The sequence below is a fragment of the Diadema antillarum genome, unplaced genomic scaffold (assembly GCF_040938485.1).
Source record: "Diadema antillarum isolate AM-2024a unplaced genomic scaffold, OU_Dant_1.0 scf00000029, whole genome shotgun sequence".
In the NCBI taxonomy this organism is placed as follows: Eukaryota; Metazoa; Echinodermata; class Echinoidea; order Diadematoida; family Diadematidae; genus Diadema; species Diadema antillarum.
This window is the reverse complement of record NW_027270918.1, coordinates 6307200-6416063: the sequence shown is the minus strand read 5'-3', so window position 1 is coordinate 6416063 and position 108864 is coordinate 6307200. Positions and strand designations below refer to the sequence as shown.

Sequence of the window (108864 nt, the reverse complement as noted above, 5' to 3'; positions counted from 1 at the left end):
ATGATTGGAAGTGTATGTAAAACCATGCTATACCTATGTTACAACAAAAATTGCCATGGACATCATTTGTAACATAGGTATGAGGTTGCTTTAAGATGCTCTGGTGTTCTTATTTTGTTACAAATGTTTATGTGCCTTATAGTCTTTGTAGAAGTCACCTTGCCTCTCTTAATTATTATAGGCATAATGCTGAAAGGTTGTATATTCCTGTTTTACATTGCCATGAAAATGGCATATATTTATGTCACAACATAAACCACAAAAAACCATGGGACATCATTAGTGAAACAGTCGTAGACAAAATACATTTGTACACAGGCTTGTTTTTTTTTCATCAAATAATTCTGCACACATTTCTCTCCAAGAATAACTGCAAACCACGGACAATTATTTGATACATTTTTCAGAATATGACTTTTATTCCCTACACAACATGAAAATCTAGAGAAGACCCAACCCCATGGAATGACCCATATGATAAAAAGACATTGTGAGGGTAGTGCCAATACTCATTGAATTTGTACTGAAAAAGACCCAAGGTATTTCTTTGTCTTTAGTTTGAAATGATCAACATTCTTTTCTTACCGACATGTGACAGCACAAAATATCTTTGATATATGTGGATTAGAGTTTTGGAAAGTAGTTTGTTGGAAAGTAGTGTGAGATTGAGAAAATAATTTATGTGAAACAAGTTTCACGCAGACATCAGCACAGTATGTGTGACATGATTTATGCTTTAATCGTCACAAGACACCATACGAGATATTCTATCTACACTGAAATCTTCAACCATCTTGAAAATCTGTCCAATGTCACTGGAGTTGTTGGTGATGTGTTGGTTCTGTTTTACTTGTATCATTCAAAGCTCACTTTCTCTGTGGTTAACATTCTCCTTGTGTTACGGCATTCCTATCGAGAGATGAAGTTTATTGCCATCTCGTCTTCTAGTTAGAGCAAAAATGTTTGCTTGAGAGTTTATACACCTGTTCACTCATGCTGCAGTGTTCTATTCTGACAAATGGGACGTCATACTTTGCCTTTGCTCAGATTGATAGGAAGAGAACATGGCATATTCCAAAGTTGTACAGTGCTAATTTGCATAGATACAGTTAAGAGATGCCAGCCTGAGGAAAAACGTCAGCAAGATGCCAGCAAGAGGAGCAAGTATTGTGAATACATATTTGGATGTTGTCATGTGTGGAGGGGAGGGGATATTTTCTGAATTTTAAACTGATGCTGTCTACTGAGGACTTCTCTACAAGTCACGCGACAGGCAAACCAATCATCCTACCAGTTGGAAATGCTACTTATTAATCTGAGGAGACTCCACTTGTAGATGAGGTGGCGTGTTGCTTGTTCCTTACTTGCTTTATGTCAACATTCATACGTGCCCGTCGTGAAAGAAGCCTGTCTTTCCCTGCTGCTATCAAAGACGGCATTATTATCAAAGATTGATAAGCGCTGTTGATTTGGACAAAACATATAGATTTGATATGTCCTAAAAAGCCCAATGACTTTATCGGGGGGGGGGGGGCATTTTGATGGCAGATTAACAAATTTGAACAAATATTTAAAAGTAAAATATCAAATGTTAAAGGGTGTGTACAGTTCTGGTCGAGGTGAGGATTTAGCTTTTAACATTTTGCGAAATATTCAAAGAGCATGCAATTCTAAGGGGTATCAAATGTTTATTTGATGAAAATCGTTTTTGAAATGGCTGAGATATCAAAAAACAAGGTGAAACAAAGAGATCCTAATAAAGTTGTGGCATGTAGTCTTTTATTATTATCACTTTTTTGGATTTCTCAGCCATTTGAAAACCAATTTTCATCAAATAAACGTTGAATCCTTCTTAAAATTACATGCTCTTTCATATTTTATAAGAGGTTTCTCATTATCTCACTTAGGAATGTAAAAAACATGAATCCCCACCTCAACCAGTACTGTACAGCCCCTTTAAGAATGTTGAAGTTTTATGTAGTATAGCAGATGTTTCTTTTTCTTTTTCCTATTGTTTCCTGATCAAAAGTGCCTTCTGGGTTGTTTTCTGAGCAGCCTGTTGTGAAAAAGCAACATAAAAATGCATTCTGTTTAATACAGATATATAGAGGTACGTTGTAGTGCATTAAGGTCGCGACAAAAAAGCAGACACTTGTTACTGCATTACTTCTTCGTATCTGTTGCGATGTTTGTAAGACATGGATGCATGCGTTGTTCATTTCTGTCCTTGTCCTTGATATTCATGCAAAACCTTTCATACTTGTAAGGAAAAATGAGTTCAAATGCATGTCTCCCAGAAGTAAACACCAAATCCCCATGTCCTATTCTATACTGGTCCCTGCTGTCAAAAATGCCGATGTCTCTCTCTCAAAGTTGTGAAAGTGTCTCTTCACAAGCACAATACTGAGATGTAGGCCCACATGATACCTTACCCTTATAATTATTGTGTGTGTGTGTGTGTGCTTGTTTGTTTTATTCAGGAATTTTGTATGTTCAGATGCATACTGTGTTCATATAGTTATTGAAAAGCATATGTAGGTGTGGGGACAAATTTGTGTTGCATCATAGGCAATTGATACAGTTGAAGCACTGAATGAATCTGCAATATACATTCAGGCATGCAGACTGCGGGATACTGTAATAAGATGTCACCATGCTTGTAGAATATCTTTAGTACCAAAACGGGTATTTAATGCTTATTTTCCATATGTTATATGTAGCGAGTAGCTCAGACAGGAACCCATGTTGAAAGTCATTTTGTAAATTGCTTGTACATGTATTTGTATCAGATCGTCTGCACAATCACTCTGTGCAAGCAAGCCACGTATGTGTATGTGTATGTATCCCATGCATGTTCTATACTGTGGTCTAGATGACAAAATATCCTTTGTTCTTTGTATAAGTTTTGCAATTTGTGACTACGCATAGCATTCTTCAAAATAGGCTGAAAATGGAGAAAGGTTATCCCTGGGAGATTTGTGTTGTTGCCTCATTCAAAAGGGTGACATACATACTGCCAGCTGGCAGACAAATATACAACTTGCGTAGATGTTAAACGTATGAGACAGCTGTGTGGTGGAGATCGTGATACAGAGCTTTCGTGCACTCTATGTTTGAAGAACGCCGCCTTGTACCTATGTGTGTCAAGCATGGTGTATTGGTGTTGTTGGCTTTGATAATTATAAAGTCGCCTTCAAACCTCTCAAGAGCTGGAATGGAACAGGTTTTTCTTGTCCCGAGAGAGCTATGTACACTGAATTTGACACTGAAGTTGACACCGAAGTTGTGACACCGAAGTTGAAAACCAGCTCAAAGGCGGGCTTTGTGTTACATGCTCACTGTTTTCAGCAAGTGTCAAGATATGGAAATGATGGTCTCTGGGAAGGGGACATCATTCCATGTTAAATATGCAAATACTTCATTTAAAGAAGGTAAAGGGGGAAACCCTATAAGGGAACATTAACACATGTGTTGTATTTTATAATGTTGTTTGTTCCTATAAAGTTATGGTATGATATGGTGAATGGACATGGTAGTAAAGAGTTTTATAGTGATTCCTTACAAAAGGGCATTGAATGATCTGGATTCCAAAGCTCATGGTTAATCAAAGACTATGCAGGCCAAGAAGAGGACAAGATTCTGTCACTTTTTCTGTGAAATTGTCCAAGATAAGCTTGCAGCTTTGTAATGTGCAGAGATTCTGTCATTTCCAAATGTTGTTGGCATATTTTGACAGACATTAAAACTGTACAAAAAAAGAAGCATAAGAAGTACAGCCACCTCTGTCAAAACACCAACTGACCTTGATTTCAAAAATTCAACCTGAACCAAGTGTGGACTGATGAATATTGACTGTGGCAATCAGTGTAGGGTTGGTATTGGGATACTATCAGTAAGTAAGCCACTTGTATATGTGATGATTTTGTTGGCATTATTTGGTTGTAAAGGGCCCTGTTGCATAAAACCCTTACCACTAGACTAACCGCTCCTTTCTAGCGGTAAGTCTTCAAATTAGCGGTAAATTTTATAATCCTTGATGCTGATTGGCTGTGACGCCTAATTTTGACGGTACTTACCATTGAAATTCAACGGTAAGTTTTATGCAACGGGCCCCTCATTGGTTAGTGTTTCTTTGTGCTACTGTGCATTAGTGGGCCGTCATTGAAAAAGCAAAATTGCAATGGGCCAGCTTACTACATGTAATGTATTCAAATTTGTAAATCTTTTTTGTTAGCGATCCGCATACCTAGTTACTGTATCCACCTCCACTTACATGATGCATTGCAATACACTGTACTTTTATTCCAGTCTGCATGCATCAATTGTTGCTATGTCAGGCGAGCGAGCTTTGAGCAAGCTCTCTGGTTATGATGAATAGACCTTGTCGGAAAGGTATACATCAAATGTGATTATGTTGGTGGGCTGAATTATTGCTAGGATGACTGCGGTATCTTGTTGGAAAGATGTATGTGCTGGTATGTATGTGAAGTTAGCCAGGAAGATAATGCCATCATTCAACACCCTTGCTTCATTATATCCACTAAACTTGGATAGAGCTGCCTGTTCTAGTGAAGTTTCCACTCCAGTGAGTATTATATATAAGATCCGAGTGTCAAACCCAACGGTGGCTTTTGCATTCATGAACAAAAACACTCCTCTCGACCCTGGTGTGTAAATGGGTACCTGGTACAGGGGAACTGCGTTCTGAAGAGGTAGGATATATATAAAAACTCTCATATAAAAGGTGATTTGTAGGGTTCGACTCTTTATATTTTGTGTTTTTGTACCCATATATAACAAGCTAATTGTCACGTTTTTTTAGGTCCTCTGACGATCGTGATAAGGTCCCCTGTACTGGGTTATATGTCACTGTGGCTGGATGTTGCATTTGTGCCACCAGAAAAAAAAAAAGAAGCAGATTGGCTTGAATGTTCCCCAGGGATAGAGTGAGTGCACTGACAGATTCCAGTGTCAGGGGTAATATCTTGAAAAGCACTAGAGCACCAATTTAAGTGGAAAGTTGCTTGACAATAGAATGACTATTGTTGACGACTTTGTTGATTTCAAGTCTGTTTACCAGATTTTATTTGTTAGTTCAAACAAAAAATCTGGTCAGTCTATCCAGTGTTTGACAACTGTGTGATTACATAAATGTAAATTGTTTGTGTAGCGTCGTGTGAAAAGACAAAAAGAGAATTCTAAGAAAAATGTCTCACAAATGTTCTGTAAATCATTCACTCCTTCAAGAGGGGGGAGTGTGATGTGAAATTTAATTATTCAGCACATTTTTTATATGATATTTCGACAGTATACGCATCAAATGATTATCAGATCTTCATCTTTTTATGAGACCAGAGATTTTGTTACAATTCAATTGTGATTTATATGCAATAAACTCAAATTTTAATATGAAGATTCAAGTAAATTGCTGTGTAGTTATATGTGGATGATCTTATGACATGTTGGTTGTGATCATTAGATCAAGCCAGTCATTGCTATTTCCTTCAAAGGTTGCATAATTATGTTCCAATTTTACTGCACACAAATTTCTGAATGGATATGTGTGGTGTATGTTTCTGTAGTGCAGTTCAAAAGATCTAGCAGAACTTGAAAAAGATAAACTTTGCTTCTATCTTACATGTACATACATGCACATTCAAATACTGTACACACACACACACACACACACACACACACACACACACACACACACACACACACACACACACACACACACATAAACACTTGCACTTACACATGCACACTTGCACACACACACTAACATGGGTACATATTGCATATGTACATACATACATTGGTACACACATACTAGGCATACATACACAGGTGAAGGGTATACAGGTAGATATAGAAAAATACTAACATTGTGCAAACACATGTATACAACCATCAAATGTTTCTACAGCAATATCTGCAGGCACACTCAATGATTTGTATGAATTTGAATTCAATTTGCTTAACATTTAGAAAGTTGCGAATCCATTTTTTTTTCTTAATAGATTTGTGCTGCTGTGCCTTTTCTCAATTACATTTCATCGACCTTGCCTCAGTAATAATCCAAAGGGACCACAGAAAATCCTTGGACTTTACACAAAAGAATTAACATGTTTATAATATATCCATCCAGGGTAGTATTTTTCTTTGACTTAGCTAATTTTCAACTTATATGTGAGATCATCTTAGGCAAGGTTGGCTGTATCTATGACACTTTCATAAACACATCTACCCAGAGAAAGTCAAAGCTTTCCTGCAATTTCTAAAATGATCTGTTAAGTTGCTTTGTTTTTTCACATTTTTTTTTTTTTTTTGTGGTCCACAGGAACTAGGGAATGCTTCTGCATAGGACATCATACTTTCATGACCATGTCAGCCACTTTGAACACTCCTAGACTGCTGCATTATTAAAATGGTACATACGATAGTACTTTCTCACTCTTTACTCACATAAGACTCTGGTAGTCTGAACCACTTACAATATATGTTGACATGCAAATAAAATCATTTTCTTTTTCTCCACTCTCTCTCTCCTTGAGGTAAATCTTGCAGGTTTTAAGAGTCGGGAGTTAGGGTGATTTCTCACATAGACTCTTGTCCACTAGAATATCAGTAAATAGCAAATATGAAATATCCATCACAAAGTAGAACAAGTGACAGGTGACTTTCATGGAAGTACTGTATCATATCCCTTTAAACTAGTAACCTCAGTGACCTACACAAAAGTATAGTAGCTGGGAAAAAAACTCATCTGTTCTTGGTGCGCAAATATGAACTCCGATGAAAAACTCTTTTTATACTCTTAAGCTGGAATACAAAGTAAGCTCAAGAGCCACACACATATTACATCCAAAACATAAATTGTTATCACAGGTAGTTGAGTCATTTAAGACTTTATGCTGCAAATAATGTTTCCCCTTTCAGCTTGAATGCTGCAGCACAGACAATGAGTACTGAAAGGAAGACTGCTAAAGTAAACGTATTTAACATTTCAGTTTCAGTTTCACATTGTTTTAATTCTGCACTTGAACCCATGAATCACACAACAATGTTCTCATCAAAAACATGAATAGGAGCACTTAAAGAGTACTTAAAGGAATAAACATAATGACATGATGTATACAAGGACATACATTGTATATACGTACAGTCTGCACTGCATTTAAGGTACAGGTCAGTGGCAGATCCAGAGGGGGTGCAACCGGCACACGACCCCCCCCCCCTTCATTTTTTTGTTAAAAACAAAAGAAATAAAGGAGAAATGAAACCAAGACGTGGCACCTGAAATATCAGTTGCGCCGCCTTTACAGAATTCCTGGATCCGCCCCTGCAGGTGGAGGAGATTGTCATCAGTAAGCAGTTTGCTTGAGTAGGATTACCATGTTAGGGGCCTTGTAATTCTCTTTGTTCTAACTGCAGAAACAAAACACACTTTACAAATAAATTACTTGAACCTCACATATATACAACAGCATGCATGCATACATGCAAAAATACCATACTTGTGACAATATGATACTTGCAACTTATACTGATGTCACCTGTAAACAAAACAAGCATAACCATTCTTTCCATTATCAAAGTGAACAACATTCCATTTCAGATGACATGATGGCAGCTACCAATATTAGTGTGAATCCTTCATGTAAAACATAAAAACTCCTGTCCTACCCTCAACTTCATCATTGGCACAGAGTCTCCATGGAAACCGTTTCATTGCAGACACATCCAAACTTGCACTGCATCCATACAGGAACCAAACTCAAGTTCTCAACTCCTAAAAGGCTGCTACACTAAGTAACACACACAACTTCTTTAGGAAGACTGGTGTTCGTTCAGTTCTTTCATCAAACCAACACACATCACACATTTTGTGCTTCCTGTCAAACAAGGGTCATGATCTCAGGAGTCCACACACATGCTCAAACTGCTTCCTCGCCCGTGCGATGTACGGCTCTTGGTGTAGGTGAGTGCATACCAGGACTCCATAGGGCAGGTTCCCCACTAGCAAGCCAACATGGCTCCCAACTGAAGCTGCATAAAGACTTCAGAGTTAGGATAAACAAACATTACAACTTTGATTAATTCAAATGGTTTAACATTGTCTAACCCACAACAAAGAACACTCTTTGCATACCGGTACATCCACTATACAGTCATTCTGAGACCTCACTTCTTTGTACAGTTGTATTGTAGAGGCTCTCTTTTTTCAAATACCTCCATATTCAAACATATTTTTTTATCAGGAGTCCGTCATTTAACCCGTTGAGGACGGTTTGATTTTGCTACAACATGCATTTCCCATAGACACCTGCCAGAGTATACGCGGGACTCATCCTCAACGGGTTAATATTGATCTAGTTAAAGAAATATAAAAAGTAAAATATTATAAAACACTAGCAGACAGTCAAATAAATGTTAACACCACTGAATCAATGCAAATGTTAACTCTCAGTTACCCTCGTCTGCAAAAATCATTAAATGAAAGTCATATAAAATTCAAAACTTCTGAAGTAACAGTGATTGTATATTTCTCAAACCCCTGCATTTCATGAGCTAAATATGTGAAGTGAACCATGCAAAGTATTCCCATTGTATTGGTTAAATCACCAAACTTACAATGATGGGAAGAAGGAATAAGTTTGCAGAAAATGATGTATGCATAATCAACACAAAGGAGTACTGGTAAGTAGGATACCAACTCCATTACTATCACACTACATTGTATCATGCTTAACGGGATAGTACAGTATTGGTGGAGATGAGAATTGGGCTTTAACTTTATGCGAGATACCAAGAAAACACTTTCGAAATAGTACAGAGCATACCATTTTAAGAGGAATTCAAAGTTCATTTGATGAAAATCGGGTTTGGAATGACTGAAACATCCAAAAACAAAGTAAAACAAAGCGCTCATAATAAAGTGTGGGTTCCACACTTTACTAGAATCGCTCTGTTTTGGATATCTCAGCCATTTCAAAACCAATTTTCATCAAATAAACGTTGAATTACTCATGGAATTACATGCTCTTTCATTTCTTATCAGAGGTTTCTCATTATCTCACCAAAAATGTTAGAAACCTGAAATTAGGTCTCAACCATAACTATACAATCCCTTTAAGGAATAAAAAGACTTATCATGAAGAAAAGGTGGTATATAACATGCCATACAAATCACGATACAGGCAACTCCTGTTGTTACAAACTCCTCAGGAGTGGCATTTTCTTTTGCTATAGCCGAACACTAAAGTTCATTTACATACTTACCGGTACATGATAATTTTGGAACCTAAATTTTTACTTTGTTTCATCAAGACTCTTGCTAAAAACTGTGAAGGCCTACCTGCAATTAGTTTGCTTGTGAACTTGGAAGTTGAGTGTCCCTTGTCCAGTGACATAAACATTGAGCTTGGGTCTCATAAGTGATGTCTGGGAAGGGTTGAAGATTCTCAGAAATTGTTTGGCATCAGAGATCTGCTTCAATGCAAGATAGAATATAATTATAAACAGATAAGTTGGTGATGTAGAAACAGGTGAAGAGAATACTATAATTTTGTCATCAATGCTTCACTGTACTTCACATTGCTCAGTGAATGTAATAATTACAGAACTATCCTCCAATTCATATTCCATTTGCACACAAGCATTTAAAGCTCATATGCAAACTTTTTGTTCATGGTAAACTCAATTTGAAGAACATAATTTAAACTAAGGACTACAATTCAAACATTACCAAAACATCTCAATCTATTGTCATCTTGCTGCATACAGATGCTATATAGCAATAATGCAAAACATTCTGTTCTGATTTTTCATATACATGTAACTCTAAAAGAAATTGGACATTGATTTTAGTAAAACATTTTTGCACCAATTTAGCTCCTATATATATTCAGAATTACAAAGTGACTTCTTGGATTATCTATACATGGAAAATATTGTGACATGTGGGGAAGTATTGGCCTACATCATTGAGCTTGGTGAGGTGGTATGAATATGAAGAAGCAATATACTGCATGTCATCCTCAGCTACCTGACGTACAATTGGCTGTTAGTGTTACTGTACATTTTACCTTGTGAAAATCTGTGAGTGCTCCCATAGAGTACAGACATGCCCCTTGTTGAGATAAGAGGCTAACCCCAGTCACTGTGCCATTGGATAACAGATGATCTGTAGTATGAAACAATATAAACACATCAAAAAGGAGAATACTAGCAAAACATCCAAAATACGACAAGATCCAATGTCATCATTTATGGTAATCAGAAGGCACAATTCAAGCACCCGGGTTTGTACATTCTTCGAATCTTAGTAATCTTACATGTTCAAGGGAAATTGCACCCAGAAAGAGTGCAAGAGTTGTATATGGTTGGACCTGCTACTCGTCGACCACTTTTTGGCATCTTAGAAAATATTCTTCAGTTTCACCTTAATTTCATTTCACTATGGTACAAAATACTGCAGATTCATATGCAAGCCCAGGCTCAGACCGTTGACTCGTACCGTACACACGGAATTTTCGGCAACAAATGCAAGGGACATGTTTTACTGTGTGCTGGTGCAAGCACATTTAATATTTAAACTGACTGCCTGTTTTCCATTGAACATAATTCTAATAAATGGCATGTGGTATCACACTAGCTAATGATGCTTTTCTTCAATCCTTTTTCCTCCCGTTTCTTCAGGTTAAACCTGTTCCCTTATTTCTCTTGTATTTTATATATTATCAGGTTTCAAATATTCTAGTGTATTGCACCCCGTCGCAAGTTTATTTTTGATCTTATATGCAAGAAAACCATTGCACGAAGATGGTTGATTTAAAAATAAGTGGTTAATGAGGGGCAAATTACATAGACTTGATACTGTGATCAGCGCCCCAACGCAAATATAACTGTGTACAACGGAGAGCCTCAGGTTAATACAGACTTACTTTACCTATCTAGCACAGAGTTAAAAAACAAATAAACAACCAAAACAGATTAACACGTTATTCCTTTGACAACCTGGACAGTACGGTAAATAAAGAACTTTGTATTGAACTTTTAGGGATTTATTAACCCCGTCGCGGGGCGCTGTAACACTGTTACTGTGTTACAGCGCCCCGCGACGGGGTTAACTATTACTATACTACACTGTAATACCATGAGTTGATTTGATAAATAAAAGAGTATTAAAGACGGGGACAACTTCTCTATTTGTAAGATTTGTAAGATTTTATTGACTCTATCGATCCCGGGCCCCTCTCGGGGTATGAGAGTACAAACATATTTACAATATATATGAATACAAAAAATATCAGTGATAATGTACATCAGTTCGGGAAACCCACTCACAAGGGGGGCCCCTCCTTATAAGTAACCCGTCCCCCTTATAAGTAACCCCGTCCCCCTTATAAGTAACCCCCGGGGCACCCCTTATAAGGAGTCTCCACGCTTTTTTGCAATGCAACGCGAAAATGAAAGGACTGCGGCAATTCGCTTGATTATGTCCATAAAGCTTCACAAGTTTCCTAGTTACTCACGAAATTTGAGCAAAATCGGTTTGAGGCATCATATCTAAAATCATGGATTTAAATGCGATGTCAAACGACCCATGCGAATGCTGAAATGCGAGCGATTACTGGCGCGAGTGTCGCCAGGCGCGGCGGCGCGGCAATGCTTGAGTGCAGACGTGGCGAGTGAGTAGTTGCTACATGTCCTCAGTCGCCACGTCTGCACTCAAGCATTTGCCGCGCCGCCGCGCCTGGCGACACTCACGCCAGTAATCGCTCGCATTTCAGCATTCGCATGGGTCGTTTGACATCGCATTTAAATCCATGATTTTAGATATGATGCCTCAAACCGATTTTGCTCAAATTTCGTGAGTAACTAGGAAACTTGTGAAGCTTTATGGACATAATCAAGCGAATTGCCGCAGTCCTTTCATTTTCGCGTTGCATTGCAAAAAAGCGTGGAGACTCCTTATAAGGGGTGCCCCGGGGGTTACTTATAAGGGGGACGGGGTTACTTATAAGGGGGACGGGTTACTTATAAGGAGGGGCCCCCCTTGTGAGTGGGTTTCCCGAACTGACATAGAGTCTATAATACATGTGAAAACAAGGCATAAAGATAAAGGACGTTAAACTACTCTACCACTAGCGGTCTAATTGTTAGACCTAACTGTTACGACTCTAACGTGTTACGTGTACAAACATTCACATCTACTTTACTTTCTACATGATCAAGAAGAGCCTACTACTAGAGTAGTACGGTGACGTACAGGTACAGTCATACAGACAAAGAAATGCTGTCACTCACCATTTACGAAACTCTCCCAGTTCCCTGAACCGTCCATGTTCTCTTCTTTTCTATGGCCAGTAGGCAGCTGTCTGTTGGTCCTGGCTGGCCCGCTTTTAACATGTACACTATGTAGATCTTTCTATGTCCAGTCGCTACTGTATAGCTCGGCACTGGCCTGATCTTAGGGACTTCCCGAAGTTGGAGACCCCTTCATTTTTAAGATGTTCCCCAATGTGCCAAACGAGCATGAATACCAATATATCACATGCAGACCGCTCTCACTTTAACGGTTCTGATAAAGTCAGATACTTGCTTGAACAGCGCCATCTAGAGCAATCGGCGAGCAACATTTGAATTGTCAAATGAATGACAGAAGAACCGGCTGAAAGCCTGAAAGGAGGAACACAAATCGAACACTGCACTGCAAACATGATGGACGCGGACGTACTTGGAACCAGTCATGACTACAAATACAACGGACGAAGAATGCTAGGTAAGGAGTACTGATTTAGCTAATCTATCGCTAATCTACGAATGAGGCAAATTGCAACGCTTGTTTTTAACGTTTGTTGTAGATAGCTAGCTCCTAGCTCCTCAAACGAACCTACTCGTGATTCAAGTCCCACGTGTGATAAAATATGTCGGGGATTAGACCACCTATGTTTTCATAATATTGTATGCAGGTATTAATCAATCCTGGGCCCTGGGTGGAGTTTAAGGGCAGAAGGCAGGGTATCACCCCAAAACGATAAATTTACTCTTTGATCATTCAAATGACATAACGGTATTCGTAGAGATGTTTCAGCTACTGCTGTCATTATGGTTCAAATTGACTTGAGCATACGTTAACGTATCGACGAAAAGCTGCAACAGCCAACAGGGATTGTCTACTCTTTCAAGGTTCATTCAAGTTCGAATGAATTTAATGACAGGGCTGTGTATAGTTAGCGGTATGCTTGAACGCCGATGATGTTAATCGATTTGATTGACGAGTGAGTCTCGGTTACACAGCATTTACGAGTTCATCCAGCAATATTTTGCGCACATGTTATCTTCTTCCTAATATCTGAAGGTCGTGCCTCTGACTCCCTCTCTGAGCTGAAAGCAACCCTCAACAGCAGCCCAAGGAGACCCACCTCCAGAGGGAGCCAACAGAGTCTGCCGTCCAGCCCCAGGCGAAGCTCTTCTCACTACACCAAACACTCCAGGAGGAGTAGAGCCGATCTCGACATGGACAGCTCCCACCTGCACAGCTCCAGGTTCAGTAACCTTCCATCAGCTCTTACTCAGTCAGAATTGTGTGACATCCTTCTTGAGATGTACCAATGCTCAGAATCAATCTTTTGCTTTCGTTTTCTGATTGCCTGATTTGTAACTTTTGTAAACATTTTGTTGTCCCAAACCAAAGTTATTAGCTGAAAAACAAAGGCAGTAATCCAATGCAATCCACAAAATACAATTTGGATTCTTTCTTGCTGTTGTCATAGAAATTTGATGAGTTTTTTTTTCTTCTCCGATGAAGCCTACAAATATGTATATTCGTTGTATCAACATGCCCATTGAAAAACACACAGTCACACAAACATCAAGAGCTTTCGAAGATGGCCCATAGATACTGCATGCTGCGCTAGCAATATGACATGTTTTGTTTCTCCCACGATACATTTGCAGGCTTCATGCAAGTGACCACAGGGCTCTGGAAAACTACAACAACGCAGTGGACAGGCTGAGAACATTGCTCCTAAGTCACACCCACAAACCGAGTCGATCCTCCATGGATCGGTCAACAAGAGGTCATAGGTCATCAGACACTATCTACTCTCAGAGTACTCGGCAGGAGGTGATTATATATCAATACTACAAATACATTATATATAGATTATAAGATACAATCAAGACCTTAAATCAACTCAACTTATCAATGTCATGTAAATGAACCTATCTTACATACATACAAGTACTTGATAACTGTTATATTCAGCTATCCTACCTATATTAATATTATATATTCCTTATATTCAACCTAGCTTACATATAGTGTACATGCAAGTAACTGTTGTATTCAGCTACTGTGCATCATAGTTTATCATAATTATGTAACAATCATAGAATCATTTGTTGCATAGGGTTTAAACCCTTAAAGGTAGGGAATCCCATTTGCATGCCTTAAATGAAGAGTTGTATAAATACAGTGGTATGTTGAAGAGAGTATCATTTTAGAAACTCCCATAAAGTATTGAAAGTGGAAGGTAACATTTAGTACACTTTTAATGACCGTTAGATTTTGAATTGAATTTTTTTTCGGGGCTCACCATAAATTCCAGTACATTACTAGGCTACCTTTGCAGACCCATGCACTGCATGTGTCCATCATGTATATTATGTGAAGAAAGTTCATCAAAACTCACAAACATTTCTATATACATTCATGCCACACACTATATATGTTATTACATCAGCTCTTATACCATTAGATTTGTGTTTATAGATAAAAAATACAGAAGACTGCAACAAAAAGGCTTAAAGGACAAGTTCACCTTCATAAACATAAGGATTGAGAGAATGTAGCAATATTAGTAGAACACATCATTGAAAGTTTGAGGAAAATCGGACAATCCGTTCAAAAGTTATGAATTTTTGAAGTTTTTGTGCAGTGACCGCTGGATGAGAAGACTACTGCAGTGTATGAATAACTTAGATGTCACATGCGTACAACAATACAAGGAAAATATAAAGAGAATTTCACAAAATTTCGTCTTTTGAAAAAAAGTACACATTCCCTTCATTCGTTACCGACAAATGTTATGGGTAATATTATTCCCCCTGCCTTTAGAAAGAGGCAAGTCAAGTGGTCTTTTATTATGCGAAAAAAGTGAAAATATGTTGAATTTTCTTTACATTTTCTTTATACTGTTGTACGCATATGACTCACAAGCTGTAGTAGTCTCCTCATCCAGCGGTTCCAACACAAAAATTTTAAAAATTCATAACTTTTGCATCAATTGTCCAATTTTCCTCAAACTTTCACTGATGTGTTCTACTTATATTGCTGCATTTTCTCAATCCTTATGTTTATGAAGGTGAACCTGTCCTTTAAGTGTGGCTGACACACAGAACTACTGAGTAGTTGAGTTTTGTGCATTATTCAAATTGTAGACAACTGTTGACTTCTGAATTTCTCAGCAGTGGCCTAAACAAGTCCCCTGAGGTTCATATTTAATGTTTTGCTGCATTTTGGGAGGTCTGTAAAAGGGAACCCCTACCTTTAACTAGCTGTTAGGACATACGATTTTGATGTGTGAATGTTCCCTTGGAGTTGTATGGCAACATGAAGACGATGATAAAATCAGATATTTTCATTTGCAGCAAAACTGGCATCTTCACAGAATTGAAACAATGAATGGCATCAAGACTTATAGTCCCGAATTCATGAAGGTTTTACAATTGAAACCATAGCTTAAACTGTGGTTTATGCAAATTTCTTGAGCGCAAATACGATTGACAGATTGCGTGCACCAATAGACGTCCAGTAGCAAACGCGTATTGATATGCGCATGTCAAAGGCACACCTATTTCACGCTTATTTTAGATCATTGTCTAAATTTGTACCATGGTCTAAGTTTAAACCACCTTCGTGAATTCAGGCCATGGAGTTGCATTATCTGCTGAGGAAATGGTATGAAGATATGGCTGATCATGTCATCTTCTTTTATACCCAATATTAGAAGCATGCATTCATTCATGTCTAAGAATGTATATTTTCAAGAGACAAATTGTCATGATCAGTTCCCTTTCTCTCGTGGTCAGGTTCCACTGGCTATGGAGGATGCCTACACGTACCGCCACTCCCCCAGACTGCCCCTCTGGTCCAAGGTTCACACTGAGCCTCAGCCGCAGGAACTCCTGCAGATCATCAACAGTCAGAGTGCCTACATTCAGCAGCTGGAAGGGGAGAATAAATATTGCAAGGTACAGTGCACTCTCGTTGTAACAAAGTCCTTGGGACTGGCAGTTTTAATTCATCATAAAGAAATTTCGTTAAAACCGAACAGTAAAGAATATAAAGATGTATACCGGTAGGTGATAATTTTTGGACCTGAATTTTTACTTAGTTGTAAGAAGAATTTCATTATGACCTTGTCATTCCAATAGGAGTGCAATGTATGCAGCACCCAAATCAGCATAGGTATAAAGAATTTTTCCTTCTCTCTTGAGGTATATGTATTGTGACACAGATTATTTTGTGTCACATTGAGAAACTTGTAAGTAATCATAACTTGAAGAGTGGATTTTTCTTTGACATTGTAGGAGAAACTTGCTGTCTAAACTTGTCATGAATGAGTCCATCTTGTCATCTCATTTGAGCCAGCTGTAAATATTCATGGCATAAATCACTAATGCGATCAGTTTCTATAGCACCTTGTGAGAGTTATGACCTTAGGCAGGTCATTTGAATTTTGCCTTGGGCCAGGACAAGGTAAGAAGGCACTCTTTACAATGTACATTGTATGTGTTTCTCTCCAAGGCTACAGATTATACTATTAAACCCAGTCCATTGACAGAGTGCACCCACAGATACCTGCATGCTGAACTACATATTGGATGCCCTTGTTGTGCAAACAAAATATATTAGCAGTGAATCCAGTAGTGTGAAGGACTGTAAACTGTAAGCCAACAGAGATGGTAGCACACATTGCGAAGGAAGAACTCTCTGGGTTGTCATCCATATTCCTTATGACATAATCATAAAAATAGCGCTGTAACAGATGCTTATATGTTGGGTTCAGAGTCATTTCAAATATTATTTGATTTCAACCAGCAAAATGACACTATTAGATTTTTTGTCTTACCTGGATGAGAAGTTTGATTCATATGCATTGAATAAGCTTTCTGTGGAAAGATATGCTGAGTATAAAATTGCCAATGTCACTTGAACTTTGACCCTATTGTTTGATATACTGTTCTGTCACTACAACATCCTTTAGGAAGAGTTGCATTCCCTCAAGGGCAGGACGGAAGCCATCGTGGCGGAGAATATCAAGCTGAATGAGGAGATGAAAGATGTGATCATCAAGACGGCCCTGGAAGAGAGTCCATTCAGACAGGTATGGGTTAAAAATGGCAGGGCAAACATGGGTTCAGGGGTCATTTGATACCAGTGGGGGAATTCTTCATCGATTACACTATTTCAGTACCGGTACTATTTTGTAGTAAAATAAGACACCTTTCAGCTATTTCTTTTGCTATTTTGTGCTCTTTTGTTTAGTATGTTTAATCAACATTTTGATTTTGAACATCAATATGTGTAGCCACTTACCCTCTTTTAAAGCAAACTGTACAGTCCATAATAAAACTTTGACATTGCAAATGATGTTACATTTTATTATTGCTATATCACCAAATGATTGTTTTTTGTTACTGTGGATGTTAAAATGATTGTTGAAGTATACTTCCATGTAATCTGTAATTGGCCAACATACTGTATAAGCTGTTTTTTTCATGAAGGTTTAATTTATGTTTGCGTTATGCAGAAGGGAACTTAGTCCAGGTTTTCTGTCAAGGAGAGTATTTTTCTGTAATTTGGTATAAAAATTGCATCTAGGAGGAGCAGCAGCCTGCACCGTCCACTGGTAGACCAGGAGATGAAGGCAGACCAGGTGCCAAGGATCAACAAGACAGGAACATGTTTGTCAAGTGGAGTCAGGAGCTGGTGAGCCTCGGGGAGAGAACTCGGTTGCCATGGCAGTTATGGTGATGTTCCCATGCTCTGCTCATCAGCATGTTATGGGATGTAAAATATTTTGATACAAATCTTGAATATTGCTTTTATTGTCCATCTGTAGTTATTTTTACCCGAGAAAGCAGCAATCAATTACATTGAAGGGAAATTCAGAAATACATCTTATCATATTTGTATAGCTTAAAAATAAGAATCTAAGTTATGTGCTTATCACTGAAGTCTAAAATACTAGCAGTATTTTTTGGTTTTTCCTGTCATTCCTTTGACCAGAATGCACTCTGGAATAATGTAGCATGGATTTAAAGACTGTCATGTAGAAAACCCATTTATTGCAGAGCGGCATTATCCAGCAATTAGTCATTAATGGTCAACAAAGTATAATAACTACAATGCTCCTGCTTCATACCAGTTATTGCCACTGAGTGTCAAACTATTTTGTGCCATTTGTAGTCTGCATAACCTTAATTGTATTAGTTCTATCACTGAAGTACTGTAACTTCTCTTGTGTGTCTGTGTTTTAGGAGAGGCTAAAGAAACTGCATGATGTGCGAGTGAGGCGGCTTGAGGAGCAGCTGACTTCTACAAAGTGAGTTCTGGGCTGATCTGGGGGGCATTTCATGAAGCATTCTGTCCGACAAAGTTGTCGGACAAATTTGCTCTCAACCAATCAGATGCAAGGATTTCAGTAGCTTGTAACTGTTTGTCAGAAAAATATCCGACCAAAACGCTTCATGAAATGCCCCCCTGGAATACTCTACGAGCTGAAATTTTTGCGTACAGATATCTTCACGAATTGCTACTGGTCTAACATCTTTGCGTGTTGTTAGGTTGGATGTTGGGAGGGTTTACTGATCATTACTTCACATCTGATAAAATGAATAAGAATGAATAACGGGCGACAACAGTAGCAGAGAATGTTTTACTCTGTGATTCCCTGTTGTGTGTTCTGCATTCGAAATGATTTACCCTTTAAATACTAGCTATGTCTTCAATACAGTATGTAAAAAAAAAAAAAAATTACAGTCAAATTTTCGCATTGATAACACCCAATATGATTAAACTATCTAAATGCTACTTCAGGGTCTTCAAATATAACATCTTAGCTCTATTTTGCAGAAAACCCAATTCAGTTTGGTTAAGCGGTCACAGAGAAATGTGAAAAGTTGTAAAGCATGTCATGAGTCTGATTCTTCCAAGTTTAGCACTTCGATGCTTTTGTGTGTGAATACAAAAGACAGAACTTGGAGGGAAGAGATTCTTGACATCCTCTACAAAATTCTCATTTCTCTTTGACCACTGAAGCAAATCGAATGGGGTTTTCTGTAAGATGTGGCCAATGAGTTATAGTTTCATACCCTGAATTTGTATTTGGATTGCTGCACTATTTTTAAAGATATCATTGCGGAGGGTCCCGTTGTAATTTTTTTTGGGACATACGGTATATCTGACAATTGCATTTTCCATTCACACCAGATCTGAACTGGAGACATATGAGAAGCAGTGCAGTGAGTTGAGGTCCAAGCTCCGAGTGGCCGAGTCGGTCAGTCTGCTGACCAGACAGGACGACGTGGTCAGTGGAGGGCTGTGCGTCCGCTGTGCCCAAGAGGAGGCCGTGATAGCCAACCATGAGACACATCCGCCGGACACAGGCACCTTGCACAGGATCACACAGTCAGTATTAAAATGAGATGATTCCTATTAAATCAACATTTTTCTCCTTTTTTTCTTAATGAAGTGAATGTGAATTAACAATTAAATGCAAGGTCGCTGTATTTATTCAATGGAACCTACAACAAACTAAAATTTTTCCCATTGTGTTTAAGCTGTGAAACTCTGTTTGAACAGTTTGCCCATGTAGTCTCTATCAAGCCCCATACAAACTGCACGAGCAATAACACTATTCCATGCAGGACATGTGCTGTGTATGGTCTCACAGCCAGTATATTAGAGCAATGACTGGTCTCACATACATGAGACCAACATTCTCATGGCTTGGCCGTGACCAGATAAACTAAAACGTGAGGATGTAAATGCAACCTGATGATACCAAACATTGCTAGATACTGATATTTCTCATTTTCAGTTGAGGTAAGATAGCTGTATATTCTCTAGGAAATAGAGTCCTGGTATTGTGACATAATTTTATCATCAAAACGGCAAACAGATGATGTAAGCTCTACAAAATAGAGTTGATCAGTGCACATCCCGAGGTCATCCTTAGAAGTGTGTGGTGGACCTTGTACATGTGGAAAGAAAACAACTATTTTTGCCTTGTTGAACTATTTGTAATACAGAGTTATGTCAGAGGTGATTCTTTGCTCAGAGATCAAGCATTTGACTGTTCAAACTGTTTCAAAGATTGTGCAGCAAGTCAAGAATCTTAATGTATCAAAATACCTGTCTTGCATCAAAACTGTAAAGACACCATAATTTATTTTGTGACATGACTTTGTGTGTTGTGTGGCCTGACGCCAGAGAGCGAGATGACTTGGTGAGTCGGCTGACCGCGAGCCAGGCGGCCAAAGAGGAAGCCAATCTGAGGGAGGCAGAGGCGTACGAACAGGTGCAGCAGAGCATCCAGCTGGTGGAACAGGCTCAGCTAGAGAGGACAGAGGTACTGGGGATAGAAATATATGGAGTAGAAGTCTTTTGCTGAACTCTGCATTGAGATAAAGCTTCTTATATCTATCGTACTTTAAAGCCATATATTTTTGCGGCATAAAATTTTAATGAAATGGAGCCAACAGCATTTTTTTGCGGCATGCAATATTTGCGAAATGCCATCAGTGTTCAGTGCGTAGAGTGTACACAAGAGCTTTCGCATGCATTTTACTGTCACGAAATTCGTGAAATTAAAATGCGCACTAACATTTCTGGTTTTATAGAATGTAAGGCAAGTGCAAATGTGACCGTGCATCACAAAACGAACACAAAGTCGCAGCCCTTGATTTTGCGTGAGGACCTCAAAAAGGCGAAACAGGTCAACCAAGTCAATCTTGACTTTTTCATACTTACTGAAAGAGCTATTCTTTGTCTACATAATTCTTAAGTTTTGGGTCATAAAACGAATTGGAAAGTGTGTTTTCAGCAGTTTTTCTACAACCCTTTTATCGTACAGTATTGCGATTAGGTACGTCTTTAGAGGTCCCTTTTCATTTCTTTAAAATCCTTTGCACACCCTTCACTTTCAACTCTAATAACTTTTGAATAGATAAAGCTACCACCTTGAAAGTTGGCATTTATTACAGACAGAATGTGTTAATTAAGCTTGCTCAAATTCAGTTTAATCTGATAATCCCTTCATTGTTGTTGCTATGGTGGCTTACATTCTGTTTTTGGACCCATTCATCGCTCAGCCAGCACGGTTTCTAAAGATTAAGCGCTTGAATAGACCGTTTACTTCAGAGCCTCTTTTCTCGGTTTACACCTTTCCAGAGTGTGTGCTTTCTTTTCAATTTTTAGATAGGTTAGGAGAGTCCATTTGAATTGACTTATACATCATTTTAAAGCTTAGAATCTGCTCTTTCAAAATCTGCCCTTAACTAAAAATCCATGTCTGGCGACTTTTTGTTTGTTTTGTGATGCAGGGTCACAAATGTGTGTTAGAAATCAAAACATCCTATCTCACAGCTGTTGTTGAATCTGAGAAAAGAGTGCACATGGTTTGTGCACATTGTTTAGGAGGAACTGTCACTCAAGATATTATCTATTCCTAACCTTTGTAAAATTCAATTTGTGGAAAGAGAGTGTGATTTTTAAACTTGGCCAAGTTGAAACACCTTTATAGCCTAGCAATTGTGAATGATATGTGACTTATTGTGGAAGCTAGGCACCTTTGAATCTTCTATGGATAAATGGTGGGACATAAATGCTGTTCATCATCTTCATCATCAATTAATGTGAGCTATGCTTGCAGATATGTGCATTCACTAGTCTAGTGGAACAGTGACCTAATATATTCAGAGTAATGAAATAATCAGGTGTGTGCAGCATGGATATGACAATAAAAAAGCGTTGAATTTTCTGTACTTGAGCGTTTCATCATCCTATTTACCTTTCTTTATGTTCCAATGGGCCTCTCTTGGATCTCTGTGAATATACAGTGATAATGAACAAATAGTTTCATACATGTTTATTTATGTGTTTGATTGATTTTTTTGTCTCGCCCACCAGAGGTGAAGGCGAGACTAAGGGATCCAAATGGCGTCCGTCCGTCGTCCGTCCGTCGTCCGTTGTCCGTCGTCCGTCACAAATGTTAAAGTTTACCTGCAAGACTCTCTTATGATGCATAACTTGGCAACTAGTACAGCAATGGCAGCCACACTTGGGTGATAGAAGCACTAGGGGTATCTTCATGTTATGGTGTTGTCGGAGGTCATGTGATGATGTCAAAGGTCATTTGAGGTCATATATTAAAGGGACACAGTCCTCACGAAATTTAAAAAAATATGTTGTTGTTGGTACCTCCAATGAACTACTTTCACCAAAAACAAACTTTAAAATCACCAAATAAGCTCGTACATTTTGGTTGAAAAAGTGTGACTCTGCATGGTGAATATGCTAATGAGCAAGTCTTGGCGGAGAGTCATACGTCGTCGATGCACAACTCTTCCCAGCCGTGTTCTGCTCGTTATCCGTACGCTCCCTAGTTTACCCGGATGCATGAAGACGTCGGTGGCTACTCCGACTCGTATTTGACATTGTTTCTACGTTGTGTGTGTGTGTGTGTGTGTGTGTTTGTGTGTGTGTGTATGTATTGTGTATTATATTCGCACGTGTGGACGGTACAACTAGATGATAGATCTACGGTAGATACGCGTACGCACCCCGTACGCGGTTTGCCCTTCGCACTTTTCCAGTCTCAAGCGCAGCTGCAGCCCTACCTGTCGCCGCTCATGCATGTTCTATATAGTACGTACAGAGTGTACATATTTGTAGGTAGAAACGATTCTACACAGGCCTGCTAGTACACTACAGGGGCGACCGCATTCAGCGTCGTCTGGTCAGGCTATCTTACATCAGTAGTTTTGCTCGAATCGTGCAGAAAATTTCCCAGGAAAATCCTTTTTTTCGTCCCAGACCAACAAAAGTATCGTGAAAGGTGAGCTGTATGGCTGGGAAATATCGGTACAACGATGCCGAACATAAGAAACTTAGGGCCTACAAAATCTCGAAATCGTGTTGTGACCTACCTCACATACCTGTACGTGGACAATTTGTGAAGCGATGTTTTTACGTGGACCGGCAGGCTGTGGCCCTCGGTTATAAACCGAGAAAACTCCTGAAACCAGATGCAATCCTGACCATTTGCTCACATGAGTTATAAAACAGAAACACCTCGAGCATCGACTTCGAAGAGAACCGAGGGAAAAAACCTTGAGAGGTAAGGAAAGTGGCTAGCTATGTTTAATTTACCGTGGGCCTGCAGCCGGGGTTGGACTGCAGTACAGTGCCACTGAGCTAGCTGCTGCCAGTGCCGACTGGACATGCACGGCAAAGTGGAGCGAAATCATATCCCTACGACCCCCTGTGTTTATCCTTCCCGGCTCACGTCATATTTTTTTTTTTCGAGGAAAGGCGATTATCTGACTACTTGCAGAAATATTGAGATACAAACAATATTTTCTTAAGAATTCGACTCTCTCATGCACAGGTTATCTTCGGTTTGAATGCCAAAATTGACTGGACGGAGTCGAGTGTACTGTGTATGTATATATACATTGGTATGGTAAGGATTTGCGCGCGAGAGTGGTTTCTACGCTAAGAAGTATGCAACACGGACGGAAGCTAGAAAACGACCGTGCCTATTTGATGTCAAGTTCATGGTATATTTGGTTTAAAAATACATATAAATTATGTTTACAATATTAATTTTTCGTAAATTATATATATCTAAGCTTGCAATATTTTGTTTGAAATTATAAAACCACAAACTTTCACATTATATGATAAAATTGCAACTAATCATTTGAACACTTAAATTGGTTTTTAGAGGCACGGCTGTCAACTTGGTGAGTAGGGCATGCACTACGTAGCATCTTTTTGCCGGCTCTTTCACGATCGCTTGCAGGAATTATTTTTCAAAAATCGCGTACGGAGACAATTTTTGATGTCCAAGCGTATAAATTGGTGAAAGTTTATATTTTTTACTCTTCTTAATTATCAGTACAGTGAAAATCTCAGGACTGCTTCCCTTTAAAGAGTATGTGCAAGACTCTCTTTTCTATGTTAAAGTTTACCTGCAAGACTCTCTTTTGACAAATAACTTCACATGAGTTGCTTGGATTACAACCTAACTTGGGTCATAGATGCACTGGGGGTACCTTCATGTTATGGTGCCGTTGGAGGTCACAGGATAAGGTCAAAGGTCATTTGAGGTCATATGTTAAAGTTTACTTGCAAGACTCTCTTATCACACGTAACTCGACACATGTTGCTACAATGGCAATCAAACTTGGGTGATGGATGCACTGGGGGTACCTTCATGTTATGGTGCCGTAAGAGGTCACATGATAAGGTCATTTGAGGTCATACGTTAAAGTTTACTTGCAAGACTCTCTTTTCACACGTAACTCAGCACATGTTGCTACAATGGCAATCAAACTTGGGTGATGGTAGATGTCTCTTGGGAAGTTGAAGGTAACCACAAGGTCAAAGGTTACAGACGGGGATCAACGAACTTTTAGGGCCCAATATTAAGTTTTTAGGGCGCATTTCGTTTATGGCTCATAACTTTTGATCCCTTTGTCCGTTTGTGACCAAACTTGGATGGAAGATGTCGCTTGGGGAGGTGAAGGTCGTCACAAGGTCAAAGGTCACAGACAGGGGTCAGCAAACTTTTAGGGTTCAATGTTATGTTTTTAGGGCGCGTTTTGATTGTGGCTCATAACTTTTGATCCCTATGTCCGTTTGTGACCAAACTTGGACGGTAGATGTCCCTTAGGGAGTCAAAGGTCATCACAAGGTCAAATGTCACAGAAAGGGGTCAACAAATTTTTAGGGCCCAATGTTAAGTTTTTATGGCGCGTTTCGATTATGGCTCATTACTTTTGATTACCTTTTTCCGTTTGTGACCAAACTTGGATGGTAAATGTCCTTTAGGGTGTAGGAAGGTCACCACAAGGTCAAAGGTCATAAGCAGGTCAATTAACTTCTGGGAGTTATAAAAAATATTAATTCCTTGTACGCGAATGGGCGAGACACAATTTGGCGATTGCCTTTTTTTGGGGGGGGGTAGTTGTATCGGGGAAAAATATGGTATTTGAAAAGAAATTGATTTGATTTGATTTGAACGAGGAGCCTATACTTGTACTCGTAGGCTTCAATAAAATCAACCACTGTATTTTGTGTTTCATATTGAATCACAGGTATACATAGCTTTAGAGATATTTTACTTCACTGTGTAGTTATCATGTTTGCACTCAGGCCCTGGTGCAGAGAGAGCAAGCCAAGGAGGACATCGTTCGGATGCAAGGGAGGATGGCAGAACTGGTTGCCGAGCAACAAGAGAAGCTGAAGATGGAGCGAGAAGCGACGAGGAGAGAAAATGAAGAGGAGATCACACAACTCAATCAGAGAGTGAGCACAAACCATTTCTAAGATGAGAACTGGAAGGGCGCTATCAGGTTCTAAGATTTTAGTGTAAATAAAAACAAAACAAAAATCCATTTTCATGAAAGAATACATATATTTAATCAAAAGGGGTAGATTGATAACCATTGTTCCAAATAAAGGGTAAAAATAGTGCCCTTGTGGTTTTGATTTTTAATATTTTACTGAAAATTTACTGAAAATGATTTAAAATGGACACCATAATGTAGAGGAGATCAAGCTTTACAACATGATATCAATAACTCAATATTGCCCAAAATTGCGATAAGGCCCTTCTGGTTCTCACCAGAGAATACTAGCTTTGAGTTGTTCAGCCATTCTTTCAACTCTTCTGATTTTATTTTATGATACAAAACTGGAAGAACTATTTCATCACAGTGGTGATTGATTTGAATGTCAGATTTAGAATATATGCCAAGTAAAGAAAGAAAAAGAGAAATGTTGGAAAATGAGTTTTACGTTCACTTATTGCAGTGAAAGCCTTTCAATTTATATGCTGTTATGGTCTGTTAGCCTTATTTTTTGTTTGTGTAAGAAAGCCAGTCTAACTGAACTGCGGGTCTCTTACTCTGGGGGGCATTTCATGAAGCATTTTGGTCAGATATCTTTCTGACAAACTGTTATAAGCTACTGAAATCCTTGAATCTGATTGGCTGAGGGCAAATTTGTCAGACAAATTTGTCAGACAAAACGCTTCATGAAGTGCCCTCGGTGTCAGTACAACAAAATGTGGTTAAGTATTTGAGATGTAAGAAGTGATTAATTCTATTAAAACCATGAAAATGAATGTCTGATGCATCATGTTTCCCATAGTGAGTGTTTCATCGTATTACATAGACCATGTGAAGTTAGATTTAAATGTACTTTTCATTGTGCATGTGCTGTCTCATGCGAAGTTGGAAAAACTGACGGAGGAGCTGGCAGCAGTCTCGCACCAGCTGGACAAAGTGACCAGAGAGAAAGTGGACATCCAGTCAGAGCTCGACAAGGCCAGGATGGAGATAATGCAGCACGAGGTCACCATCACCAAGGTAACGACATTGTGTAAGCAATGAAAGGGAGAGAGGTCAATCGTCCATGCAGATGCCATAATCATTCAAACTCTATCTCCATCTACTCTTGAATTTTTCATTCAGTCATGAAATGAAAATGAGTACAGGACCAATTAATGAGAACATGTGTAATATTACAATAACGTATGTGCATCTTGAACTGTTTTCATTTTCAGTGTTCTATTTGTACCTAGCTTTGATGTACTTGATCGTAACTGTTCTTGACCATCTTTCTTCCTTTGTTCAAAGTATCATTTTATTTTTCTGCACTATATGCTGAAGTTTATTCTGTTCTATGTAGTTCATTCTTCAATTTAATTGTGAGATTGATGTATATTTCATTTTACAATTTACATTACACTATGGCAATCGTAAAATATCCTGAATGCGTTTTTCTGTCTTTCAGTACAAATCTGCTATCACCCCCACCCTGGTCAAAAAAAAAGAAAAAAAAAGAAAAAGAAAATAGAAAGTACCTGGTCAGCTAGTGCATAATTTGTGAAGCCAGCTGTATGCCTTTAAACCAGATAAAATTAAGTGATTTGGCCAAAATCTTTCCGAGCAAATAAAAGCTACATTGTACTATCCAGAAATCATTACCTGTTACTTCCGGCCTTATTGGTTGCCAGGTATCTGAAGATAATCGGATGTCAACGACCACCGCCAAGGTTCAGCGAGACGAGGCGATGAGGCAGCTTGAGAGACTCAGGGCGAACATGGAGATGGAACTCCGAAACACAAAACAAGTAGAAAACTCTATTTTCCTCCTCATTAGGTCACACAAATTTGGCATCACACCAATATGTATACATTTTCTTTAAAGATTAGATGTAATGTAGAAATGGAAATCCAATACAGATCCCGTTATTTCAAGGTTGTGATTGTAAGATTTTTAAATCTGTGTTACAAGTCATATTTTGCAGTGAATTACAAGGATCATATATTAGTTCATAGTACTGTTGTATGTTTGTAGTTGAATGTTGGTATCTCTACTTTATCCAAAGTCATTTGTGCTATACATTGCTTCATATTGCTTCCTACGAGCTGGACACTGACTTGAATTGTTTTCTGAATTATCTCAGTGAATCTTAAAGGTGGGCATATTTTTTTGAGCTAATGTAGATGAACATGCAGGCAACGTAAGGGATGGGATACTTTTTTATGCAGCATGATGAGACTAAGGGTATGCAAGTACCAAAATCTACCAAGATCTGTGATGACATTTCAAAGCATACTAAGGAATTGCCATGAAATGCATCACCAAGAAGAAAATCTCAATGCCGCCTTGTCATAGGACAACTCTCGGCTCAAGAACGAGCTGCTCGATGTGAAGAGACGACTGGAGCAGGCGGAGAAGGATGCCACCACATCCAGAGAGGAAAGCATCAGACTGGTGGAAAAACTCAACACTGTGGAGAGGGAGGTGAGTAGTCTGGTCGCTTTATAGTGAAATTTCCATGAAAAATGAGAAAATTTACAACAGATCTGAACCTCCTTTTTGTTACTAAACTTCCTCAGATACATAAATACAGTGTTACTTTCACAACACGAAGCTATCGCGAATGGGAGCCGACGGCTTTTTTTTCGCGGCATGAAACTTCCGTGAGCTGCCAGTGGCATTCAATGATTGTGTAGAATCGCACGCATTTTGGTAGAATTTCATGTGTGCGAAAATTCCTAGAAAATGAAATTCAGCATTTATACCATAAGAATAAAAAATTCCAGAGGGCTCCTACTCTAATATCAATGAGTAGGTCCTGAGGGATCATCTCTCCAAATTTGGTGCTTTTATCCGCCCTGTAACGGTAATCTCAAAATTTAACGTTAAACGACCTGACTAGAGGGACCAGGGAGCTGGTAGCACTCAAGTATTCTTGTATATTCAAGCATTCCTTGACTTATTTGTTCAATCAGTCTTGTATAGCATCACAATAAATATATGTTGTGATACAAAAAAGTTACCAGAATCACCAAATCAGAATGAAATGCTGGTATGTATGACAATACAAACCAGAATATCTAATTACACCACAATGGCTGTGTTACCTCATGTAGGCATATTTGTAGTATTTCAGAATCAATGAAAGCACTGAATGACAAGCTAAATCTCAGAGTCTTGATTTCCAACCTTTAATTTTCAAAATATTTGGAGAAATATAAGCTCCACTTATCAATTTTTGTATTTATGGATGATAGGCAGTACCTCAATAATCAGAAGGTTATTTCAACATCAGTACATATCACTACTACACTGTGTCTTAGGCCAGCATCCTTCGCATCTCCCACGAAAGCGTTGACAAGGGCAACCGTGATGCCATCCGGATGTTGCGCCACCGGGCAGAGCAGAAGGAGCAGGAACTGAAGCAAACCATACACAACATGGAGAATAAGCATGGTAAACTTTTCTCTATTTTCGCATGTCCCAGCAATGTAGCAGTCAAGAGTCAGGACAAGATATGTGTTTACTTTCTCAAGAACTATATGTCGGTACAGTAGCCTGGGGAAAGCTATTTGGTCATAGCTTATTGTAGAAAATGAGGGGAATCAGCATAATTATCATGATAAATTTTAAGGTGAGTTGTATGCTGTTTACAACATGACATTGATTAGATTGATGACTGATGATCGAGATCCCCAGTTCCCTAAGAAGCAAGTGGCTTTATGCACTGTACTTGCTTACAATGGAAGGCCTGTGTGGATGTGGGACAGTCATTTACACACTAATGTATATTAAAGGTATGTATCGCCACCCTGCTCCAATTAGAGAAACAGCAAATTGTGAATATCAAAGCACTTTTGTGTCCCATTTCTTGATGTACAGCAACAACAACAACAACAACAAGATTGAATGACTGACTAAGAATATTCACAGAATTTTTCTAATCATGACATTGTGGCTGTTGAACTGATAACTGGAATCTCAAAAGTAGTAATTACCTTATACAGCCGAGGCGCCCATGTCTTATTAGATGATGTTAGCTCCTAAATTTCTTCCACACCCCATTCCAACTTTTTTTTACCTCTCCTTATGCTTCCGTACCCTTCCCATCCCTATCCTTCCCTACCGCAAACTTCTCTACACTGCCCTACTGTCTCCTACCTCACCGCTCCCTACCTCACCTGTGATTCCACCCCATACCCCCTTCTCCCCTATCCCCCCCCCCCCCCCCCCCATTCCCTGCCCTTTCTTGCATACAGCCCTTACGGTCAATGAGCTTGAGAATATGCTGTCTGACCAGCAGTCTCTCATCAACAAGCTGAGGGAAGAGGTGCGGGTGCTCACTGACCAGCTGGAGAGCGGGACCACCAGATACAGGTCAGAGGCTGTCCCTAAAGTTGTCACTTCAAGTCGAGCCAGGACTTTCCCTTTTGATTTCTGGCAGCCTGAAATCCTACCTTGTTATGCAAGATTACATGTACAGTGATGATAGCTCTTCGTATTGACTGTAACGCATGTTTCAATGAATGACTCTTATTCAATCGAAGACCGGTCATTTCTTTTGTGTCAAGTACCAGTGGCGGATCCAGAGGGGGGGCGCAACTGGCGCACGCCCCCCCCCTTTAATTTTCGTTAAAAACAAAGAAAATAAAAAGAAAAAAACTGAAATGAAACCCGGAAGTGGCACCAGAAATATTAGTCACGCCCCCCCTTTACAGAATTCCTGGATCCGCCCCTGAGTACTGGTATGTTTGTATGCTTCTTATCAAAGGATTTGTCAGGGGTGTACTGTATAGGAATACTGTTTCTTTTTGTTTTTATTCATTTTTTATATTTAGTAGGAGAGTAATTCACTTTTGATAAATGTGGCTTTCTAAACATTTCAAGTGTTTAAGCTGTGCTTCAGGAGTACTTGTCCATACCCAAAGATGTGATCATTGACAGTAACAGAATGACACAATGCCTTTTTGCCTCACAAATCATGGAAATTAAGAGCCATGATATTACATACAGGGGGGTGTTTCATAAAGCTGTTCGTAAAGTTACGAATGACATACGAGCGACTGGTGATCAGTTCTTTTGCTGAATTGTGGAAATTCTGATGAGTATAGCACATCAGAACTGATCATCAGTCGCTCGTATGTTGTTCGTAACTTTACGAACAGCTTTATGAAACACCCCCCTGGTCACTTATGGTGTGTGATGTCACAATTTCAGGTCTGAGCTGCGCCAGCTGAAGCAGACCAATGCTGAGCTCTTGGCCCGGTCGGAGCGCCTCTCCCACCAGCATGCCGACATGGAGAACCAGTGTGTGGAGCACGGCCGGCTGCATCACAGGATGAAGGCACGCCTACATCAGATGGAGGAGCAGAACAACAAGAACGCCAAACAGGTGCAGAAATTTGTTCTCCGCACAACCATTTGCCTTTCATGAAATTATAAAATGGTTGCCATTTCCGTACTGTATTTAAGAATTGGTGTAGACCGCCTGCATTGATGTCGGAAGTGTTCTATAACACAAATAGTGTTTGGTCTTTACTCGTGCGCTGGGACAAGATTTCAAACTCTGGAAAGATGAGGCATGCTATTCAACTCAGCTTTGCATCATTGAAGTTTTTACTACTGCACTCGTGGCCATTCACTATATGTATGATACTGAATGTTAAGGTTGAATTTTTCACAGCAGTATTCATATTTGTGACGACAAATTACGATACACTTTTTATGGCATCACTTCACGCATTGTAATGTGGATCAATTTTGTCTGACTGACAGATTTACGAGCTTCTACAGAAGCAGACGAGTCTGATGCAGGAGAGGCAGGTATTGAGCAAGGAGGTGGAATTCCTGCGGGGCCAGTCGAGATCCAAGTCCCCCTTGGACCTGGACCACGGGGACAAGGCCTGGATGAATGGAGACCTAGACGGACTGACCGCAAGGGGGTCCATGTCTCGTGGAAGTGACCTGATTCCAAACAAAGACCTGGAAAGATAGAAGAGCAAGAGAAGAGAGTACTTTTCTAGATGTTTGTAAGATCTTCTACGGAACTCTAAATTTCCGTAACCCGTTAAGGACGAGTCCCAAGTATACTTTGGCAAGTGTGTGTGGGAAATGAGTGTTGAAACAAAATCAGCCCATCCTCAATGGGTTAAAGCCCCACTTGCCTTCGGAAACATGGATGGTCCAATAGAATTTGCTGCCCGCCGGGGGCATTCAAACACCATGAATAGCGCCCATCAGCCATGTGTCAGCGATTACATACATCAAAAATGCACACGCTCATCGCTAACGGTTGACTCCAGTCAAAATTCTTTGGCTGTGTGGTGTACTTACACAGATACTAGTGATAAAGCTGTATGCAATTCTTTATGTGGGATTCTTGAATATATCCAAATCGAGCCCGCCTTCCCACTACATTAATATCCAGGCTATGGGGTCTTTTACAGTCATTACCTCAGAGCTATGCAGTTTTAATTGGCTTATGTGATGTGATACAAAATATCTCACCTTTATCTTTTTATGCACTCAAAAAAGCATATGAGCTTCATTAAGATGTTCATAGATTTATGCATTATTTTTTAAAGACAGGAGTGTACTTTTTCGAACAAAAAGATACCAATTGAGTGTGAAATGAATGGATTATATACCCATATTTGAGTTTGATATATATGAGAGCTCTGTTTTTGGTACATTTTAAAAATCATTGTACAATGCATTAGGCTTTCTTAAAAGGCTATTCACATATTTTTATCTGACACTATGTCTATGTCTAAAATATTTGAGTTTGTTTGTTAGCCAATCCAAAGCTGGTTTAAACAAAATAGTCGACTAACCATTTCCGGTGCCTTTAGTGACAATCTTGTCATTAAGTGGCCTTTTTTCGTATTAAATTGTAAGAGAGCTGGATTATAAGCTGGTTATTGAATGCTGCATTTCTCAACCCTTTTCAAGCTGAGGCCCTCTTTGGCTCCTACAAATTTTTGTGAGGGTCTAGTAAGATTATGTACAGTATTTCATATAACAAGAGAATATGACAGTTCATGGATATTTATTTGACATAATTTCTAAAGATCTGCACCAGCAAATTGATGTTTGATTAACTTTAATGGTTTCCAAACATTCACAAACTAAATTTCAGTACTCTGTACTTTTATTGTGACTGTAGAGTTCTGTTATTGTAGGTCTGTTGTGTCGTAAATATTAATAATGACAGGGCCCTTATTTTATACAGTGCTGACACAAAAGAAGACCTTCCAATTAAATAAGACCCTAGTATCATCGGTGTTTGTTTTAAAAAAATTGCAGATGTTGTATTAAACAGTTAACTTCTATTTTAAAGACTTCTGAAAGAATCACCCTCTTTTCTTGATGACACGTACCGTAATTAATGTTGATGTAAGCCAAGAATTTCCCAAGAATATGAAAATTATGTATTCCGTCCATTGTTTTCCTCATTGAGGCTCAGTGCGAAGTTCAGGTGAAACTGGAAGTTTTACAGGTAACATTCCTATTCATGAACATGTCAACAGTAATATATTAATTTATCTACCTTTTGTTCAGAATTTATGTGTATTTTATTTATTATATGTATTTTTGATCTTGATATGACAACATTTTGAAATAAATAGACATTAAGACGTCATTTTGGTGTTACTGTAGTTTTCTGTGCTGAATAATGGGGTTTCATGACATTTGCTCCTACTATTGCTCCTCTGAAATGTCTGCATGCTAAGTAAAACATAAAACCTACCCACAAACATAACCCTAATACTAATTCTCACTTGAAACGAAATAATGTATAAGTCCTTGGAGAAAATAAGACTGGAGCAATAATTGTCACAGGAGCACATTTCGTGTCACCATGTTATCGACAGATCATGGCCAAACACATGCAATAATGTGGCATCAACTGTGTGTGTGTACAGTATATGCTTCATTGTGTACAAACCAGTGCACTGTGTACTGTATGTGTGTGGTATATAAACACCTGTACTTGGTATGTAGACTCACAAACTTTTCAACAACAGAAACAGCAGCAGCCACATCAACAACAAACAACGACGACAACATAAACAACAACAAGTCTTTAAAAAATGAATAAAAATGATTGTCTAAACAACAGAACCAAAGAGAGAGATATTATTCTTGAAGTAATCCTTACTGTAATTTACAAGGTCCTGTTTATGTTTGGGAGCAGTGATTAAAAAAAAGATTGCCAAGATATCACATTTGATGCATATGTGTAGGTCAGTTGTATCACAAAACATCGCACCATATAAATTTTTTTGCAATATAGCTTAAAATATAAGGAGATATCACCATTTTTCTCAATAAACCATAAGTGTAGATGGTTTATTCTGGAAACATTTTTATTAGAAGATTGTGAAACTGATGTTGAGTACAATACCTTAATTATGCAAATTCAGTCAGATGGTGATGATGTCATCGTCTCTTGAGTCTCCCATTGGCCTGTGCACAAGTCTGCACCATGTTTGCCTTTTTGAATGCAAGTCAAAAAGACAAATTATCATTTGATTTGATCGGAGAATTATATGCCGTGATGTTATTGTCTCATTTGCATAATATGATTCTTACTTATTTTGCTGTTTCTTCAAAACATGTGAAATGTCAAATTTTCAAAACTTCTTTTATCTTAATGAACCAATACCATGCTTGTTTGATTTAACTTGGTATAGTTTAGTCAAAGTTGCTGGAGTAGCGTCGTGTATAGGTCCTATGTCCTGGGTAAAGAACATCGGTAGCAACGGTGACGACAAACAAGTGATCCTTTGTGTAATGCTATAATGTTCAATCACCCCCCCCCCCCCCCCAAAAAAAAAGTTTAATACGTAGCATTGCATTTAACTAACAGAAAAGAAGAGGTTTTGTAAAAGTCAACCGAAAAGGGGGCAAGAAATGGACTTTTGATAACATGTTGTACATGTATTTCGCATGTTTTCTCTACATGGATGTTAGTAGCAAGTTCATATGAATATTAGATTGCAAGAGGTGGATCCACCTTTTTGCTGGGGGTGGGGTTCACCCGATGATGATGGGTCATGACAAGCAAAACAAAAAAAAATCTTCACATATTTTAGCCGCCGCGTCTCTTCCTAAATATGTTAACAACCAAAAAACAACCAAAAAACAAACAACAAATAAACAAAAAGCATGGGGAGGGGGGAGGTTAAGCCCTTACACCCCTGTAGATCCACCATTGACACGATGATGATGTCATACTCACGAAATTCACTGTACTAGTATTCTGTGTTTTTATCTCGCCTGCGTAGCGGAAGAATGACATATAGGCGTCACTTTTCCGTTGTCGTCGGGGGAGGGGGTGGCGTCGTCAAAAATTTGGATTTCTCTATTTTTTTCCACAGCGTTGAGCTATGACCACCAAACTCCCCCACCACAGGTACATTATCTAAAAATGCTGGTCAAGTTCGATCGGTGAAGTTCGACAAGGTCAAAGGTTAAAAGGTCATTGAACTTACTTTGAAAAACACTATGCTCATACATTGTATATACTATAGTATGAAGGCGAGATATAGCGCTTGGCGTTTGCCTTTTTTTTTACATGACTTCGAAAAAAAAAAAACAACTGACATCCTTCGCGTGAAATTACCGAGAGATAATGTAAATTTGAGGATAAGAGGTTGTAGTTGCTAAAGTATTGCCCAACACTTGATTTTAGGATACAGTATTTTGAGCATCCACCAAAGGGAGAGTTTGTGGGGTATGAAATCAGTTATCCTAATTTGCATAATGTATGTGCAGTTGAAAACGACCAATATCACCTCGGGAAGACAATGTGAAAACTTGAAATTCCGTAACTTTTTTAAAACGTGTGATTTTGACGAAACTTTTCTGTTCGTCTGTTTTCACTTTTTATTGATTAAAGTCAACTTGAACACAGTGGAATTTTCCTCTAAGGGTAAAATAGTATAGTAAAACATGCAAAAATCGATCTTGTAAAGAAACCACAAATCGTGTGGTTGCGGGAAGTTGGAGAAGAGAAAGCCGGTTGGCTGATTTTTGCCTTTTTTGGTCTTTTCTATTTCTGCAATAAAACGTATTGTTGAAGTTTACACGCATATAGAAATTGAGAGAGAGACCACCTTACTTAGAATTTTTTTTTTTTGGACAAAACCATTCATAAACGTGAATTGAATACAAGGTGTTTTATTTGATGTCTATCCGTTTGTTAATTTTGCCAAGTTTCCAATCATAAAGGAGAGGATTTTTTTCCACTTTATTGTGATGTGATTACATTAATCAATTTGCGACACGATACACGGACACTGAATTTGTAGCAGGTGAAATCAGTGGTGATTTTTATGCTACGCGGATAATACAGTTCTAGCTCCCGAGTCTGAAAATGAACTACAATCCGTTATTATCGATGCTTTGTCACCGGGAGCGAAATACAAATGTACAATGATGAGATTTCAAGAGTAGTGCTTAGTTACCGATACAAGAAAACGTTTATCTTTTTCCCTGAGGTGATATCACTCGGGAAAGAGAACTATTGAAGAGTCCCGGAAGGTTCAACATCTGAGACACGTGATAACAGCGGACAAACAAAAAGGCGTCTGCGAAACAGAGTGAAGAAGGAGATGGCAACTGCAGCTGATGTCTTTACCACGACGAACGCCAAAAGTTCAGTCATGGCAACATTAAAGAGAAAAATGTGCTTCAGTGTGGTTTTTAGTGTTGTTTCACAGATGTGTGGAAAGAAATCATCGCCACGCAGTGTTTCTTGTGAAGGGTACTGTATATGTCATTACAACCAACAAAATTATATATATATATCATTTATAGTTATAAAAATCATTATAACTAACAATATGTAAAAAATAGTATATACTAAGAGCCGGTCACACACCAGCTTTCATCAACACTGTGAGGAGGAAATGAGTTAGTTTTAATCACAGGACATTCATACTGGAAAGATAAGACACAAAAGGCATTGATTACAAGAAGGGTGGTAACGTCACATTATCTTCAGAGAATCAACACTTGGACATTAAACGCGACATCGGCGATGCAATTAAGCTTCTTTTGAATTTCAGAAAATCGAAAGAACTGATCGAAGAGTTATGATCGCTGATGTCTGTAACAAACAGAGAACCACAGGATCATAGTGGTGATGATGGACGTTGGTATAGTATTTTACAGTATAGTTGGGCAAAATGAAGTTAACGGTAGAAGCTTGACATAACACCTCAACATAACGCTTGGGATGTACGCTATATGCAGACGCTCTCTACCGCAACGTTGACTGTAGTCAACAATGCGGTGTCTTATTTCCTTTTTCCCCCTCCACGCTAGAGTGTATATATTCAATATACCGCTATGTATGTGGAAGTACCCGGTGTTTATTTTGCCATGTGGAAGTACCCGATGTTTATTTTGCCATGTGCAAGTGACAGTTTGATTGATATTATGGTATAGATGGCGAGGTGAAATGAACGTTGTTTGTGCAGTGACGGCCGATGTATACATATCATAAGAACCTATTAGGCGCTATATAGATATGATTATACCGGATCTCCCCGTTTTGTCGTGGAAAAAAAATATAATGAAATCAAAAACATGGTTTACAGAAATTTTATACATGGTTAGTGATACACTATAGTAGTAAACACATAAATTTCACCATTCTAACATACTACAGTATAATCAGTAAGGGATAGGCTATATGCGCATCTTAAACCATGAGCCTAGTATCGTATCGCGATCCAAATTTCATTCATGAAATTTTGATGTCATTGATCATGGACATATTTACGAGGAAAATACAATATGCCTATATAAGGATCGCTAGGAGCATTACCCTCAAATCTTGCTCTGTAAAATCTTCCTATAACGCACTCCTGACTGACCTGACATTACATGAAAGACTATTTTGGGGAATATTACTTTGGGGTATATAATGATACTGATAATGAACAAATTTAACACTTACATAGCGCTTAATACTGACGTTTCTAAGCGCATTAATCCGGGAAAAAAATGAAATAAAATACAGCATTATATAAACTACAAAATCAGACCAGACTTGCAACGTTCCTTTATTTTTTATCACGTCACTTGCATAGTGAAAATGCCATCTCAAAAATATTCGTGAGCCATTTATGTTCTTGGGCGTAATTGGACGTGTTGGATGTGCCATATGTTTAATTGATATCAAAGACATTGGACCTTGTGACAGAATTAACAGTAACCTAACATCGATCTTCGACGGTGTACATTAACTCGATTTGTTTACTCACGTCAACGGAGTCAGCGGAGCACCTGAGACTGTTTTTGGCCCGACAAACCAGTGCTAAAGTCTATACGTTGAACGATTCTTCATGCTTTCTGGAATAAGCATTTAGCGTGTGCACCGTAGCGTGGCTAAATTGTTTGGAAAAAAAAGGACGACTTCACACAAAGTGAATGAAATGGAAATAGCGCAACATGACACGTTGCAGGGCAGCAAGAGTGTGCCCGTGTGTTTAAATATTTATACGTTCTCTGCGTACAGTAAGTACTGAAGAGCGGTTCTTGCAAAGTACACTAAAAATTGCAATGGCGGTGATCTAATTATGACTCTTTCCTGCATTTCGTGTCATTTCTCATCTAGCCGACCCGCGCAGATTTTTAATGTTTCAATTCTACAAGTCAGAAGTGTGATTGTCGGAGTGGCTTGTACAAACGGGTTTGACGGTCGACTGCATGCAAGTAGTACACACTGTAACATGCAATGAGAAGAGTAGTCGTAGTTTCGCTTGGTTAATATACCACTATGAGTTTCGGTCTCTCAGCTTATGAAAGCGGCAGGAGTTCGGCAGTTTCTGTGAAAGGAGACTTTAATGTGATTCATCGAAGGAACTCGAATAAGTACCAACAAATCATCGTCGTCGACCAACGCTTTCAAACTGAATCATACGAGCTCTCACAATCCGATATTGGAGAACGACGGTGCTGACAGGTAGCCATCGGGAATTAGAAGGGACACTACGCCTACACTCTGGCGGACAAAATGGCTCGCACGTGCCGCAGACGATCGCGTTGTTTGTGGCTGGTCATTGTCAGTCTCTTGATAGTAACAGTGGCGCCGATTTTACTTCTCTTTTTATCGTCGAAAGATTCCACCCTGTGGTCTCCGTTTGACGAGGCCAGAGGAATTCGAAAAGAAGACACCCAAGTAGAAGATAAGGTAGAGTATGCGCCGTTGATACTTAAAACCATCCCAACCACTTTTTTTAATTTTTTTTTATGGGGGGGGGGGGGGGGGTAGCTAGGGGTGAAACTGGGCAACGAATCCAGGTTACGTTTTCATGTTATGCCTATGAATCTGTAACTTGATACTTGACAAGGTACGACTCCCTTTGGCAACTCAAACAAAAAGCTATAAAATTACTGGGATGATTTATATGTGAAGTGAGCTGTCGGAGGGAGTGTCACGACGTGTAGAAGTGGTGGTATATAGGCAAGCATACCTGTAGCAGTCAACAATAAGTTAATGTACAGTAAAATTTGCGTCAGCTATAAGCAGGGAGGTGGTTCTCTTCCCACCTCCTTGCTATAAGTAATGATCATCTTGTTTTCAACAATCCAAATAGATATGTAGGCCCTAGAAAAAAAAGATTTGTGTTTTAACTCATTTTCACAGCAAACAGTCAAAAAATCCATAATGATATCGATCATGATGTTAAGACCCATTTAAAATGTGTACACACTTTGGTGTGCACGTATTGTATTATGCGCGTCTCGTGTTTTATCATATTTTGCGTGTCGTATATTTTGTATAAGGGCTGTCGGAATACTATGTGGAATATGCGAATTAATATGAACACTTGTCACCTGGAATTTTTCCAAGTGATATCACAAGCAGCGAGAAGTAGCAGACAATTCATCGAGAGACGAATATATTTTTTTTCAACCTACGCCAACAATTTTGAAAAGCGACACTTCCATCTGGTTTTCATTCCAAGATTGCGTCTGTGCCAAGTGGCTGTTTGCTGTTTCGCTACAAAGTGATTAGCACCATGATCGCTTCAAAATAATGTGGAATGATGTGGCCTGTCACTCATCTTTGATCAGTCAATTTTAAGTAGCAGCACAACATTGTAGCAGTCCTGGAACGAAATTGTTTTTTATCCTTGGATTGACAATGTATAATGTAATAATAATGCACAGGTGTAAAACGCTGGACATTATCTGATCGATACATGACAATTATGTCAAAGCTCATACAGAAAGTAATTTTCGTCAACTTAATTTGATAAATCAAGCTTCGACATTTTAAAGGCTGGAAAAGCTTATGTTTCAAAGGGAGGAAAAAGCCTTTCAATCGAATGTAACCTGGTATAAATTTCAGTGAATTTGAAAGACATTCCTATCATATTTAAGACGGCATGGCTTAACGGTTATTGGTTAAAGAGCAAGTCACTACTACCCATCGCAAAGTCACTGACTGACTTGACTGATCTCATTTATCATAAATAAAAAAAGAACAGTAAACAAGTTATGTGCGATAAAGATGTGATAAAGATGTAACCAATATTTTAAGTGTACTCTATGAGACGGGTATTTAACCATCACAGATAGTGGAGCTACAGAATTTGAAGCTAATCTGTAGCACTTAGATAATTCAGATCTCTATAAACTGGTTATTATGTTTATGGCAGAGGTAGAAATTGATGATTTTAACCTTATATACCTTAGTATTCATCTCCATTTCTTTGCTTTGAGACCAACTATACTGAAATTCTTAACAGTGCTCATATTTGCTCCAATATTCCATTTGTGGATACATTCGCACATGAATTAAACATCGCGAGATGAAATTGTAAAAGCAAAATGATTTTTTTTTTTTTAATGAAGCGCATCTGCTCTCCGTGGTTGGGATAATCGATAGAAACACTTCATTTGAAACACAATCTAATGTTTTAGAGCGAAAGAGAAACGACTACTCAAAGAGACTGATTTCAGGCACGGATTGATGGCATGTAACCATGGTAACAGCTACTTTTATGAGCTTTTGAATGATTGTCCTGAAACGATGTCAGGGTCACGCAAAGAAACATTCTCGCCGTTCCCGTTACATCTGATATTCGAAGAAGGAATGACGTTCAAAGTAAACCCCCTTTAATTAATGTTTTCACTTCGGATTAAGCTCATCTCGATTTCCACAGTATTTGATTCAATCTATTGCAGTCTAAGGAGGCAAATAGTATGTTTATTTTCCAAAGTATGAATCCGAGAAAGTGTATCGGTTCTCTATCAACACGATAATACTGCCTCATAAACAAAAGAAGGCTTATTCAAAGGCGTGATTGCCATATTCTGCACATTCATCACGCCAAGCCAAACACGAACCAAACCTCCACTACTTTCAATCCATTTTGTAGAGAGCCCGCCTAAACAAACTGATTCCTATCAGAGTATATTGCGAGGCTCGATATCGCGCACGACACAATTTCTTGTATCCATGGAAACTGATGGCGATCTGCCTCCATGTACAGTGTTGCTCACAGCCAGTGCTCACTTCCTTGTTACTTACACCATTGTATCCTTTGGAAGCAGCGAGGCCTCTTCATTGCATTATGAAAACAGAGATACCGCATTGCGTATCATATACACGAGTTAAGAGGCTTGGTTTAATAATCATTGCGTATCTTCTACTCCAGTCGATAAAATCAGCCAGCATGCAGCAGGAACTACCGATATGTATAGACAGGGCTGATACATTATACTCAAATTAAAGGGGGTGTTGTCCCTGAATCTCCACGAGAAAAAAAAATCATACGCAAGTGTAAGGTAAATTTCTCCCCACGGGTCCATGTTTCAAGAAACCCAGAATCCGTACGAGTCCGTGTCCTTGGGTAAAATGTCCAAAGTGCAGGAATGCAAAGGACACGTAGCTGTCATGTGCCTTAAGGCCACCGCACACTTCACGACTTTCGGTCGCACGACTGACCGACTTTGGATCTGAAATAAACAAGCATGTTTATTCAGAGGCTATTGTGATTTATTTCGGATCCAAAGTCGGTCAGTCGTGCGATCGAAAGTCGTATACTCTGCGGCGAGCTTATTTAGATACATTCACCATACTCAAGATACATGTAGTCGAAACTTGATGTTAAAAGGTGGTTTTTCATACAGTTTGGGGTGACCACGGAGATTGGGATAGAAAACCCTGTCCATAGCTCTAGCGCCTTCTATACCTTCTATCTTTTTTCTATCTTCTCAGACCCTCATTGTCGAACCACCTGTACTCAAGTCGACGATCGGAAACTTCGAGCCGCCACCCGAGGAGGAGCGCCGTCACGGCCCCGGGGAGTACGGGCGCGCCGTCATGCTGAATCCCAAGGAAAGTGACAGATACCAGCAGAGCTACAAGGACTACGGCTTTAACATGGTCATCAGCGATCGCATCTCGCTTGACCGTACCGTCAACGACATCAGACACGATGAGTAAGTGAATTATGATAATAATAAAGCCGCAAAAGGTTAGTGAACAAACCTTCTCTTGTCAAAGGAGGAGACAGTTTAACTTCATGAGACTTTATGAGACATCATACCCAGAAAAAAAAAGTAATAGAAACGGCTATTTCCAGGTTGAAGAACAACGAAAAACATGCACAGAAAGTCACGTAGTTGAGTTAGTGAAATTGTTTTCCTATATTTTTATACACTATTTATGATACATAATAACATTTCCTTGTCTTTTGATAATGGACCTGGGCCTAGCATAGTGTAAATAGCGCTATTTACTTTTTGAAATATTTATTTCCGTAGATTCTATTTCCAAACCAAGCAGGATTATTTCATCAATCAAATTATACTTCATGAGGTTGGCGGCGGAAAAGCAAAAATTACACATTCTTTATCTCATACACCTTGCCTAGATGCCGATACTGGCACTATCCAACCAACCTTCCCAATACGAGCGTCATCATCGTGTTCCACAACGAGGGCTGGTCGACGCTTCTCCGCACCGTTCACAGTATTATCAACAACTCACCTCAACACCTCCTCGATGAAGTCGTCCTCATCGACGACTTCAGTGACAAACGTAAGTAGTATTCTGCATTCCGAACACTGCACCCTCAACAAGACTACGTATAATGTGAATAATTGATGCACAGACACAAATGACGTCATAACGTTTAAACAATAGTTGTTGACTTGTCATTCTTTAATGTGAAAGAAGCATGACACGTTATGAACGGATATGACAGATTTAATACACGATCTAGCTTGCCTCCACTGGGTAAACATCACGATGTTCACCGTAAGTTAGGGGAAAGGGAAACGAATGGCGTCACTTAGGCAACAAGGCAGCTTGCCTCTCAATCTGTGCATTATGCAAACAGACTGATTTTATCCGTGTATCATGAAGGTGTTAAATACATGCATATTCAAAATAAATTTAGAGGAGGATTCATGTAAAGGTCATTTTCTTCATCCCATGTAGCAATAGGAATAATCTCTATTTCTTTCGTTTTCAATCATTTCCCTCTCTCCTGTCAAGGGCACCTCAAGGCACGTCTAGATGAGTACATCCAGGAACCTCGCTTCATGGGCAAGGTGAAACTCTTCAGGAATACCAGGCGAGAAGGCCTGATCCGATCCCGAATCTTCGGCGCTGAGAAGGCTCGAGGACAGGTGGTCACTTTCCTGGACGCCCACTGCGAGTGTTCTCCCAACTGGCTGGTCCCACTCCTCACCGAAATAGCACTGAACAGGTATTCCGTGTCGTCGTATTGAATTAAAACTTAGATTTCCTTTGTATCAATGTGTCGTTATTTTTAATCATACACAACGAAGTGATACTCTAACGTATGGTATATAGGTTAGAGGTATGGCATAGTTTTGGTTGAGATGAGGCTTCACGTTTCCAACACTTTTGCGAGATAATTAGAAACCTCTTATGAAATACTGAAGAGCATAGGAGGAATTCAAAATTTATTTGATTAAAATTGGTTTCGAAATAGCTAAGATATCAAAAAACAAAGAGGTCCAATAAAAAATGGCACCCACCTTTCATTACGACCACTTTGTTTTGCTTTTTTATACCTCAGTCATTTCAAAACCGATTTTCATCAAATGAAATTTGAATTCCTCTTAGAAATGTATGCTCTTCAATATTTCTTAAAGGACAAGTTCACCTTCATAAACATAAGGATTGAGAGAATGCAACAATATTAGTAGAACACATCAGTGAAAGTTTGAGGAAAATTGGACAATCGATGCAAAAGTTATGAATTTTTAAAATTTTTCCGTTGGAACCGCTGGATGAGGAGACTACTACAGCTTGTGAGTCATATGCGTACAACAGTATAAAGAAAATGTAAAAGAAAATTCAACATATTTTCACTTTTTTCGCATAATAAAAGAGCTCTTGACTTGCCTCTTTCTACAGGCAGGGGGAATAATATTGCCCATAACATTTGTCGGTAACGAGTCAGGGGAATGTGTACTTTTTTCAAAAGATGGAATTTTGTGAAATTCTCTTTATATTTTCCTTATATTGTTGTACGCAAGTTATTCATACACTGCAGTAGTCTTCTCATCCAGCGGTTGCCGCACAAGAATTTAAAAAATTCATAACTTTTGAACGGATTGTCTGATTTTCCTCAAATTTTCAATGATGTGTTCTACTAATATTGCTACATTCTCTCAATCCTTATGTTTATAAAGGTGAACTTGTCCTTTAAGTGGTTTCTAATTATCTCACAAACAGTTAAAATCCGATTCCCCACCTCAACCAAAACTGTACTATCCCTTTAAGCTGCTTAGAACAATGCTTGTTCATACATCCTCTCTTCTTACGACGACATCATTATGTCATGAGGTTACCATATTGAATTCAAACAAGGAAACACAGTAACAAGTCAGGAAGTCACATATTTTATTCTTGGTATAGGGTAGTACATGAATATTCATTGACTCATGCAGCAACGTTTGACTGATTCGATATAATGCTAGACAGCATTGTCGTCGGAAAAATACACTGTAAGAACACATCAAGGCGTTATATACCCATGAGTGAAGCTTTTGAAACTCGACTGCAAGAAAATATCAGCTGAATGCCTCAGTTTGGTGTGAGACCTCACTATTTCGCCACGTTTAGAATCTTGTTCTGTTAAAATCAGTGATGCAGCAAATCTACCTTTTAAGCGGATCTGCGGGTAATGTTAAAAAAGGAATTGAATTCAACCATTTAGGTCTCACAATCAAAATGAAGTGATCTCGTACATATTATTTTGATGGAATATTTATGAAATTGTCAATAAAAAGATGTAATTAATGTATGGAAGGAGATCTAGCTGGGGAGCCCCCCCCCCCCCCCCCCCCCCCAACACCGTTTTCGTCCCTACGGGACATTAATGTTATTACGGATTCTGGTTATCTTACACACACAGGACAACAGTCGTCTGCCCGACTGTCGATTCAATCGCACACGATACCTTCGAGTATCGATCGCAGGGGGACGGGTTGTGTCGTGGCGCTATGGACTGGGACTTCTGGTACAAACGGATCCCCGTGGACCTCACCCGCAAAAGGCTTGGTCTCAAGTACGCCAGCGAGCCGTACGAGTGAGTGAAACATGACTTCCTTCAGTGGCGTCACACTGACACAACCTAACTAACACAAGTTGACCATACGAATATGGATTTTTTTTTTAAATTTCGCACCAAGTAGGCCCGAAATTTGTTAAAAGCAATCAAGCGCCGAAGCAAATACGATGCCTATACAGAAGATAACACGCGAACTGGCACCCGAGCCACACTAGAAGGCTATACAATGTCATGTTTACAAAGATGTGATGGTATTTCAGAAACAACTATCTGAAAAAAGTAATGTCACTTTACATTACTTTGTTTGATTATTGTTATACTGTACAAAAAAAAAAAAAAAAACTTGTTTCTTAGAAGACGATGAAGGAAACAAAGACGAAAATTAGGGCCTATACGTGTTCTATGTTCTATGTAGGAACGAAAAAAATTGTGGGAATTATGGTATTCTTTGCGCCTCGTGCAATAGCAGCAGAAATACTTTTCCTGAACTACCCTCATACCACGATCTGCTTCTATAAAATGATATGATACCATACGGTACCATTACAGGGGCGGATCCAGGAATTCCGTAAAGGGGGACGCAAGGAACCCCCCCCCCCATTTTTTTCTTTTTATTTCGTTTGTTTTAACCAAAAATTGCGCGCGCCCGGTGCGCCCCCCCCCCCCCTGCACGGATCCGCCAGCATTAGGTAGTCAGATTGTAGTCAGCAATTCACTGTCTCTTTTCTTCTTTTTTTCCCTTTAGCTCTCCAATGATGGCTGGAGGACTCTTCGCTCTTGATCGATCCTTTTTCTTTGAACTCGGTACTTACGATCCAGGACTTCAAATTTGGGGCGGTGAAAACTTTGAAATTTCATTTAAGGTAAGTTATAATATACGTGTAAGTGTGTGTGGTGTGTGCGTTAAAACCCAGACTACTTTCACAACGAAATCTTGTCTCGTTCAATACTTTGTCCTGAGTGGGAAATCGACTTGATGTATGGGCCCCACAGAACTCATTATATTCGGCATTTTTCTCACGTTACATCAACAAGAAATTTTAGTACATTTTCTGTAATATTCTGTGTACGATATCTAAAATGATGTACAAAAGTACATTTGACTGACAAAGAACAGCGCTGAATGACAGGCTATAGCATTAAGTCTGTTTAAAATGTCCAACTCTTGACACCATTTCACATTCCTGATATTTAGTTCTCGTATCTTGATGGCGTACGTAACTAAATCATTGTTTTTTGGGGCTCACTTTTCATCTTGAACACAGGCCTGGATGTGCGGGGGTCGCCTGAAGTTTATACCTTGCTCACGTGTCGGACACGTGTATCGCAAAGGTGTTCCATATACCTACCCCGACTCGGGTGTTCCGGGAGTCAGCGTCATACACTTAGTAAGTCTATACTAACCAATTTATTTCGTCAGTCTCATTATTCAGCTTCTGGAATGGATGATGTTTATCTATTCATCACCATTGAGTTATGTGAATAATAGCTTTTGAATATATTTTGAGTGGCCATTTAGCTTTCTTTGTAAATAGAAATTGGTCTAAATCACGCAAGAGAGCACCTGTTGTGGCCCAACAGGGGCGGATCCAGGAATTCCGTAAAAGGGAGGCGCCTTTACAAAATAAAAGGGGGCGCACGCACCCCCTCATTTTTTTCTTGTTATTTCTTTTATTTAAAAAAAAAAATGATGAGGGGGCGCGCGCCCGGTACTCCCCCTCTGGATCCGCCACTGGTTAAAGCCACTGACTATCAGCCACGAGGTTCCTGGATCAAGTCCCCTATATGCAGCGGTTGTGCCTCTATAGGTAGAGCATTTTATCCTCATTGCCTATGGTCCTTCGGAGGGAACTTTAAGCTTTCGGTCATTGCCTTCTAAGCGTCGCATAGAATATAATTCAGACAGTTTAAAAACAAATAACGAACAAGTAATAACTGAATCTGGGAATGGAATGCGTTGCCGCTATTACTCAGAAGGATACGAGTGAAGACAGCGACGAGAGCGATAACGCAATCAAAATAATGAAGAGAATTGAGAATACTGATAACGATTGAATAGTAGTGAGGATCTAGAGACACGAACAATGATGATAAGTGAGAGTTATAATGATGATATTGACTAAGATGATAACGGTGGTGATGATGGTAATGATAATGATAATAATACTTATTACAAACATAAAATCAATTAATAACCGTGACAGTTATCAATATTATTATTATTATTATTATTATTATTATTATTATTATTATTATTATTATTATTATTATTATTTGTTATTATTATTATTATTGTTGTTATTATTATTATCGTCATCATCATCATCATCATCAAATTGATAATAATGATGATTATATTGATAATATTATAATGATGAAACCTTTGTTTTGACATCAGTTTACATGAAATGTTCAAATGCATGAGTAATAAAAGTGCAGATCTTAAGTCAACAAAAATAATTTCTGTTCCTTTCTCAGAATTATATGCGAGTTGCTGAGGTGTGGCTTGACGAGTACAAGGAATACTTCTACACATCTCGGCCGGACCTACGGGGTAAGCCGTTTGGCGACATCGGCGAACAGGTGCGATTTCGCAAGCACAACTGCCCCAAGTCCTTCAAGTGGTTCATGGAAGAAGTCGCCTTTGACTCTCTGGAGAAGTACCCCCCGCCACCACCCAACCAGGGATGGGGAGAGGTACGACATAGAGCCCCCTTTTTTAAGTCCATTAACCCTCTGCATGCCAACAATAATGTCTTGTCCATAGGTATGTGTGTAAAACTTGTGCACATTATTGATTCATTGGCGCAGAAAGAGTTGATACCTTACCTCCTTTCTTGTTTAACTTTATGCATGCGCGATAGCCTCACTCTGTCTGGGAAGTGTTTTGCGAATAAAGATACGACATGTTAACTTTTAACAAAATCGTACAGAAAACAAAAGGTTGAAGACAAATGCAATGGTAAAAAAAAATACTGCTTACGCACAAAGACAAACGAGTATTTATTAATCAAGGAATTCACAATGACTATACTTTGACATAGATTGAAATGAAAAGATTTCAACTAAAGAGAGCAAGGTAAAAGTATAAGCAAGAATTTAAATACATGTAGTAAGCAACTTTTGAGCGGGTGTTCGCCAGATTGTTAAAGTAGATTCCACGATGCAATAGGCGTTTGGTTATTCAAAGAATAAAATATTTTGTCTTATTTTTGGCATCCCACGTAGGTCTACAGCTCGGTATATAAATAAAGTTAACCCATTCGGAGACACTGTCACAAACAGACCAGGGGCTGTTACACACGAATCTCGCAGTATCAATAGCTCACCCGAAACGAAAGTAGTAGGTACTGAGTAGCGGTGCTAACCTGAAATGCTGATATAATTGATCGGTTGTTGCTACGGTGATTTCCGCGACTCTAAGGAAGTATAGTGCTACGTCGTTAACTCGTCGGTGTTATGATATTTTAGTTCACCGGAAGTATAATACTTGCGTGCTTAGGTAGTTATGTACTTCCGCTTTTTATCTACGTGTTTTTGTTCATGAGGCATTGTACTGTGAATGCGTATCATATTAATTGGTTTTTGCTCCATGAACTTGGGATTGTGAGGGGACCATTATTAGCATGTTCCCAGGATTATCAAGTTGAAACATTCCTTTAAAGTATACTCCCTAACATAGTGCCATAATGGAAAATTAGTGCGTATTGCAATATTTAACACTCCAGGTACTACTTAATCAGCGGTACCACTTTTCAAAAAATCATTTGTATTCCTCTTTCTTTTCCAGTTTAAATCATTCACAAAGTTCGACTTGTTGACTTGACGAGCGAATTTCGCCATTCTACCCCTATTCCTACAGGTGAAATCACCCTATACGGGCATGTGTGTGGACACTATGGGCCACCAAGACGTGGCTGGGGGCGAGGTTGGTGTACTACCGATTTTCCCACCATCGATTGCAATTTCGGTTTTATCTTCATGTCTGTCTTTTTTTTCTTTTACTTCTTTTTTGGTTTTACGTCTTGTATTTTCTTCCCGCGAACTTTTTTTGGTTAATAATTTTGATTTTCGTCGTTTCCCAACTGAAATCGTACATTGTATTATCACTGGATTATTTCACACATATCTAATGCATACGGTACATTTAGAGTACAAATCGACAGTTCTGTAGGCAGAACCTGCGTTCACAAGCTTTGCTTTTGCGGTTCCATCATATTTCACAAGTTATAGAGAATTGTCTTATGTACATTATGTATGCTGACACACTTTCTGTTCATGACCCGACTTATAACATATTTTGTTTCTTTCTTGGTTTATATTCTTTTTTCTTTTCTTTTTTTTTTTGGGGGGGGATGTATTTTGATGTCAAGTGAAATATGAAAATAAACGTGCTGGAACTGTCCACTGTGTCTCGAGTGCAAGACCACTGCAGTTTCAGTTATTCAATTCAATATGAAAACTGTGTTTTCCCTTTAATCAAAATGTAACCTGTAAACTAGAATTTGATTTTGATTTAACTGGATGCAAAATTTGAATTTCTTCCTGTTTGATTTGAAAATGGCGAAGGGTGCGATACGCCTCTGAGTCATTTCTATAGATGTGCTGCGCGATAAATGAGATTCTCACTTTTTCATAACTTTTATTGTTCACAATCCCGTAACTCAGGTCGGTGTTTACTACTGCCACGGGATGGGCGGTAACCAGCGATTTCGGCTCACGGGCGACGGCGAGTTCGTCCATCACGACCACTGCTTTTACGTCGACGGCGGCGCTATTCGCATCGACAAGTGTGACAGAATTCACAGAAAATCCTTTTGGGTGCTTGACAAGGTACCTCTTTTTAGGGATTTCGTTTACCTATTCTCTCTTAGCAAATGAAGTCTACTATTTCTAGTACATGATTGACTGGAAATTTGATATATAGCTTTGTTTTATTTTGATTGAAGTCGAAGGGGACGCGCCGCAATAATGGTTCCGATTTGAAAAATGATAAAAGAAGCACGGAAACGAGTTTCAATTTCTACAGAGTAATTATCACGTGTGATAAAACGGAAAGAGCATTTGCCAGTAAGCAGATTCATCTTGCACTCAACTTAATTTCACTTACAATTTTACCTCATAAAATAAGCAAATACATAAACATGAAATGATAACGATTATGATGTTGGTGATTAAGATTATGATGATGATGATGATGATGATGATGATGATTATTATTATTACTATCGTCATTATTATTATTATTATCATTATTATTATTATCATTATTAGTATTATTATTATTATCATTATTCATTGTCATTACTATCGTCATCCTCATCATCATCATTATCATGATTAATGATCTGAATCTTTCCTGTAATTTTTGTCATACCAGGATAACCAGAGAATACAGCTGAGCAATAGCAACCTGTGCATGGACCACGATAGCAACGAGAGGAGGCTGCTCGTCCTCGAGTGCGACAACGAGCGGGGTTCCCAGCAGTTCAACATCAACCCTCCGGAGGAGATCGCAGTCGAGGAGAAGGCCGCACGGTAGCATTAAATAACCCCAGCATCACGGTGTCTTCAAAAATTCACGGGGTGTGCAACAGTACAACAAAGTGTATTCATCGTTATGAGCAAAGGAAATATGTCGGCTCTGGCTCGATCTACATCATTACTTAATATAAGAAATACAGATGTGCTGTAATGGATGTGTATAGGAACATAAAAAATGCTACGAGAAAAGACAACATGCAGATTTCTTGTATTTTCTCCGGCCAGATACAGCCAGGTTGTGGTGAACGATTGTCAGTGATATGCAAGACGGATCGGACGTAGCAGGGCAAGTGCGTTTATTTCATGAGCCAAAACATTGAAAGTGCCTCTACTTTATGTATATTCCTTTCGTGCCTTGGTAAGGAGTTCCAACTCAAAATCTCAAGCGAAGATTCATCGGAACAAAGACGGAACACAGAAGAAACATTACGAGTATTTCATATTCAGTCACAACTCGTCGGAGAACCACGATGATATTCCAAGAAAATGTTCGCAGGGTTTAGTGTGGATTTGCAAATGTGTGTGTGTTTTTGTTTTAAGGAGATTTGATTAATTTTATTTAGAATATTATATTTTTTTAATCATTCTGGTGATGTCAGCTGATGCGTGGTTCTTATCTCATCCTATGACTGCTGCAGGTGGAGCGTGAAAATGCGACGAAGAGGAAAGAGATTACCGGTATGTTGAAATATGTGATCAATAATGTACCATAAATCAAGTACCTTCGTTTGTGAGGATGACATTCTCCATATTTTGTCGTACTTGCACTTGCAGTTGCAATGATTTCGCACAAAGTGAGAGCAGGGCAGTTTCGGAGACATGAGAGGATTTACTGATAGGCCGTGTCTGTACCTTTCATTTTTCCCCTCTGGAACCATGGAAACGAGAAAGTAACGTGATCTTATTAGTGGGATTATCAACTCGTGATTTGATGCAAAAGGATAGCGAGCTACATCAATTGACGCTGTTCTTTTTTAAGTAGAATATCAGACATTCACGTACACAAAGATAAATGTGTGTTTGTGTTTTTTTTTCCAGATAAAACTCATCACAGATCTTTTCTTCAGAATGTTTACACAATTCTCTGAGCGCAGTTCCGAGGTTTTTGGGCATATGAATGCTTCAAAGCGTCATTTTTATTGTTTTGTGAGGGGAAATGTTGCAAAAATCATCGCCTTTATGATTTTAACCCCTTCACTGTGCCATATGCATGATATATAAAATCATGGATTTAACTAGATTTGTTATGTGCAGTTTCCCACTTGTCAATCTTAACTGAAGTTTGATGGTTTGGTGCATGTCACATAATTTCCTCAATATTGAGAAGCGAAGACATAGAGACATCGAAAAACTTTCGATTTGCTGTTGGTATTCAGGGTTACACTTCTGACGTAATATTGTATGAAACTCATGCAATTTATTATATGTTTTCAACAGAATGTTCAGTCATCTGATTTAAATCAGATTTATTAGGACAGCGAGTGGTGGTCAGTCGATAAATCGATTATTTCATTTGTCAGAGAAATTCGTAATTTACGCAATACATTTCTTTAATTCGATAGAATAGAATTCAAGGTTGTAAATACATAGCAGGCTGAATTTAAGTAATCTAATATCTTGTATTTGTAACAATCTCCGTTCACAAAGTAAAACATTTCCATAATGTGACTTAAGAAGACGGAGAGAAGGTAAGAAGACGGAAAGAAGTGCTAAACTATAAATCGACAATTCAGTTTTGTTGGTTTGTGACCCATATTCAGCTGCACTTTGATCTGGTTACATTTCGTTATTCATGAGGTTCGTACGTTGATCCAAAACGAAATGAGGTTCGTTATTTTGAATTTTCGTTAGCACGCAACTTCTTTTCGTTTTCGGATTAACGAACCTTATTTCGGTTTCAGATTAGAAAACAGATTAGAATTCGGAATAACGAACCGTATACATTTTCGGAATAACAAACCTTCGGAATAACGAACATCACCGATTCGTCTTCATTTTGGTCCAGCTATGAGTATGCCTACTTGGGGAGAACCATTTCATCCGGATACACACACTGCTTTCGTAGTCCTTGTAAGAACGTGGATTCAAAGTCAAGTACAGAATGCATTTCGATTGTTTCCAGAAATTGACGCGGTTCGTTTGTCGTAATGTACACGCTGAGAAACAATACAGTGTAGTATGATATTGATTGAGAGTTGCAGTTTGGGGCTTTCCATTAGGATAGACCTGTAAATCTTTCGTAGAACTAAGGAAAAACTTGAGTGTTTTTTTTTTAATACTTTTGGGCGACATTTGCAGACCTCGCCGAAAGCGAAGCCGTAGCACTTTCTAGACTCTGAAGAGTAGGCCTACTTCCATGGATATTACTATTTCAGCTCTTAGGTCTTGTAACAAATAGTGCTTATTTATATTTCACGAGTAGAAAGAAATAGAGAAACTGCGGAGCCTAACTGCGGCCTATATTTCAAATATTCGTATACCTGTAAAGGAAGAGAGTTTCCTTTTTGAATTAGGCTTATATCACTGGTTGTCAATGTGAATGTAACACAAAATGTGTGTGAATGAGTGTCGTTTTTGTGTATAACTGATGTCTTTTCATTCAGAATTCTTTGCAATAGTCAACTTTTCTAGTACTGTGTATATAACTTATATTTTCGTAGTTTCTATATGTTGTGAAATCTGCGTGCATAACTGCTCTGACAATATGTAAATGTCTTACTTTGAGCAATACAATATCATTTGATTTTTACATACGCTTCAGGCATTTTTTGAAATGGTTCATTCATTGTGTGTCACTGGTTTTGAATGATATTAAACATGGAAACATTTACGTTTGTGTTCCGCAACAGCAAGCGCGAGATTTAAACGTTTGAAGTAAAATTAGATGTCATGCAGTCCTGCTGAAGACCATTGTACACACAAGTGTGTACTTGTTATTGTTGTGCGTGTGTGCGCTCGCCGAAGTTCTACAGTGTGCTCATGCGTACTGTGAACAATACAAGCATTATAAATGTGAACGACCACCTGCCTAGATGTGCTTTCGAGTGATATTCATTTTAATTCTTACCTAAACGTTCTGTAACAGTTATGTAGGCAAAGAAGTAGGGCCTATACTGAGTTGTGTTGTGTATAGTAAGCACACCTAAAAAAATATGGCCAGTTAGAAGAATAGGAAGGTATGGCCTGGGTATACTAGGCTAGGAAGGTATGATAGAAAAATCATCATTTTAATATTTCGGAGGAAAAACCTTAATAGTTCCGAATGAGCAAGGTGTAGTTTAAATTAGAAACACGCACTTACCACCATCAACTCAAAAGGCACACAAGCTCGTTGAATCGTCGTTGTACACAAAATGTATATGCAGAAAGAATGTTTACAGATGATCAACCGCTAGAGAATACTTTTTAAAGGGCATACCTGCCCTATTTTGCTGTAGGTGAATACACCTTATGTATTACCTTTTGTGTATTTTCGAATACATGTACTACCGTCTAACTGTCATCACTGGTACTTTGCTTACACGCCACTGCGTTGATTGTGTCATGAAGAAGTCTGAAAGGGAAGTATACATACTGTAATAGGTAATCACTCTGCGCTTTACCAAGGCAATATACATTGTACTCCGTTCAGCAATACACCATTATCGTCGTACCTTATACAATGTATTATGCTTGTGTAATTGAACTTTTGAATTCACCGAGTTAACACTGGTATAGTCACCACTCGAGTCAGTGAAATGAATACATATAAAGTGGGAGTCCACTCAATATTAGTTGAACCACTATGTAGGTCACGGCAAATATGTGTGCGTCCACTCCACTAAGGACAAGAAAGCTGAATTTGTAACTCGATGACGGCACGTCTTCTACGGAGACGTGCCTCGAGAGTTTGCTTTGGTAATTATCCATGAAATTGACAGCTTGGAATGTTGTGATCTTGACCTTTGACCGCATCTCACGACCGTTGCCACCTTTCTGGTTGCCTGCTGCTAAATTTATCTGCCTATGGCACGCATCGCCTGGTGTTTTGAACTGACGCTCATTGGGATCGGAATATTCAACAGCATATCTACTATCCAGTGCGAGAAAATATTTATTGTCAAGAGTTTAGTTCCTGCACCTTCCAATGGATGTGACATATAATATCTAAATTCTTCAATACACGCGCTACAATTCGTTACGCTGCATTTAAAATTATGTACTGTAAGAAATAGTGTAAAGATCATCTGACCATAGAACAATTAGTTTTATCTCCACGAGAGTAGTGAGAAGTTGAGTTAAATTTTGTATTTTTTTTTCAGTTTATTCTCTGCCTATGCTGTCTTTCAGGACCTGTATTATATTTTACAAGCATATCTCATGGAGATCCACTGTGTGCCTGTATGTGTTTTATCAATAATTTGCCATGGTGACTTTCAGTGTATTCATTTCTGTGCGAGATAGCCGCTTTTAGAAGAAAAAAAGAAAAAACAAAAATCAATGAAAAATATCGTTTTATTGTTGACTACTTTATATCTGTGTGTCCTTGCGAGCGGAAAAGACACGATGTTGATTTTGAAAGAGGACCAAAAATGAAACATTGCAGCTCTGTTGGTGAGCGTTGGAATAAACCATATTTTCGACAACAATTTACAGTGTACGGCTTCCTTCTCTCAATTACTGTTAGTGTTATGCTCCCATTTACCTTCTCTCTCTCTCTCTCTCTCTCTCTCTCTCTCTCTCTCTATCCTCGATCACATCTCGCTTTCTTCTTCTCTCCTTTCTCTCTCCTGTTATCTCCCCCCCCCCCTCTCTCTCTCTCTTTCCTTGCTGCCATAGCAGTGCGACCCTCTTTATTGTTCCAACTTTACGCGCTGAATAAAGAAGCACACACAAACAAAATAAATGAATGTATAAAACATTGTACTGAGTATTTCGTTCTCTCTGTTGCTACGATACAGATTTGCCACTTAACAATGAATTGCAATTATAAAAAGCGATGTGCTGTTGTTAGAATAAAAACAACGAAGTCGATCATTATCTTGAGTTAAAGCAAAAGACCACTTAGAAGGCATATTTGACAATAAAGCAACGTTTCTTGTAGTGCCAATCATAGGTATAGGTCTACATTCATCTTTGAAAATTGAAATGGTGATAGAGTAGAAAAAAGAGGGGTTGCCCATATTAGCTGCAAAGTTGTTACAATGATTTTAAAACACCCCCTTGAATAAAATAAGCGTAAGCATTCAAAACAACAGATGCAATTGATGTATGTCATTTTCCTTTTACAAACTCAATGTTTTTTGTTTTCAGGCAGTACAGTGTTCCGCACATTAATTGCTTTCTTAGGATTACATGGTTCAGTTTGCTTTAAAAATGGTTATGTTATTAGGTGGTAAAAAAAAGCACGATATAGCGCAGAATAAAAACAAATCACCACATTACATTCTATTCCTGACATCAATGAGAATAAATTTTGCATTCCAATCAAGTATAAACAAACTCTTGAACCATTGACAATAAATAAATACCAATTACCGGTCCTTGTCAAGTGATCGATATGAAATATGAATTGTGACTTGTGAGTAATAGTTATCTTTACTTATCAACCCTCTTGTTATCTCCAAACGGATTTGACTGTAAACTAAGTCAGTTTATTCATCGATCATTCTCATCAACGGCAATTTTCAGGTTACCTTGGTTTACTTGCATTTTCGTCTTTCTCTTCAATGGTAACCTCTTTTTTTTTAGCAAAGTATTTAGGACTTTTTTTTTCGTAAATGAATAAGACATTTGTGAGTTATCTCAGCACGACCAAAAGTGGCTTCTCACTACAAACATAGTTTCATCTGCAGAACCAATTTTACGAATTTGGGCCACACTATATTCTCAACAGCTGTAGGTAGTAACATATATAAATGTGCTATAAAATAAATAAAAACATGGTAACCACTCTAAATCTGTATGTTGCTCATAGTAGGTGTAATTTTGTATGAAAAACCGGGTTCGTGAACTCCGAATAACCTCGATTCTATTATTGGTTTGCTGTACTTGGGTGACATTCGTCACCCGAGTTTGCCCTCTGCTTCACAATCCACTAATCACCCACCTGCCTTCCTCAACTTCCCGGTCCACCTATACCTCACCAGCCTCCCTATTCACCGAGTTTCCTGATGTGTTCATGATGTATATAACCCCACATCTCATCTGTGTGGATTCCCCCCCCCCCCCCCCCCCCCCATTATTGACATCCTCCTTTGGGGTACCCAAAAATGTTCACGAATTTCTAATAAAAAAATCTTAGCAAATTTTCTAATAAACATTTTTCTTGAACAATTTTCTAATAACATCTCTCTCAAATGCTTTCACACACAAACTTAAACACATATATATGTACATACAAAAACACACGCACATACACACACGTTTAGAGAAGAAAAAGAACCAAGTCTCATGTACTGTTAGACCTCGGAGGACCTTGCAAAGCCTATATAAGGCAGTATAGTACCTGGAAATGACTGTCTCACACTGTCCTGGATCGTATCAAGAAAAATGAACATACTCTCTGTCATTTAGTGCATTGTATATCCATACAAATACCAAACGCAGAGAAAATGGCGAAAATAAAATGCAAGTTTAGATAAACGAAAATCTCAACTGCGTGCAACAAGTTTGAATGTTTACACAGCATTTGCTTTCAAGGATGCGTTGGCTAATATCCGTCGGCAAAGCATTCTGGTGATAAAATAAAAGTTAATGTTGATGTTTGCTTGCTTATCTACCAGAGAACACCACATTGTAACAACGGCATCCGGCGTGCTCCAGCGTCCGTATTTTATCTCTGTGTCCAATTTCTATTTTAAGGCACATTGAATATATGCACTCTAAACTTCTGCCGAACAGGCTTGAACTGTTCAGGTCATATTGCAACGACATTAATGATGAATTCCCGAGTCTAATTGATGAACAAATTGATAAATAACATGAATAAATAAAACGTTCCCAAACTATGAGCATGTCAAAATGTTCCTAATGGATATATAGATGCGTTCGTTTATTACTTTAAGTTTAATCTGTCGCTCCCATGGAACAAATTTTTTCTCGTGTTTCGATGGCGTCAAATTATGAAATCCTCACAATTCCATGGAAGTAATGGCTTCGGTTATCGTTGTCCGTGGTATGGGTGTGATATTAACGTTGGTAAGTCGAAGCATTCCATGTATATTGGCACGCAAGGATGTTTTCCTTGAAGGAGCAACCAACGAAGGTGCAGTGCGGAGAGAGGAGTGCCTGAGAGGGGGCTGGTGGCGTCATGTCCTCCAGAATAAAGTGCGCCTCTATGAAGACTGCCGTTAAGCGCGTAGACATACGCGTGCGCTGCGGAACATTCCAGAAACAACTCGGGCAAGAGAATGATGGAGATGGCTCTGAAGATGTGTACCGATGCAAACAAGACTACGATTAGTACGGTAGTGTGTATGCAGAACGTTTCTAGAGCGGCCACCTTCAGGAAAAATGTCCGCCACCTGTAGATTCGGCGCGCCTCCTGGCGTGCGCGTTTGTTGCCCCGCAACCATTCCAGCTGCTTTCGCAGTTCTCGGATTCCTAGGAGCAGTTCCTCACGACCTTTTATAAGGATGTCGTCCTCCTTAATGTGGTCCAGGACTAGGGTTCGGATCCGGGACTGCTTCCGAATCTAGGATATACATAAAGAATAAATGACACGTGTCAATGTTTAAGCATTACGATTTTGTCGTTACATAACGAACTGTGACGCATTGTCATTATAATCATTTTTTACATAAGATCTTATAACAATTATGTCGTTCTGCTTACAGACAATTTTGTTTTCATGGCATGCGAATCAATTTCACGGATAATTTTCAAGAGAAATGATGAAGCTGAATGACTATTAAGCAGGAAGCAAAAACTTCCTTTCTTCCTTAGGTTAAAGCTCCTTCGGTTTCCGTTAAATTTCCGTTTCAGTTTGTTTTATTTCTCTACCACCACTTGCCCTGTACAAATGAATAATGACCTATCAACATGAACGTTCTCATCAAACTATGAATAAGAATACTTAACTGAGCAAATAAAATTACGCGTAGGACAAGAACACAATACAATCTTTTTTCAAGATACAGGTGGAGGACACCGTCGCCGCAATAGGCAGTTTAATTGCTTGACTGCATGGATAACGGCCTCGGGCAATATGATTTATCTTCTATATAGGTCTTTATTTTTTACTGAAGGAACAACAACAACAAAAAAGGATGAATAACTTGAATTTCGAGTACACGCACTAAGGTTGAGCCAAGGTTGATAACAGAAAGGGGATATAACTTAACATAGACGAATACGGGAGGATAATATATATATATATATATATATATATATATATATATATATATATATATATATATATAAGATGGCGCATGAATAGGGAGAAGTTGACAGAGAGCAGGGATAGTAATTATGTTTCTATACTCTGTCCTTCCACCCATATACATGTACAGCGAAAATCAACTCAGTTAGGCCTCCAACAAAAGACACATCGCAAAACAAAGTAGAGTATAGCCACGATCAAGACCTTGGATTATTGTTCCACTCAGCTCGCGGTTCACTGCGTCTTGCTAGGCTGAAATGTCAACGTGGTTTTCACTCTCGCAAGAAGCAATTAGTAAAATTTGAAAGGATTGTTCTTCCGCCAGGCGACAAAACATAATTCTGTGCATACATAGATGTTTAGTTGCTAAAGTGAACAGCGATATTTGTGACAAGACCCTCGTTCCATAAAAGACTCACTGCTATTGAAAATCTACGGCAACAAAACAAGTCAATATCATTTCGGAAATTTTAACTTGTCGCGATTGCAGCTGCTGGAATTATCATGCTTGCTATATTACGGCTTTACAGTAAAGGCGATTGTCGTTATTGTCTTAAAAGGTATATTAGCAACAACAAAAAAAAACCCTGTCTATCCGAATGATGGCGCTGCGTATGTTCATATGACACAGTACCAGTAATAGACATGAAACAATTTAATTTGAGGATGCAGCTAATCAAACAGACTTCGAGAAATCAAGAAATGGGAATATAGGTCCTATTGTATACATGTATGTGTGTTTGTGCGTGTATGTACATATTATGTGCGTGTGTTTTATTGGTACACCAACCTTTTGTATGTTCGTATGTTGGTTTTATCGCCACTGATACCACGAATACTTTGCCTATTGATATATTTCAACTAAAATGGTTACATTTTAGTCAAATATTTTTATACATAACATACATTATATCAAATATAGGCCTGTACTAGTAAATAAAAATGTGATGTCGAATGTGTTTGAATTTGTGTGTGTACATAATTATAGCTCCAACCTGAGTCTGAAGCAGGCAACCTTTATTCTCTCTAGCCTTTCATCGATCTACGATGACGCTAGGCTGCATTCTGACACACATTCGAGAGAAGACACTAAGCGATGGGCATATCTCTTCCATCAAGGTTAGATCCCCCAATTAATGACGTGTGCTCGCGATAGCCGTGGAGCCACATATATGTTTACGTACAGCTTGCCTAGCCAAGCTTAAAGATTATGCAGAAGATACATACACGCACCCATCTATTCTGTATTGATCTGTTATGCGAAGTTCACGTTCAACCTCTCCGCTGTAATTTCGATCGTAAAACTGTGGTGAGCATTACTCTTACATCGCTTCGAGGCGCGCACCTGACAAAATAGTTTCAATTACGTAGGTAGATAATAGCAAATAAGAAAACAGACCAAGACTTGAGAAATGCTTCTAAGATGGACAAAAATAAATGTATAATTGCAGGGAAAATACAGACTACCACAAAGAAATAATATTTGTGGACACCCACAGAACATGGAAGGACATTGTTTACATTGCCATAAATCGTGCGACAATCAGAACCTTGGCAATAATTGATAATCTTTTCAAAATGATCCATCGACTTTGCACGTCATCATGTTTTCAAGGCAAATATAGCTGCCAAATAGATCATCCAAAAGGAAAAGAATGCATCGCTTTAGCTTGTTTACAAAGCTGATTGGGCGGTCTACACAAACTATTATGATGTCCCTGCAAAATCAAAACAAACTCGCACTGCAATATATGGGGCATAGAACTTCAGAGTCACTAATCAAATCCTCTGGTAGAGATCACTCTCAAACGTTATCCAGTACAGCGTCGGAACCTACAGCTGTTTGGCTCGAGTGCAATCATGGCAACTACTCTGACAATTAATGACAGTTACGTAAATATTCAGCGTTGACAAGACTAGTCACAAAATAATTGTCTCGTCTGGGGTCTTCTTTGCCACCCTCCGTCCCCTCTATCTATCTATCTATCTATCTATCTATCTCTTTATCTACCTATCTTTCTATCTACTATCTGTCTGTCTATTTATCTATATCTATCTATCTATCTATCTATCTATCCATCCATCCATCTAGCTATACCTATCTATTATCTGTCTGTCTGTCTGTCTGTCTATCTATCTGTGTTTTTATCTACCTATCTTTCATCTATCTATCTGTCTGTCTGTCTATTTATCTTTATCTATCTATCTATCTATCCATCCATCCATCCATCTATCTATCTATCTATCTATCTATCTATCTATCTATCTCTATCTATCTATCTATCTTTCTTCCTATTTATCAATCTACCTATCTACCTTTTTATCTACATGTGTTGTATATCAATTCATCTAGGCCTATATAGGCCTATATATCTCAGATATATCAGGGAGGTGAGAGCACCTCCCTGGATATATAGGCCTGTATATATCTGAGCTGGTTTGCCGCATGAACGACGTACACCTTTCAATCACTGCTGCCGAGGTGAAAATCCGATCACATTCCTCCTGATGAATAATGTCTCAATCGAGCCCTACTAGAGTTCGGAAAGTTCGAATCAATCATCCATACGATCTCATGCGACAGTAATGAGTCGGCATATCGTGCAAAGATCACTGCACGACACCCGTTCTCTTCACACGCATACTATATCATTCATCACAAACACACACAACTATGTGCCTACCTTTATGTGTATAGTATACAAACAACATACATACATGATAATAAGTTATTTACAATATACACACAGACATAAAACACATATACATACGTATACAAAGACAGACATAGAGAAAGACAGAAAACCCCAGACAGATATCTTATGTATGGGTCAGGCCTAACACTATTCCATATCCGGACAGTAAGGGCTACTATGGAGCGTTTCACAGCAACAAATGACGTAGTATAACTATAAGCTTTCGAGCCATTGGCAAATGACCAGTCATACTCATTGTAAGCACTGGTTAGTGGTATCACTTCCTTGTTGGTGTTTAAAACCATTGTAGCTCCATGGTTTGATACATACTAAAAACACCCGACGTGTTATACGTTTCCCACAGACTCTTGCTCTCTTTGTTATGCGAATTTTTCATGAGCTGCATTCAATGTCTCCATTCACGACACTTGGAACTAAATTTGTACGACACAATTTATTGCTCATAACATTTCTCGCCTGACTGAAAGTGGGGTATTGTTGACAATGTGAGAATATCGGCCAGTAATGCTCCCATTGAGTAATCCATGGCTTTGAAATGTGATGAGCCAGAGAGAGAGAAAAATATATATGTTAGGATGGAGTATTTACCCGAACTATTTCTTTCAGGTCTCCAACTTCTCTCGCTCCCCTTGACTTCCGGGCAATCCTCCGAAACTGACTCGCTAAATCCTCCATGACTTCACGATTAAATCACCATCTTACTTAAAAAATAAAAGTCAACAGCTTGAAAATACACCGGACACGACGGGGTACTCAATGTGGTTTCAGAATGACAATCTAGTTCCGTTCATTTCAACATGCAAGGCGAGAACACAAATCATCCACAGGGAAACATGAATACAGTTCGTTATTTCTTCGTTAGTTTGAGCCCGCTATTCTCGTCCAGTCCATTGCGGTCTGGTTTCCATGGTCAGAGAAGCCGAGTTGACCGTAAAGAGTTGCTGGGTGCTTTAGCATTCTCTATATTGCCAGTCTGAAGAAAGATGACCTGGAGACTCCTAGGTTCATGGCATATGGCTGCATGGGACAATAGAATCGAAGCTGCAGAACCGAGGCGTCTATACGGCAGTATTATCCCACAGGATCAGATTCCTTTTCAGGCATAAGCTCTATTTTGCCTTAGTACCCATGAAAAGGGTTCTTATCATGTCATGCGATAGTCTGACCGTCCTAGAGGAAGTCAACTGCCCTGAACATTCTATCGAAAGCGAGTCAGTCGCATGAAGTTGCTGTTCTCACGGCTTAATCAACAAGTGGATCTGCGCAGACTCAGAACAAAATGACGATCACTTATAATTGTCCCAAAGTATGTCTATGAATCAATTCCCTGGGAACAGACGTTGAGTGCGGCGATCGCTGTTTTTTCCCTCGTTTTGACGATGCGGAGTGAGTTTTGCTGCCGATCGCGATCGGTTGAGAGCGATCAATGATATGCGGGAGGCACGAACTTTCGTGTTATTGGAGAGCTTCGTAACCAGTGCTAAGAAATTCATGTGTTCACTGATCGGCGGGGACGTACAACCTCGTAATTCAGCGGGTGAAGGTAACCAATGTTATGACGTACGAGGAAAAGAAGAATGTTTACTGGGTCGAGAAAAGTGTTACTCAGTATACTGTATAGTATACGTTTAGCTCCTTGGTTCTCACAGAGAGGTGGCGAGAGTTTTACGTCAGGGGGTAATGCAAGGACGCTGGTCCACCGTTGGAGACGTTATTGAATACTTCGTAAGCGATACCAGAACTCAGACAGTGGAAAATGCAAATTTGTATATCTTCAAACAAACCATGCCAATTATCGTTATCCATCAAAATCACAGATAAAGATTTAGCTCCTTGAGTTGCCCTAAAGATTCAGAATGTTTTGATACCAGACAAACACGCAAGACAAGAAGATTGAGCATCCTTTCCTTCTCCCCAAAGATGATGACCGCTTGGGGGCGTTGCCAACTGAATGCTTTCAAAATCACGCTGTCTGCAACCGTTGAACTCCGTGCTTCAACAATATCACAGATCCATTCTGTGTTACCCTCGCATCGCGTGTTGTACGCATTGCAGACTCTCATCTCCTCATTTACGAATAGTGATGGAAATTGTCAGCCACGCCCACTGCGAAGCCCACAGGCGAAAAGATATCCCAAAATTCACGAAAAATAGCAGCGATAGACAATCGGCGACGGATGGCAAACACGATTTGGCGACTTTCATCCAACTGCGTGGATCCAGACTGACTTCGTGATGACGGAAAAATAAGTTTGGTCTAGTCGAGCAGCGACGAAACTATTTTGTTTGTCACCTCCACCCCGATTTCTGCTGTCCACTTGACGATTAGAGCACTCAAGGATGTATACCGTCGCTTGTTGCCTCGAGTGGCAAGTAAACACGATGTCGTGAATCAACCATCTAATATTAGCCTATTATAATTTATTCTCACCTATCAGGTTTAGAGTTGTAAATGGTAGATCCCAGCTTGGGATGGGGGGGGGGGGTAAGAAACCCGTGGTCATGTGACCTCTCGGATATGACGTGGAGACCAAGTGCAAACTTAGTGACAACAACAGCATTCAAAATATTCAACTTTTTTCCTGTATAACTTAGAGATACCGGAGGGTATATAACAGATCGATTCTCTTCCAGCAAATACTTCCACATGGCTGATGCGGTGGTGGTGGTGGTGGTGGTGAGAGTTATGGATTTATTTAGCAGGTGCTTCCAGTTTCCGCACAATGTCGTCTCTTATCGACATTTTCGACAATTGAGCATAATGCTGATCTTTCGTGGGTCACATTGCGTCATTTAGGAGCGAGAAAGGGCGTCCTTCAAAGTTCATCTCATTTTGACCAATTACGTTGCGATAACAATCATAATACATTCTCGTCTCCATAGGTGAAGTGAAAATAGGGAGGTGTTTATCTTAAAGGGATGTTATAGTATTGGTTGAGGTGAGGATTCAGCTTTTAACTTTTTGGAAGATACTTAGAAACCACTTTATGAAATGTTAAAGAGCACACAATTCTAAGAGGAATTCAAAGTTTACTTGATGAAAATCGGGTTTGAAATAGCTGAGATATCAAAAAGCAAAGCAAAACAAAAGCGATCTTTTAAAAAGGACTGGCGGATCCCGCCTTTTATTAGGATCGCTTTGTTTCGGATATCTCATCCATTTCAAAACCAATTTTCATCAAATAAACTTTGAATTCCTCTTTCGATTATATGCTCTTTTATATTTCATGGGAAGCTTCTCATTATCTAAAGAAAAATCATCATCAAAATCGTTGGAAACCTGAAACCCCATCTCAACTGAAACTGTACTATCCCTTTAACTGGTGGAATGACGGTGACTATGGATCGAATCATGCGGGAGGGCGTCAATTCAACTTGTAGTGAGCCAGCAATTTGTCTTTTCGATACTTCCTCGGTACAATAATTCCAAAAGAAGTGCCTCTATCTACCACTCAAATGAAGGTCGACATCACACCATTATTTTGATGAATGCAGATGATGAGATGGAGTAATTAAGCGCTCAACGATAAGACGATGGGCAAATCAGACACTAATGTGTTTGCTATCAAGTATGGTCACAGTTTGGTTTATCAGTATGTGATGAATTGGTTTAGTAAGTTTTCATTTCATACACAAGCACACACTCATAAATAAACATATGAATAAGCAAATGATTAACTAACTATAAACTAAACAAATATAGAGATAATATTAGGTAATGTTATATTAAGATATGGAACCATACGCCATATCTGCTCGCAAATTCTGAAAACAACCTAATGGAAAAGGCGTGAAAACATTCAACACCTTTTAATCTATTTGGCCCGACGCCACTCGATCACAGCTCAGTTCAGTGCGCTTTGTGTTTACAAGGTCTTCATACTGAACACATTATCATTCTCGTCTAATTTCCCATTCCCGGCCACATGGAAGTAGTAGCACAATAAGAGTAATTGATAGCAAGTTTTCCTCGGCTCATCGATCGGAGTATGACCTGTGTAGAACACAATATGCAAGAACCATGTAAACGTCCAAACCGCGTCTTGCCTTTACCTATACGGACAAGCGTTAGGGTTTTCTATAGCGATGCCAACCTGATTATGTTCGCCAAAATCACCATGAAAATTATGAATATGACCCAATAAAAAGGTTGATGTTTCGACTACTTTCTGCAGTAAATGTGCCTCTTTGAGTGTCATTTTCTTTGGGAAATGAAATTGATTTCCATCAGCAATGTCATTTGTCAACTTCAATTCTGAACGAAAATATAATTTCTATTTTCCGGACCAATGCACTTCTTAAGACTCAAACAGAAATAAATCTATGTAAGCGTTACACTTTACGAGACAGCAGAAATGAGGAATGAATACTGTACTTAGAAACTTGATAAATGTATGCTTGCAGCTGAAAACATATAACACTATAGAAAAATATATGTTCACTACATATACACCCATCCTCCACCTGCCAATCTATAGGTATTGATATGTTTCTACCTATCTATCTATCTGTCTGTCTGTCTGTCTATCTATCTATCTATCTATCTATCTATCTATCTATCTATCTATCTATCTATCTATCTATCTATACATCTGTATATCTATCAACCTCATTCTCTCTCTCTCTCTCTATTGTCTACACTCTTAAAACATCCGAGTCAGAATTCACCCGGAACTGGGTCCATTGGGGTCAAACACCGTTCCGGGTCAAAAATGACTTGGAATTTGGTCACGAAGACCCAGAATGGGATCACCCTGACCCAATTCATGACTCTGAATGGGTCAGATCTGGCCCCATTCCTTGTCATTTTTACCCGGAACGGTGTGTGACCCCAACGGACCCAGTTCTGGGTCAGTTCTGACTCGGATGTTTTAAGAGTGTAATATCTATCTATTTATCTATCTATCTATCTATCTATCTATCTATCTATCTATCTATCTATCTCATTCTCTCTCCATCTAACAATCTATCTTTCTATATCTATCTGTAAATCTGTCCATCTATATTTAGAGACAATTATAAATCCTATCATGAAACTACTTATACTGGCTATACATGCAGCAACATGCAAAATGCTCTAATCACAGTCAATAAAAAAGGAGCAAACGATACGTTTGATATGACAATTGGGGAATTGAGAGTAAACTGAATGTCAAGGAGAAAATTTTTTTCATGACCTGGGATACTCGGAAGCTCAAAACAAGAAAATAGGGCTTTTGGGTCATTCGACTTGACACCATGTCAATTAATATCGTGGCATATAAAATCAATGTTCGACGACGACCCGTTGCGAGAGATATTGTTTTCAGTGCATTTCTCTACCCATACAGTCATTGAATTTATCTTCAAGTCTGGTTAATATTTGTTAGCTGCTTCCCATAAGGACAATTAAAACTTCGTATGGTATATTATAATCTGACCGCGCGCCTTGAGAGAAAAAGTAATATTCCAATATTCTGAGACGCAACTAACTTCAAAATAATCACGCCACAGTCTTGCTAGATAAATGAATGAATGAATGAATGAATAAGTAAATAAACAAATAAATAAATGAATAGATTATTAAATAAATAAATGAATAGATAAGTTATTAAATAAATAAATAAATAAATAGATAAATAAATAAACAAATGATAATGATAAAATAAAATAAAATAAAACAGAGTACGCGTAGTGTATTGTTTTACCATGATGAGCAATTCGTTGCTTTCATTTCTTCGCTTTTACATAACCTGACTATGTTGGAGGCGGGGGGAGTAGGGCTATGATTTCACCTTTTACATACTATATAACACTGTAAATAGAACACTATTATCCAAATACTATACTGGCTATTATACCCTCAACTATGTACATACGTCATCCGTGTACTAAACTTCTCGAGACTATTTGTTATTATGTGGATTGATATTGATTCGGACCACTTCACACATTAATGCCCCGACAGTGCAAACTCATTCACACCTTGTTTGCGAAGGTATTTCGGGATTGGAATACAATACGTGACATACGTCAGTGTTGAAGCAGATTTTCCAAATCGCCTTACATGGCGATTATGAATACGCAGATCAGAATAACTCCACATCTTATTCATCTAGCAGTGTTGATGTTTGGTCGAATAATTCTTTAGATACAGATGTGAAAACAGTGAAAACATAAGTAGATATCACACAAATACTCACACGCCCACACATTTAAAGGGATTATTTACCATTTGCAGATGAAACAAAAATCAAGCTTTAGTGCTTCAAATTACTCAGTAGTTCTGAAATGTGAGTTAGGGATAGAAACAACCAGTGTAATTAACTTAATAAGACTAGTATGATCAATGTTAAGTATTGTTAGATATACAAAATGTGAACAATAGTTAGAATAGAATTGTTTCTAAACTAAACCGTCTACAGTTATGGTTTAGTAAGAAAAATAGTGATATCTCCTTATGTTTTAGGCTTTATTGCAACATTTTCATATGGTAGGATGTTTTGCGATACAGCTGAACTACACATATGCATCAAATGTGATAACTCGAACATTTTTAAAATCACTGCTCCCAAAAGTAAACTGTAGGCCTACCTTTAATCATACACCAAACCTGAAAAGCGTTTACAATGTACTCAGTAAGTCGACTTCTCTGATTTGCATTATTCGTGATACATGGTGAAAACACACATTACATCCTATCCTGGTATTACAAGCAAGGAGGTATCATTCACAGTCCTATAGTGCAACTTCCTTTGCTCGACAGGTTTGAGTAAACATTGTTGAGAGAGAATGAGTGACAGAAGGTGGGGAGGGGAGTTGGGGTTGGAGTGCCAGACTGTACACATACCATATAACGTATTTTGCACGTACGGGGTTATTCAGTTAATGATGGATAGACATCATGCCTGAAGAGAGATTATGATTGGTGTTCCAGTCATAAAAGATCAAGATGTCAAAAGTTGTTGTTGAAGACCAGGTAATGTTATGAAGAATGATTGTATATACATGCTTACAAATATAATCTATGTCTCGTTAATGAGAGCGAAAAAAGGTTTCTATATCACGCACTTGCATTGGATATTTCAAGAATGTTGAATGATTGACGCATAAAAAGGGTCAATATTTGGTGTGGAAACCTCTGCTCTTGTGCATGCGAGGGCATTATACATCGCAAACAGCCGTGTCTAATGGTAGACGTTGGCGTGATAAAGCGGAATCAATATTGACTTTGTCCGGGGATGTCACAATTGTCGGACAAATATTTGGAATATCTCATTTTACAACAGGAGAATAGACATGCTCGTTGACGTAGATTCAGGATGAGAATAGAAAAAACAAATAATAATGCATAGTTACACTTAACTTTCCCAAGACACTGTCCTACCACTGATACATCTGGGTCTTGACCATGGTATTCCTTATAGATTCATTCTTATAATTTTCCTTTGTGGCAAGACATCAGAATTAATTCTCACTGTGAACATCATTTTGTTTGTTGAAATCGTGTGTACAGAACATCAAATTTTGTATGATATTACATTGGCACACACACACACGCATGTATATATATATATATATATATATATATATATATACAATATCATGTATTTATATCATGGTAGAACTTGTACACAGGACATGCTACGATGCTCTCTTGCTCTTCTGTCTTTTTTTTTGCTTTTTGTTTTCTGCCACATTTGGCCTACACACTTTTGTTACTAAATAAACGCGCGTGGTTTGGTCTTTAGCTTAGATCTTTTGACACAGGTTGTACAATAATTCATGAAGAGATATAATATACTGAATCTGCCTTGATCTCAAACAACAGGGAGCCACCTCCCTGCGCACGAGCTGCTTGTATAGAAGTCGTTCTGGTTTATTAATGAGCCGTGCGAGTTGGACACCACCTGAACCTGATAACGACTTCCGGTTCTGCGGGCATATAGTCATTTTAATAATAATGAGATTTTTGGGTCAACTATACATTATATTCCCTAACTCAATGAAGACAATGTAAACCTTGCTGGATTTTGGCGAGGGAGGGCGGACTTATTAGAGAAAGCAAAATGTGTTTGGGATCAGTGATGCACTGTTCGTTGCGCGATTTCTTCTGTGAACGTTGAAAGGGCTCACGTGAACCAGGGACTGTGTGAACCATAGAGAAACAATCTAGACCTTAGAGAGAGGTCAATTACTACGTACGGCAACTAGATGTGGCTGAAACTCATACTAACATTACTTCCATGAATGAGAATAATGCCCCATAGATTAGAAAGGGAAAAGGGAACATAAAATTCAGCTTTTCAAAGTTCTTCTTCAATGTGAAATGTCGATGAAATTCTTGTCAAAAATCGCTAACAATACGTTATAATCGTCTGTGACGTTCTGGCATTTTCAACAACAACAACAGCAACAAAAACAACAAAAACCATAGTATGATATTGCATGTACGTATATCTTTCCCCTTTGGCCCATTTACTAGATATTCATCTATCTATGGGTATGACAGAGGGCACAGCAGCATCATAACTTTTGCTGGACGCCTGAGTCTAAAAAGACTTGTTGACAATTTGAGTTATTGCTATGACAACCAGCCACCAAACAAACAATCATTGTTACTTTAATAGCTGTAATTACTGAAATTGGCAACCGTTGCAATAATTGTTACTGTAATAGATGCAATTACAGCATTCTCCGAACGTGTTGATTTGTATGTCAAGTATAGTCCCCATGAAACTGCAAGCATTATTTTCAAAATTGCGACAGACGTCAGCTAGAAAAAGAAATGGATAAACGCAGATGTAATTGTACAGTGGCAAATAGCAATGCTGCAATTTATTGTAACAGAACAATATTATTTAGATTTGCACCATTAACTTTGGTCTGGATCTTTCATTGCCTGTTTCCATCTCGTAGACGCCCCAACTCTAGATTCGACTGACAACGCTCCACTCGAAAATATTTATGAAGAACATGGAAAAAAAGACTATAGCTCATTAACATGTCTAGATATAAAAGAAAAAGTAGAATTATATTCGTATATATTGTTGCGTCTCTACACGAGGTCCCAGGTACGAGGTATAAGATTGCCTGATGTGTTAGGACCCATGTGTTAGTAGCGGTATAACGTACATAGACATGTGCCAACTCGGCCTACGGGGCAACTCGGCCTTTTAGCCACCTCGGTCTCCATCAAGAAAACCAAGGTCGCGTTTTTCACGACGCTAGCTCGAATCACTACCAAAATATAACGATCTCCTGCAGTGACCTGTCTATTCCTATAGCTGCATACAATCGTCTAGAAGGGCTTAACTTGGGTTATATCCACGATTAATCAATATTTCATGGATCAACAGAATTCTAAACTCGCCTATGAAGGTGCATTTCCTCACCGCTTGCATTTCAGGATAGGACCCTAACCTTTAATTTAGATTATTTTCTTTTCAGAATCTGTCATTATGATATCATTTCCACACAAACGTGAAGGCGCAAAATCATCAGTAGGGGGCCCAATTAGGTTTGCTTTTCACTCGACTCTTATCATGCTTATGGATCATTTTCATTTGTCGATTGAAATTTTGTTGTGCATACCGCGGCAGTAAAGTGTATATAGGCCAATAATCATTACCCGATAATTCTGCGATAATGATACTCTATTTTCAAGACATACATCGGTTGTGGTATGGCTATCATTTAAAATCATGTCGTGTTTTGATTATGAGCGCGATATCCTTGAAATTTGATCGAGGCTTTTATTCTAATTTTTCGGGACTTAACCTATCACAACGCGGAAATGAATTGCACAAGGATAACACAGAATGCTTACCTTCTTGCCATGGTTATCGGTCATCGTTTCCTCCCGTGTTTGTCTGAGAACGATGCAACGTCCGACCAGGGAGATGGAAAGAAAGCTCCCCGTTCCGAATTCACTTCAGTCCATGAGCTCCGACTCCAGATTTGTAGTTGTCTCGTGATCGCATCTTGCACGAAAAAGCCACCTGGAGAAATGCGTACGCGTTGGGCGAAAACTTGGCAGATGTATAGCCGGGAGTGGACACAATCAATAGGCATCGAAGCATGAGCAAGATCCTTGCTAAACCTGTCTTGAATTGAGCTATAAACTGAACTTCATTGTGAAGCTCGCTTGGCCGAACAGTGATCCTAGAGCACCTACATGTAGCACAAAGCCTCATCGATTATTTCGGTGAACGGGCGTTCCCTTTTATTTTTGTAACACGACGAATCACGCAAATCGTCTCGACCTGCCTGCTGGTAGATTCACTCCCTTCTGTCAACGTCTACACCTCGACCTGCTGTAGGGGATGGTAATAATATACATATGGGTATATATGGCTTCTGTTACCTGACAGGAAGTAAGTGGTAACTGCTATACGATTCAAAAACAGACAAACCTCACACAAGACACTGTCAAGGAAAGATCTACCAACCAAACGAGGAAATGACACCAATCTATTCTTATGTAAGAGGTCAGCTGATGCTGATCACTGATCTGTTTCTGAATGGGTCACGATCATACGCTCTCGATGATTTTACAAACCAAACAAGTTTTCCGTCAATTAAAAATAGTTTACCCGTCATGATGTTTATTTGTATAATAATGCACAAGTGTGCACTATCTCAGTATTTTTTTTCTTTCATGAGGAAAGAGTAACAATTAGTATCATACACTCGCTGGAAAGGATTTCAAAAAGATGTATTTTGTTACCTTACTTCACAAAGTAACACACACACGCACACATACATGTAACAAAATGTTAGATGGCTTCTTATTCCTTGTACTCTAATTCTCATTTGAATACAGCACTGCTCATTTCAACCAAAACTCGACAGTGATGGACCTTTGCAGCATACGAATCACTTACCTTGTTGTATAAATAAAAAGGCTCATGTTGAGATAACGTTTGCTTTCGAACGCCATAGTTTTGAATCATACTCAATATGATGAGCTAGACATCCATCTTTCTCACCGTATAACACTCGAGTGTTCGATGTGAAGAATCTTATGTCATCACTAAACAAGGAAGCATATCCCAACAGATAGCTCTCGCTCATCAAATGCCGCCAGGTCTCCAATCTCGTGTCAGATTTCACTGTTGTACATGTATCTATACTATTGATATGAGCCTGGTATAAGGAAACCAACGACCACCTGCTTAGCGCGCCTTGAGTTCTATAGGTCAGGTCTAGAACCTTACCTCCAAGCTTCCTCATAAATTATTTTCGTTCTTTAACGTGCGACAAATTATCATCACCGTTAACCGGAATTAATTCAAGAAAAGCACGGCCAACAGCAGAGCAGAATACTTCGGGAAAAAAAAAATCAGTGTTTGCCAACGTCCTTGAACGAAGCCACAAACAACCAACCATACATACAAACAAACAATCAAAACAGAGATACGGCAAGAATGTATAGAGAATTATGATATTTCATCATACACGGTATTATGCGCGTATCTGCACGTTGCAGAGAGAGAGGGAGAGAGAGGGGAGAGAGAGAACTTGTGAGGGGTTTTGGTGTGTTTGCCGGAGTGTGTAATGCCAGTCATAGAACGCCTACAAGGGCCAAGAGGGAAGGGCAAACACGCTGAACGACGTAACCATGGTAACCGCGCGTAACGTTTTGCGAGAGTGAAAGGAAAATATATTTCGGCAAATATTGAGCGTAAGAATGACAAAGACGGATGGCTTAAAAGGCACCAACTTTGTCTTAACTGTTTACTTTTCATTCTGGCCACAGACATGTTAGTGCCAGCATTAGTACAATGATGTTCATGCAGTCGATAGTATGAGTCCTCACAAGCGACTTTATACTCGGAGGTCCCGAAACAAGGAAAAAAAATGCAGCTCATTTTACAATGTACACAATACGACATCTGACTCTTGTCACGTGATGTCTATTTCATGTTTATTCATAGTTATATATATATATATATATATATATATATATATATATATATATATATATATATATATATATATAATCAAAATATGAAAGTTCTGCGTCGGTGTGTAGCAAATAGATATCAAGTGTAAAAGCAGTCGTATACAGAACACCGCAGGAGCCAAAAAAATTGGACTGACGTTTTGGTCAAAGACCTTAATTTATCAAAGTAAATCTGAACATAAACAATTTGATGCAAGAAACTAAGAAGACGCATAAGTTGCCAAGATACGGTTCAAACGTCTTCTCAATCGTAGCATCAAATTTCTTGGTTCCGTCGTGATGGTATGGAGAGTCGCAGAAGAAGTAAGGAAATAGTAATCAAAATATGAAAGTTCTGCGTCGGTGTGTAGCAATTGATGCGTCTCGTCCCCTAACAGGGGTCAGCATTTAGGGAATGAATTTGACCTGTATACTCTCCTCTTCTTCATAATATACTGTATATGACATGAAATATATCAACTAATTTTGATCGTATATTGTAACAACGCAATCTTATAAGCTTCAAACAAGCCCTCTCTGAGATAAATTCATCACATTCTATGAGATGGTCCTTTCCTATACCCCTTTCTTTGCTGGTCTATATCATCCAATTTACTTTCTCTTGATTATTATTCTTCCCTTTGTGTTTGATATTCTGCGTTGCTCCCCTGCAGTATCTCGCAGATTTCATTCACGTAGTCGATGGTTGTTCCTAATTCATTCGTGATTTGAAAAGAACAGCTTTTGCAAAAACTAATTGCCATATCTGTATGAATATAAATAAGTGGGTTAACGAAAAAATTCCACCTCAAGTCGTTGAAGTCAAAACATGAGGAAATAAAGATTTTAACACTAAAAATGTACATGGTAGGGCCTACTATTGATTTGTCTGTGTATTCGCTTATATCAACTCTTCTAGGTATCTTTCAACGCAATGACATCCTACCAATAACATACGACAATAGAAGTAATAAATCAATAAAAGCGTGCAAATGTTTATTTGTTCCATTGTACGTTGATCTCGACTTGCACTAAGTAGAATTTTGTTTTCTTATCAAGCACGTTTAAAGAACAAAAGTTATGTGTGGTAAACTACACGGAATATCATTTCAGCTTCAGTTCTGACATCTGAAAGTTCACCCGTTCGATTTCGGGTGAGCTATGTCGGGCATAGTATTGCTGGGCACGAATTGGGGCCTCGAGTCTAGCGCCACCTATAAAGCAAAATGCGTATAGGTTCCCTTTGTCGGTGCGAAGAGTTACTGTAAACCCAGATGTTCGTCAGCGGAGAAGATATTGAGGTTTCATGAGGCCGCTTTGATTCAATCTGAAAAAAAAATATTGTAATATGTAATTTGTATTGACATAATAATTATGAAGAGTTAGATCGCAAAACGAATTAGCTACTTGATTCGTGTTAATTTTAGATATTTTCAGTTAAAGCTGCTAAAAACAGAGGAAAATAGTGGAACATTAAGGTTTAGTCATATTATCTTCAAGAATGTTCCTTGTAACAAGTGAAGTATCGTTGGAAAGGTTTTTATTTTGCTCTATCTGATTATGGACTTTCTTTAGAATTAAAAAAGGCACTTAATCCGTCTCGCTATCAAACTCTTCATATACCATCTTAGAAATGCTGTGTCATCAGTCGTCACGGAAGACACATAGGCCTACGGCCATGAAAACTGTAAGCCTATACATTGTTCTTACAAAAGTGACTGCCGCACGTTGACAGGATGAAACATCATACTATTCGTGAAACTATTTCATTATCTACAGAATCTTGCAATGAATGCAAAATAAAGTGTATAAAGCACAATATCTTCAGCGATGCTGTTGGGCCTCAAACATGATGTCTTGAGTCTCAACTAGATTTGCTAATAAACTTCCTTAATCTACTCAAAACTCTCTTTAAGTGTCGAATTCTACCGTCTGTCTGTATTAGGTGCTTAAGAAACAGTAATGTTCTATCAAATTTTATTTGTGGTTTTTGGTATAGATAGGACGAGAATAAAGATGAAGAGGAGAAAAGATGCAACAGAAGTTGTCAGAAGTGGAAGAAGAGATGGATTTGAAGGAGGAGAAGGAGGAGGCTGAGGAAGTGGAGGAAGAAGAGATGGAGAAGGACAGGAGAAGATGTTATAATGATAATGAGGAAGGGAGAAGGATGAGGAGGGATGATAACCGAAGAGCTAGAGGGAGGAGGTAATAATCATTAGTACATTTTAATAGATGCTATTTCACTATAGCTCTATTTCATTGTCATGGCCATTGAATTCATGAAATCACCGTTATCCTCTCTTGACATTGACCTTGTTTGTAAAGTGCTTTGACAGACGTATAATTCCCTACACTATTCTGGACGAATCAGAGTACAACCACACACAACATAGGCCCTTCATAGTGTGTGTGGTTTTAGGATTGATGCTCGGTGGTTATTTTTCCAGCAGCCCAGCTGCCAGTAAAACCCCTGCCGACTCCACCAACGCACGCATCCATTCATTATCATCGCGTCGCAGATTTCCTGCCATAGCTAGAGTGCAGAACTTCACACCGAAAGCCCGTGGCGTGCCGCGCCGCATCGCACCGTCGTGATCGTGTACGTACAACGTCTGTACGTGTGTGCATGTGTCGCCGCGACAGTGGTCGAAAGAGAGGCAGTAGGTAGCCAAGATGAGGTTTCGGGCGAAGAGGTGTGTCCTGTTGCTGACTCTCTGTGTAGCTATATTTTTCATGCTGAGAACGCTTCTTTTCATCCCGGAAATGTCTGAGGATGATGATAGACATGGCCTTGATACAAATCAAAAACACCGGAAAGAGGTAAGTACTGAGTATAGGTTTGATTTTCATTCTGGCCGTTTCAGTGTCACCTCAGTCCCACGCGAATGTATTTGTGTGTGGTTGCACGTTCATCTTATGTAGAACATACATACGAATCTTTTACTACTTTAATACTTGGGAAGATGCCGCGGCGACGCCGTTAATCTTCCACTTCCCACCCTTAATTCGTTTCCTTTCAGTGGTCTTTTGTTGTCACTTTTGTCTTTAGTGTATTTTGTTACAGTTGGCTGTGACATTAAATGTTGTGGGACTTGCAAATTTAAACATGCCAACTACTATAACTAGGTAGAGAGAGTAGAGAGGGAGAGATAGAAAGAAAAAAAAATAATCACATTTTGTGAGTGCTGTCATGTCATCAGCTTGCAAAACATATCTTTCACTCAATTAAGTCTGAATTATATATCAATGTGCTCAAACCAGATCACTGTTTAGTGGACCACACAGAAAATACAAATACAAATAGAAGGGTTCTACTCTATGTTTTACATCTGTAATGCAGCAGTCAAATTAAAATTCCATTTTATTTGGGTCACGCCTCATGGCCACTTTGGCCTTGACTCTCATTTTTTTATTTATGCATTTGTTTTTTGAGGAAGCATCTGGGCTAGTTATGGGGGCATCAAGGCCAAAATTTATTTACTTTTTTTTTTTCTCTTTCACCAACATTAATTTGATTGGCGTGTTTTTGACTGGCAACAAAAGTTACCAATTGTTTTAGGATGTGATACTGTACGTAGTGGTACCTTGATATTTATTTAATGAAAATGCTAGGGGAAATGGAGTAGTTTAGACCACATTCTTGAAGAAAAATATAGTTATGTGTGTGTTAATGCAGGATCTTTGCAGAGACGCAGAAAATTTACTTTTTTGTCTTCAAACTTATTAGATTTCATAGTAGTTACTTTTACCAGAGAAGGGTCACTGCCAGGAGTGGTCTTAAACGAGCTCTGAATTTTGGAAAGTCATTGCGACCAGTTGGTGGGGCATCACGCCATTGGCCTTGCCTCATGGCCTCAGAGTATTTTGAGCCCTGGTAATGTACCTGGATTAATAACTGCATAAAATAAATGCTGATATTTGATTTTTAAGATATCTTGTAGGGGTTTTTTTTTTTTGTTGTTGTTGTTGTTGTTGTTGTTGTTGTTATAGCAAGAAACCAAAACAGCAACAATAAAAACACTCCTAGTGTTTTGCAGTATATAACAAACGATGTAAATGAGAAATAAAAGTAAACCATGTCCTTATGTCAATGGTGCATGCTGCAGCATATGAGAAGACTTGTTTGTCTATCATGGCCTTCTTTTTTTCTTTTCTTTGTTTGATAGTCTTGCACACAGATTTTCATCACCTCTCTATGTAAGACAGATGAATTAGAATATGATTATATGAACATTGATTTTGGAACTTAGATGGTTAACCTAATGTGCCTAATGAATGTCAAGTTTACTTTTTGAACACAGTAAAACTTGATTTTGTAAAAGGAAATTGATACTGTTTATTTACTAGCTTTAAAAAAGAATAGTAATTTGTATATTTCTTATCTTGTAATATTTTCTTTTCTTGATGCACTGTTCACTTTGCACTGACTGGCAAAGCAGTTTGAAATACAGATGCCTGGATATGGATCGTACAGTTCACTCAAAAAAAAATAAATTAAGAAATGAAGATGTTATCAACTGACAACTATTCCATTGTTTGTTACTTTTTTGCACAAAAATATCACAAAAATCATAATTGTGGTCCACAATAGCAACTACGGCTCTATCCCGCTGAAAGTCATTATTGCCAGGCTATTGGAGCTCAAGTAAAAATTTGATGTGCATAAAATGCAAGTTGCTCTCCTTGATCTCATATTAAAAATGAAATTTGGTGAAGATATGGATATACATTTGTAGGTCAGAGTGAATGGGACACTTGGGAAGCCATGACTTCATCATCTCATCCCATTGACATTTTATTAATTAATATATGTATGTATATGTATACATACTCACATTCGTACTCAATGCTTGACATTAGCAGTGACCCGATCGGGCAACTAGGACTCAAATGGATTGTTATGTTTCCTTTTATTTTTGCTCAATATATTTCATTTTTGGGCCACCAAAATTTCAAAATTAAAGATTTCAGTGGTCTGAAGAAGCCACCAGAAAAAACAAAACAAAACAAAACACAAACAAACAAAGTTAGCATTGAGCCCTGAAGTATATATCACATGTGTATAACCTACATTTGTATTTAACTATACATAGATCTGGTTTCAATAAAACTGCCATAATTATTCTTTGTTAGATGTTGCTTTGTTGGGAAAACCAACTTGAACATGATGTGGATTCCACACTAAATGTCATCTATACCAAAACTTTATAAAGATCTGTGAAGTTCAAGACATATTTAATGCCCATAGTCTACCTTTACTGAGTACATTTTTTTTTTCAAAGAGCTGAGCAATATATTGTCCCAACAATTTAAATACTTCATATTTCTCTTCACCTCAACACAAACTTTACATCATGCACTTACGGAATATGATGTTAACTTTATTGCTAGGCATGCTGTAAAACCAGATATTTTTGGTGTGCATGAAACTTTCACAAATTTTGCTAGGAGCAAAGATTCATAAAAGTTAAATGTGTGAATACACAAAAGTTTTGTTCTATACCATGCACTGAATGCTAGTACAGCTGTACATGTATTACAACAAGGTAATTTTCAATGGTTGGCAGTTTATGAAAATTTGCACTGCAAATGTTTGTGATTTTGCAGTAGCCAACTTCCTTCCCTTCAATGTGGAAAGGGACCTTGGTATTCTTTGTGTTGCTATATAATGATTTCCAGTCCTGTGGTTTCACTCTGAAGAATTTATGCCTCACTCATGAAAAACATGTTTTTTCTTGTTATTCTCTGCAAATCTTCATATCAAGTTTCATTTCAGACTTTGAAACTGAGAAATGGGGGGGGGGGGAGGGAATGGTGTTGAAGGAAAGTGATACTAAGAAGTAGCCCGACCAGACGACATGCGAAGCACGTTTTTACAGCGACTGGGCTGTGTATAGTTAACCTAGAAGTGAAGTGAAATATACTTATTGTATTTCCTAAACTCAGGATTTGCAAATAACCTCACATTTTGTTGTTGCCTTTCACTAGGCATATTGCTCTAATACTGGGTTACATGTGAATCATTCTATGTCTGACCATTTTCTTCATGATATAAATGAAATAGTAGGGAGCCCATTGGCTTCATTGTCTATGTGGCAGGAAATGTAATCAGTTGTAAGCACTCAGGACTATCAAATGTCATCACTGCCAACATCAAACATTCTCACAAATTATTTGACTGCACTGAGCAGTGTTTAATATGATCTGCAGTCTGCATGACTTGCAATGAGTTAGACTGGATGTAATGAACGACACCCTTCCTGTCATTGTATTTAAATCTCACTGCCAGATGATAATCTTATAAAATCACCCTCCCCCTGTACCAGAAAAACCATGTTACTGATCAATGATTGGTAATCTCCTTAAAAAAATAAATAAAAAATAAATTTAAAAATGTGATAATTTGCTCTTATTCTTGCAATTCTGTAGTAATTTGAGTTGAAAGATGGTACTTTTTATTTACTGTAAAAGTGGATATTTTCACGTGAGTAATATTTTGCGCTTGGGCGGGTTAGATACACCAAGTTTGCATGTTTTTAATTCTGCGGAATCAAGAGCTCAACTACTGGAACTTATAAAATGGCAAGCGATGATAATCTTTAATTCACGCTCCCCCTGTACCAGAAAAACCATGACAGATGTTACTGGTCAGTGATTGGTAATCTCCTTAAAAGAAAATAAATAAATAAAAAATAAAAAATAAAAAAGATTAAAAAATGTGATAATTTGCTCTTATTCTTGCAATTCTGTAGTAATTTGAGTTGAAAGATGGTACTTTTTATTTACTGTAAAAGTGGATATTTTCACGTGAGTATTAATATTTTGCGCTTGGGCGGGTTAGATACGCTAAGTTTGCATGTTTTTAATTCTGTGGAATCAAGAGCTCAACTACTGGAACTTATAAAATGGCAAGCGATGATAATCTTTAATTCACGCTCCCCCTGTACCAGAAAAACCATGACAGATGTTACTGGTCAGTAATTGGTAATCTCCTTAAAAGAAAATAGATAAATAAAAAATAAAAAATAAAAAAGATTTTAAAATGTGATAATTTGCTCTTATTCTTGCAATTCTGTAGTAATTTGAGTTGAAAGATGGTACTTTTTATTTACTGTAAAAGTGGATATTTTCACATGAGTATTAATATTTTGCGCTTGGGCGGGTTAGATACGCTAAGTTTGCATGTTTTTAATTATGTGGAATCAAGAGCTCAACTACTGGAACTTATAAAATGGCAAGCGATGATAATCTTTAATTCACCCTCCCGCTGTACCAGAAAAACCATGTTACTGGTCGATGATTGGTCCCCTCTGCAGAAAAGGTCAAATTTGTATTAGCATAAAGCACATCTCCATGGAATACTAGTAATCATGGGGAAAGAAACCTACTAAATTGCATTCGACTACATACTTGTACTTTCATAGATGCAGTAGTGTGCTGCCATGATTTGGAAGTTTTGACATGGTCTTTACACTGTTCAAGTTACATGTAACACTGTATGCAGTTGGGTAGGAAATTGTGTTTCAGTACGGCAGTTGTTTCAAAACAATGGCATGAAACAATCTCACAGACCTTGTGTGTAAATTGTGAAAGTGCAATCACCCTAGCATACATGTAGGCCAATTTAAAGTTTAAAGGTATGAATCTTGTGATAATGGCATAATATATGTTGTATATGGACCTGTTTTCAACAAAATGATTTGCTTTCACTGTGATGGGGGTGGATTGTTGTCACTGATGATACCAGGTATTTAATTCCTGCCAACTACTATTCCTAGATATATGATAAGAACCTTCCTACATGTACTTTATAAGGAAAGAAAAAGCTTTTTGTTTTTCTTGCCCCTTGTTTTTCCTACTTTTGCGAACACCTGTTCGTATCGTACAAATGAGATACCCTAGGTAAAAATTCCTCGCACAGTATTTATAATCTTTTCAGATTTATTTTTATCATTAAATGTCAGGGTTGGTGGGTATGGAATATTACAGTTTTGAATAAATGGAGTGCATTATGTTAATACTATTCAAAATGGAATGGTGCGCTGTATTGTATGGTGTATTGACCTGTAGAGCACAAACTTAGTTACAGCAGATAAAGTAGACTCAATGCCATATTGTTGAACTTTATTGCTTTCTTACATATATCTAATCATTTGTGACATACTCATGTTTCATCAAAACTGCTCTTTGAATGACACGCACAATCGCAATTTCACATTATATGGTAACGGTTCTTGCAAGCACTGTACAGTAATTTAGGGGTCTGACACAAAAATCAAAAGAAGAGCAACTCTTATAGTCATTGTAATAGGGGCTATGAAATTACTCTGGTAGATAGTTTCTCTAATATTTATAAGTGACTTGCCCAAAATTGAATGTAAAAGGTTGTTTCTTTACATGTATGACTTCCTTCTTTGTACACCGGTGTTTGAATAGTTTGGCATACACTGTATGACAGCATAACTGAATAAATTTGAGATGCATTAATCTTGAAACTGCAATTTGTTATGACAACTGTGTGGGATTAGTTTTACTTTATGATGTATAAAATCCTGATCTACCTGGATGTGAATCTCATGGTACATAAAATTGATTTTTATCAGTTCTACTGCAGATCTCCAGCTTTCGAAAACTTTGTGAACATGCAAGTATGTTTACTTCATATGATGTTTGAAGTATTGTGTAATAATAGGAGGCATGGCTACCAGAATGTACAGTAGAGCAAGTATAATAAAAGTGACCAATGGCACTCTTTACTCATTTTTCTTTGCTCTGCATTGACTAGTAAATATGAAACCCCAAGTGATGCCTCAAATGTGGAGATTAAAATGAATACACTGTACTTTCCATGAACTTAGTGGAAAGAGCCGCTTGCATGGTATGTCGAAGTGACAGTGGCCTGAAGTCCTTGAATTTCTATCATTTTTGTTTTAAATAACAGTCAGTATTTATTGTCTAGACATGTAGTGTACATAAAATTGACAATGTGTATGTATGTCTGAGTGTACCATGTCAGTATGTCCACAAACATGTGCAGAAAGAAAAGACAATTAACACATTTGGAAGCACCAAAAACATATTGTCATCTTGAAGTCTTGAAACACCCAAGGTGCCACAAGTGGAGTGTTACTCATGGAATTGACTGTCTAATCTTTTTTTTAAAAAACCCATTTATCTAAAAGATGCTCCCTCCAATGGCATCAGTATCAATAGTAGTCCAACTCGTTAGTCATATGACAGATTTTGTATTTCTGCAGTGTTAGAAATTTCAGTTGTATCGTAAATATCACTTCTAGTATGAACCACAGTTGAAAGTCTGGCAGATCAAAGTCTGTGAGCTCCTTTTGTGTATGTGTGTGAGATTGTTGTGTCAGCTGTTCAAATATCAATAATGGTGTTGAAACACAAACCGTTTCCTCTATAGAGATCACCAGGCTGTTGCCTCGTCAGTGTGGGTTTCAGATTTAGCGGATAACTCGTCTGAAACCATGTTTCAGAAACATTCCCTATGGTTGTACAACTTTGTTTAGCTCTGAGATGAATACACTTCATGACAGCTGACTGCTAATAGACATTCCACATGACAACTTTGTCATTGATAATTTCAAGGTCCATCCATTTGAATGTGACTTCCTGTATATATGCTGTTATTTTTGCGTACAGATATTTTCATGCATGAGGAGGTTACAGACTTAGTTTTTCGCGAATTGACTATGCTATCATGAATACACTATTACCCTAGAGCATGGCGACATTTTTGTGTTTTGTTAGATTCATGATCCAACTGTGATTCGCAAACTTTGCCAAAACTAAACCCTTGCGAAAATAACAGCTTAAATACACTATACAGTATGAAACGTGTACAGGAGCTCTAGACGAGATGAAAATTGCATGCAGACAAGTCTGCAAAAAGTCTCACGTTTTGCTCCAAAAATGTTTCCTAGATTAATTAACAAATGATATTTTTTGCCAATGTGAAAGCACTCCAGGTTTCTACTACAATGTAATATGAAATAATTATATTTATAGCTTTTTAAAACTTTGTTCTCCCTGTATAAGTAATGCACAGTATGCAATGTGTAATATGTTTGATATTTTTTTGTTGTTTTGTGGTACCAGGTATGTAGTCCATTCTATTTTTACCAGGAGGGAATAGCTTTATTCTCATCTCCATAGCACTTTATCATGTTGATCTTATGATTTGCATGACATTTCATGGTCATGTATAATCATGTGTGTGTGTGTGTGTGTGTGTGTGTGTGTGTGTGCATGTGTTTGATTGGACTAAACCAGAAAATTTTAGCTTCTGCTAGGAAGCTTTGGCATGGAGAACTGGAAACTTTCCATGAAATTTTTACATATTTTCATCAAAGACCTCGAGACATTCCCGTCCCTGTCATGAGACCAACCTACTTTGAAGAGAAGCCACTCTTAATCACTGAGATCTGGAACACATGACTTTGTGCAAAACCTCCATTAGTTAATTTCTCCTTTGGACTACCTCCCACCCACATCAGTAAAGGCTTGCTTGAGTCCTGTTTGTAGATAATAATAGGATGACTTAGTAACATGTGATCAAGTCAGAGTGTAGGAAATATTACACAGCTATTACTCACTGAACTGTCTGAGAAAAGGTCGTGAACTCATGTTGTGTCATGGACGTTATACTGTTACAGGAAACTGGTACATAGTTTGACAAATGTGTTCAAAATCCTCTGCATCTATTTAAAGCAATCAATCATGTTAGATCTGGTGAGAATCTAATAAACTTTGTTTGGAGTGATTTACTCATAAATTTAATGACAATATATAGCAGCTCATATCTCATTGATTATCCCAGGTTATATTTCTCATATGGACAGTGCAATCAAAAAAGAAGAAAGAAAAAAGAACATAGATTTCATCTTAACTATACTTGAAGCAATTCAATTTAATTCAGCTCAATTCAGTTTATTTTCATTTCATTTTCTTCCTCAAGAGAGCATTATAACATAATATAAAAATATCACCAATAATCTTCAGTACGCAGTAGTTGACTGTACAATAAAAAATGAGGTAATCAATAAATTAAACCAAAACCAATTGAATTAAACCAAAACCAATTAAATCAAACCAAACTTGTTACATTATCCATGCTCTGAGGGGATTAAAAAAATTGATGGGTCCACCGAAAAGCAGAGTTTTTTTTTACAGCGGACCACTTGAATGCAATTGACTAAAAAACTTACAAAAGGCAAATATGAAGATATTTAGAATAGACAGACATTACAGAACAGACAGGACAGAAAAGAAAATATGAAAATAAAAATGAAAAACAAATACAAAAGCACAATTTATGTCTGAGTAGAGTTTTATCACATATTCTACTAACCTCTGGCTGAGAAAATGACAGTACTTCTAAATCTTGACCTTTCGTTCCTAATTTTCACTGTAGCGCTTTGACCATGACGTTTCAGGAGGAGAGCGGGATAATGGCCATCATGCTGCCATGGAGGCACCATCGGTAGTAGGTGCATTCTTCAGGCCTGGAACCTTAGGTGAGTTCCATCAGGTAGTAGTAGTACCGTACATGGAGTTGAAGATTTATGTTGTGGAACCACACATGCAGACTAAATGTTTCATTTCATATTTGATCGTGTTGAAAATACAGTAATCATGAAATATTGATTTTATTACTGTGCAAATTACTATAGAAATTTGAAGTAGGTAATAAGCACAATCAGGATATGCAATCATGACTTTCTCACTATAAAAAATTGTAACTTCTAAAAGAATGCACCAACTGACTTAAAAATTCACATGCAGCATGCTAAGACATCAGTAATCACATGTGGTAAGACAATAGCTAATTTCTTCTCATTTACTGTTAATTATTAAAGATTAATTACCAAAAAGTCCCCCAAAACCCACGTAATGCCTAAAAAAAAGCGTTTTACAACTGATGTAAAATCAAGATTTGAGTTCCATATTTCAAGTCTACCCCTATGTGTTTGGTATCAAATTAATGGATTTTTTCCTGGCATTGCTTGCATGCAAGAAAAAACAGTGGTTCTTTCGGCTGGAGAAAGTTATAAGGTCTGAAGTCCCATCCTGGTAGGAGTGTAATGCTGGCTTATTTTTGTGACATTGTGACCTTTTAACCCATGCTGTACAGCTATACATGGAGAAACAGCTTATTTTTCTGCTTTTCCTGAAAGTACTGAAGACACACTACAATATGGTGTGCTGTTTGCCAATAAATGTTCAGCCAGTTTTGAGTTTTGAGCCATTTTCAAATGCTGAGCAAAATAAGTGCAGCCGTTTTTCAGTATTTTCAGTGAGGTATATCCTTTCCCTTATTGAATATCCTTGTTTTTTTAACCATGAATTGTACATATGTAGAAATCTATTGTGTGAAAATTTTAGCAAATTTGAGCAATAGGAACTTATTTTTTTATATTTTTACAAATTGCTGAGCATAAATAAGTGCGATACACGCCCATGGTATACTGCATGAAGGTCATATGATAAGTGTTCAGTGTTCATATTTCAATGCTTGTTCAATTTCTAAAGATATCATTAGCAAAAACATAGTATTTTGTTCTTAATATGTCATTGTTTGAGTGTCACAGCTTGGATATCAACTCAAGTCATCATAAATCTCACATTCATTCTTCTATCTGTGTTTACAAATATGAGAATTGATCCAAACACTGTGCGCACATTCAAGGTCAAACTGTACAGATAATTTTTTGATGAAAAATATCATATCTTCCAAAGTACCAGCCCTAATTTCATAAAAATTTGTAATAATGGCCACTATATGTCTGTTACCTATTCCTGAAAGTTTCGCCTCTTCACTCTTTGGCAAAAATGAAATATGATAAGATATGTAAAAGTGGTTTTATTTGAATTCAAAATAATGCCTACAAAATTGATCATCCATTTCGAGAAGTGAAAATATGAAATTTATTCATGTTTTGTGATATGTCATGGCTATGTGCTGGTGGTGAATGAAAGGGATATTTATCAGGAATATCTAACAGCAATATCAGATGAAAAAAACATTCTCCTTTTTTTTAATGAATTTTTCCAATGTATTAGTCATTTCAATGTAATTGGACACCCCTAATTTAAATGCTAATTTATGTGCAGTTTAATGTAAAATTTTGACTCTTTCTTTACATGAAATGAAAATTTGAACACTCAGCTACAACAAACAACCAAAAAAGCATTTTCACCAAGTTTTTTCATTTTTGCCCTGTTACACAATTGCATACCCTGATTGTGCTATTGACCAGTAGTGAAATTTATTTACACAGTATTACTGAGCATTGGCCCATTGCCTATTTCTGTGTGTCTTCAGTTGACAGCACTTGGTATTGTGTGTAAGCAGTTGTTACCTTTCTCCTTAGTCCCATGTGTGTCTCATGTCATTAAAATGACACTTGTATAAAATGAATGGCTTTTACTCATTGACAACCTTTCTTAACTGATTCCTATATCTCTGATTTCTTGATATTTGTATTATAGTAACCGACATCATTAAGATGAAATGCTTTAATATAAAGTCTGAAGCTTGTGTCATTTGAAGTGTCAGGATACTTGATTTACCTTCAGTTCACTGAATCTTGCTGTGTAGGGAACTATGAGCCCATGTCCCGTTCTTCAAAGTCTGGACCGGGAGAGGGGGGAGTTCCAGTCAAAACGCTTCCCGAAGAGAAGGGCAAGGTGGACCAGCTGATACAGGAGTATGGCTTCAACCAGTACGTCAGCGACAAGATCTCACTGGACAGGAATATCCCTGACCTCAGGAGTCCACAGTGAGTACAATGAAATATACAGTCAAACCTGTCTATAGCAACCACCTGCCGTATGTGACCACTAAACACAAATCCCCCCAAGAGAAAAGCCATGTTAACGACCCTGTCTACAATGTATAGTGGCCACTTGTCTTCAACAGCCACTTTTTTTGTCTCCCTGGGGTGGCTGTTATGGACAGGTTTGACTGTAATTGAAAATTTAAAAAAATTACATGTCTGAGTGATGGAGATCTTTGGAGAAATTTTGTACTATAAAAGTGGTTTCTTCCGCGTACAGATACTTTCGCGGTTTCCATCGGTGCCGACTTTTTCGCGTGTGTTTAAATTTGCGGTCGGCAAAATCTGTGACTTCACAGTCAGCTAAACCTGTTGTATTTTGCACATGAAAACCAAAAATATAATACAATTATTCTTTTATCTATTAAATAGAAATTAAAATTAAATGCAGGTTTACCTGAAATCCCATCTCTCGAGTACTTTATAACATGCTTGTACCTACATTGCACGATATCGCTGTGTGTGTGTTGACCATTAATACACTCAGTGCGCGGAATCTTCGTGTGTGCATGTGTGCAATAGTGTTGTAACAAGCTGCGAGTTCAAAACATTTCCTTGCGTGGTTAATTTCGCGCGACTATTCTAAAACTTTTTCGCGTGATGTTAAATTCGCGGTTCAACCTCAAAGCGCGAAAAGTGCGAAAATAAAACCACCGCGAAAAAAACCACTTTTACAGTGTTGATGACAATGTAATGTAGTCCTTCACCCTCAGAATTCTTCACCAAAATTCTTGCGTAGTACGTTTGGCATTATCAGCATTGTAATCCTCATGTTTGCAAATTTGGTGTTATCTTGAGTAAAAATGTTCCTTCCTTTTCACCCATCTTCGGATGGGCATTCCTGTAGACCGCACCTGTTTACTTTTGTTTCTGCTTCTTTCCTTGTCTATATTAACCCGTTGAGGACTGGCTGACTTTACTACAACATGCATTTTCCATAGACACATGCCTGCATATACTTGGACTCGTTGTCAACGGGTTAGGTCATCATGGTTTTATACATTTCAAAGAGAGAGGCAGTGAAATCAGTTCTTCATATGATTTTACATTGGGTATGCTGGAATCATTCCTGTGAATTTTTGGTGCCCCTAATGATGGCAGTATCTGAGTAAAACATCTAGTATGCTATGGCAAAGAAGCCATTTTTTTTCTTACCAGTCCAATATGCATGATGGAGGAAAGACAACACCACCCGTGGCACGTTGGCAGACCCCAAGGATAATCTGTCGATTGTGTTTAATAAAAGAGTGATGGTGCTTTGCGGGGAGGGATTTGAAAAGGGAGAACGAGGCCCTCTCTGAGGACCGTCTGCACATTTTGGTGAGAAAGGAGCGGGGAGTCAGATGACATAGATGGAGATAGTCTGACCTATTTTATATGTTCTTCATCCCCATGGTGCCCAATGCAGTCACCTGTTAACCCCGGTTCTGTGGCTTGTCCCAAATTGCACTTTGTGTCTGTGAAGTTGGAAGTTCTTTACCCATGCATGAACAAACAAGAGTGAGTGCACCAATGGAGACCATGTGTGACCACAACTTAAGTTGCCTCCCATAGAACTGATTCAGGACATTGTGAGCCTCACACTGTGGAGCTGCAGTTTATCAGTCTTCAATTGTGGTTTTGTGAAGTGCACTCTAAAAGTGCTTGGTCAATATTCCTTCTTGTCCTTTCTTTCCTTGGTTAGGTTGGGGGGGGGGGGGGGGGGGGAGGGGGAGGTGGTAAGTGGGAAGATGGGTTTGCACCTTTAGCTGTAATCAAAGTCTCACCTTTAACCTGTTGAGGATGAGTCCCGAGTATACTCGGGCAAGCGTCTTTGGGAAATGCTTATTGTATCAAAATCAAACCGTCCTCAAAGGGTTAAAGAGAATGGGGGCTGGTTGTTTTGAAAGCGAACGCCTTTTTTGTTATGCATGAAGGAACACTTGATGGTTGCGTGTCCCACATGGTCTAAGCTAAATAGTGTTACATTATCATGACATTATCAAAAGATTGTAGAACAACAAAATGTAACCTTTGGAAAGCCTTAATTGGAATGTCCAACCCATGTTCATCAGTTGAACAAATGCGACATCATACAAATGGACAGCAATGGACAGGAATCCTTTCATAGTTTGGTTTCTATAGCATTTAACAGTTTGATCCTAAACCTCTGCGGCCACACTAATTTTCCGCCATAGGTTTGTGTGTGATTGTTGTTGTTGTGGGGGGTTTTTTTGTTGCACATTTGACTTATTAACACCGAAAGGGTTAATTGCAATATCCTCTCTCATTTGAATAAAACATCTTTGAAGCGTGGAAAGGTATTATCCTGATCTGCCAAGTTATTTGAATGAGTTTTGTTTAAAACTTGATTCGGTGCGTGAATTAATTTTTTCAGGAGGAAAAACTGTTAGCACATGTCATCATGTTTTCATCCACAGAGAGAAAAAACATATCAAATATGGTGACTTTGATGAAAACCATGGAAAAAGAGTTTTGTTTCAAATCAGAACTCTCATGTTTTCGTGAGAATGTGTTGTTGGTAGCAGTAACATGACATTGCCTTTACTGAGTCTTTTATTGATCACTACACAATTTTCCATTAATTCCCAGCAGTGAAATCTGATTTACAAATAATGAATTTTATTCTGAAGTAGTATTCAAGTATTGTAACGTTGTGTTAATGTAGCAATGCCTTTTAATGGGGAGGAGGTTGTAGTTGGAAGTTTTCAACCTAACACTGCACAACATAAGATTTTTGCAATATGACTGTACAAACCTATGGGAGAAATGTTAGTGGTGACATCTGTACATCATGCAGTTTTAAGCTCTATAAAATTCTTGTTTTATTTTCTATCTTAATGAAAATACATTGATGTTTATTTTTCGAGTTTTTCTATTCACTGAAGTCAACCATGGAGTGTCATTTTGCTGAACATAGTTGGCCTTGATTCTCAGAATAGCTTCAGATCATGTTGTTTAGCTGCGTCGTAATTGAACGAACCATGAGCAGGAGGGATGAAGGCATGTACACAATACCCTGTGGAATCATGCCACGCAAATAAGATTCCAAAGGATGTATCAATTTTTGAAGGCAGCTCAATTCTCACCCGTTTCCATGACAACCATTGGCAGGCCATTGACAGTTGCCCGGGAAGTATTAGAGTACGGTTAAAGGCAAACGATGGTAGGAGGAAAAGTACAATGGTTTATTTTTAGCACAGAAAACATGCTCCACAAAAAAAAACATGTACAAAAAAGAGAAAAATTCCTGGAAAAGAGATTTGAGGAATAGGAGGAAAGAGACTCTTAAAGTGAGAAATCTGGAAGGATTATTTTCATGCCCTGAGGGTATTTTTAAGAATTAAGTTAGGATTCGTACATGTAGGTTATTTTCAGAATAGACTTTCAGCATATAGATACTGCTTGTCCATCTCTTGTTTTGTAGATATTCAACCTTTTAGAACTAGTTCTTCTGTTTGACAATAGTTTCCTCAAGAAAAAGTAGTAATAAGACTTAGTTTTAACATTGTTTTCAGAGGAGAAATATTTTATACAATGTCTGATTGTTCATAACTGCAACAACTGAATATACCTAGTTGTCAGTTGTGCCTTCAAAAATTGTTTATTCCTCTCTGCATGTCTCAGGCATTTTACATTCAGTGTGCAAGTTAAAGTGTCATGACACATTCAGCAATTTCATCATTAGCTGTGACTGCATAATTTTGTGTCATTATTTTCCATGCTGATATAGTGATCATTATTATGACTATTATTTTCATTGTTATTATTATTATTATTATTATTATTATTATTATTATTATTATTATTACTAGTAGTAGTAGTAGTAGTAGTAGTAGTAGTAGTAGTAGTCGTAGTAGCAGTAGTAGTAGTAGTTGTTGTTGTAGTAGTTGTAGTTGTAGTAGTAGTCATTAATAGTTGTATCATCATTGACTTTTATTTGTAATATCATTAGTGTTATCATAGCTATTGGTGTTACTATCATTATTATTACTATCATATTATCACTATTATTAATGCTGTTGTGTTTATCATTATTATCATCTGTAATATTATTATCATCATTATCATTGTCATTGTGATGACTTAATCTGTGAAAATTACAGATGTAGACACTGGCACTACCCGGAGTCGCTGCCGACCACCAGTGTCATCATCGTATTCCACAATGAGGGCTGGTCTACCCTCATGCGAACTGTCCACAGTGTCTTCAACCGCACCCCACCCCAGCTACTTCACGAGGTTGTCCTTGTTGATGATTTCAGTACAAAAGGTGAGCATATAATTCCCCCACCACCAACTGGTGTGTGTGTGAGAGAGAGAGAGAAAGTATTAACCCACTCAAAGCCATGTCATAAAATCCTATTGATATTACATGTGGACATGTTGCCTGCAGGACTGAAAGGGTTTAAGAAAAGTGGATGACTGCTGACTGAAAGCTTGTGCCACAGGTGGCTGAGATTGATTGATGGAAGTGTGTGGTGGTTCACTGGAATTGCTTCTAATAGCAGAGAGTGCCATATTGCCACGTTGTTTTATTTTTCTCACAGAATTTCAAGTTGTAGTTGTTTGTCTGCATTATTGTGTACCCTTGCACGCATGATAGAAATAAAAATCTTATAAATAGTCTTCGGCATGATATCCATCGGATAATAATATAGCATTCATAATGAGTATATGCATTGTGCATTGATGGTAGAAAACAATAGTTATACTATATTCATTCATCGTATTTTTGCTAGTAAGGAGTTACTTGAATATCTAAAAAAAAATAAGAAAACACAGATATTTGTTTAAATTGTCTGTACCAAAGAAATGGCTTTATATGGTGTTGAAGTAATAATTATGTATTTCATCCATCCTCTGTATAATTATGTTGCTTTGAGAAATCTTCCTTAAATTCTATCATTTGAAAAAAAAAAAGTTGTAGTTGTGAAAGCAATTAAAAAAGCAGTCACAATAGTTGTAAGAGGATTTAAATAGTAATTGCAATTATTAGTAAATACGTAGTGTATAAGGGTAATTCCGTGAAGTTGGGGCACAAAGTGTTACATTTTAGCATAACTCAGTACTAATTATGCTATACATATATTGTTTATAGGCTTTACATTTGTATTGAGACCATACATTTTCCTGGAAATTTTGTGCCATTCAGACTCAATTTTGATGAAGTTATCTTTAAAAAATGTAACGGTGTCCTGTAGCATCGTGACGTGTCCATGTAGCATCGTGATAGTTAAAATCTGGTCCTAAAAGATAAATTAATGCAATCAGCTTGACAAAAATTTGATATAATATGCATAATTACTAGATTAGTCAGATAGCTAAATATCTTAACTTTCCTTTCCACAGTTTTACTTCTACAAGAAAATTACACAATGTGTCACTATGCTACGCGGTGTCCACCAAATGTAACAAAACAGGACACCACGTAGCATCGTGATACATTTTGTAATTTTCTTCTAAAATTAAAACTGTGTACAGGAAATTTGAGATATTTAGCTATCTGACTAATCTAGTAAATATGCATATTGCATCAAATTTTGGTCAAGCTAATTGCCATAATTTGTCTCTTAGGAAAAAAATTTACAATATCACGATGCTACATAAACACGTCCCAATGCTACAGGACACCGTTACATATTGTTTAATAACTTCATCAAAATTGAGTCTGAATGGCACAAAATTTCCAGGAAAATGTGTGGCCTCAATGCAATTGTAAAGCCTACAAACAATAAATGTATAGCATCATTAATATTGAGTTATGCTGAAATGTATTTTTCAAATATCACGATGCTACATGGACACTGCCCCAACTTCATGGAATTACCCATAAATATTCCAGAAGCAGCACTCTTACTCCTAAATACTACTGCTGCTGCTATTTCTGCTATACTACTATCGCTAGTACTAGTGCTAAAATTATAAGGTGTAAATGTAAGGATTTCATGTGAAAATTGTATGTTAAGTCGTGAGGTGATGACATCATCAACTCACTCATTCACATAATTGTATATTAACTGTTCAAGAACTGTTACATGAAAATTAGGGAAACTTCACAATCTCATAAGTTCCCTATTGTATTTTTGTCCCCGCCGAACGAGTTCGAGCAGGGGACTATGAAACGGGCTCCGTACGTGTGTGTGTCCGTGTGTCCGTCCGTCCGTCCGTCCGTGTGTCCGTCCGTCCGTCCGTCCGTCCGTGTGTGCGTCCGTGTGTCATCAAAATCTTCAATTTGCTACTTCTCTGTCATTTATGAGCCAATTTTGATTCTGTTTGCTTTATATGATAGCACTACATGGGAGCTTTGAAACTTCTACGCAGAATTTCAGTCGTGACCTTTGACCTTGACCTTTGACCTATATTGTACATTTTGCTACAAAATGCTACTCCTTCGCCATTTCTAACCCGATTTCGATTCCGTTTGCTTTATATGATGGCACTAGGTGAGGGCTTCAAAACTTCTACACAGAATTTTGACCTTTGACTTCTTTGACCTTTGACCTTGATTTTTGACCTATATTGTACATTTTGCTACAAAATGCTACTCCTTCGCCATTTCTAACCCGATTTCGATTCCGTTTGCTTTATGTGATGGCACTAGGTGAGGGCTTCAAAACTTCTACACAGAATTTTGACCTTTGCCTTCTTTGACCTTTGACCTTGATTTTTGACCTATATTGTACATTTTGCTACAAAATGCTACTCCTTCGCCATTTCTAACCCGATTTCGATTCCGTTTGCTTTATGTGATGGCACTAGGTGAGGGCTTCAACAATTCTACACAGAATTTTGACCTTTGCCTTCTTTGACCTTTGACCTTGATTTTTGACCTATATTGTACATTTTGCTACAAAATGCTACTCCTTCGCCATTTCTAACCCGATTTCGATTCTGTTTGCTTTATGTGATGGCACTAGGTGAGGGCTTCAAAACTTCTACACAGAATTTTGACCTTTGCCTTCTTTGACCTTTGACCTTGATTTTTGACCTGTATTGTACATTGGCTACAAAATGCTACTCCTTCGCCATTTCTAACCCGATTTTGATTCCGTTTGCTTTATGTGATGGCACTAGGTGAGGGCTTCAAAACGTTACACAGAATTTTGACCTTTGACTTCTTTGACCTTTGACCTTGATTTTTGACCTGTATTGTACATTGGCTATAAAATGCTACTCCTTCGCCATTTCTAACCCGATTTCGATTCCGTTTGCTTTATGTGATGGCACTAGGTGAGGGCTTCAAAACTTTTACACAGAATTTTGACCTTTGACTTCTTTGACCTTTGACCTTGATTTTTTACCTCTATTGCACATTTTGCTACAAAATGCTACTTCCGGCGGGGACATATATTACGCACCGCGTAATTTCTACTTTTCCTTGTTCATCTTATAAATTCTGATCATATATTAACTGTTGTGCTTGTAAGATTTTACTCTTTCTTCTCAGACAAACTTAGACAGACTTTTAACTCTCTAGAACTGTCCTGTAATAATACCTGTGTATGGACCAAAATGAATGATAGTGCAGTGTAAAGGAAAGTACCAGCATCCTGCACTGAATATGCTGGGCCGCTTTGTAATGGGAGGTGCAACACGCTGTGATTTTCTTCTCGACTGTAATATGTATTGATTTATTTCCCCAGCTGTTGCATATTGATCTCACTGCTCTATCGCCCTCTCTATAGTATGGTCTTCCGTGTAAACTAAAGCCCCATGGCACACACATGCATACATGCACCACTAGCAACTAATTTGCATTGTCCTAGAAGTGATGATTATTGGTACTGAAGACAAGTAATTAGTAAGAGATCGAAAGAGATGTCTCAAGTTAAGCGATGAATGAGGAGAGAAGGTGAAAGTCGACGGATCGAAGGGATATGTGGCCTCCAAATGGCCACTTCTCAAATATCTTTGTGCTTGTTTGTATCCTGCCATTTTTTAGGACGGTACAAAGTATACTTTGAGCTGCAAAAAAATTAAGATGCCAACCAAAACCCAAGAAGAGCATTAAGATGTCAATCATCTGAATGAAAGATTGTAATCTTATTCGTATGTCTGTTTGCATACCATGTGCTCTGTGCTGTGCTTGTGACATGGAAGAATACTATTTAAGGTGACAATTCCCCCCCCCCCCCTTTTTGTGATTTACCAAGCTTCTCTATAATTGGTATGATTATTGCTGTGATTGCATCCATGTGATTGCATCTTTGTTTGAACTGCCTACCACAACTCTTAATTCTGGTGTCACCTTATGTTCTATAAGTGTGTCTTCTCCTTCTGCCTATGATATTAATGATGATGATAATGATAATAGATATGATAGAAATAATCATAAGATGGTATTGATGAAGATGCTTGTAATAATGGTGATGATAGAAAGAGTATCAGGAGTAGAGGTCAGAGTTGTAGTGATAAAGATATTGCCTAATCTTTGTCCAATATATTTCATACATCTGTAACTTTAAGAAATGGTAATGAACTAACGGACAAAATGAAACAAAGTTATTCATTTGCAATATTATACAATACTTCTAGATTAATAGTATTTATGATGTTTAAAAGTGATGCTAATGTTGGTAATTGCTATGAATGATTGACTGTATCAAGGAGACTGGTGTTATACAGATTGTCGGCATGATGTCTGCACGGAATTTCTTAGCATGTAGTTGAGTTGCGATCCAGGTTCATTAAGGGTGCTGTGTTGACTGGCTGTTCTTGAGGAAGGGGTATTTCCGAGAGCATATATAGGGGTTTTATTAGAGGGTATGTCACTATCAGGTGTTCCAGGTGATGGTGGTGGTGGTGGTGGTGGTGGTGGGGGACGGGGGGCATGGATGAACCCCATTTTGAGTGGAACTGAACACAGCCAGGCATGGAGGGAGCGGAGATGACACAATGCTGCTGATATGAGGCTTGGTGTTATCTATTGTTAGGGTACCAAGAAAAGTGATAAGTGCTGATCCTCCATATGATTTAAGGTTCTCTGCTCTTGAATCCTATGGCACAATCAACATCCTGGTCTGTGTCTAGTCATGGGCTATAATGGATGTTCTAAAGAGTGAGCTCAAAATGTCATTGAGGTCTTACGTGTATATATATCAACATTTACTTTTATGGCAGCCATACAAGGGAGTGACGGCTGTATATTTGTTTGAGGGTATAGTGAGCATATCATTGTAGATGTTTCAAGACATGAAAGAAACATTATGTAAGTGAGAAGCTGTATTCAGTTTTATGCATATGAATGAAACGTTACACATGCAGCTTTTAGATGTGTACAGTATCATGTGTGCACTAGGTATTAAAATAGTCTGAACAAAGAGACAAACAATAGCTCAGAAAAGGTCACAAGTCCCTGTTGATTACTGTCTAACCAGAAATTTTTGCTTAATTGCATCAAACTTCCACAAATTTTGCAAGGAGCCAAGATTCATGAAAGTAAAGTGCTGAGTGCAATGCTGAACACCATCGTGGTTGGTCATTTGTGAAAGTTTCATGCCACATAAAAGGCCGTCAGCTCTGATTCGTGAAAGTGTCATAGTGCAAGTGTTTCTGGTTTCATAGTGTCAGGCTAAATCATCTCTGTAGATTTAAATTTTATAAATTTGCAAACTTCTCCAGCTTGTCATCATTCTCTCACCCATTCCCATGCCACTGCATTATGCAATAATTTCTTCCTGCATTTTCAATAAGCCTCTTTTGAACTACAATTATCTCCATGGTAGGTTGCTAGGGCATAGATTTAGTCCACCCAATATGTCAGGATATATTCTAGATTGTGCCTGATACTCAAGGTATTCATGACAGCTCGTGATGGCGTCAAACTTGGGCTCAGTGGTAATGCCTAAACAGCCCACACTAAGTGTTTTGGGTTGAGGCAAACTATTGGCTTACTCTTCGGCTCAAAAATTGCAGAGCCAATGGATTCGTGTGTCTGCAATGGGTTCAAATTGTGACGTCTGGCAAAACCAGAGTTTATCTCATCCCAGATGAAAGATGGCTTTAGTGAGGCCGTAGAATGATGGACGGTGTCATAGATCCTGTCGGATGGTGATAGCGTAATCTGAACTCTCGCTTCTTAGCGAAAGTGGTGTCGCGTTAAATGTCACCAGGCAGCAGATGCGCTGTGAACCCATCCTCCCATAGCCGCTCGTCGTTTGGGGTCCGCTGGGAAATTGCTTCTTGGTCAGAATCAATAGAAGGATGGTTTCCCTGTAAAACTATCAACATATTGGATTTTACTTAGACTGTGGCTCCATCCCCCCACCAACCGTGTTCATGTTGGGCCTCTTTGATTCCTACTATAGTATTTAAAGTAACATTTTTCCCAGCATCTTTTTCCCCCCATACCCACTTCTAATCCATTGCTGGTCGCCTTTTTGGAGTTAGCCATAATAATTGCAGGAGTGTCTTCTATACTTTCTGCTGTACGGTAGCAAAATATGATACATAGAATAAATGACTGGGCAAAACGCAAAGCTTGCAGTCAAGATATCACCGTACGATATCCCCACCACCATCCCTGATATTGGAACAGAAAAAGCCATATTGATTGAAAAGATGTAAGGGTAGAGATTCAGAGGGAGAAAAGGGATTCTTTCAATTCAGATAAAATTTCTTACAAAAGATAGCATCTGTACTTCCCCTAATGGAAATTCTTCCCTCTCACTGTACCCCACCCCCACACACAAAAAAAAAGCAGAAAAAAGATACACTGTATGGTATCATTTCAGGATAATCTTCTTTTTGCTGTGGGGGAAATCATGACATTTTGACTTAAGAGTCTGAATGATGGTTGAGTACACGGTAATATATATGAATTCAATTCATCGTTAAGTTTTAAAGACAAGTGTCCTGTTGGGGGATCTTTGTGGTTATCCATTTTTCTCAAGATTATTTGGAGTACTAGTCAAATTTAAATATGGTTTCAGAAATAGTTTGAAGCACACTGCATTAAAATGCACTTTAATAGCTTGTACAGATTGATGGAGTAACTTTTCACTTGGTCCTCAGAGGAAATAAATCCATAGATACGTTAGAAAAATAGCTTGTGCCAGATATTTATTTATTTATTTATTTATCTAACTATTTATTTATGTATTTGTTTGTTTGTTTGTTTGTTTGTTTGTTTGTTTGTTTATTTATTTATTTATTTATTTATCTCAGTCTATCTTTCTATCTATCTATCTATCTATATATCTATCTATCTATCTATCTATCTATCTATCTATCTATCTATCAATCTACGTATCAATCTATCTATTTATCCATCTATTCTTTTATATGACATAAGTCTTTTCTATCATACAGTATTTCTGCTGGTGACAAATGATGTGCAGGGATTAGTGATTGTTATATGTATACATGCATTTTGGGGTGTTGTTTTTTTTTTTTTTTTTTGGGGGGGGGACAAATTTTGCTTTTTAGGTTCCCTATGCCAGACCCATTCGTGCTGTTTTCTTGGGACATGGGGATTACACGGTATATAGTAATGTGCGAAAGACAACTTTGCTCACATAGAGCTGAAGAGCTCTATGTACAGGAAATTCTTCATCGAAGAAACATTGCAACACATTGTGGCTCTGTCATACAACTGTTTTTGGCAGGCGTGGTCTTTGATATGAGGCTTATTCTTGACATGTTTTGATTGAGAATGCACTCAAAACACTCCATGAATTGAATTGCTGCTCCTTTTGCGCTGTTTACCTTTAAGGTAAGAGAGTTCTCGCATCGCCATGAGCAATGTTACTCGCATCACTTGACCTTTGACCTCCCAGTTTACATGCTTTTGTGATGACAGGATTGGTAATGGATTTTAAAAAATGAATACAAAGGAGATGAATGAGAGCCAGGTAATGTATTGCAAGCAAAATCATTTTCAAAGGGTGAACAAAAAGAGGAAATTGCCAGAAGTCTGCAGGTATGGGTAATGGTATAGCTCTGGGCAAAGGGTGGTGTCACAAATGAGTCCCAGCCCCCATGCAACACAAAGTTTTGACTGAGAGCCACTAAAAAAATTGAAAAGAACCTGTGTGTATGCATTACGGTTATTCCTTTTTTTCTTTCTTTGAGGGGACTGTTCAAGAAAATTCAAAGTGATATAGTTTTGAAAAGTGCATTAGTTTGCAACATTTGTTATTGTTTTTCTCTCTTAAGATAACAGAGATGAAAGGTATATGATTATTCATGATCTTGATGATAATGATTATTCATGTGATTATCTTCTGTTTGTCCATTACCTTCTTTATTTTTAGATTTCACCATATGATATGATGAATGACAGCTCATCAAAGTCAAAGCATGACAGCACTTAAAGGGGATGGCTAGTAACTGATCAGTGGGAATCAGTGGGAATGCTGGGGGATGATTGTTCCAATCCTTGTGGGATTCATTTAAGAGTACATTATATCTATTGTTATGTGAAAGTTATTTGCTTCAGAATTGTCTCATATTCAAGTAATGTGCATTTTAATCACCCCGTCACTGTACAGGCATGCTAACCTGGAAACATTAAACTGCACATTTCTTGAATATGAGACCATTCTGAAGCAAATGATTTTCACACAACAATAGATACATTTAAATGTACTCTTAAATGAATCCCACAAGGATTGGAACAATCATCCCCCAGCATTCCCACTGATCAGTTACTAGCCATCCCCTTTAATGAAATAATTGAATTTATTTTTTTCAAACACAAGAGAAAAATCAGGATTAAGTTTTATCTATGTAATGTTTTATGAAGCAGTCAGGCACAATTTGATAACAGAAAACAATGTGCTTTCATGTAAAGTGATGTAAAAATCTGCATTTGTAGTAGCTATGTGTCCTTTGTAGTGTTTTACCTTCTACTGAATTGTCAAGTCATATGAAGTGACAATCCTGAAAGGCTGCTTTAGTGATGCAACTTTGATCAATTCAATTTGTTTGAACATGTGAATCAGAGTTTAAAGGACTTCTACAGTGGAAGGAACTGTGCAGTCTTGTTTCAGGATGACATAGTTCCGAGAGCTTCTTAAGATGTACATGATGGCAGTAACATTTGAATTCTATTTGACAGAACACCTGAAGTGGAGGCTAGAGAACTACATTAATGACCCTGTGTTTGGAGGTAAAATCAAGCTGGTGAGGAACACTCGTCGGGAGGGACTGATTCGAACCAGGATCATCGGAGCTCGGCACGCCACAGGAGATGTCCTCTTGTGGCTGGATGCTCACTGTGAGGTGGGGATCAACTGGCTACCACCCCTCGTCACACCGATCGCTGTCAACAGGTACGTCTTGGCTTTCTCTGGACAGCTCTGGATGAAAGAAGAGATATTCATCTTCAGCTATTATTGTCTGAAGCATCAAAGAGCGTCCAAGTTATTATGGCCTAAAAGCTCAGCCCTGATTTGCAAGACTCCCAAGAGTTCTTCCTAGAAATTGAGATTTAGATATGTTTGTAGAATATCCAAACAGGTCAAAATGTCAATGAACTTTCCCTGAATCAAGCGCCATGTATTGTGTGCTCTTAATAAATTTCCACAGCTTTGAGCTATCGCCACAGAACTCACACCACAGGTACATCGCCTGAAGATTCTAGTCAGGTTTGAATATTGCTTAAGTCAGACAAGGTCAAAAGGTAGATGAACTTAGATTGGAAAAACACTGTAATTGCGATATGTGGGCAAGACGTCACTTGTTGTTTGCCTTGTTTTAATGCCACAGACATCTGTCATATGCCTTAAAATAGAATACTATTGACATAATGAATGTTAAGTCACAATGGTATCAAAGTCAGATTTTTTTTTCCTTTTTTTTTTTTTGTCCAGTAGAGGTGCCAACCCAGCTTCAATTCCAGCATTTGTAATGTAAGGAAGATAGTGATTAAAATGTACCAGGCAAAGATTGTTATTCTTGAGCTTCAAGCCTTGTAAGAGAAAGTGCCTTAGTTAGAAATGTTTTTACCTATAAAAAGTGCAGAAGCCAAACTGCATTTTAGTAATTATCAATGTCTACAAAAAGCTAGATGTATAGATTGCTCTGCAGAGTGCTGCAGATGTTCTTAAGTGATTGCTGAGTTAATGATGCTACTTTATCTGTAAATGATCTAGCCCAAAGGGTGAGTTACTTTTCATAGGCAGTACAATGACCACAGTAAATGATTGAAAATGGGAAAATATGCCTGTAAGTTGTAGGCAGTCAGCTTTCAACCAATGTCATCCATCATGCAGATGTGGTGTGTTCTGCAAATCAACTCACGTACTTTGGATAAAAATGAGTTTAATATATCTGTTTGATTGTTTGTTTTTTTTTTTTTGGGGGGGGGGAATTGAAAAAAATATGTAATCATGGCTTTGTGAGGTTGTGATATTCTTTGTCTTGGGCACTGGAATGAAATCATGTCTTCCAGAAACCGTGAAATCAGCAACATTTATGCATTAGTGTGATATGTGGATCATGTCAAAATGATATCCTAATCACGAAAGAGAGAGGAGGCCAAATTGATATTTCTGCCTTGGAAAATTGTCATTACTAAAAGATTAGGTGACATGCGGTCTTGCTTATAATTATTACAAGTGCTCAGCTTTTCTCTGCATGTGTCCTTCAAAAAATGCAACTGCCATTGTTTAGAGGAACTTACTGCTGGGGTTTAAATCCTTTCATGAAAAGAAAGAAAGAAACAAAGAAAAGAGCTATCCCAAACCACAAAGCCCCTGTGAATAATTTTAGAACAATGAGCAGAATATGTTGTCAGCAGGTTGTAGCTGTTCTCAATGCAATACCTCGTTCAAGACGTGTGATGAGTCAGAGTCAGTCCCCCACAATGGCACAAAATTTCTGAGCCTGACTCATACCGAGGTGCCGTCAAACCCCGTTAACCCCGACGAACCTAACAGAGCTCCCTCCCGTGGTCTGTTGCCAGGACGACGGCGGTGTGCCCCATCATCGACGTGATTGACAACATGGACTACAGGGTGTACCCCCAGGGGACCGGGGACCAGGACCGAGGGGGGTTTGACTGGAGCCTCTACTGGAAGCACTTCCCTCTACCAGACTTTGAGAAGCGCCGAAGACATCATCCCACAGAACCCTACAGGTAGAGCGAAACTTAGGCATGCTTCAAAAAATTTATCAATTCATGACACTTGATTTATTCAGTATTTATTAATTTATTTGTTTATTTATTTATTTATTCATTCACATGCTTATTTGCTTGATTTTTATCTATCTGTTCATTTATATATTTACTGATTTACTGATTTATTCATCAGTTTTCGCTATTTTCATTTTCACTAGAAAAAAAAAACAGCTTGCACAATCTCTGAATTAAGTAATTCCATGGTTTTGCTTTCCATAAAGATCACCCTGTAGCTGCTGGAAAGAAATTCCCACATTGATAGCAGTATACTGCTGCCTCCCTGACCCCAGACTACCTGTTATTGTCAAAATGCTGGAGCTAGAAGGGAAATGCTCTTCACTTACCACTTGAAACTCAGGCTAAAAATGAAGGGAGCCAGTTTAGCTTTTAATCCTTTACGTTAACCCTTTGAAGACTAGGCCCGAGTATACTCGGGCAGGTGTCTATGGGAAATGCGTGTTATCGCAAAATCAGCCCATCCTCAACATTAATAGTAGTCTTTGTCCTAACTGATGTCATATCTTGTCCCACAGGTCACCAGCAATGGCCGGGGGTCTGTTCGCCATGGACAGGAAGTACTTCTTTGAGCTGGGGGCGTATGACGAGGGACTGGAAATCTGGGGTGGAGAAAACTTTGAACTTTCCTTCAAAGTATGTTAAACTTGACATGTACGCACACCTGCATCAATGCACACTTGCACAACGCGTATGCACAGAAATTAGACCTTGTCTGTTTTTGACTTGTTATCTTTGGCAAAGAAGTTATAGGGCTATTATGCAAATTTGTTCTTGTTTTTTTTTCACCATTGATTCTGTGGTGGCATCGGTAGTCTTGTGTGAAGTCACAGTGTAGGAAGTTAGAAGGGTCATCATCAGGTCAGTTTGGAGAGTTAATTTCTGTCTCCTTGATTTTCTGCTGCAGAAGATATTGCTGTGTGTTGGGTTGATCTGCTAACACTACGTACTGTTTTAGCTTAGATGGCATATGAGTGTCCATGTTCTTAGGATTCAAAGACTCATACCACTCAAACATTGCACAACTAATGGATAGAGACAATGGTTACAGGATCATTCATTGCACTATTTGAAAAATAATCCACTGTATAGCATCATGTGTAAACTCACTGATCAGTGAGGGCAATTAAAGGGCATCCTCAACAACAGCAGATTTTTAAACGTATACTTTAAATACTAGTTTATTCATTTCACAGTTTATCCTTTGTGTTCTGGAGTTTGTTGTTGTGTTTTTTCTTGAAATAAGATTAGATATACGCTGGTGGAGGTAAAATGATGAAATCAAAATTAAAATTAGTATAAATTTGCATAAAAGTATATTCTGTACAGATATCAGTGGTTAGCCTGTCTTTAATAGACCTATGGACAGGCTAGCTCTAAGCTTCCATGAGGTCAACAGATCAAAAGTATTTTGAACATAATATAACACGATATCAGTTATCTTATCAAAAAAAGAATCAACTCATTGAATTTTCATTCTGGTTCATGCTATGTCCTATGTCCTCTGATTACATACTGGTAAATCTTGTTTGTTGTCAGCTATCCACTCAGTTTCCTGAGATATCCAACTGTGTGGCATGAATGGATTATTGATGCTGTCATGTATGTAGCTTGGAATGATGAATGGATTTCTGCCTCCCCTCTAGATTTGGATGTGTGGTGGTTCACTCCTTTGGGTCCCCTGCTCACGGGTTGGACATGTCTACAGGATCTTGGGAAAGGTGCCCTACTCAGCTCCAAATGGCAGTATGCTGGTACTAAGTGAAAGGGTGAGTGGACTCATACAGAGCCTATTAGGTCCAAGACAGCGATTTAGAGTTCAGATTTAGAGTTACCAGAGGCTCTTATTTCCTGACATACTTGCATTTTTATTTTTCTATCTTTCAGTATTTCTATCAAGTGGCAATCTCTTGTCTGCCTTTTTTTTTGTTTTTTGTTTTTTGTTTTTTGTTCTATATTGTGAGTAGGTAGTTGTAGAGTAGAAAGGGCTAGGGTTTTTAACCCTATCACAATCACCACCTCGAAATACCAGTGAGATAATTCATGTTGTTTGTAGTAGTGATAGACTTATCTCTGAGATCTTTAGTTTGAGTCCCACTGGATGGGGATATTCTTGGACGAAATACTTTGCCTGTTATTATATCATTATGCCATATGTTTTGTGAATGTAATATTTTGTAGATCAGGACTTGAAAGACAATTTTACCAGTAGTCTAATCTGCCAATTAATTTTTTTTTTTAATATATATCAGCGGACTTCTGAAAATTGATGAAAATAAAAACACTGTGAAATATATGGCATGTTTTTAGATCTCCTGTGTAACCTATACCTGGAGTGCCGTAAAGTAGAGTCTGCTGTATGCAAAATAAATGAGAACTACAATGACAAACAAAACAGAAAAAAAATAACTTCACCTCTATGTATATGGTGACTTGTTTATTTTAGACAGTGCAGTATTGCACTGATGCAGTGATCTGAAAATAAAATTATACATAGAAATAAATAAAAAGTACAATTATATGAGCGTTTAATTACACCCAGCATTCTGCACACTATTGGTCAAAGCTGGAAATCTGCCATGCAAAACTGCGGCCTGCCTGACCATAAGGTAGTGTAGAACCAGCTGTTGGCCAGCCATGGATTTCTATCAATGTCCACATCAGCACCTATAACTGCAATGTTTTCATATCATCATTTTTGATATTTCTCCCCATGGTAGAATTTGCGGCGAGTGGTGGAGGTCTGGTTCGACGATTACAAGGAGTATTTCTACCGCAGTAAACCCGAGTCATTACTGGTGTCGCCGGGCAACCTGGAGAAGCAGCTGGCGTTCCGGAGGGAAAAGAAATGCAAGTCGTTCAGCTGGTTCATGTCAGAGATTGCACCAGACATTGTGGACAAATATCCGCTGCCCCACGCAAATAAGCACTGGGGAGAGGTACGTCAATATTGGTCTCTCATCTTTTGTTTGTACAGCGCAGAAATGTGGATATGAGAGTCAATGTAGGAGAAGAGCCATGGTAAACATAGGCCCTCCAGCCACATGTGGCAAAGTGAGAATTCAAAACACATTTCAAATAAAGGAAAAACAGAAATGTTGCTCCACAAAAATCATGTCTGATGTCAAATCTACAGGGCATAGTATGCAATTGTGCAGAAATGGATGCTTCCGAGAGGTGCAGTCAAAACAAATGAAGATTTTTGCATCCCTATTAAAGTCAGAAGTAAACCATTGTAGACACCGCCACATCAGTAATGAATGGTGAGTGTATGTATCCTCTTAGGCCCGTTGTCGCATGTTTTGCATATGATAATGATAAGCAAAGCAATCATAATACAATCACATACATACAATTTTCCCCAAAGAAAGTTATGGAAACACTGAGCAATTAATGACAGATATTGCTTTATCCAAAGTCGTCAAAAAATTGCAAACAGCAAAGCAATTAGTGCTTGTATCATCCATGACAAACCAGACCCTCTCCCCAGTATGTAGTGAATGAAACTGCCTGCTTGCAACTTATTGAAAAATTTGCCCTTCACTAATATGAACAAATACCAGTTATTCAGTGTTTTAGTAGGAGCCATGATAGAATAAAATGGAATAATGAGATAATCAGATGGAGTACAGATACGGAATAATCAGTGTTCATTTCCGTTGATAAGGGGTAGTTTGTCAATCCGTTGCAATAAAAACAACTCAACGCAAGAACGCAACTGCATGTTCTTGTTCAAATTGGGGGAAATTGATGCTGCTTACCCATTTCTGGATTAATTCTTTTGATGTAGGTAACATTACTCCTCATGCGCATGACAAATTCCTTTGACATATTGTTGATTTTGGCTGGTGCCTGCCATTTTATTCTGCTTCGTTCAGATTCGAACCAGGAGGGGGCCGATGTGCGTCGATTCTTTGGGCTCGAAGGACGGTGGGCGGATCGGGATGTCGTACTGTCACGGCGCCGGGGGCAACCAGCTCTTCCGGGTGACCGACAACGGTCAGCTGCGCATCCACGACCAGTGCGCCTTCAACAAGTACAAGGAGATTCGGATACGACGGTGTGACGGATCAGGAGGAGGCTGGTCATATGATGAGGTGAGTGATTTAACCCTCTGCATTTCACATTAATTTATTGTCCATAGCTCTGTGTGTGTGAAATTTGTGCATATTTGTCACATTGACACTGAGAGGGTTAACCCACCAAGTCCCAGAAGCTACAATTCTGCGGCTGGTGGTGCATCTCATTATTTCAATTTTGTATGGCAACTGATTGACAAAGTGTCTTTCATCAACGTACTGGTAAATAGATATCGATTATTTAGTATCCTGGTAGTAGCCGTGATAAAAGAATGACACCTGTCTATTAACCCGTTGAAGACAAGTCCAGAGAATACTCAGGCAGGTGTCTGTGGGAATGCATGTTATAACAAAATCAGTCCCTCCTCAGCGGGTTAAACAAGAGGTTGTTTGTTCGAGTCCAACCCGAGTATGTATGCCCATGATTTTTATCATAGCTTCTCCTAAAGTACTTAATGATTGATGTTTATTTACATTAATGAAGGGCAATTTGTTAATCAGTTGCAATACAAACAACTTGGCGAAAAAAAAAAAATTGAATTTGAATTTGATTTTGTATTATTCTTTGTTGGTGTTTCATGAGGTAGGGCTTATTAATGCGGTAGAAAGGAGAAAGTTTTTGAACTCTACTTTCAAAGTGAATCTTTGGGTTATTCGGGATATTTGTATATAGTTTCATGGTTTTGAAATGAACAAATGCTGCCATTCTCCCTAAGCTGTGGATTATACCTAATCCATGCAATATTGTTCTTTATTCACAGAGTATTTGAATTCCTACATGGATAAAAAGGAGTACTAGTGATATAAAGTGATCTTTCTCATATTTCGTCACTCAATATCTTTTCAATAAATATGGTAATAGAAATGGAGCTTTTCCTATATTTCTGTGCTTTAATATAGGCTTGCATGAATCACGGTAAGTCTTGATGTTTTGCAGCATGACATTAATGCTGAATTTCATTTCTGTTTATTTATTCTTCAACATTCCTAGTCCAATGGCCTGATTCGCCAGTCTAGCAGCGGCCTGTGCGTGGATCACCGTGGCAACGAGCTGATCATGGCGTCATGTGACATCAACTTGGACAGCCAGCTCTGGGAAATCACCACCAAAAACCTCAAGCACCACTGACCCTGGCACCCTCTGGCCCCACCCCTTCTGTAAACACACCCTCCCCAGACCCCTCCCCTTGTCCATCTCCTTCCCTGACCCCTATTCTTCTATTTGCTGCAGAGGCAGGCACTATATCATGGTGGTTCTTGTGCCAAATGACTTCTGCATAGCATTTTCGTATCACGAGTGTACTCATTAATATTTATGTCTCCTGGGCCCTGTTTTATCAAAAACTATGATTGATTATAAATTTCCGTACCACACAGGCTGTCTTGGACAGAAATGGGCCATGGACCATGACAGAAATCAACTATTAAATCAATTATAACTCTTCATAAAACAGGGCTCTGTCGTAACAAGTCATGCTGAAGAATGTATTGTCAACTACAGTAGGTAACACGCACCCATACCTCCTTGGTGTTATTGAAAAGAATAACAACAACGACAACAGTGAAATTAGAGAAACGGAGCATTAAATGTTTGAATTAAATTAAGCCAATAGGGGAAGTAATGGCTGTACCGGTATTCATAATGCCAATGGTGAAATGTCATCAGAAGGGTTGTTTTGTCTCAGAAAGGTCATTTTGATGATTTTTGGTGTTGGAATGCTGTTAACGCGACATGACAACCAACTGCTTGCAGGTGCTGGTAAGACCTTGTTTTCAAGAGATAAAAATTTCTGCCCATTTATCTAATTTTGATCTTCTCCTTCTTTTGCCAATCTGTCACGTTCATCTCACTGCTTCTTGAAAATGTGTAACATTGCTGTTGGGTGAGTTTCCCAATGAATGTATATTTTGCACAAAGAATATGTTCGAAAGGAAATGACCAGCCTGGCTATAAGGTAAGAGTCAGCTCAAGGGTCAGTTATCTTCAAGTTAATGGTGTATGGCGGCGTCCAACTTGTT

The 108864-nt window shown here is 38.3% G+C and overlaps 5 protein-coding genes across 5 annotated transcripts; 3 read left to right on the top strand and 2 right to left on the bottom strand.

Moving 5' to 3' along the window:
* Positions 1-7909: 7909 nt before the first annotated feature.
* LOC139738675 (uncharacterized) lies at positions 7910-12349 on the bottom strand. The gene is made up of 4 exons (XM_071649296.1): positions 12313-12349; positions 10089-10186; positions 9359-9489; positions 7910-8060 (listed from the first exon to the last, which is right to left on the bottom strand). Exons 1-4 carry the CDS (start codon positions 12347-12349, stop codon positions 7910-7912), a joined length of 417 nt encoding a protein of 138 aa, XP_071505397.1.
* A 374-nt stretch (positions 12350-12723) lies between these two features.
* On the top strand, positions 12724-31640 carry LOC139737359 (serologically defined colon cancer antigen 8 homolog). Its single transcript, XM_071648039.1, has 17 exons — positions 12724-12787; positions 13367-13553; positions 13966-14134; positions 16102-16263; positions 17280-17399; positions 17897-18004; positions 18556-18620; positions 19508-19705; positions 20510-20648; positions 25460-25612; positions 26542-26676; positions 27327-27443; positions 27992-28120; positions 28960-29092; positions 29896-30013; positions 30854-31028; positions 31412-31640. The coding sequence occupies exons 1-17, from the start codon at positions 12724-12726 to the stop codon at positions 31628-31630; spliced, it is 2391 nt and encodes a 796-aa protein (XP_071504140.1). The 3' UTR covers positions 31631-31640.
* A 6540-nt stretch (positions 31641-38180) lies between these two features.
* On the top strand, positions 38181-50954 carry LOC139738667 (N-acetylgalactosaminyltransferase 7-like). The gene is made up of 11 exons (XM_071649283.1): positions 38181-38843; positions 41883-42106; positions 42541-42707; positions 43167-43380; positions 45061-45234; positions 45962-46079; positions 46482-46604; positions 47695-47913; positions 49079-49144; positions 49885-50049; positions 50597-50954. The coding sequence occupies exons 1-11, from the start codon at positions 38667-38669 to the stop codon at positions 50756-50758; spliced, it is 1809 nt and encodes a 602-aa protein (XP_071505384.1). The 5' UTR covers positions 38181-38666; the 3' UTR covers positions 50759-50954.
* A 6090-nt stretch (positions 50955-57044) lies between these two features.
* LOC139738655 (uncharacterized) lies at positions 57045-63494 on the bottom strand. Its single transcript, XM_071649273.1, has 2 exons — positions 62428-63494; positions 57045-58435 (listed from the first exon to the last, which is right to left on the bottom strand). The coding sequence occupies exons 1-2, from the start codon at positions 62512-62514 to the stop codon at positions 57902-57904; spliced, it is 621 nt and encodes a 206-aa protein (XP_071505374.1). The 5' UTR covers positions 62515-63494; the 3' UTR covers positions 57045-57901.
* Positions 63495-76438: 12944 nt separating this feature from the next.
* Positions 76439-108031, top strand: LOC139739182 (N-acetylgalactosaminyltransferase 7-like). The gene is made up of 11 exons (XM_071649800.1): positions 76439-76585; positions 85200-85302; positions 87387-87567; positions 91731-91897; positions 100688-100901; positions 102536-102709; positions 103285-103402; positions 104413-104535; positions 105487-105705; positions 106645-106863; positions 107837-108031. The coding sequence occupies exons 1-11, from the start codon at positions 76439-76441 to the stop codon at positions 107972-107974; spliced, it is 1803 nt and encodes a 600-aa protein (XP_071505901.1). The 3' UTR covers positions 107975-108031.
* The last annotated feature ends 833 nt before the right edge of the window (positions 108032-108864 follow it).

Excerpts from the sequence above, each read along its gene's own strand:
- LOC139738675 (XM_071649296.1), bottom strand. The coding sequence starts at position 12,349 with ATGGACGGTTCAGGGAACTGGGAGAGTTTCGTAAATG. Across the intron at positions 10,187-12,312 it reads CTGGGAGAGTTTCGTAAATG|ATCATCTGTTATCCAATGGC; the intron begins GTGAGTGACAGC and ends TTCATACTACAG. Across the intron at positions 8,061-9,358 it reads CACAAGCAAACTAATTGCAG|TCTTTATGCAGCTTCAGTTG; the intron begins GTAGGCCTTCAC and ends CTAACTCTGAAG.
- LOC139737359 (XM_071648039.1), top strand. The coding sequence starts at position 12,724 with ATGATGGACGCGGACGTACTTGGAACCAGTCATGACTACAAATACAAC. Across the intron at positions 26,677-27,326 it reads ACGAGGTCACCATCACCAAG|GTATCTGAAGATAATCGGAT; the intron begins GTAACGACATTG and ends ATTGGTTGCCAG. Across the intron at positions 29,093-29,895 it reads CAACATGGAGAATAAGCATG|CCCTTACGGTCAATGAGCTT; the intron begins GTAAACTTTTCT and ends TCTTGCATACAG.
- LOC139738667 (XM_071649283.1), top strand. The coding sequence starts at position 38,667 with ATGGCTCGCACGTGCCGCAGACGATCGCGTTGTTTGTGGCTGGTCATT. Across the intron at positions 42,107-42,540 it reads AACGACATCAGACACGATGA|ATGCCGATACTGGCACTATC; the intron begins GTAAGTGAATTA and ends CACCTTGCCTAG. Across the intron at positions 43,381-45,060 it reads ACCGAAATAGCACTGAACAG|GACAACAGTCGTCTGCCCGA; the intron begins GTATTCCGTGTC and ends TTACACACACAG.
- LOC139738655 (XM_071649273.1), bottom strand. The coding sequence starts at position 62,514 with ATGGAGGATTTAGCGAGTCAGTTTCGGAGGATTGCCCGGAAGTCAAGG. Across the intron at positions 58,436-62,427 it reads ACCTGAAAGAAATAGTTCGG|ATTCGGAAGCAGTCCCGGAT; the intron begins GTAAATACTCCA and ends TGTATATCCTAG.
- LOC139739182 (XM_071649800.1), top strand. The coding sequence starts at position 76,439 with ATGAGGTTTCGGGCGAAGAGGTGTGTCCTGTTGCTGACTCTCTGTGTA. Across the intron at positions 100,902-102,535 it reads ACACCGATCGCTGTCAACAG|GACGACGGCGGTGTGCCCCA; the intron begins GTACGTCTTGGC and ends GTCTGTTGCCAG. Across the intron at positions 103,403-104,412 it reads ACTTTGAACTTTCCTTCAAA|ATTTGGATGTGTGGTGGTTC; the intron begins GTATGTTAAACT and ends CCTCCCCTCTAG.